The sequence below is a fragment of the Condylura cristata genome, unplaced genomic scaffold (assembly GCF_000260355.1).
Source record: "Condylura cristata isolate star-nosed mole 26May11 unplaced genomic scaffold, ConCri1.0 scaffold00012, whole genome shotgun sequence".
NCBI lineage: Eukaryota > Metazoa > Chordata > Mammalia > Eulipotyphla > Talpidae > Condylura > Condylura cristata.
In genome coordinates, this window is record NW_004567113.1 from 37,269,672 (window position 1) to 37,413,850 (window position 144,179).

The 144,179-nt window shown below is 41.3% G+C and overlaps 2 protein-coding genes across 2 annotated transcripts; one reads left to right on the forward strand and one right to left on the reverse strand.

The window, feature by feature from the left end:
* The first annotated feature begins 5,223 nt into the window (after nucleotides 1-5,223).
* On the forward strand, nucleotides 5,224-84,039 carry RBM47 (RNA binding motif protein 47). Its single transcript, XM_004681332.2, has 6 exons — nucleotides 5,224-5,305; nucleotides 56,722-56,821; nucleotides 69,609-70,765; nucleotides 71,578-71,784; nucleotides 74,054-74,238; nucleotides 82,067-84,039. The coding sequence occupies exons 3-6, from the start codon at nucleotides 69,640-69,642 to the stop codon at nucleotides 82,304-82,306; spliced, it is 1,758 nt and encodes a 585-aa protein (XP_004681389.1). The 5' UTR covers nucleotides 5,224-5,305; nucleotides 56,722-56,821; nucleotides 69,609-69,639; the 3' UTR covers nucleotides 82,307-84,039.
* Nucleotides 84,040-126,920: 42,881 nt separating this feature from the next.
* Nucleotides 126,921-132,365, reverse strand: CHRNA9 (cholinergic receptor, nicotinic, alpha 9 (neuronal)). The gene is made up of 5 exons (XM_004681334.1): nucleotides 132,291-132,365; nucleotides 131,881-132,026; nucleotides 130,869-131,023; nucleotides 128,509-129,041; nucleotides 126,921-127,529 (listed from the first exon to the last, which is right to left on the reverse strand). The coding sequence occupies exons 1-5, from the start codon at nucleotides 132,352-132,354 to the stop codon at nucleotides 126,988-126,990; spliced, it is 1,440 nt and encodes a 479-aa protein (XP_004681391.1). The 5' UTR covers nucleotides 132,355-132,365; the 3' UTR covers nucleotides 126,921-126,987.
* Between the last annotated feature and the right edge of the window lie 11,814 nt (nucleotides 132,366-144,179).

The following is a 144,179-nucleotide window of genomic DNA, read 5'->3' on the forward strand; positions in this document are numbered from 1 at the left end:
TAGCTTAACTCTCTTAAAGCAGCTGCTTTTCAATCACACCAACCTCAAGAGGCAGCACAGTGTGGACCACCTGGCTTAGATCATAGCTCTGCCCCTGCTTACCTGGGGACTGTGTGCTCCTTACTTGTCTTTGTTTCCATAAACCTGAGACCTCCTCATCTGAAACTGCTGGGTCAAAGGGGCTTGGGAATGCAGAATATTTCAGATTTTGGAAAGATAGCATATACTCAGCATTGCTTAATACCACTAGTTGGGTCTGAGGCAACACCCCGTAATCAAATCCATCACTATTTTGGCAAAGCTTGTGGCAGCTCTGACCTATGGAAGAAAGGATGTCTGTGCAAAGTCTCATTCAAGACTAGTGGCCTAGATTCGATGCAAAAATGCAAAAAAAAAAAAAAATACTTGATTGTTCAGCCTTGTAGAATCCTCCTTATAGACAAGACCCTCTGGCCCCTTATCTTGGGAGGAGTCAATGACAGGATACATGTAGTATGTGACAATTGAAGGCACTTTGCAAATGTGAGCTGTTGCTACAGAGGAAACTACTTCATAAAAGCTACCCTAGGCCCATAACCCAGATGGGCTAAAGCTTCAATCTGCAGTGTCATCTCTTCTCCCTCCTAACACATGGGCCTTGACTGGCTGGGCACAGCCTAGGTGCTGCAGAAAAACAAATACCCCCAGGGAGCTTCCGGCCTTGCTTTGTGGTCCTGGCACTGCGGCTTTTAGTCCTGTGTGCCTGCTTTGCATAGCACATCCTCCCCTGCACCCCCCCCCCCCCCAGCTATTTGAATTCTGTTAGAATACAGCCACCCCCCAGATACACAATTATGCCTAATATATTGTCAAACTGGACTTTAAGAGGAAAGAGGGCAGGAAATAATGACACCATGCAAGTGACTGAAAATTCCTCTTAGTTGGGGAAATTATGGTTTTCCTCTGCATGTTATTGCTCAGTTCATTCTTTGCCTGACACCGTGCTGACTCATGGGGTACAGGGATGAATGAGGTTGACACGGTGCACCCTTGAAGTGATCACTTGTATGCCAGTGTCCACCATTTCTGTGTGAGTCTGGAGAAAACAGCTAACTTGCTTTAAAACAAAGGGCTGGTATAACTTAGAAGGAAGATCCCATTTTATCTTCAAAAACCTCTGACCCTAACCAAGCCCTAAATAAAGATTGTTGGTCAATTACAATTCATCACTCTATGAAGAAAGTAAAGGACATAGGCTTTTGTTACAATAAGACAGACTTGAGGTAGACCTAAGGAAGGACTTGTCGATGGCAAGAGAGCATTGGGACAGATTTGATTAGGTCCTATTGTCTCCCCCACTGGGTGTATTCCATTTCTCACATAGTGAGTACTGATTAGCATCAGACCCTGTTTTAGAAGTGAAAGTCTCTTCTCTCATGGAGCTAATATTTCAAAAGGCAGAGAGATAAAAAGTGATACAAAATGAACATATAGTAAAAGTAGAGAAAAGAACAGTGTTGGTGACTAGAGAGCTGCTTTAAAAGAGTGGTCAGGGAAGACTTCCTGGAGGAAGTGATACCAGAGCAGAGACCTGAACCAGAATAGGAGGGAGTTGGGTAGGGAAGACTAGGAGGGAATTCAGGTGCTGGTAGGAGAGTGGGAGCAACCGGAAGGTGAGAATATTGGCGAGCCAGTAGGCTGGTAGTGTGGCCAAGAGTGAGGGAATGAGTTGGAGAATGAAGTCGAAAGGGAACCAGAGACTCAGTGGGTGGGTCCCGGAAGGAGCTTTGGGGAGGACTTTGGATTTGATTCAAGTGTGAGGAGAAGTCATTGGGGAGTTCTGAGAAGGAAAGTGGCAGGATTGGATTTAAAAAGAAAGTCTACTGTCACAGAATGTAGATTCAGCCGTTAGTTTTCTGGAGCATGTTTAACCCTAGTGTAAATTGAGGACTGTCTTGTATTACTGGATCTGATTGAGATGAATTTTTAACACCTCAACAATTGAATCGCAATTTCTTTTTCCATCCTTTACCTTATCTTTTATGCACACACACAGGTGTGTGTGTGTGTGTGTATTTGTGAACATAGATTACTTTCTAAAGGTAAGATGTTGCCATTTTTGTTAAAGCTTGTGCCACTTTTCCGTCTCCTTTTACAGTGCAGCTTTCGGAAAGACATGTCATTGATCTACCCTTTCTCCTTTTTTTGTCTACTTCCTTCTTGCTTCCCTTCCTTCCTTTTTTTTAAACAAAATCAACATTTCATGAGACACCTAGATTTCCCTAATACAAGCTGATGTTGGGTAGTATTTGCTTCACTCTTGTTGCTTTCTTTCTTTGTAAAAAGATACCTTTGGAATAGTGAATAATATTCACAGATGGTGTAATTCAAAAACTATGTGGTCTGTTTTCCTCGCACTTGCCTTGTTTGAGGCAAACGCTTGCGTCTGATATACGGATTCTATGTTGTGAAAGTGAAAGTGTCTATGAGAATGCATCGACATTAAGCACCGATTTAAATTTGAATCCTTTGAATCTGTTACCCGCAAACCGTGTGTATTTTGTGGCTACCTTATTTTCTTAGTTACTTAAAGCTGGGCCAAGCCCCAAGTCCCCACTGACATGTGGATGCTTATGTAGAAGTAGCTGTCCACCCACTCGGTTACCTTGGGCAATATTTGTGGGCAGCTAGGATTGCTTCCCCAACAGTTCAATGACTGCTCACTTTTGTGCTCTGGAAATAAATATCAAAGCCACAAGAGGGCAGCTTGTGCAGTGTGTCTAAGGGTAAAAAGTGTTGTTCTTTACACAAAGGATAATTAGGGCAAAAAATATATATTTTTCACAATGTTTCTTGCATAAAGAAGCTTTTACACCCTTAGCTAACATTTTTGATTCTAAGAAATGATGTTTTGGGGCATCATTGTAAGCAAGTTCTTTCTTGAAGTCTTTTTCCTTTCTCATTGGAATATAAATATCCATTTCCCCTTGATTTTCCCTTTGTCCTGTCTTACAGTCTTTCCATCTTTATTTAATCTTTTATTGAATTAAAATTTACATAATAAAATGTATACTTTTTAAAACAATGTCCTTACCAAAGCTATCAAAAATTTTACACATTTTGTTATGTTATATGGAACACATTTCCAAGTACAGTCAGTTAAGATGTACGGGGGTCTGGACTTCAACATGTCAGTTTGGGTGGGGGATAACATCCATTCCATAGTAGGCAGGTACACAAACTTTTTTTTTTTTTTTAAAAAATTTTTTTTTAAAAGATTTTATTTATTTATTCATACAGAACTGGGGTACAGGCCAGAGACTCAGGGGTGGTGAAAGACTTCACCAGAGACAGAGTGGGGAGCAGAACAGGCAGATCATGGAAGTACACTGCTGAGGGGAGCAGCGGGCGGGTCAGGAGAGGTCTGCCACGCCATGTGGTCACCTCCGGGGCAGGCGGGAATCGAACTCATGCTGAAGCGGCTTTAGATTCTCATTGCTGTGCTTTAACCCGCTGCGCCACCAGGGAGGGCCCCACAAACTTTTTTTTTTAAGATCTATTTATTTGTGCATACAGAACTGGGACACAGGCCAGAATTGCAGGGGCGATAAGAGGATTCACCATTGTCAGAATGGGGAGCAGAACAGGCAGATCAATGAAATACACTGCTGAGAGGAGCAGCAGGTGAGACAGGAGAGGTCTGCTGCACCTTGTGAATGAACTCTGGTGCAGGGATCGAACTCACACAGAATCTGTGCTTTAACCTTCTGCGCCACCAGGGAGGGCCCAGGAACGCAAACTCTTACATGCTGTCACAAACTCTTAAATGCTGTGGTCCCGCCTTGTGTCTGATGCGGATTTCATGACATGTTAAGGAAAGAAAAGCTAGGAACTGTCACAGAGAGCGGTTAGTTCACCAAAGCAGAATCTGGAAGTCGATCGCATGCACCTGGTGAAATGCTTCATCTCTGATCACTTTGATCTTGGGACCACAAACACCAGCTAGAAGTTAGGTGATTTTCAGTTTGGAAATATATATCCTTTTAGTCCTCTCATTCTCCAAATTGATAAACAGGCTGAAAACTTTTCTTGCCAAGGGATTGGAGGACAGAGTAGGTAAGATCACCTCCGTTTGCTGTAAGCAAACAGCTAGGTCCTTATTACCCTTGAAACTGGCACTCGTGACACAGGTTGGACTCAGGGAAGCAAGTCAAACGCCAAGTTTCTGTGGTCAAAGTTCCTTTAAGCACCATATGTTAATCAAAAGCTCAAGCTTAGTTAATTAGGCCATTGAGTTGAGGGAACTTTGGAGCAAACAAGCACTGAGTTGGATTGCAGGAGTTAGCAGAAGTCCATCTCTCTTTCCCAAAGGCAGACTGTGGACTCGTGGTGGTTCTTGGAGTTGATGACAGCCAGCGCGTTGTCATGGTTATAGTCATTGTGGGGGGAAGAATAGTACAAGAAAATTAGGGTACACAACCTACCTGATCAAATGGTTTTTCACTTTAAGATGAAGCTGAGTAGTTGTGGAATTTTATTTACATGTGGGCAGAACAAAAACAGCTGGAAAGGGCTTCCTTCAAAGGTAAGGGAGTATTTAAAACACTGACAGCTGAGTGTTGTCTCTCCTCGGCTCCATGGACTTCATAGCTGTCACCTTATTTACTGCCCCAATGTCCTTAACAGGTGGGTAACATTCTGCCCCTGTTAGATGAGACAAAGACGAGACCCAGAAGAGTCGAGTAAAATGCCCAAGACCTTATTTTAAATCTTAAAATAGTATATTTTGTAAGGTGATGGGTTGGCACTTGGATAAAAGCTGAATATGAATAGAGGAAAGAAGTAAGGCCAAGCATGTCCTCTGTATCCTCAGCTAGCAAGCAGGAGAGCTGAGGTTTGAGCACATATGTGCACCCCTCTTCCTTGTCACCCTACCTCTTTACCCGTTTCCCTTTTATCCCCTTGTCAGAGTGGGATTTTCTTCCTTGAATGGCGTTAGCTGACATGAACCTGCATAACCTTGTGGACTTGGCAAAAGGATGTCCTATTTTCCCCCGTATGTGTGTGGTGGGAACTTCCCCACCATTCCATCGTGTAGCTGTACAGTCACTTGGGCTCGTGCACACACAGGTGTGTGATGATAACGCTTCTCCCCTGCTCCCCATTCCACTTAGTGCTTCCTAAGTGCAAACTCCCCATTTGCTGTCTCTCGATGAATAGTTTTATATTTTCCATTTCAGAGTTGAAGTAACGAGGCATTGGAAGGACACCTTGCATCAGTCACCCCACAGAGATCAGCCATTCCTGGGCTCCCTGAGGAGGTTTGGTAAGTCAAAGTGGCTTCCGCTTCCGCCTTCACTGTGGCTCAAACTGACATTTATCCAGGGTGGAGAAAAGTAGGCGAGAATTACACAGTAACATCCTTTTTTTTTTTTTTTAAACCAATTGGTTAAAAAATTGTTGGTTTGACTTCTAGGTGTCTGCTTAATTGACCCAGTCAGAGGCCCTGGGTGTTTGAATGGCGCCAGAGGACTCGCTCAATCTGAGGCTGGGCACCTTAAATTACACAGTGTATGTCATTATATCTCAGTAAACTGGGCAGAAGAAAGGAATGACAACCTATATTTGGGTGACTTTGCTTAAGCTCCTTAAGTACTGCGTTGTTCCTGTAGTGCTGGTCCAGAACAGCTCATGGGAGATCACAGAGTTGCCTCCTAGGCAGAGTTAAGACACTCTTATCCAAAGTCAACAGTCAGCATTGTAGGCATTTTTAACTAAATTTCTCCATGCCATGCTCCCAGAATTATTTGCTAGCATCCATTTATCTATAATGAGTCTAAATCCACATTCATGTCAAAGGTGTTGGGAAATGCATCTTTATAGGTTAATGCTATGGATGGCCCTGATTCTCCAAGTTCCATGATTCTTGTTTATATTGGCCTTAAGATTTTCAGACTCTTTATATTGTAGGTGTCCCTGGTCAAGGGTACATTAATCCTGAATTTGTTGGGATACAGGTAAATCAATAAAGATTTTCTGAGCACTGTCTGGCCGTTAGGCCCTGTGCTAGGGACTGGGAATTAAGAGATTAAGGCAGAAAGGATTAAATTTCTGCCCCCAGGAAGCTGACCTAATATTCAAGGCAAACATTAAAAAATAAGAATGGGGCCCTCCCTGGTGGTGCAGTGGGTTAAAGCATAACACTATGAAGCTGCCATAGCCACTGCAACACAAGTTTGAATCCCAGCCCAGGAGGTGACCCACATGGCTCCGCAGACCTCTCCTGACCCACCTGCTTTTCCCCTAGCAGTGTACTCCATCAATCTGTTCTGCTCCCACTCTGTCTCTGGTGAATTCTCTCACCACCACTCCAAACTTCTGACCTGTACCCCAATTCCTATATGCATAAATAAATACATCTTTTTTAAAAAAGCATCAGGTTAAAAAAAAGAAGAATGAGTAGACTAAAGAAGAAGGGGGAGGAGTTAAGGGAATTTAAAACTATCAGGATCTCAAACATCATCTAAGCACTAACATTATATATACAAGAGATGACCATCAAGAAGGGTTTCTGAGAATTAAACTGGGACCTGAGAAGAAGGAATGGTTTACTAGGCTGATGGAGACGGGAGGCAGGTGGCAGAGGCTACTGTACTAAATGAGGAAGCTTTTGAGGTCCTCAATGAAGAATGAGTATAAACCTCACAGGGAGAAAGGTAAAGGAGTGTAGTTTCTGATGGCCAGCTGTCTGTTGTCAAATAAGGGTTTTGTCAAATTACTGGAAGAATATTTGAAATCTCTTTTAGGGATTGTTTTCTAACTGATTTTATTTTTTTGGTTCAGACATATATTCTTCCTTTTCTATCAACATTATTTCCTAGAGTGGATCCCAAGCCCTGCCATTTGAATTCTCCCCAAATCCATGTTTTTAATTTTTCTCACCTTCCTTCCACTGCTAGGTGATCTGCTTCTAGAGAGAGGTTGTTTTAACCAATAAATGTGTCCACTCTCTTTTTCTCTCTTTGCTTCCTTGAGGGCATTGGCATAGTACATGATTCCCCCAAAGACTTGGATTAAAAAAAAAGTCGAAAAAGAACAGACGCCAGCTACCTCACTTTGCTTCCACTTTTGAACCCTTATGAGGTTCTCAGGTTGCACCGAATGCCTTATGTTGACACTTTCTATCTATAGCACTAATGAACTGAGGCATTTTTGAAACTTAACTAAATTCAAAGATTCAGAAATTCACGTCACACATGTACACATTAATTCTCTCTCTTTGCGTGTGTGTGGGGTGGGGGGAGGGAGAGAGACATATACAGAACCCCAATTGCATTGAACTGGTTGCTGAATGTGAGTTACAAGCAGATTTGATTTGATATTATTATCTTCTGATAGGTCTTTCAAGTGTAGGAACTGACCAGAGCTAGGCAGATAGGCAGATCTTTTTTTTTTTTTTTAAAGGCAGATCTTTTTAACAAGCTTATCATCTTTTATTTTGGGGTGGGGAGTAGGAAGCTAGATTTTTACCTGAGTTGAAGGTAAGATTGGCGTGTTTCCCTGACACAGAAGGACTATGATAAAAACATGAACATTTGAACTTTTAGTATGATCTTCTGGTGACTTCATTGGCCAATCCTCTTCCAAACTTAATGTCCTGAACAATTTTTCTCAAGCCACAGGAAGTCTTAACCCCTTTGTCAAGCTGTGGAAGTCAGATGGTAGCGACCAAAGTTTAAAAATCATCAGATTCCTGGTGAAAACCTTAATAAACTAGTAAAATATTTTGAGTGCTGATTCTTTCCAACTGTGATCAGTCTAGATTTCTATTCCAAGTAAATTAATAAATTAAGAAGTTGATTTTATTTATCTGCAAATTGACAATACAAGTTGCTTTTGAAAAGTAGGAAAAGTGGGTTGTTTAAGATATTGTTGTCTATGGTAAAAATGGCTCTCAATGTATCTGAATTGTAACTCTCACTTAGGCAAGTCACAGGCTTATTAAAAAAAAAATTGTCTCAAATTTCCCAAAAGGTATACCTTTGGAATACGACTCAAATAATAACTCAGGTAAGGCTTAAGCTCCTCACATTTGCACAACTCATGGGCCATAGAAAGGAAACTTGTTGAAAAGCAAATATACACAAAGGTGAAGCGACTGCCTTGGAATAGATTCTCTTTTGTGTAGTCAACTACTCATAGGGACCTGCCACAAAATAGCCCCAAGCTGCTCAAGGCAATCCCCAAAGGCAGGTTCTAACCTGTTGTCACTGAAAACAGAAGAGATATCTTCTTATCACATATTACCTCTTACTATTTATTTTGTACTACATACCTTCTATGCTAGGGCGGGAGGAACCTATAATTCAATCTGGTTCATATTGATAAACCTACAAATTTGGGGCAGAAACATGAGCGATACAAAGATGATGTAGTCATGATCTTGCCCCAGAAGAGTTTAAGAATGAAAGTTTAAGTATTTAGTTAAAAAGAAATAGTAACACTAACGCAAACAAACTAGAATAAGCAAGCATCACAACTCAAATATTTAACAGCATGTTTGAAAATGCAGTAGAATTCAATGGATTTCTTATCTGCATCCAGATTTACCTGGGAGTAAATTTACTAACCTCTGCCCTGGACCTCTGGCTCTCTTTTTCTTTTGTCTGATATCTGATCCAGCCCAATATCCATGCTAATTCAGATATAGAACTTGCTGGCTTTGAGAATTTAGGCAAAAGGAACCCTGAAAATCCTTTTGTAGTTTTTTTTTTTAAGATTTATTTATTTATTCATACAGAACTGGGGCACAGGCCAGAGATGTGGAGGGTGAGAGGATTCACCAGAGACAGATTGGGGAGCAGAACAGGCAGATGGACGAAGTACACTGCTGAGGGGAGCAGTGGACAGGCCAGGAGAGGTCTGCCGCGCCATGTGGATCTCCTCTGGGGCAGGCGGGAATCGAACTCATGCGGAAGTGGCTTAAGCTTCTTAGTGCTGTGCTTTAACCCGCTGCGCCACCAGGGAGGCCCCCTTTTGTAGTTTTAATGATCAATGTGTGATTACCATGATGACATAGAGCTGAAGAAGCTTCCAAGGTGTGGTGTCAGGGTAGCTGGGCTCACCTCTCACTTAGCCTGTGTGGATGCAGTCACCTAGTGACTTCATAACGTGGGAGCCCCATATCTGAGATGATACTGAGCTGTTTTGGGGTTCAGTTGAACCCATGAAAAAACTGGTTTTCATAAGGAAAACTGGTTTTTGCAGGGAGTTTATAGCTCATCCCAAGCTGGATGATTTCCCCTTTTAGAAGTATTTCATTCACATGAGCAAAAGTTTCATAGAATCCACGGTTAGTTTGGCAACCTGCTCCCCAAGACTTGCTCTTTGCCAAACAAAGTAACCCATTTTTAAGACTGTGCACATCGTCTGTGCGCGATGACTACACAGCAATATGGCGGGCCCATGTGTGTCTGCCAAAGGAGGACTGTGTTCCCAAATGGAGGAGGTGGGTGCCCTCCGTAGGCAAGGGAAAAGAAAGCTGCAGGCAGATACAAAACCTGTGTCTCTGTGCAGATTGACAGATCAGTGGTGGCATTACTCTTTGTATCAGGACTTGGTTTCTGTGGAAAGCAAGACTACTCCAAGGTCATGGAGCTGAAATCTGTGGCTAATGTCAGCACGGAACCTTTAGACAAATTTCATGGGTGAGCGACACGCAAATGTCAGCCCTGAAGTTTCCAAGAACAAGGTCTCGACTCATTTCATGCTTCAAAGTCAAGGCCTCACTGCTGGCTAGACACTGGTTCAAACAGGTTGTCTCCAGGTGTTGCCGCAACAAAGACAGGTGGAAATAGGATGTCTGACTTGCACTTAGGCCAGACTCATGGGCAGCTATGCAGCCATGCAAGAGCAGAAACAGAACAACCAGATGAAGAATGACAAAAATTCCATGCCTGCAAACTAAGTGTGGCCCTTTCAAAACTAAGACAGTGTCAGCAACACATAAGGGACTGCTTTAGCAAAGAGTGAAGTGGTTATTAAGTCAGGCTGGGATAAAAGGAGGTAGAATCCAAACCTGGGCTCCAAATCTGAAGACATCAGTGCTTAGTGAATTTTGTTAATCTCCAAGTACTTCTCAGAATCATAAAATAAAAAATCCTACTTGTGATGACGATAATGACAATAATGGCAATATTTATTGAACTCTTAAATCTGTCAGGCACAAAAGAACTTTTTACTCACGATCCTTTATGGCTTCATTTAATTTCTACAATAATCCCACATGGAAGGTGTTAGGATTCCCTGTTTGATAAATAAAGAGGCTGAGATTTTAAAAGAGAATATATAATTTGCTCAAGGTCACACGGTTACTGCCTGGAAAAGCTGGCACACTTGACAGGTTGGTACTTAAACATCTTTGGCTGGCAGGCAAATGCTGTCACTGCTTGGTCCAATGCTTGGACCTCCTGTTTGCATCGCTACAATGTGGACCCTGCTAACACATCCTACCTACAACAAAGCTCAGATCACACAGCATCGTTACTTAAAGTCGAAAATCTCACCCATTGCAGTGGACTGATTAATCTTGGTACTATGTACACATCCTGAACATTTCTATGTCATGAAAACCCCTGCTATTTCTATGTAATATTCATTTAAAATATCCAACAGATCTCAGTTCCATTTTAAGTCATGGTTTCAAAGTCTCACTTGGTTAGTGTCTAGACAGGATGTGACGTGACTGATGAATTGTTTAATAAAACCAATTTGATCTCTTAAAGACCAGCAACAAAATTCCAAATGCATCTGATTCTCAGACACCCGTAAGAAAAGGTTATTGTTTGGACATCAGTAAGTAGGTTGAGAGAGAGGAGGCTAGGCCTGAACTCAGATTCAGGGTGCTTCTTCATCCTGCTGTCTCACTGAAAAAATTTCATTTTTCTTTTCTCCAAAAATTATGCATGCAGAATTGGGGTACAGGCCAGAGGCCTTGGGGGGAGAGAGGATTTGTCACAGGGTAAGTTGCAGAACAGTCAGGCATACTGAATGAAATACACTGCTGAAGGGAGCAATGGGTGGGCCAGGAGAGGTCCGCCATGTCATCTGGGCCACCTCCCTGGCCGGGGATCGAAATTGTGCTGAGGTGGTTGTGGCCACCTTCACAGTGCTGCGCTTTAACATGTTGCACCACCAGGGAGGGCCCTGAATGATTTCTTCTGTAGCTTTTCCTCTTCACTTACACGGGCACCTTCTCAGTGGAAAGAAAAACAATCCAACCTGCAAGAAACAATATCACATGACCAACAGTAGTTGCATTGCTAGGTAGAGGTCTGCTGTCGAATTGTATATCTGCTTTTCTGGGGTTTCCATATTTTCTTTTATAAACAAGTACTACTTTCCTAAAGGAAAACCAGAAGCCACTGTTGGAGTAGCCTTTGGTCTTACTGTTTGTATATGTTTGCCACCCATCGGTGACTTACCATCAGATTCGCCTTCCTAAAACTAAAAACTTCCTAAAAGTTGTTCTCCTGGAATTATCCTTCAGCATTCAGGAGCTCCTATTGCTCTTGTGAAAAGTGCAAACTCCTGAAATCCAAAGGTCTCCTTGATCGACCCCACCCTTCCTCCTCTGCTCTTATTGCCCACCACACCCAGCACAATCAATGCCCCCCTGCCCCAGAACCACAGAGCTCTCCCGTCCTTTTGCTCTGCTGTTCTCTAGAGACCATACCCTGCCTTCTCAGATCTGCACTAAATTCTTTGAAGATCATAGCAAAGGCGAGGCAATCTGCAAGTAGAAAATGTCAGACTTGGGTGGGCCTGATGGAGGATTTGGTATTAGATCTTTTGTCATCAAGAAGGCACTGTAGCCAGCCTGCACCTAACATTTGACCCTTTATTTAAGTGGTCAGGCTGGGTTGCTAACGCCTCCGTGCTTAGTGGAGATCAGCAAACGGTAGCCCATCCCACAATTTTTATCTGTCTTATATGCAACCAAGAAATTTTTTTTTTTTTCAGCATTAAGGGTCTTAGAGTAAATCTGAAAATATATAACAAAACTTGTATGCCCTGTCAAATCTAAAGCATTTACTCGCTGCTCTGCGCTAATGAACTTTTAAGTACAGACCCTATCAAGTTTCAAACCACATTGCTTTGCTACAGTCACATAAGCACCCCACACCCCCATCCCCTCACTTTGGGAGCTCTGCAGCCTGGAGAGGCTGGCTGCTGGTGAGACTCACACCAGTCTCTGTCACCTTTGGAGCTGAAGGAGGTGGGGCCCTTGGTCAGTGCTCAGAGGTAGTGCTTCCTGGGACCCAGAGTCTGTGCCTTCTGGTCTTGACTTAGGAAATGTGATGAGTCATAGTTTCTGGCTATATCCTCCCTAACATTCAGCTTTCACAAAACACATTTTGAAGGCTCAGAAAGGGGGAAGCAGCAAGATTCCTTGCTGTGCTAAGCTTATCTGAGGAGGGAGCCCAGTTGTGCTTCTGAGCTTGGTCTTTTTCTCTCCTCTCCCTGCTTTCCTCCAACTCCCTTCAGCGCTGAGGGCTGGATCTAGACTGAGTAGGCAGTGGAGGGTTGATCTGGGGGCGCTGGCAGGGCCCACGGCAGGGCTGAGTCAGTGCCTGAACTCAAGACAGCACTGCCAGGTGGGCCTGAGGTGAACGACTAAGCGGATAGTTTTAAAAGTGCAATATGACTCTTTCTTTCCCTTTGTTCCCTTAGTCCAGCTGTCTCCTGCCCTGGGGTTCCCCCAGACCTTTCTATCCTGGCTTTCCTCCAGTTTTCCACCAAGTTTTAGAACTTTTTAACATGCATTTCTTCTCAATTACCTCACATTCTGATTTGGGCATAGTTTCTGATCAGTTCTTTCCCTCCTCCCCTCCCTTGCCCCATCCTCAACTTGGCTAACTACTTTTCCAAGTTCTGTTGCCCTTAGTGTAAACCCATGTTCCTCGCACCTACTAGAAAATCCTAATTTAAGCAGCGAAAAAAGTTGCAAAGTAAATTTTCTCTTTGTTAAAGAAAGCTTTCCCAGGATGTCTATGGTGGAAGGGGAGGGGGGGGAGGAGGAGCCCAGTAAGTTTCAGTGCTCTCAAGTAATCACCAGCCTCTGCAACCTGAGTGACATGAGTTCCATCTCCGGCCAGAGAGCCAACCAATAAGCACAGCAGACCTCTCTTGCCTGGCCCGCTGCTCCCCTCAGCAATGTACTTCAGTCCCGCCATGGGGCATTCTTACCCTCTCAAAGATCCTTTTGTTTCTCTTCCCACTCTGTCTCTGGTGAATACTGCCCATTGCCCCCACCCCCAAACTCTGGCCTACACCCCATTTCTTATATGCATACGTAAGCAAATAAAATAAGTCTTTAAAAAAATCATGAAATAAAGAAAGAAATTATTCTCATTTGATAAACCAGATTAGCATCTCTCTACTTGCCAGTTGATCACTTTCTACATTATGTGATAAAGATTGCCCACAATTGATGGGACATGGGTCCCTAGTTCACTGCAAGCAAGTTATCTTTGTATTGGCAGGTCATGAGGGGTCGTGGTGTGTACACCGTCCCCCCATGCTGGATCATGAAAAAGTTTTCTTTCTCTAGCTCATTTACTGTCGAGTTTGAGCTCAACTGTATCTGGTTGTCTTGGTCATGATCATGGGCTTTCTTCCAATGACGGCTGCCTTTGCTTCGGTTAGTAGGGAATTATTTGGAGAAACTCCCAATTTTAAGGATGATTCTGGCTCAGTACCAAGCTCCCACTGACATCCAGTTGATACAATGAGCAGGGCCTGTGCACCCTTGCTCCATTCTAGAATACGCACCTCTGGACAATGCTGTTATACTGCCCAGGAAGCAGGCTGAGGAGAGTCAGCCCCAATTCCAGATGTTGGCTGATTCTTGAATTTCCTGATACAGCTTTGATCTCACTGTTGTCCTAATAGCAGAGAAAGGTATGAGATAGAGGATAATAAGCAATAGAAATTGATTTACTAAAATCTGAAATGCAAGTATTCAAATAGAGTCCATTATCTGTGGGACTCCCCTTGATTTGAGTGTAATAGTCACAAGCTGCAATTTTGGTGTCTGAGTAGGTAGGTTTCAGTCCTACCTCCTACCAGTAATTCACTTGACTTGACCACATTGGGTTTCTGTGTCCTCTTTTGTAAAGTAAGCATTATATCTCTACATGCCATAGAGAAGTTGGGAAATGACTGAAGAGGTAAGAGCTAGCAATCCATCTGATATACAGCGAGTGCTTAATAAATGTTGGCATTAGGGTTTCAGTGCATACATGGGTAGGCACAGTCTAGTGAGGGTATGTTGCTCAATCTTTTGGGATTCGGCATTTCTTATTAAGCAAATAAAATAAAGTGTGCTCAACTAGGCATAAACTTCAGGTAAGCAATAAGTAATTCTTTTTAGTATAACTATGTTTCAAATATCACATAGTTATGTCAACATAAATAACATTCATATGAAAAAAAGTTTTATTTTCTCAAAAAATGTGACAAAAGTGTACTATTTACATTTTGCAAAAAAAATTTTTTAAACCTCTTAATGACTGCTTTGATAGATAGACATTAGTTGTATTCTTATTCATGTCTCTGCCTTCAATCTGTTGGGATACATTATTTTCATCAAAGTACATAAAGAACACTCAGCCTCGCAAAAATATGTATTTGGAATGGAAGGTAATATTTTCATAACCTTTTCAGATATTTATAAACATTCTCTTTTGTTTCATATATTTTGATATAACATAGTTTGTTAAGAATTAGTTGTAATGTTGTACCTGAAACCTCATCAATGAATTTTTTTTAAAGATTTACTTATTTATGCATACAGAGCTGGGGGTATAAGTACAGGTGCAGGGGTGGTGAGAATATTGCCCAGAGAGAGGGGAGAAGAACAGGCCGACTAACGAAGTACACTGCTGAGGGGAGCAGCGGGCGGGTCAGGAGATGTCTGCCACACAATATGGGTCAGTTCAGAGCGAGGATTGAACTCATGCTGAAGTGGCTTTAGCTTTAGTGCTGTGCTTTAACCCACTGTGCCACCAGGGAGGGCCCTCGATGAATTTTTTATGCTCTGTTACATTAGACGCCCACTGGTTTATCTTGTTCTTGATATGGATCTTTTACTCATGCACGATTCTATAACATCATGAATTGGTCATTTGGAAAATATGGTTTACTGTGTTGCAAACAAAGATCATCCAAATATTAGCACATTTCATTATACAGTATTTAAAAATCACACTTGTTAATATTACAACTATTCTCATCAAGAAAGCTTTTAATTACTGGCAAGCTGTCAAGCTCATGATGACTAGTACAAGTTCATCAACATATTAACCTTTGAGGGGGGCTGATTGCTAGGAGCAGCAAACATGAAGAGAGTTGGAGCTTTCAATCCCTTTGCCCAATTTCTAGGGAGGAGAGCGGAACTGGAGGGTGGCTAATGATGTCAGTGGCTAATGATGGAGTTATTCATTCCTATGTAATCAAACCTCCATAGACCCCAAAAGGAGGGTACTGACAGTTTCCAGGTTGGTAACCAGAAATTTCATGTGCTACTGTGTTGGACTGGACCCTGACTTGCATGAAGTCCAAAGTTCTTTTTTCAGGGCCTCACCCTCAGTATATTTTCATCTAGCTACTGATTTGTAACCATTCATATCTTTTGTAGTAAACTGGTAATCAAGTGGGTTAACAAAATTAACTTTCCTTGGAAGTTTGAATTTTATTGTTGGAAACAATATTATCAATTGTGTTTCTTGAAATGAGAGCCACACTTCATTCATTCTCTAGAAAAATGTCTGTCAACTATCCAAGTGAGAAAGCATTAGTTTTTCTCTTAATCATTCATTGCAGTGAAATTGGTGTTCCATGACAGAGTAGTAATTCTCTCTGTCACGCAGTTACACAAGCGTTTCTCCTTCAGTATATTGTCATAATGAAGTATGTGTCAACAGTGTGTAATGCATCCTTCCCATTTCATCCCACAGAATATTAATTACATATATATACACACACTTTGAGATATAAAATTAATATTTTCCTACTTTATCAAGTACAATTTTCAGGAAAACTGACTTTTTTTAAGATGTATTTATGCAATCAGAACTGAGGTACAGGCCAGAGGTGCAGGGGCAGTGAGAGGATTCACCAGAGACAGAGTGGGGAGCAGAACAGGCAGATCAATTAAGTACACTGCTGAGGGGAGCAGCGGGTAGGTCAGGAGAGGTCTGCTGCGCCCTGTGGATTACCTCTGGGGCAGGCGGGAATCAAACTCATGCTGAAGTGACTTTAGCTTCCTAGTGCTGTGCTTTAACCTGCTGCGCCACCAGGAAGAGCCCAAAAACTGACTCTTAAAGGAAAAAAATTTACCTGCTGGTGGAAAATGCTCTGATTACTAGGACATTTGGTGGCACTAGCTTATTTTGTGCTGACATACTGTTACAGGGCACCCCAATGTGAATTGGGTTGCCTGTCTGTGGGTCTTCACCCGTGCGCTTACAATTCAATCGTATTATGGACACACTTCAAAAGGTTAAATAATGGATTTATTTATAAGGAGAAAGGTAAAGGGATAACCCAGGGAAAGAGGGAGAGAAACACAGGTTAACTAGGATGTCCTACCAGTTCTGCTGACGTGGACTCCACCGGCACGCTGAAAACCAATTGAGCGCCAAAACGATCAGCTGCGAACCACCAGGCCAAGAGACCCCAAGAGCCCACATGTCCGGTTTTATCCCAACCTGGCTGCTCAGCTCCGCCTTCACGTCCCTGCGTGCTTCTTCTTGGTACTGATGGGATTTGGAGTTCCAGCATGGAGTGGGGGCGGAGTCCGTGAAACCTGTACCTGTTAACAATACCAGTAGTTTTGCCCAGCTTTTCATCATTATGAAAATGTTAATACAGTGAAAGAGGCAAAAATATTATAGTTATTTTGAAAGTAGCAATAGCCTGGCAGACTTTCAGGAGAGTCTCAGGTTCCCTGGGGAAACCTCACTCTGACTGAGAACGTCTAGTCTAGCGAAAATGTTCCTGTGGACACACGGTGTTGGGTGGTAGATTGATTCATCCTGTGTGCCTCCTACTTGTTCTGGGTCTCTTTCCTTGAGCAATTTTAAAATACCAAGGACTGTTGGCACCTAGCTCAGAATCTGATTTAGTTTAAACTGGATGATGAGCAGATGTGGAGGGCAAATTCATGTGGCCCTCCGAAGCCCTCTCCAGAGAATAAGGGGGCTCAATGATTCAGGGGAATACCAAGGCCTTTGGTGGATTCTGGGAGACTCAGCAACTCCAAATAAAATCTTTACCTCCTGCTGCTTCCCCTTCTGCCCCCTACTGCCCCGTGGAATTTCAAATCTTTCAGAGTCTAGAACCCTCCCACAGACCAAATATATGCTAGATTCAAAGATATCTAAGCTAGAAGTGTGCCCCAGGGGCTCTGGAATCAGCCTAGGGTGATAGAAGTGAGGGAGCAGTATCTGCAAGGGTTTGATGATCTACATTTCCAGAACTCTGCTGTTAAACTTTCCAGAGTTGGGCCCTCCCTGGTAGCTCAATGAGTTAAAGCACAGCACTATGAAGCTATCACAGCCACTGCAGCACTGAGTTTGGATCCCCAGCTAGTGGGTGACCCACAAGGCATGGCAGACCTCTCCTGACCCTCCCACTGCTCCCCTTAGCAGTGTGTTTCAGTTCATCTGCCTGTTCTGCTCCCCACTCTGCCTCTGGACACTCTACCAAGGACAAAAGGCAAAGGACTTGACTTAGGGTTATGTCAGGAAACAAGCAAACGCTATTTAAAAAAAAAAACAAACATTGCATGGTATACACAGTAATTTCTTAGGGGCACTGACTTTTAGTCTTTCAGCTGTATGAAATATAATGTTTGAAGACACACCAAGTGCTGTACATAACACAGGGAATTTTAAAGCAACTGACAGTAGATCAATTTTTGACACAGAAAAGGACACAGGGACAACAGTAGCCAGTAGGTAGGTGACAAGGTTAAATGAGATACACCCTATAAATAGAATAAAAGGTTAACCAGGCCAGATGGAAGGAAGGAAAGCAATGAAAAGAAAAGTGATTTAAGAGGAAAATTTGGCACTATTGCAGGAGGAAGCGATTGGGCCAGTTGGGACTGAAGCACTGAAAAGAGGATTGTTAAGGCTGAGAATTGGTCACCAGGACAGCAGGAAAATCCTGGTCTGTCAGGAAAGCCAAGCTTCAGCACTGATCCTCTAGCCGCCAGCCAGTAACCAGTTCGTAAACTCACTCAATCTCTGTTTCTTGCCTGGATATAGAATCAGGATGTTAGAATAGCAGCCTTGCTATGTCACATAAAATATCAGTAGAAATAGGATGACAGGAATAAGTATTTTCATTATACTCCACCATCTCTCAGGGAAGAGAAGCAGAAATGAAAGGAGGAAAATGGGATGGAGGGAAAAGAAAATGAGAAAAAAAAAAAAAGGGAAAGGAAACCAAGGCAGTAGTCAGTTGTGTCAGAGGGTAGGTAAATTCATGAAAAGAAATGTTGTCAACACCAAAAATGAGAAAGCTGCTGGGGCTGGAGGCCCTCCCACCACACCCTGGAGAAGCAGATAACTGGTCAATTCAGCTACCCACCCAAATCAGATTAGTCAGTGGACTGAAGAGAAGTTAAGTCAATTACCCTTAGAACAGCCCTGACCTGAGGCCTCTGTGATAGGAGGAAACTGGAAATAAGGTGGAAACTATATACACAAGGTGGGGGCGGGGGAAATTTGCCAGAACCCTTAAGATGGGTTAAAAAGGTACAGAACAGCCCTGTTCCATTTTCTAGGCTGATTTGGGAGAGCTATCAGTTCTGTGGGATTTCTTGCCTGTTTCTAGGCTTCTTAAAAAACAGTGGTGGATGTGAAAAAGAGAAAGAGAGGTTAAGTGGCTTATTCAAGCCACTTGTGTAGAAAGGCTATTATCTCAATTCCATGTTCAGTTTTCTTCTATCCACCGGACATCTCAAAGGTATGAAATTAAGAATTTTGAGTATTCTTGGGAACTGGAGTAGGGGGCAGGGAAAGAGAATGGTTTTTTTTGATTGATTCCAAGGCCAAAGTCAATTCATCCAGCCGGCCTTGGCCTCTTTTTTGTGAGTGTGCTCACACCACTAAGTAATTCTGCTTCCTCAGACTGACCCACTCAGCGCTCCGAGAGCAGATAGGTTCTTGCTGGCCAGATGGGCTCCAGCTAGCTGTCCTATGTAGTTTCTGTAAAACCCCGCAGAGGCTCCCTGGGCACTTCTTGTTAACCCTGGTGGTACCGAGAGGCACCTGACATTCTGGATATGCTAATAATTTGGTGCCAGCAAGTTTCTGTTATCCTCCAGTTTGTAATTGTTAACTTGAATGGAATGTAAAACTTCTGGTTTGGAGCAGAGTTGGTTTTTAACTGTGAGTGACTTGAGGGATACTGAAGAGAGAGAGGACATTTTGTTGTGGAAGCTGGTTATGAGCAGGGTTTATTGGTTGTTGTTTTGCTTTTTACTTCAGCTGCATTTTCTCTGCTAAATAGAAATGTATGGTAAGTGGATCGTTGCTGCTGTTTTCACAGATTTACTAGTGAATGCTCCAATTTATTAATTCTTGCACTAGACACTCTCAGTTTAGCAAGCCAGGACTTGCTTGAGGATTGGAACAATGAACTTAGCATAATGCTGCGTTAAACACACACACAACTCTAACGCTTCTAGAATCAACGTTTATTTCTTCAAGCTCTTCCTGCTTGCAGAAAGTCACCCCCGTCCCTCAGTCCCTCATTGGTTTGGGACTCCCCCCCCCCACCCCCCTTAAGGGGAAGTGTGGAAACAGAGCCTGCCTGTTCATTTACATTATTGTACATCACACGGTATCTTTTTGACCATTATATTGTGTTCTCTCAATGGTGTTTGCTCTGAGGGTGGGACATAAGGCTGTTTAGTGTCTCGTAAAACATTTACCAAAAGCACTGAGCCATGGTTTTGAAGGGCATTCCGTTGCCAGAGTGTGGGAGGAGAGAACAGCAGAGAAGAGAGCTCCAGGTGTCTGGCAGGTACTTGTTTCCTACTTCAGTACTTAGAGAGATTTAAAATTTCAGATTATAAATGTGATTTGGGCTGCTTTCCGCCAAAGGAGCAGGTATGCCGGGAAGGGAAGAAGGGGCAAAAGTGATTTCCTTGAGGATTATGCTTGGCTCCCAGTACCCGGATAATGGTAATCTCCAGCAGCGGTCAAAGGTTGTTTTCGGTTTTGCTAAAGGGACGTGCGTGTCATGGAGTGTAAGGTAAAAATCTCCTGTGCTGGAGCTTTCGCAGCGGGCTGAATCAGGTTACCGTAGCCTTTGCTTGAGCAAAGAATTCGAGCCAGGTGTTTCTAGGAGGCAACGTGTAACCTTGCGATTTGCACAGCATGCCCCGTGACTCATTCCTTTAAAAGCTTCTGCTAAATGGTGGCTCTGGTTTCATGAAAATACTTTTAAATTTTCTTTCTAAACCAACCTCTCCCTCACCCTCCCCCGTTAAATTTCGACAAAATAGTGATTAAAGGTCAGCTTCTTATCTTCAAATCTGGGGTTTTAGAATACAGCAGTTAAAAATGACTTTCTATGCTTGTCACAGATTGTTTTGGAGAAACTAATGACTAATACATCTTGGGAATATTAAATTTCTCTAATCTAGTCTATTTTTATCTTAGTTTTTAAGAAAATATGAGTATAATATAATAAAGCTAGAGCCTTAATCAAGTGTTTACATTTGCTCAATTGTGATAATGATATCCTGAAGCCGTGTTATTACGACTAAAACCCAACGAGTTAAATAGGAAAATCAAGGGGGAAAATAACTTAAAGATTTCTGGGATGGTCCTTTTGGGATGGAAAGGAATTGCTATCTAATGTAAGTAATATAGTGGACATGGAATCTTCAGGCGGCTTGCCTTATGGTAGGAGATAATAAATAGGAAGCATACTGAAGTTTGATTAAGAGTACACTGATATGAAAAGAATGTGATTTGGTCTATTTTCACCCAGTGTCAGGTCAGTAAGAAGCTGACAGTTTCCCAGTCTTTGAAAAATGGCTAGAAGCAATGGTCCTTTCAAAATTCAAGGCAACTTCTTTCACAGGAGCAGCTTTTGTGACTTTGTGTGCGAACGAGACTAAAGCTAACAACTGTGAGCATATCTGAAAAATCGACATTAGCAGGAATGCATTTCAGTACCCTAACTTTTGATTAGTGGGTGGACTTTTTAAAAATTGTCTCTTGATTTTTCAAAACAGAGGTAAGAACACTTGCTTTTGATTTGTAGTTCCCATAGATGTACCTGGATTGCCTAAGTGTCTGTCCAGCTTTTGACCTTTTGTGATATTACATAAATCCAAAATATAGACCCCATCCAGTGAGGAGCTCATGTAATTAACCCCACTATCTCTAAAGCAGATTGCTCTCGTTTTAAGTTTGAAATTTTATCAGAAGAACAAAGACTTTGTGGTGGGGAGGAGTGTAAAAGTAAACCATTTCCAGATACTTATCGTTTCTTGTTTTTCTTTATTTCATAGAGGACAATCTTTATTTGGTGTATTTCCTATATTTACCTTAGACTCTGAGGTCACCATAGGTTCTTTTTAGGAGTTTTACAGTAATATATGATAATTACTAAAAAATCAAGTCAGACATTAAATTAAGCCCTGTCAAATGTAGTCCATACCTCTGGTATTTTAAACTTTGAGTTTTTATATGAGATATGGTAATAATGCTTCTATAGCAGGTTGGAGTAAAGTCCTATCATCGAGAAAATTCTCTTTACAAAAGCAAACAGATGACAGTTGTCATCTGTTCCTTCTATCCTTTCAACTATAAGCTGTCCATTTGTAATATGTCATGAGGTAAATTCTCTGGAGATAATAATAGGCTACAAGCAAGGAGGGCATTTAGGCAGTGGTGCCCAGGATGAGGTCTGATTTGACTTGCTTAGATATTTCACACTAAGGCATGGGTGGGTAACAGTAATGTTTAAGGTGATTCTGGTGACTGCCAGAAAAGACAAGTTGGTGGGAATTTGGAGTCCAATCTGCTCAGGGAAGTTGGAGGAATTATCATCACTATTTTTGGCTGGTTGTTTTGTTTGGATGAAATAAAAACTAAATATTATGTAGAGGTTAGTTGAGCAATGACTAAAAATCCTTCACTTGGTTAGTAACTCAGAGTCATAAGTGAGGCAAAAAACAGTGATCATTGCACTCAAAGTCAATGTCATTAAGTTCATCAAGGTCTCTCTCATTGTTTGTTGATTCTTGGTTTAGACAGCTTTCAGTAACATTTCTGGTTTCTCAGTCCACAATTAATAACATTTTTTTTCTGTTGGCTAGTGGGCATTCATGCATTCATTCATTTAACACTTTCTTTTTTTCTTTTATTTGCTTTCCGTATTTTTTACATCATTCCTCATTTTTATACAATGTATGCTTTGTCATCTTTGGTGAAATTCCCACTGCCAATTCATTCATGCACCATCACCATAGACCCTTGTGATCTTCCCACCCCTATTTTTATCCTACTCCCCCCTCACTCCCTGCAGAGTGCCTCTGGTTGTAATTGCCTATTGATTTTGGGTTTTTACTTTATTATAATTACTTTCCTTTTTCCTGATCCCTTATTTGTATCCCCCTATATTCCTCTTACCAGTGAGACTATCTGATATATATTTTTTCTTTCTGGCTTAATCTCACCGAGTATAATCTCTTCCAGTTCCATCCATGTTTCTGTAAATGGCATGGGTTTGTTTTTGTTTGCTGAGTAATATTCCATTGGGTATATATACCACATCTTCTTGATCCAATCATCTTTTTGAGTATTTGTGTTGTTTCTATAGCATACCTATTGTAAGATTGAGGTACTATCTCTATCTCCAATGGTAGGCATACCCCAGACATTCAGTAATTATGTACCAAATGCTTAAGTAGATAATGAAAGAAAATGAGAACTGGAGTGGATAGAGGCAAGCATGTAGTAGTTAATAATAGACCCAGATAGGCCCTCCCTGGTGGCACAGCAGGTTAAAGCACTGCACTAAGAAGCTTAAGCCACTTCCACATGAGTTCGATCCCTGCCTGCCCCAGAGGAGATCCACATGGCACGGCAGACCTCTCCTGACCCGCCCGCTGCTCCCCTCAACAGTATACTTTGTCGATCTGCCTGTTCGGCTCCCCACTCTGTCCCTGGTGAATTCTGTCACCCTCTGCATCTCTGGCCTGTACCCCAGTTCTGTATGCATAAATAAATAAATCTTTTTAAAAAATTTTAAAAAAATAACAGGGAAGGAACAAAAACTACTATCATCCTGTATAGAAACAGTGCCCCCGAATTTTTTTTTAAAAGGTTTATTTATTTATGCATACAAAACTGGGGTATAGGCCAGAGGCGCAGGGGCAGTGAAAGGACTCACCAGGGACAGAGTGGGGAGCAGAACAGGCAGATCGACGAAGTACACTGCTGAGGGGAGCAGCGGGCAGGTCAGGAGGGGTCTGCCACACCATGTGGATCACCTCCGGGGCAGGCGGGAATCGAACTCATGGGGAAGTGGTTTCAGCTTCTTAGTGCTGTGCTTTAACCCGCTGCGCCACAAGGGAGGGCCTGAAATTTTTAACTCTATCACATGTAAGTTTCTGACTTTGGTTTCCAAGAAGAATGTGCTCAGTAGCCTCTGGTTAAAATGATAGCAAGGATTGTAGTCATTTCATAAAGCTTTTCATCTCAAAGCAAATTTTCTTATTTTACGTGGATAAAATCAATTATTTATCTAATTACTAGTAGAAATTTTTCCTATGCAATTGATTCTTTATTCCTACAGTTATGAGATGCCAATTAATACATTTATCACTCATGTAAATTTATAAAACAGACAAGAAAACTACATGTACTAAGATTTCATATAATAAGATTAGGAGTAAAACTTTCATATAATAAGATTAGGTCAAATAAATCTTTTGAAAAAAGTCATTAATGAGAAATAACATAAAGCCAGTAAAATGTACCTCTTAAGTACACAGATTGATGAACTTTTACATATCTAGGAGCATTTATAACCACACTCAGATCAAAGTACATTTTTTTGTGTCCCAATTTCCAGTGCTTCTTCTATTTGTCACACCCACACTCCTATTCCTATCACCTGTCAGGTAACCATTTGTTTGACTTCTGTCACCTTAGATTAGTTTTTTGATGATTAAGTTCCTTAACTTCTCAGTGGAGCCACATACTGTGTGCTCTTTTGTATCTAGTTTCTTTCACTCAATATTATGTCTATGACATTATCCTCATGGCTCCATGTTGTTTTCATTGCTGTATAGTATTCCTTTGTAAACTTAAGGCATCACTTAATAAAATTGTGGGGAATTAAAAACATTACTATATGGGCCCTCCTTGGTGGCACAGTGGGTTAAAGCACAGCACTGAGAAGCTTAAACCACTTCCACATGAGTTCGATCATGCCTGCCCTGGAGGTGACCACATGGCACGGCAGACCTCTCCTGACCCGCCCGCTGCTCCCCTCAGCAGTGTACTTCGTCGATCTGCCTGTTCTGCTCCCCACTCTATCTCTGGTGAAGCCTCTTGCTTCCCCTGAGCCTCTGGCCTGTACCCCACTTTTGTATGCACAAATAAATAAAAATCTTAAAAAACAAAACACAACTATATGAAGGGAACATCAGTTCCTGTGTCTGCCAGCTCCTTAGAGTAACTGGGTACCATAAAGGGTGAGATGAAAATGTTATCACCTGAAAGGGTGAAAGGAGAGAAGCCTGATTCTAAGAATGTATTTGCTAAGTGCTCTACCAGGTTGTTTATTGTAACTGAAACAATCACCGTAGGAGGTAACTGCCACTGTTTTACTGATGAGGAAACTGAGCCTGAGAAAAAGCTTCATAACTTCACCACCTGGTTGCCCTAAATTCCCAAGTTGTTAGTTACACCAAAGAGCAGTCCCATCCTGGTAGAGGTTATGCCAGATAGCTCTTGAGGTTGTGCTGCCTCGTTTCAAACACTGGGCTTTTAAATACAACAGGCTTGACATGTGTCTCCCGTAGAAAAGCCAGCTATTGAATTTCTTTGATCTTTTCCTTCAAAGATACCTTCATTTTGAAAATAAGGCTGCCTATACTTGTCATTCTCATCTTTGAATAATTATTTTGCTTATGAAAGGAATGTTATTTTTAGATACATGTGGTATAGTCTAAAATCTATATCTAACAACTTAAAAAAATTTTAGTAGCCATATATAAATAAATATTTAATCACCAATAAAAATAAATGTCAATGAGTTTCAAGTCAGAAATGTCCTCGGAGGCAAAGGTTGTGGGTTTCAAGCTGAAGTTTGAAGTGCTTACAGTTCTAACTCATAGGACACTCCCCATGCTGAGTCAATTGGTGTTCAAAGTCTCCAGATCAACTGGACACCTTGGAATTGAGCAGAGTTTGGGGTGGGGGAAAAAAAACTGAATTTCCTTTTAATTTTACTTTTCCACATACAAAGTTATGCATTCACAAATATTCCATTCTTACTTCAAATAAGTTACCAAGGCTTGCTTAGAATGTCTGTCACTTAGAATAAAAAATGGAAGTATGCACTTTAGATTATTCTCTAGCTGTATATGAAAGAGGTTATGTTTCTGCTTGACAGAGATATTTGAAGTGTGGTCAGGAAATCATTTCATCCAGATAAATTGGAGAGCCTAACTTTTGCTCCAGAATCAAGAAAATGCCCCGATAGTGTCTCAGTCAAACATTGTGAGTCACTTCTAGAAGGTGCAAGTGATGCCCAGATTATCTGCTTCCAAGGTCTAGTTATTGTCAAATTAGCAGAAAGTTCCTTTCATATGGAATATTTGAATTCAGTGGTAGAAGGTTTCATGTTGATTCTTTTTATGAACAACCTGGTTACCACAGGAATAATATCTGTTATTTGTATATTTTATAAATGTCTTCTTAAATAATATTTATGGTTTCCTTTTGAAAAACTTTTGTTGGGGGGGAGGTCTTCCTGGTGGTGCAAGGGGCTGAGTCTCAGCACTATTAAGCATTTGGTGGCCACTACAGTGAAAGTTTGATCCCTGGCCAAGGAGGTGACCCACATGGCGCAGCAGACATCTCCTATCTCACCCACTGCTCCCCTCAGCATTTGTATTTCAGTGGATCAGCTATTCTGATCCCCACTCTGTCTCTGGTGACTCCTCTTATCCCCTGTCCCCAGGGGATTCTTAATATGTATCAATCTTAATATGTATCAATAAATCTTAAAAACAAAAAGATTCTGGAATATAAAATATCCTCCAGTTTCTCTGGGAAGCTTAACTAGGGAAAATGGGGATATACACCTGGTTAGTGGAAGAGCTGACATCCAGATTTCCTACCACCTGGATGCCTGGCTGTTTGCACTGGTCCACACTGCCACAGTGGCTGGTGAAATGTCACATTGACAGCTATTAAAAATTGCTGTTTTTTGTTTCTTTAAAATGTTAAAGAAAACATTATGGAGCTGTAACAGTCACTTGAATACATGCTTTGTTTGTCTTTGGGAATATCCAGATACATTTTGGGTTCTTAGGCAGCTGTCTCTGATGAGAAAAGAAAAACAGAACAAATACACATCCAGCTTAAGAGGTCAATATATTTTCAGCAACTTATTTTGGTTTTGGTTTGGAGGATAGAATAAAACTCTGTAAGAAGTAAAGGTAATGGGGTGGGACTTCACTAGTAAAACCTCTGCCATTTCTAGAAAAACAGATAGCACTCCTTTGTTAACACTCTTGACACAAGCTATGCAATTTCTGTCGCCTGACAAGATCCATATGGAAAGGAAACACTCTGAAAAATCAGAATTTCCATGCTAACTTATGTTATGACCTCCTTTTTTGTATAATCATATCAAAAATATTCTGAGTAGTATCAATTTGCAACTGGATTGCCTTAGCCTCAAATCATACTCTTTGAGTGTGCATTAATCATGTGTCAAATCCCAGGCCTTATAGCAGCTCCTCTAGCTAGGAATCAATATCCCCCTTTTCCAAATGAAAAAGTGCACCAAGAACTCAGGATCTTGAGCAAAGTCTTGTTAATAAGTGCAGGGCTCTGTCTTCACAATATGATTAATGTGACCTCATTTTGTTCAGTTTCCCCCATGCCATCCTGCCTCCATTAGAAAAGAATGTCTTTTAATTATCTTCTCAGTTATATTGAGGTAAGGGTGGGAGCCCAATCAACAAGATTCATTGTTGATGCATCTTCAACCCACTATCCTAACAAATGGTTTAGTTTTATTTATATTTTTTTACTTATAAGAAGAAATACGCTTTATTATTTTTAATTTTATATATATTTTTCACATCTTTCTTCATTTTTTACATTTTCTCATCTCAGTTGTAATCCCCATAGTCTTCCCACCACCACTTCACCCGTGTGCCATCACATAGTCCCGTGTGTGCTTCCTACCTCCGTTTTGATCCTGTTTCCCTCTCCTCCCTGGTTTAGTGTTAGAGCTAAAAAAGACAGTTAGTGAATGCAGTTCACTTGAATTATTTTTTAACTCTTGGAGCTGTAAGAGAAACAGGTTAGGTTGCCATGGGTCATGCTGTTTATGCAGAGGATACTGTCCATCAGCAGAAGGGGAAGCCCCAGTTGAGGATACTGAAGACAGGGTAGCTCTTTTTGCAGCAGATTGGTCCATCTCTTTTACTCTCAAGATCGTTGTGTTGTACATCACAACTCCATGAAAGAGAAGCATTTAGCCCTCTGCTTCATTCCCTCCACTAAAGGGCAAAGTCTAGACAGTAGAAGCAGAATCAGGTGGATTCCAGAACCTGTCAGTGACAACTGTGACTGGCAGATGAGAGGCCTTGAAGACACCATGTCAGGCACAGTTTCCTTGGGCATCAGTTGGGCACAAAAAGTGCTCTCACGAGGTGACCTCATGTTGGTCTTGTCCTGGGTGGTGGAGTAGAAGATCCAGGAGCCACTAAGGCCTCTGTTCTGTTCTGTGCAGTATTTTCTCTTTCTTTCTTTTTAATTATTTATTTTTGCACACAGAACTGGGGTACAGGCCAGAGGTGGAGGGAGGCCAGAGATATCAGCAAAGATAGAATGGGGAGCAGAACAGATAGATCGACTGAAGTAATGCTGAGGGGAGCAGCAGGCAGGTCAGGAGAGGTCTGCTGCACCTTGTGGGTCCCTTCCTGGGCTGGGGATGGAACTCGTGTTGCAGTGACTGCGATCATGCTGCAATGGCTGCAATATCTTCATAGTGCTGAGCTTTAACCCATTTCACCAACCAAAGAGTGCCCCTCTTTTGCTTTTTCTACAAATAGATAGCCTCTGGCATTCCTGTTAGGATTAATGGAAATACTGTGTGGTATACTGGTGTATCTGGCACACCATGGGTGTCTGCTGGGTCTTAAGTTTGTCTTCCTCTCAAATAGAGTTCCATGGTCGGAAGTGTGCACATGTGAACAGAACAGGACTCTTACTAAACAGTGAACTTAAAAGTTGAACATTATCACGAGGGCCTTCATTCTTCCTGTAAGGATTGTGAAACCTCCAGTTAAGTTAGGCATTGTCCAAATAAATGTCATCTCTGTGTCACTCATCAATGCCAACCTGGATTCTGAGTAAAAACAAAACAAAAGCTTTTATTTCACTTTTATAATGAACTAGCTATTTAGGTAAAGCCATGGGAAATGCCTGCACTTCACCTAACAAAAAATATTGCAACAGTTTGTGCTGTATGAGTGTGTGATTCACACACATTTTATTTTCTCACGAGCACTCTCTTGTCACAAGTTATAAGTTTTAATTCTAGGAAATAGCATTGATTTGTGTAGTGGGCTGTTAGTCCATGCCTTCATTAGCCCTACAGCAAAGGAAAATTTGGGGATTTTGTTTTTAATTCTGAAAAACACAAAACAACAAAAGTCCTTTACATTCCCCCAATTTACCTTCGGCAGTTGGCAGTTTGTGGCCCTCTCTAAACTCTTCTTCAGTAAAGAACGTGCTATTTCCATATGTTTCACAATTAGCCTTTCTGAGCTAATTGTGAGAATTCCAAGAATGCTCACCAAAGAAGGGCTTCTCAGTATAATGCAAAAAAATTAAGGTGATAGCCATGATTCTTGTTGGGGAGGGATTTTTAGTACAAATAAATCAATCCAGCATTTTTTATAAATCCAGTCCTCTATTAACAATGTCTTAGAATCTAAGAGGAAAAATGATGGGAATGGGGGAGGTGAACGGAAAGTAGAAACAGATTCATCACAAAAGAGTGTTTGTTGTGACAAGGAAGAAAATTGGAATCACAGAAACCTGTAAATGAAAACAGCAGCAATGGCCACTTCCCTGGCATAAAAGAATCCACCTCACTTCTAGCCTCCTGGTGACCACAAGTTGGTCTGGCCTAGTAGGAAAACACTTTAGCAGTATGTGTTAAAATCCTTAGAAATGCTGAAATTATCCCATTAACTCTATTCAAAAGAGTCTACTCAAAAGAAATAATGCAAAAGAAAGAAACACCTCTGAAGAACCAGCAGTCAAATTCCTACCCATGAGGAGCCGTTTTACAAATCATCTTTGATTATCCATGTTTCCATCTTATCTGCTCTTTCTTCCCTATGACCTTCTGTAAATCATCTAGAGAGAGTGTATATGTTCCGTACCATCCACCTGTTTAGGGCTTTTTCATGGTGAACATGGTTTTGTTTTTTTTTTTTCAGTGGCAGCGTATGAAATTGTTATTTCTAAAAATGATCGAAATTCAAAGTTTCCTTTTAGCATATCTACAAAATGAAATAAAACACTGTCCAAGGTAAAGGGCAGCAGCAAGCAATCACCGTGGGGACATTTTTGACCTTCCTATTATATACTGACCTAGAACCTGTGAAGTTCTTAAATCCCCTAAGTCTATACAGAAACTTAAGGATGGACATTATTGTATCCACTTCCCCTACACCAAAGGCAAATATATAATTCACCTTTTCTTAGTAATTCTCATCCACAATCTGGAACTTAACTTTCTTCCAGTTCCTGTTGCCTACAGCTGTTTATCAATACCACCAGAAATCTCTCCAGCTCTCACCTCTGTCTCGCCTCCTTTTGCTTTGAGAATGCATTGTGGAGGGTTTTCAAACCCTGCCTACTGCAGGCTCACTGTACTCATATTACATTTGTTCTGCAAGCTCAGCTTTGAGTTCAGGTCTCAAGTCTTTGTAGTCCTGTTTTAAAGACAGAGGGAAAAATATAATAGAGAAGATATAAATGTCAAATGTTAGTCTCCACTTCTTAGTCTGTGATAACATGGCCCTATGTCTGTTCAAACTTAACAAATTCAAATGTTGCCAAGTTCTTTGTCTTTGAACACTGGCTGACTCACGTGTAGTCAACTCTTCTCACTTCTCTCTGCCAACCTCCCCACCTGCAAGGTGGGAAACCATGGCCTCTTAGTTTAGTTGTGAAAAATATTTCACAGCCACACTCAGGGAGTTCAGTCTACTTCCTCCTTCATGCTTGACTTGCCCTCAATTCAGACTGGGCTCAATTCAGCTTCATTGAATGAAGTCCTGAACTCCCTTTACTGAGCAAAGGAACAAGTACACAGCAAACAGATATGCTGTGGGAAGTACCTCAACATGATTACAATACAGCAGATGATTTGCCCAGGGCACCATGTGCTCCCAAGAAGCTGGGCAATCAAACATGCTTTAACTTATTTAAAAAAAAAAAAAAAAAAAACAGTTACAAAATGCCCAGACTTGACCTTGTGTCTCTTCATTCTGATGAAATGACAGGTCAAAGACAGGGTTTTGCTATAGATCAAGTTAGAGATTAAGACTATGTGGACGGACACATTTGAGCTGGAGGGAGAAGGAAGTTGGAGGGAAGGGGGAGTGTGTGCCCTGGTGCCTGCCTGTGGGACTTGTGGTGAGGTGTGTGTAGCTGGTAGAGGTGGTTAACTGGGTACTTATGTTAGTCAGTTCGTCATGTTAGTCAGGAAATTCTGCCTCTGGAGAGGAGGAACTTGAGCTATTGTCTGCTTTTGACTCTCATCTGAGCCTTTATTGAATCTTGGAAAATATGAACAGACGTTTTAATGGTGTTCTAAATGATTCTGGAGGTTTCTCTTTATCCTTCGAATAGAAAGGGAATAAATTAGATTAGCTCCTTGTCTTTTACCACAGTAGATAAATTTCTGAGCCATGCTAATCTAAATCTGCTCCAAAGCTCTTATTCTGTCTTCAGGGTTATCCTATGAATTTTGACTTGTGTTGTCTGATATTGTAGCCAATAGTTACATATGTTGCTACTGCTTACGTCTAGTTAAATAAAATTAATTCAGTTGCTCTTTTGTACTGTACACATTTCATATGCTTAATAGCACTTACTTGGTGACAGCCCATATAGATATAGGATATTTCCCTCAATACAGAAAATTCTGTTGGACAGCATTAAGCTGTTTGAGGGCCTGGCAGTATAGGCTACCTACCACCCTCTGAGGTTAGAATGGCAAACAGCAAAACCTAACCTTTTCTTCCTTTCTCCTTTCCATGTTTTCTTTGCTATAGAACCTTTCTTGTAACCTTTACCTTCATGTTTTTATATAAGATATGGTTTCCAGATGCAATGATCAAGTTCCATTTCAGATTATGCTTGAATTAAGACCAGGAGCATTTCTTTATGTGTGGTCACTCTTCGTGATAAATGAAAGTTTCAGCTGATCTTTTGCGCACCTCTGAATTAAGACTCTTATTTAAAAACTTCCCTCACTTTGGGCCTCTTGTTTTATATTGCTGTGATTTTTTTTGACACTGTGGAATTCAACGAAGAACATAGTTGTTGCCAGAGGCCAGTTTAAATATTGACCTTGCAGACATTTCTACAAAACTCTGAGCTTGAAATTCCAAAACAAGTAAGACCTGAATAAGAGACGTGATATAGAACCAAAGAATGTCACGAACTATAGTCTGCTTTCTGTGATGAATGTGTTACTGAAAAGCGTAGTTGAAGGGAAAACTAGTAAACCAATTGATTTTTTTTTTACACATATTGAGCAAGCATAAGAGAAAATTGTGGTAGATCACTTTATGATGAAAAGAAGTATTTTGTTAGGTGATGTAAATCACCTTTGAAATTTTTCATCTGTTTGGCAATTTCAGAAGTTCATGTGCTATATGATTATTTCACAAAGGTTGTACTATCTAATCAGTTTATTTGGACCTCATCAACTCAGTTATTAATATAAAATTAGGTCAAGTAATTTCAAGTAGATTAAATTTCTACTGGTTACAACCATGTGCTTTAAAATTACTTTAAGCTAGCTAGTAGCTGTGACTTCTTCACCCACCCCTCACCCCCCAATGTGTTTTAGGGTATTATGTCATCTTTATATTTAATGATTTTTATTTATATTTATATTACTATTTTACTATGGGATTTGCAAAAGGTAGGCATTTATCGAACAACTGAATGAATGCTATCTAATTTAACATGACTAACTTAGTGATTTTAAGACCCTCACTTAAGTGGGTGTTTCTTACTCATTCAAAGGAGTCATAAAACTTTGTAAAATTCTAGCAGCAAATTAAACTTTGATTCACTTTAATTTTAAAAAATAAATAATCCTAACAGTATTTCTAAACAAAAGATACATTCTATTCCATCAATCACAAATGTTATAATTTCAAAAATTTAGGGCTAACTGTCTGGTTTTTGCTATCTTAAAGTGTATAATAACTTTAAAAAAAAAGTTCAAATACACATTGAAGTTTAGATGGAATGAACAAAACATTCCAAAATACCATCACACAGATTTAATGACTAAACTGTGTCATCTATCTCTCCCTCTTCATTGTCTTTACTAGAAAATCAAATTATGGTTTAATTACTAGCATTTTGAGATGCATGTTTTAAAATATGGAGATATTTTTATATCATCACAATGTTATGATCATATCTAACAATTAGCAGTAATGCCTTGATATCATCCAATACGCAGCTTACACAATCATTTAGCACTTGTCTTGATAATTTCTTTTCACAGTTGGATTCTTCATTAAGAGTCTGAAAGACCCCTAGAGCATGCTTGTTTTAAGTCTCTTTTTTCTCTGACAGTGAAATTTCCATCATTCAACATTTAAATTCTACAGTGATCACCCACGTACCCAAAAATTAGATTCTGCCATTAACACTGCTCTACTGGCTTTATCATGTGACCTTTCCATCCACCCATTGATGTATCCATGATGAACCCGTCTTATTTTATTGTCCTTCAAAATAAATTGCTGAACATGAGGACACTTAACCTGAAAACACTTCATTTACCAAAGGGAAACACTTGTTTATAGTTTTAATCAAGATTAAATTTGCATATATGTAAGGCACCCATCTTAGGTGTACATTTAATGAACTTAACTAAGGCACGCCTTCATGTGACCATCAGCATAAAGAAGGTGACCGTCACACCAGAATAGTCTCTTCATGCACCCTCCTGAACTCCCAGAATCAAGTACTGATAAGGACTTTGTCTCCACCACTTATTAGTTTTTCCTGTTTTTGAATTTCATATCAATGGGGTTCACTCTCTATGTACTCTTCTGTGAGGGACTCCTTTGATTCACAATGTTTCATGCTAATAATCCTCTCAGCTTGATATTTCATGTAATTCCTTCTGTTACTGAACATTCCCTTATCACAGTTTATCTACTGTCCTGAGTCGTTTCAAGTTTTGGGCTATTAGGGATAAAGCTGCTATAAATAGTCTTGTACAAGGCAGTGGACATTTGTTTTTATATCTCTTGTATAATACCTAGGATTGTGGATGACATTTTTAATGAAATAACATAAAGTTTGTGACTAGAGTATTAATATACAGCATAACTAATATCAATCTTCACTGTTATGTTAAAAGACTTCACCTAATTGGAAAAACTCACAGTGCTCAGTGGTAAGGAACACTCCCTTGAAAATGCAGTATCAAATCAATGAATTGGAACTTTAAAGAGACTTGGTTCTGAACATATTAGTAGGCTTTTGAGCTAAAAAAACTTTACTATTTTAGTACTACTTGAGGTATGAACTAATTTGCAGTTGATAGTAAAGTGAATTTTATGTGAACACTGAGTTGAAAGAAAGGAAATCAGATTTTTAGCTCCAGTCCAAACACCAAGCTAGTAGCTTTACAACCTTGAGGAATAACTAACCAGTCATCACCATGAAATGAGATGTTGAACTAGATGAGCATCTAGGTTATTCAATTCATCAAATATTTTGAATATTTCTCTTTTATGCTAAGCTTTTTTTTTTTTAAGATATTTATTTATGTGCACAGAACTAGGGTACAGGCCAGAGGTGCAGCGATGGTGAGAGGATTCACCAGAGACAGAGTGGGGAGCAGAACAGGCAGATCAGCGAAATACACTGCTGAGGGGAGTACCCGGCAGGTCAGAAGAGGTCTGCCTCGCCATATGCTAAGCTTGGAGGACGTAGATAGAAATAAGACATTTCTTTTGGTATTCAAAGTGTTAGGGCTTAGATGGTGTTCTTCAGATGTAAAGTATCTGTTACCCTGTTGGACAAAGCACCATACAGTCAATGTGTGAGTGAATGAATGAAAACCAGACCTTCAGCCTTAAGAACATCTTAAGTTGGCTATGGTTGCTCATGTGTCTACAGCCAGTCGGAATATAAACATGAGTGCTATCCTTTGTAATAAAGATCGGGTGTGCTCAAGGAACTGTGGAGGGATATAACTAAATTTTTGTAATTGTTAACTGTTTTCTCACAGTCTTAGGGAAGAAAATAGTCTAATGAAGTCACATCAGAACTTCTCCATGCTATTTCCAGGAACCTAACAAATCAGATAAAGACATACTTAGGTATCTAAAAAAGCCTAGTTAATACATAAATCTTACATATTGTGAGTCTTACATTTTACTCTCTGATTTCTTTTTAAATGACTATAGGGTCTAAGTTCTGTTTGAAATAAACCCCCTACCCCTAAATTCCCCCTTATTTATGCATTCATTCAACAAATATTTATTGTCTACTTAATAGGGTTAAGATGATAATTGCATAAAGAAGTATAAGCTAATCAAATAAATTTACTGGAAGCTAATTTTCTTTTCCAGTTTGCAAAGGCATGAAATCACAGTCACATTAATACATGGTATTACAAATTAAAATTTGTGTGCACCTTCATTTTCTAGGATTTAGGAGCTATTATATCAACTATCCAAGACACTTAAAAATTCTAGTTGTAAGTTGCGAACTGGTAGGTTTTGTTTATTTTTGCCTGCACTCTGTCTCTATCTAAAAGGCAGATAAAAAGAAAAGGAAACAGAAAAATGAGGATGCTCTGTTGCCTCTGAGTCTTTGAAGGGGCCCCCATTAACACTCAGGGCAGCAGGCTCAGAAGTGACCTCACCAGGCAACAGGGTCATATAGGGACCACACATCAGTGACGTCCAGCGACAGCCACTGCGTACACTCTCCGTCCATGAGCATGAGTATTTTTAGTAAGTTTCTGGGAGAGAAAGGGAAAGATCTGACTATTTTTCAGCACTTAAAAATGAAGTCCTAGGAGGAGCGTTGTTTAAATTGCAATGGGCTTTGCCAGATTTCTGTCAGAAGGTTCGTACTCTCTTCAAAGGTATAAAACCTTTGATTAGCACACTCTTCTGTTATAATAGAATCAGTAAAATTTCATGAAAGGAATCAAAAGTAAAAATGGCAGCTTTTTTTAATAAGATCTGCAAAGAACATTTGTTGAAATGAAAAGGTGAGTTAGAAGAGCAAAATCAAATTAAATTATTTACATAAAATTACATACATAAATATATTTACCTAGTAGGAGAGTCCAATGGGTGCAACATGACTGGATCATAGAATTCAAAAAAAATCCCCAGGATTGTTTTTATGGTTTTTGCTTTCTCAGCAATGTCAGGTTTTTATTGCTGGCACAACTGTCAAACTGTCATTCCTACAGAAAACCCCATAGCTTGGTCATCCCCAGAAGGGCTTTGGCTCATCCACATTGTGCGAAACCTAAGACCATTCCTGAGTTCTGGGTACAGAGGGGTCCATTACTAGGAGACATAGGGGAGCTGGGGGAAGGGGGTGGTAGGAGAGAGATCTGCTATTCTCCAAGCATGTCCTTGATGCAAGTACTTCCTTCTGATGTGGGAGTATCCACATCTTATGACATAGACTCCAAAGTTGAATTACACCATGTTCCTTTCACAACCACAGATTTACTGACTTCAGGATTATTTATCTAGGCAATTAGACTTTTTGATAACTGGTGGAGGTTTTATCATTTCAGCAAGATTTTGCTGAGAACACTTAGTACTTCTGTCTACTGAGAAAATATCCCTTCTTCTCTCCCCTCAAGTCCATTTATAAATATCTGATATCTAGAAATTAGCATAAGTCTGGAAAAAAAAAAGGGGCCAATATTATCTCCCTGCCTTTGTTTTTCAAGAGCAAGAAAATTTGAGCAATTCTTGTAGGGAAAAAAATCCAACATGCTAGCCTGCCATGTATTAAATAATTAAGGACTTTTTCTTTATTCTTCCCTAGCCATTTGTAAGCTTTTTGTAAATTTATATCTCCGTTGCTACATATTAAAAGGTTGATAAATATGGTTAAATGATTAAAATATAAAAAGTCAAGATTTTAAAAATCATTTTATAGGATGTTCTAGTTTGGCAAAATTAGAATCATAAGTTGAAATTCACAATATTAACTCCAGGACACCTGCATTTATTTCTTATGATATACATTTATCATAATATCTTTCTAGTTAGTGTCTTCCTTAGCAGGAAGACATAAAACACAGGTGTCCAGTTTCTTTAGTTGAATTAACACTCTGGCCAGAATAGTGGACAAGTCATCTAGTTCCTTATCTCTCTCACCAAAGCTTGTATGTATATATTTTTTCTACTAAAATCCCTGGGCCCTTTATAGGGAAAGAACTTCACAATGAGCACTTGCTGTGCTTGATGTGAATTTAGTGTTCTGTAGATACAATGGCTTCTCGAGTCTCATGGCCACACCACAAAGACTTCCTCCTTTTCAACTATCAAGAGGATTAGTCATTCCTTCCATTAGTTACGAGAACATCTATCATGGTATTTATCACTCTGTATTGTAATAATTATTTATATGTCAGTGATTCCTACTAGACTGAGTTTTTCAGCCACAGAACTCATGTCTGGGTAACTTCATTACCCACTCCATCATAGGAACATAGAAATAAGTATTTTTTTAAATTCTGTGTTGAGTGATCTTCATTCTACAACTCTAGTATAGGAGGCTTGCGTGGGTCACTATATAGAAAGTGATATGATTAGTTTTTGAGCTCATGTCTACCAGACAATAAAACGTATCATCTTCCTACTATGCTAAGGTTGGGAGACTGGATAGCAGGATTGTCATCCTAGTGGGTGTGAAGTGCAATCTCATTGTGGATTTACTCTGCATTTCTCTGATATTGATTTTTTTTTAAGATTGATTTATTTATGCATATAGAACTGGGTTACAAGCCAGAGATGCAGGGATGGTGAGAGGATTCACCAGAGACAGAGTGGGGAGCAAAACAGGCAGATCGACGAAGTACACTGCTGAGGGGAGCAGCGGGCGGGTCAGGAGAGGTCTGCCACGCCATGTGGGTCATCTCTGGGGCCAGAGATAGAACCCCCACTGAAGTGGCTGGGCTAGCTTGCAGTGCTGCATCCTTACCCATGGTGCCACCAAGGAGAGCCCCTAATGTTGAGTATTTTTATGTGCTTTTTGGGCTTTTGTCTCTCCTCTTTGAAGGAATATATATTCAGATCCTTTTTTTTTTCCTTTGCTTTTCCTATTTTTAAATTGAGTTGTCTTTTTATTATTGAAAGTAGGAGTTGTTTTTATATTTTAGAGGAATAATTTAAAAACAAAAAAATAGAATAAATTGGTAAATTCTTTAGAGTAGTAATTCACAAGCACAAACAAAAAGACAAACCATTTTGTGTGTTGTCCTTTCATCTTTTTAGTGATGCCCTTTGAGGTACAAAAACATAATTTTGGCAAACTGCAACTTTTAGCCTCTTTTGTTGTGATGTTTTTGGTGTAGAAATTACTTTCTTTTACTCAGCTTCATTCTTTCTTTCTGTTGTATCAGGTTGAGTTTGCTCTTTTTTATTGTCTCTGTTCCCTAAATGATATCCCATTAGACAACTGGTGTGAGTGACTTCTGCTGAATCTAAATCTACACCAGTGCGTTCAGACCTTCCTCTTGGGGACAGAGTGACAGAGCAACTACATATACAGGCAGGCACTCACAGGCCTTCTCACCATGGCAAGAGTCTGTGTGACTCTGGGTGCAGACATGGTCTCTGGCTCCTTGTGAGTTTTCTCTCTCTGATAGTTAATAGCTCTGAGGCATTTCTAAAGGTAAGCATAAGGGCAGTTCCTACCTCCCAGTGCTTTGTGATTAAATGAGCACTTAGCCCAGAGCTGGTAAATGGCAAAAGCCCAGGAAGCGTTAGCTTTTCTGTTTCACTGTTCTCGTGGTTGGCCCAAACAGGCCCGTGCCAAGAGAATGCAATGTGCTCTGGAGCGGAGTTTCCATTAGTTTGTTCTTCTTCGGCGACCATCTGTGACCTCACCCGCGTGTGCCATGAGAATGAGCCTCACCTGCATCAGCCACCAAGTGCTGATTTCCTTCTGGGGTTGCAGCAGCCCTTAATGGCAGTTCCCAGCGAAGGCGCTTCTTTTCTCAAAAAGATCACAGATCTTATTTGATCATTCACCCATATTATGATGCTAGATCTAAGGCAGGAAACGTATTTTCCTAAGCAAATGTGGAGTGAGCTCAGGATGGGAGCACCATAAATTATGAAAATGGCACCACTAAAACATTCTAATTTAAGATTTACAATGCTGGAAGTTCGCAATGAGCCGATAGAAATGCCCTTTGCTAAACACACCAGAGCAGGAACATTGAAGCTGCCACTTGAGATTCCCTGGGGACAGGCTGCTTTCCCACTGAAGTTTCTCGGTCTGTGACTAATGTTTATGTGTCTAACAGGCATGTGTCAGGGATTTAAAAAAAAAAAAAAGCATTATTATTTTTATCCTTAAACCAAAGAGTGGCTCCTTAGCTTTTACAAGAAGAAGAAAGGTATGGCTCGAACCTCCTTATGAAACTTTTCAGTGAATATTAAAATATGATCAATCTTAAGTTACTTATGTGTGATATTGATTGAGATAATGTAGAAGTGTTAAGCAAAGTAAAGTTAAATAAAAGCATTTTATTAACTAAAAGCTATCTAATAGTTTTATGTTAATGCCATTTGAATATAAGTATTAGTATTTAATAACAAAGTAATAGGCATCATTTTAGTAGTAGTAATAATAATATAGTTTTCTCTTCCTAAAAATTCAGATATTTTGCTACATATCATACTTTTTTCCTTTCCTCAAAACATCATTAATGTTGTTATAGGGAAGCTATTATGTCATTTTCTATAGGAAGAAGAAACAAAATGTTATAAAGAGATTTCCTCAAATCCTCTGATTAGTAAAATAAACACAACCAGAACTCAGTTATTTTCCCTCCCTTTCTTTCTCACTTTCTTATTTTTCTTATTAAACCGTTTCACAAAAACATCATTAAGTAGCAAATAAGATGTGGAGCCCTCTTTTGTCTGGTCTGTAGGTGGAGAGAAATCAGAAAATACAAACTATCCATAAGGAGAAAAGAGAAATAACTCATTAGTCTACAAACTGATGATGCGTTCTCACTGGTCTATATATCAAGAAGATGAATCTTATTCAAAGAAGGGTTAGAAGTTAATTTAATTTGAGAAGATTGAATTTAGTTTGAATAGCCAATGTACAGTTGGTATATATCAATACATAGCGCATATTATGAAATAATTAAATCCCATTTGTCCCTTCATGCATGGGGCTGCCATTCCTTTTCTCGTGCTGCCACACTTACCAGCAGCTACACAGGACTGTGAGCAATGGGGCAGCGGGCGTGCTGAGGAGCCTGGTGTGGCGGGCTCTGAGAGAGACAAGTCCAGTGGCCTGGGGTCGGCAACAGCAGACAGTTCTCCATGTCTGAGCTCCTTCAACATTTGACTATCCAGCAGAAGTCTCTGTGATCTGTTGAGAATGTATTTTCGGGAGTTGCTAGATAAAATACACTCTAAGTTTGTATTCTCAATGAGTGTGTTACATTGACTGCCTACATTCGCTGAAACTTTAAGGCCAGCCAGAATGAGAGATCATCAGCACTTTAAGTTACCATTTTTGAAGAATGCCAAGACATTAAGTTAAGCCACATGGACACTGGATCTTGATTAAAAAAGAGATGGAGGCTGTCAGGTGAAATCATTGACACCATCAGATGGAGGAGACCCTGAGGAGTATTTCAGTTCCTGGTTTCATTCTAACTCATCCTGCTCTATCTGTCAACCCTCAATAAAGTGTGGCATTAAAGAGCTAATAAATGACTCCTGACCACTTCAGGTTGCTCATAATCCATGAACCTTGTGAACTATTGCAGAGAATAATTTGGGGGAGGGGGAGCTACTGGATCCTTAGAACACCACCATCCTGGGGGGATTGAAGAAGCACTCACATTGATGCCAGGAATCCAAAATGAACCTAAGTCCCTATGAGTAGACTGAGGCTGATTATGAGGAGGGTGGGGGTGGGGAGGAGGTGGGGGAATGTGATTTTTCTGCCTTTCTAAACAGTTAAAGAAATTGAACTTTGATGTCTTGGTTTCATAATGATTCTTAATAAGCAAAATTTTCTTGTTATGCTTTCTGACTTCATGTTGTAAGTCAAAAATATTTTACCAGTAGGTGTAATTCTTGTCGGGAACAATGATTAAGCACCCAGGTTAGTGAATTTCTGTGTGTTTTCACTGGGTAGGGACAAGAGGCTGAAGGCCAGTGCTTGGATCTATGTCCCTTGCAGCAAATAACAACTATGTAAACAAATAAAATAGTTGAATTTTGGTGTGTGTGTGTTTTATAATTTCTTTTTTACAGGAGACAGTCTTAAACTTGTACATTCTAATCCTTAAATAGGGAATTATAGCTTATATACAATGGAAGTATTTAGATAATGTGATGAAACACATTTCCGTCCGTTTTTGCAAGTTCAATGGCAGACGGCAAACACACAATTAACTGAATGTATTCAAAAATAAAAAAGAGGAGGGAATTCTGAAGCTGCCTAGCACTGAAGTTGTTTGGAGAAAGATAGCTACCTGGATAAGAAAGCTCTCTGAAGAAGATGATTCTACCAGAGATTGTGGAGGAAAACAAAGACCTGTTTAGATTGAAAAAGAATAAAAAAGATCATGTTGGGGCTTTTGTGTGTGGGTGTGTGTCTGTGGAGGTTGGGAGGGACATGTAATCAGAAGTTAAACAAAGATTTACAGTTCATGATCAAAAGCTTGCAATGTGATGAATGCCCAAGATCACATTATATCCCTTCATGGGGTAACATAATTCCAACCACACTTCAGGTGGACAGCTCTTCCTTGCTGTTCTGGAAGGTTGGCAGGGAAAGTGGTTATCAGAGAGGGAAGCAAAGTGTGGAAGTGGGAGGTAGTGCATGGTTAGTGCTAAGCTAAGTGAGAAAGAAAGGATAGGAAAGAATCGCAGGACTTAATGATGGGTTGTAGTGACTTTACCACCATTTCCTTAACCATTCTCTATAAGCAAGCATTAGGCTAGTTTCTCAATTTATTATAAAAATTCTGAGGTATCTATGTAAAATTCTTTTTTTATCATTTCTTTAGGCTAGATTCTTAAGGACATAAATGCTAAGTACAAGGATGAATGCTGTTATGACTCTTTGTATAGCTTAAAATTTAAGAAAGATTTTGATTAGTTTAAATTTGTCTTACTAGAGTGACTTTAGCACAGTCCATGAAAATATATGCTAATCTATTGGTTGAAAGGGTTTTTTTGTTTGTTTAATATACATTTACGTTCTTACCAATGAAGTCGAATATTTTGTTAAGTTTGAGAGTCATCTGTAATTGCTAAAAGTGGAAGATTAAAAAACATGCATACTAGGGCATTTGCTATATTAAGACCATGTATGTGTCCCTAGGCCACTTGCCCTGGGTCTGGTTTTATAGATGCTGGTAATAAACCAAGTCTGATTTATAGATGCATTTTGTGGAAAATGTGACTCTAGGGTCTTTGAATAACTTCAAGAAATGATAGATGACTACTGTAACTTGAGGATAATCACCACTAATCTGATTATTGCCACTTGGTGTTAAAATAATTGTAAAATAACAGTTACAAAATAATGTAAGTAGGTTGTTGAGGCTTTATTTTATATTTTCTCTTTGTTTCTTAGCCTTGAAGTCATTTTCATAGTGTTTGTATTCTTTTTTATTTGGGAACCATGAAAGAATCTGAGAAAACTTGAATTGGAGATGATGGACCTCAGAGTTCATACACAATGTATTTATTCAGTAATGAAGTTGAAGACTGAGGGTAATGGCTGACTGAAACTTATGTTTTTGAAAATAAATTGTAATGCACTGCTTGATGACTACAACAATCACACATATATTTGTTCTTTTACTGCTGATGACTACAATTCATGCCATTTAAAAACCACTGCATGTTCCTAAGAGGGTATTGTTGGTACCAGCCTTTTCTCCCACTGATGATTCAGACACTGTCACCTGAATGCTGGACACCACCATCAGCCAGCTCTCTGTCCATCTTTACAATGGAACTCCAAGTCATCTTTTCTTGATATCCCAGCATGGCCACTCTCCTATCAGCCACCATTCTTCCATCTTTGTCTGACCAGATCAGCTTCCAGTCCACCTCTCTGCTATTTTTGCATACCTCTCACCTCGCCTCCACACCAGTGTGGTGTGGAGAAAATCAAATCACATTCCTTCTGCTCAGAAGCCTCCTAGAAGTCAACTAGAATCCTGTGGAGTCCCTAGTTTGATCAACCTGCTCCTGCCGCACCACCCCTTTCTTGTTCACAGACCCAAAGCCCAAAGCTTGCTCCCCAGCTGCAGTCTTCCCTTCTGGAATGCCTTTTCTCTGGGTCTTAAACTGGCTGTTCTTTACTTTCTCAGGTCTCTGCTTTACAGGCAAAGAACATCACTGACCATCTTAAGCAATACAGTCCCTATTTTTTCCCTCCTAATCCTGCCTTATTCCCTCTCATAGTATCCCTTCCCCAGACATTACTGTGCTTATTTACTCTTCCGACATGAGGAGAACTTTGTCGTTCTCAGTCACCACAATAGCACAAGCCACACACACGTGGATGATCAGTAACTATTTGTTGAATGATTGAGTGACTCATGGCCGATACAAAATTGAGTGTCTTGCAAAGGTACCATTTACTCATAGAAAATTAGGTTCACTATGTCTAAATTATTTGCTTCAGGCTGTTTTGCGTCTTTTTCTTGAACTCCCTGCTCATTCTAGTGTGCTATCTCACAAATTGATCTGCCTTTCAACTGATCTGGTAAAGATGGTCTGATGATCCAGATTAATGGCTTAACCCCTATTTACAGGTCCACACAACTAAAGTTTTCATCTGTTAGAGTAAATCTGTTGTTGCTGTTATTTTGGTATGGTTTCCATTTCCACATTTCTGTTTCTTTAGAATATCTACTTTTGTGTTCTCAACAAGTAAGAGCTTCTTTGAGAAAATGGTAAAAGAATATGGTGGAAATTAAGCTTAAGCAAACTAAACTCAGCAGATTGAAAAAGAAAGAAAAAAGCCAAAAAGCAGACTGACGGACATCTCTGTCAGCAAGCTGTGCCCTTGGGTGCTCGGCACCTCAAACTGTTCTTTACCTGATTTTGTAGCTCGTAGTGTTGACACAGCACATAGTGCTTTATATTTTTCTTTTTTTATGTTTTAATTATCTGACATTTAATCATCTCTCCAAAAGGTGATTAGTTCCTTCTTAACAGACCAAGCTATGGTCCAAGTCTTCAATGCCATTTCTCACAGTACTTGAGCACCTCTCAGAGTATTTTTGAAAGTACTTATAAACATCTATTAGAATGGAAAAGCAGAATACTTGGTAAATCTGGAATGGAAGGGGATTTCTGTGGTAATTTGGAGGAAACTATTAAAGCAGTAAAACTGCTTTATTATTGAATTATTAAAGAGTAAAACTCACATAATACTTGGCAAAACCACATACTTCCTGAGCTCTCTTTAACCAGACTGCCTGTCTGAAGGGGTTGAGGGCATGGGGGGAGTCTGTTTTTTACATTAAGACTTAATGTAACTACTGTTCTCTAGCCAAAGTGGAACATGGGTTTTGGATTTTACACATTATTTATGACTTTGTAATAGGCACCTCCCCTCTACTTTTATTCAATATTTATTCTAACTTCCTCTTTTAAAAATAAACATCTGTTAAAACTACCACAGAATATATAAAGACTGATAATTGCTTACCTTATAAAACACCACAGACGTTTGTGTTCAAGAGCAGAAGGAAGCACTGTAAGATCCAGAGGATTAGTGAACTAGTGGACAATGCTGAGTAGGATAGAGGAAGTGTTTAGGGAGAAAATACAAGGAGAATGATGCTGAGATTTAAATTAGATTTGGGGGCTTATCCTGTTACAGTTTCCCTGTTTGGCTCTAAGGGTTCCACCCTTCAAGGTTCCAAGGCTTTTCCTGATGGTACAGAAATGCCTGTCCTGGCTGAGTCAGTGAACTTCTAGAGGAAGCAGGGAGGGGCTGGGAGAGGTAGGTGAAAGGCAAAAAGAAAGGAGATGAAGGAAGGAAAGAACAAGCATCAACTACAGGCCTAGAGGTGGTGATGTCTCTGCACCAGAGGGCCTGGCTCAGATCTTCCCACTATGCGAATTTACTGGTCTTGGTCAATTCACTTTATGCCGAACATCTTCAATTCCTCACCTGCAGAATGGGACTAATACTAATACCTATCTCCAAATGTACTACCAAAGTCCACATGTGTCAGTCTATGGGAAGCATTTATAGCGAATTTAGTTACTTTATTGCAGATTCGATACATTTACATGAAAGGGAACATGAGTGATGATTTCTTCTTGTTGGTCTCTTCATTGGCTGCCGGGCAGATGTGCTCTTGTCATGGTTGTACATAATGGACACAGGTGCTTGCAGTCTGTGGGCTCTTCAGAGCTGTCTGTTACTCAGGAAGACCAAGAACCACAGAATGGCTGTGTTTTTGTTATGCATTTAAATGTAAAAGAGAGAAGAAATGTCCCTTGTCTTGAGGATAGTTGCCAAGGGAAGGGGGTGGGGGATGGATGTGGAGTGTCAAGTGGCTATTGGCAACCACTGCAGCACGAGTTCAATCCCCAGCCAGGAAGCTGATGTGCATGGCGCAGCAGACCTCTCCTGTCTAATCCCCTGATCCCCTCATCAGTGTATTTCAGTAGATCTGCCTGATTTTCTCCCAACTATGTCCCAGTTCTTGTGTACATTAAAAAAAAAAAGAAAAAAAATCCCAGAGCTGCAGTCTGAGCCTGACCAACTTAAAACCTCTAAAGTTCCTACTAGCCTGAAAAAGCAATGGAAAGGCAGTAGATTTACTTCCAAAAAGTCATCCATAAAGCCTGTGCTCTCTCTTGGATGTGTGCCATCAGACTACATGCTAGATCCTGCTGCTGCGTCTGAGGTTGGTGCCTTGCCTGCGCAATGCCATGTAGCACAAAGCGCTTGACGTGTGATTCATGTGAGTTTAGCTCTATGCTTAGGCTCATCAGCATCTATGCTGAGGATCTGTGCTATGGTTTCATACCACTAGAAATCTAATGGACTCAGGCTCACTTTTTATAAGTAATAAATTATATACTTCTCCCACTCCCCCATACAACACACACACTTTCACACACTGCACACTCCACCTTTTTTCCTATTCTTATTTCCCTCATCTTTTCATTATCTTTATTCCGTTGTTGTGTTAGACCCTCTGTTTTTTCACATTCCACCAGCGTTGCATGGACTGTTGCCTTGAATCACCCTCTGTCATGCCCTGCAGCCCCACTGAGTCATAACTTCCAAGGTTTTTTTGTTCTGGCATTGGAACATACTGTACATTTTACTGATTTGTTCATTTAATGTCTGTTTGTCTCCCAAGACTATACAGTTCATAAAGGCAGGGATTTTTTGGTCTGTTTTATTCACCACTATAGTCCCAGCAGAGTGCCTGACTTTGAGAAAGTTCTTGCTGAATATTGATTGAATGAAATACACAGATACTATTTATTAGTGTAATTCTGCTCTACAGCAGTTGTACTGATGAGAGGAACCATTTTGAAATGTAAAATGAAAGCCTGTGATCCTTTCCTGAGGATCACAATAAGTACCTATCGTGTCAGATAGGGTAAATCCTTCATCCCAAATGACAGCATCCATGACCTCTTTCTACCTGTTGAAACCATAATGGGATGTTTGAGAAATTACCTGGAAGAAAATATCACCGTTCTTTGGGGTCTCTAGGTTGTGGACACTGCTCTACAAAAGCAGAGCAAGATGCTTTGGTCTGAAGTGGTGACAGAAGATGACAGGTCACAGTTAACAATGCATACAGCTGAGGCCGAGCCCAAACCAAAAGCTAGCTGTAGGTATTACATATTCCTTAGGATTCTCATGTATACGCACGTGCTCCCACCATTTTACACACAATATTTTCATCAAAGATTTTGAAGTGCTAAAGCAGAGTGAAATCTACTTCTGGAAAATTATATACTATTAGTAGATACAAAGCAAATCCACATTCACTTCATCTTACACTGGCTCTTGCTTAGCCTTAGTTAAAACAAAGAAGTAATACCCTTTCGCTTAGTAAGATGGAAAGGCGAACTTGATCGATTCAACATCAATTTAAAATAGCCCACTATCAGTTTCCTGGCTTCATGGTATTTCTTTACCTGTGCTCCATTTCTTCCTGTATCTTGATTTTTGTTACTTTTTTCAAAACCTGCTTTAGAATATGTCGTGTCTCATGCTCTTTTGCATTTGCAATGTTTTTTCTTTTTTCTACCATCTAAGACCTCAGATTTCCCAGCTGTCACTTCACTCTAAAACAAAGGTGCTTTGTAAATACAAAGGGACACTCCTCCAGAGATATATTTTGCCTCATTGCCAGCCCAGTCTATCAGACGTTTATACAGAGAATGTAGCACTCGTCTGCACACCAGCCCATATTGAGGGCTGTGTTGGGGGGTTGTGTCAGTGGCAGTAGAACGAGTGTCATCTTTCTTTTTTTCAGTGTTTGAGTTTGTTATAACTAGAGTCTATCGTTTTTATAAAGATTACAAATAGCTGTGTACATTGGCGCATGTGTTTTGTTTTAGTTAACTTAGTTCAGAATGACCTACTTTTATAATTGTTTCCAGGTATTCAGAATGGCCTATTTTTTTGATTAAAACAGACTGTAATTATAATCATTGTTTTCAGGTATTCAGTGAAAAGCTGTTTTGAAATGATTTATTTTTGATGTTTAAAAATGATCTTTCTCTCACTCATATACACACACACCAAATCTCCAAACCAAAAGTACCTTTTAATGGTTAAAGCATGACATACACCTACAGTTATAGAAACTCTTAGATAACATCCTCAAAGGCAGGTTTTCTAGGTCCTATTTGTAGTTGAGAGGAAATTCTAAAATTTATTTTTATTTCCTTACATCTTTGCTTGTTTTTGTACAATATTTAATTTCTCCTCAGGTGTAATCCCCCAAATTCTCCATCACTGTAGCCCCTGTGTTCCTCTCTCCCTGACTCTCACTCCTCTCCCCTGCCCCTGCTATATGCCTAAGAGCTACAGTTTACTTGCAAGTTTTGTCTCTCTTTTGTGTGGGGTGTGTGGGGTTGTGTGGGGGAGAGGGGATTTTGGGGGGAGTGGCAAGGGGTTCAACCCTTTGTTTGAGTTTCCTATATTTCTCCTATCAGTGAAACCATTTTTCTTTTTCTTTCTGTATAGTCAAAAGAGCATCAGTAGTAGTTTTTTTTTATTACAAAAGTTTATTAGTAGTTGTTTTTTTTTTTAACTGTCTTACTGTCATCAAAGGTGTCATTGCTTCAGGTTTCCTTCAACCAGAACTTAAGCAATTTAGTTTTATATACTACTTAACATGATTCTAATCTTAGACTTGTTCTGGATTTTGACCCTTTACTAACCTGTTGATATTTTTTAGTCACTATTGATAGCCTTAGATTTTTTTTTTTTTTTGTGAGTAATAAAACTCTACTCTCTATAGGTAGATTTAAAATTTTTCACTCATCAGGCCCTTTTATGAATTTCCACCCTGACCAATTATATTAATAAGGCTTAAGAAAGTTAACCATTATAGAATAATCACAAAGGGAAAACTAACTTAAGACTATGATTTTGAACTTTTTGTTTTAGGAAGAGGTACAGGTTTATTTTTCTCTGGGGCCCTTTTCATCGTGCATCAGGTGACCTCCAGCCCCAGTTTGATATGGCTTAAGGAGGCCTCCTCTTTTGTACCCTTCTCTCAGAACCTCCCAACTGCATGAACTAACAAACTCACCCTCCAGAGTCTATGAATGAGGCTCCATTTAACAGCTTGACAAGAAGTGTGCGTTTACTCTGCCTCATGTCCTCTTGCAAGACACACATTATTTTCACCATCATAAATCAAGTTTTCCCACTCCAGTTTTTTCCTTCCTATCCCCTGTGATTCTTTTTCTACTTCTCGGTAAATCTATTCCCAACCCAGACTTATAGAGTGAGTATTTAGTCGATGTGTCATTTTTGTCTGTATCCCTTTTTTCTACCGGGCTTTTCATAAACTTTTAGTGGTACGAAGATACAGGGCACTCCAACCAAATTAGCTAGCTTAGCTATCACCAGACGAAAAAAGCAAGAGTTGTTAAAATTACATAATGTTTCTAAGAAATCATAGTAGTACCTCGAGTGTTTTTTATAGGTCTGGAAATTTTCAAAGTAACTTCATGCACATTCTTTCACTTCACCCCAAAACACCTTGAAGCAGGAGTGGCTGCTTTTCTTGTCTGCATTGAGCCGTACAAGGAACTAGGACCCATCTTGTTCTAGGAAGGTGGATTTAAAAAAAAAAAAAAATAGACATTCATTTCCTTTCAGTCAATATTGGTGTTTAAGCAGACTATTTCAGTTCACTGCCTGTCTCTGAGAAATGCCAGAGCTGTTGTCTTCTTGTTCATTCCCTATTTGTTACAGTAGTTTTCTATTCTGTCTCCAGACTGCTATTGAGCATTTTAATGCTGACAATTCTAACACCTTCCATCTTTACCACCCACTGCAAGTGCATTCCAGGTGCTCTTAGCAAATGACTCCCAAGTCCTCTGAGTGGCCAAAGCTCATTGACCAATGAGGAGACATGTTCATGTATTACCCAGTTACGCAGTTCCTGGAATCAGGGTGAAGGTTGCTTAAGCAAAGCTTTTGTTACTATTAGCCTTCGCATCCAGATTTCCAGACTGGAAAGGTAGGGGACACCTTATTTGTTTCAATTGTAGGAGAGGAAGAGATGATTGTATCGGTTAATATAGTTTAAATCAGATTGAATAAACACATGATTCATTTTATTTGTTTTTAATTGAAAGTCAAAAAGGGGGGAGAATTTTCAATGTACAGTGTGCCTTGCCGACAGTAAGATCAAAATGCTTGCTATAAACTTTTTTTAAAAAATCAATTTGTCTGCAGTTCTTTACACAGTCGGAAAAAACTAGGCATTTACAAAGTAAAGCCTTTTTTTTTTTTTTTTTGCTACAGACCAATGCTACATAAACTCTGGGGTAAAAAGCAGGAGTTTATCGATAATTTTCACATTTGTTTTCCTTTTAGTACCTGTCTTTAGATGAGAAATTTGTGAGTCTAAGATATGTGATGAGAACTAAGAAACGTTAATGGAATTAGCATTATTACAAGTGTTTCACAAAGGTTAGCGATAATGATGTTTCCTTGCTGGGGTGAATTCTGGTATAACAAAAGTTTCTTGTATCAATCTTTTTTTTTAAAAACAATAGTAAAGTTTCTGAAATGGAATTAAATTTAGGTCATATGCTTTAACAAGTATACAAATTAGTTTCACTTTCATTACAAATGACAGTTTAGTTATATTTTATGTATGATTTGAGATTTGTTCTGATCTTAACTCAAAGAAGCCAGAGAAATAGAATCTTAACTTGGTTCTTTGTACTTGACAGTGGAACTATTTGAAAACCACTTAATGTTAATCCTCACGAAGGACTCTTCACTATGCACAAAATGTTGTGATTCAATGTTGCGACCAAATATCTATGCAAGAAAATGTCTCTTATACTTAATTCATTAGCTTTCATTTAATGTTTGGTATTAGAAGGTAATTTGAATTCAAAGAAAAGTGTAACTGATCTCCCATGATTATATTTAAGGTGTCTCAACATGGATTTTGTAATAGAAATTATAACAGAAAGTAACTAATGTAGAAATTTTATAATAGAAATTAAATGATGTAGTTTTTTTAATAATATAATAGTTTATTTTTTACATCATTTTGTACTTTTTTTTTTTCATCTCAATTGTAATCCCCATGGAAATGATGTAGTTGTTTAAAACTATAAACAAGAATACCATCACTACTTTTTAAAGTCATTAAAACTATTTTCGTGTACTTGGTAAAGAAGAGTATTTTTTTAACGCATTTACCTCACTTTCCCACTTATTATTTTTACATACTCATTTAAAAGATTGGTATCCGGAACCTTTCCGCTTGTAGTTAATTTGTTCAAAATTCTACTTTTACATCTACCGTCAAGATCGTCCTCATAAGTCTCTTGTTCCGGTTGACTCTTGGAGTGTGTGGGGTGGTGATGGTGGGGGGTGCGGAGAGGCTTTGGCTCATCCAAAAGAGTTAACTATTCACAGCAGAAAATACTTGCTAGCCATCTTCTCCAGAACAAGTAAACGCTGTTTCTCAATTCCAAGCTGAGGTTCAAAGGTTTAGACTAACTTCACAGATCAGAGGTCAGGCACGAATTGCAGCAATTTGTAGTTCAATTCTGCCGATATGACAGAATTTCACAGCTATGATGATTGCTTTTTTCCACTTCTGCACACAGGCCAGGCTGGGCAGTTAACAACGTCATTTGTACAAGTCAGGCCTTGGCACCTGAGTTTAATGAGTAACTAGCTGGTGCCTTAAGTTTCACTGGTACAAGGTGCATATTATAAAAAGGGTCAAATGTCAGTGCACAAAGATGGAGGGAGTGGGGAGTGAGAGCCACTCAATAACCAGGAGCTATGAATCTTAGGTAGAGAATTAGTAATGTATATAGATTTTCAACTCCTGTTGCTATAGTGTAAATGTTAGTATGTTCATTTTCCTTGCTACTAAAAGAGATAGATGATTTTACTAAAAGAGGGAAGTAAAAAAGAATGGTCTGATAGAGATAACTGGACAATAGAAAGTGAATTGGAGGCTCTATTTACTCGATGGGGCACTAATGTCTCAAGAACTTTCTAAAATGTGACAGATTTTTAAGAATCTAGGGGACAAGTCAGATAACCAGGTATTTTTGAGCCCGTGACATTTACCTGACATTTTCTGCTCCTTACCCCAAATAGTAAATTATTATTTATAGTTCAGGGTAAGCATACCTTTTATTATTCAAAGTTGAGTATGAGGACTCTAAAGAACAAGTTTTTGGGTAGTGGATCTTGACAACCTGTGGAATTGCCATTGATTTTTGACTGGTTAAAGATGAGTCTAAATCTGTAATATACAAGCATTTCATTGCCATTTTGTTATAGCACAAATTTAAGTTCCCTGCTTTTTCCAGACTGGGGTACAGAAGCAATTGGATTCTTCCTTAGTGCTGAATATTTAAAGGATAAAAAACTTTTGCCATGTGGGTGGCCTCTCTGTGCCTTAACTCCCTCATCTCTGGAATGAGTATAACTATAGAATTTGACTCACAGAGATTGCAGACAATAAAGTAAGAAGTTGAATGTGGAATCCGTAGCATGGTGTCTGGGACATAATAACACTATACCCATGAATGCTGAATTATTGATAATAATAGCAATAATTAGTGCTACCCTGTTTACCATCCCAACTCAGTTTAGAGCCAGCCTTTGCCTGTTCATTTCATGGGACACACCAGATAAGGCCCGGTTGGAGAAGTTGGTCTGGAAATGTTGTAGGATGCACTCCTTTTGGATATCTTGGGAAAGCTTGCTTTAAAATTCCTCAATTCCAAGGGTAGCACTCTGTCCCCCCACCTTCCACCCCTACCCCGTTGTTGCCATCACCATGGCAAACACTCTAAAAAGAAAAAAATCCAAATCACCTGATTTTCCTTGAGAGTTGTTTTCTTTCCGCCCTTTGGTAAGAAGACTCTAAAAAATAAAGTCCATAAGTGATTCCCAATCAGCAGGTCAAATTCTGCTATCCCTCGTGTATGGATTGTGTTCACTAGAATTACTGCTTCCCAGAATGCCAGAAATAAAAAAATCTTAATGGATCTGTTTCATTCCATTTCTTCACTTTATTCCTACAGAAAATACAAGTCATATTTTAACTAAATCATGATTTTTACTACCAGTGACCATGTAAAAATCATGTACTTAGTATTAAAAGGTGGTAACAACATCTCGTACTAATTAAAGCAATTAAGCACTGAGAAAGTGCATGGGTTGGGCTGAGCGCACTGGATTACAGTGGTAAATCAGACCTGAATTCAGCCTCAGGAAAGTTCATAAGTAAGTGGAGCCTGCTAAGATCCCAGTTATTGCAAGGCGAAGCTATGTAATGTTGCTGATATTCGGTTGTTTGTGTCATTCCAAATGGCAATTCATTTGGCTTGAACTAGTGCTATGAGCAGGTATATGATGTTGCTGCAACATATCTCAGGAGACTGAAGAGATCACTCCTGTGATATCTTCTGAAATGGCACAGAGTTTGAAAATTTGTAAAAGCTAGCAAGGTAGGGAGATAGCATGTGTGGAGTGAGATAAGTGTTGCAGAATGAGGCTAGATAGGTAAGCAGTACCTTCCCTGTTGGGAAGATATTGATTTAATAAAGATACTGACTTTACTCTATGGGCACTGGGAGGAGAGGTTTTTAAGCAGGAAGATAAGTGATATCATGAAATAGTGTATTTTGTATTTGTGTCATTTTTAAAGTTAACCTTAGTCATAACTTAATAGCATTAAATTTAAAAATCCTGTTTCCTTAAAAGTCACTTGCCTGCCAAGAGAGCCAGTGACCACAGCCTGTAAGAGTGGCCAGAGCCAAATCAGTTCAGGGGCTTCTGTAGCTGAGCAGGCAGGAGCTGGTGTTTGGCAGCTTGCTTATAAGATGATTTCAAATGTATTGTCTTAGTTTGTGCTTATAACAACTTTCCCATAATAGGAGGCATATATTATCAGCTTCAATGTCCAGATGTGGAAGCTGGTTCCAAGGGGAGCTGCCGGTCCGGCACCCCTGGATGTCTGCAGTTGATCTAAGAAAGGAGTTGTCTTTAGGAAATGGAGTTCTCCTTCCTTGGTGTAGGAGAACAGTGAGAAAGAAATTTTAAGCCTCTTTATGACTGAGGGTTGAGTAAGCAAATATGGTATAGAACTTCACGTTACAGGACCTCCCTGATGGCGCAATGGGTTAAAGCTCAATACAGTGAAGCTACCCAAAGCTACCCATGGTTGCTTCAGCAAGAGTTTGACCCCCAGCCAAGGTGTGGCAGACCTCTCCTGTCCCACCTGCTGCTCCCCTCACCAGTGTACTTCGTCAATCTGCCTGTCCTGCTCCCCGCTCTGTCTCTGATGAATCCTCTTAACCACCCCTGCACCTCTAGCCTATACCCCAGTTCTGTGTGCATAGATAATTAAATCTAAAAAAAAGTTGATACTAGATTGGGACATTTTTTTAAATTTAACTTCATGTATTCATAGATTTATGTATTATACTCTGACTAAATCCAAAAGTGGATTTGAAATGGCTTTCAAAACTAGGACTGGTGAGACAAGATGAAAAAAGAGGGTGTAAATCAGCACCTACTAATTACAATGATGCCATAGGTGTTCAAGTCTAACAAACTCACAGGCCTACTGTTGCTGGAGACGAAATCCTAAGCAACAGATAAAAATAAGCCAGTTGTTCCACTTAGAGGAATTGTTTCTTCTATTCATTGAAAAATGTCTTCATCTGGTTTCCACGAAGACTGTAGGGTCTTGTGAGCAAAGTCCATTGCTGTTGCACAGGTGAGGAGCTGTTGAGGGGATAAGAGTGATTACAGTGTGTCTGGAGGCCCTTTTCTTTAGAACTTGCCCTACAAATTGTAGATGTCATTATAGAACCTTTGGTAGGACAGTTTCTTCCATAGTAAAATTAAAGATTTGGGCCTAGGCTGGACTTTTCAAGTTAGGTAGCTTTAGGGCTACCCAATACTGTGGCAGGATAGATGTGGAGCCTCAGGCAAGCATGGCTTGTGAGTTTTATTTGAAGTCTAATGGCAAAACAATACAAAAGTTTTTATGAAGTGGTTTGCATTTGGAGTCATTCTAGAAACTCTGATTTTTGGGGGGAAACAAGCAAGGGAGGTTCATGTTTTACTTTGGGGAAATTTTCTGCTCCTTGAATAGTAATGAGAGATGCATTCAATAATCCTTCTTTTCCCCATTCAGATACAGCACAAAACAATAAGTATTCTGCTTACACATTGATCATTTACTTTCAGTCTCTAAAGTTTACAAGTCCATTACTACGACAAACCTTAAAGGAGAATTTTTGCCATTACACAAAGAAAGAAAACACAATTCTGACAGGCATGTGCCAGGAATCATGCTTCCCAGATATCTTCTCTGTTCCCTATACAATCCTACATGAATTATCTTCACTGTATGAATGAGGAAACTGGGACTCAAAAAGTTGAGTCAATTTATTGGAATTCTTTTAGGTAGCCAACAAATGGTACCATAACCTAAATTGTATTCTACCTTGACTGGGCCTAATTATTTCCACTCCCCACCTGTAATTTGCCCATTTACTTTTATTTATCAAACACTGTTGATCATTTGGCTTTATCCAAGACACAGCATTTAGGGAATGCTCCTCACAGACTTGGGTGTGGATTATATCCTTTGAGAAGTAGTTTAACAACTATTACTCTACAGTTTATTTGAGGGTGTAACTTTTTCAGAAGTAGATCATTGATAATAAGGATTAAAACTAGCTCATGTTTACTTTTATTGCTTGCATTCCCATAATGGAATGGATTGCATTGAATGCTCTATTCGTCACTGCAATATGGAGTGAAACTGACTTTAGAGACCATTTAATCACAGGCGACAATACAGGAAACTCCCTGTAGTCTTAAAAACCAAGTGGTGCTCCAGCACAGCTGTACTGGGCAGTGAGTGGGTCGGTCAGGGAGGTGAGCTGAAGGTGCTTCTTCATGTCACCCTCTTCCTCCACTGCAAAGAGCACCTTGTTTTTTGGCAAAAGAAAGGCACTGTTTCTAAATACACACACATACAAAAACACACCGTTTGAAAACTATTGGTCATTCAGTTCCTTTCTTTTCTTTGGAGAACAAGCTTTGGTTCAGATAAATGAAATTACTTGCTTGAGAATATAGAATAAGGCATGGCAGACTACTACTAGTCTTCTGGGTATTGCAGTCTGGTATTGCAACCATTGTGCCATATTGAATCTTACAGACTTGGGCACTTAAAGCATCTGGAGTTTCAGGTTGCTTGATGAGGACCTGCAGTATTTGGGAGAGAATATTCTTCAGTCAGGCCAACTATATTTCCAGATGTCAATTAAAGGCAAAACTTCTGTGTTTATTTAGATATGTTTGGTTGGTTTTTTTTTTTTTAGATTTATTTATTTATGCATACAGAACTGGGGCATAAGCCAGACGAGTAGGGGGTAAGAGGATTCACCAGAGACAGAGTGGGGAAAAGAACAGACAGATGTACTGAAATGCACTGCTGAGGGGAGCAGCAGGTGAGACAGGAGAGGTCTGCCACACCATGTGGATCACATCCCTGGCTGGGGATCGAACTTGTGCTGCAGTAGCTATAGACCGCTTCATAGTGCTGTGTTTTAACCCATGGCACCACGAGGGAGGGCCCTGAACTACACATTTAAGTTAAAATAGTGGGTCACTTTCATAGCAATTCTGATGAGCTGGCAGTGTGTGATGAGTGATTTTTTGAGACCTCGCTGGATTCAGCAGGAGAAAGTGTGATGATTCATTAGTGATGTCTAGTGGGAGCCCCAAAATGGGGGCAGGTAGCCTTAGAGCTAGATACCATCTCTGTAAAGGGTGCTCCCCTTCTTTTTGTGAGTCTAAACATAAAATATCACTATGTTGAATTTCTTCTCAAACAGTGTATTGTTCATTTTCAAATCAGGCGCTCTAAAGAAGGCAGAGTAGGAAAGTATAACAAATGGAATAAATGATCATTTTCTTATTACTGTTGCCTTTTCTGGAATAGGAGGAATAAAGGGTTGTATATCTTAGTTTTTAGGGCATGTGATAGAGCAATGGGAGTTGTGGTTTTTTGTTTTTTTTTTAAAGTGGTCCTAAATATCTAACACATGTGTGAAGATTATGTGGAAATAGAAAACATTTCAGGTAATTTTTTTTTACCCCTTAGGACTTGCCTTCAAAAGTTGACTGAGAATACCAAGCAAGCTGACTGAATTTCTTGCTCTATATCCAAGAAAAGACCAGACAGATCAATTTGGTGGGTTTTGGTGAGTATATTCGTGTCTTTTTCTCCTGCACTTAAGGGAAACCAGACAGGATATCTGCTGCCTGCAATGTGTACCTGGTATGTGTTTATGTGGCAACATTCGTGGCGCATACAATGTGATGTGATGTTATGTTGAAACAGTTTCTAAAAGCATGAAGCAACTATAATCAAATCTCAGGCTAGTTCTAATCCTAATCTTGGAACAACAAGGACACTTTGACTAGATTTTACAGTTAAAAAGTCTCATCTGCTACTATGTTGGTTATCTGTTTCTCTGCACTTTGAATCACAAACACTACGAAAAAAAGTTGCATAATATAGATATTAATCCTGCTTAGTTTTCCATGGCTTTTTATTGTGGTCAATACACATAACTTAAAATTTACCACTTGAACCATTTTTTTTTTAAATTTATCTATTTATGCATACAGAACTAGGGCACAGGCCAGAGTTGCGGGGTAGTGAGAGGATTCACCAGAGATAGAACAGGGAGCAGAACAGGCAGATTGATGAAGTACACTTCTGAGGGGAGCAGTGGGTAGGACAGGAGAAGTCTGCTGTGCCATGTGGGTCACCTCCCTGGCCAGGATCAAACTCGTGTGCAGTGGCTGTGCTTACCTTCATAGTGCTATGCTTTAACCCATTTTGTCACCAGGGAGGGCCCAGAACCACTTTTAGATATACAGTTCTGAGGCTTTAAATACATGTTGTGCAACCACCAGTATCCAAAACGTTGTCATCTTCTCAAACTGATCTGTACTCATTAAACATAACTCCTACTCCTCTGTCCCCCCATTCTACTTTCTGTCTCTATGGATTTGACTATTCCAGGTGCCTCTCATAAGTGGAATTATACAACATGTGACCTTTTGCATTGGGCTTATTTCAATTAACATAGTGTCGTGATTTCCTCATATTGTAACATATGTCAATATTTCCCTCCTATTTAAAGCTGAAGAATATTCCACCATGGATATAGATCATATTTTACCCATTATGAAGTGATAAAACATTTGATTTATTTTCACCCTTTGGTTATGGAATAATACTGCTATAATCATGGGTGAGCAAATATCTGCTTGCATTCCTGCTTTTAATTCTTTTGGATATATACCCAGTAGTGGAATCAGTGGGTTTTAGGTAATTCTGTGTTTAAGTTTTTGAGAAATCACCAGACTAGCTTTCACAGCAACTGTGCCATTTAATATTTCCACCAGCAATGCACAGGACTCAGTTTCTCCACATCCTTGCCAACATTTCTTGTTTTCTATATATACATACTTTGTAACCACCATCCTAAGTGGCAGATCATTGTGATTTTGACTTGCATTCCCTAGTGATTAATTGAACATCTTTTCATGGGTATGTTGGTTACTTGTGTATCATCTTAAAGAAATGTCTATTCATTCTTTACTCGTTTTTAAATTGGTTGTTTTGTTTTGTTGTTGATCATACCATTGTATACTGTGGATAGGAATTCCTTAGTATTTTATGGAACTATTTTCTCCCAATCCATGAGTTGTTTTCTCATTCTGCTGATCATCTTCCGTGATTCACAAATGGTTTTCATTTTGATGTGTACCAATTTACTTCTCTCTTTTATTGCCTGTGCTTTGATGTCATATCCAAAATCATCAAGGTTGTGAAAGTTTTCCCTCTGTATTTTACTCTAAGAGCTTTAGAGTTTTAAGTTCATTGATCTTTGATTTCTTTTGAGTCCATTTTTATATAGTGTGAAAGCTAGGATTGTTTTTCAAGAGGAATTTTTCTAATTCTAGCACATTTTAGTGAAGATGTGTGTGAGCCAGCTAAGCAGGTGACATATATATTCATGCCCAAGGCTCATCTAAAATTATTTTTCCTTAAATGTAGGCATAGGTGGCTTGCCAGCAGACAGGTGAGAGAAAACGGAAGCATAACACCACTGGGGAGTTAAGGCCTGAGCTCTGGTAGCTAGGATACAGCGATGAGGCAGGGCTGGTATCCGCCAGCATTTCGATGTAAACATGTTTCATGAAATCACCAACAAAACAACAACAAAGGTAGACAGAGGCTTTTGTTTGTTTTTTTTTTGCTTGTTTGGCTTTTTTATTTTCATAAATGGATTGTCTTTTGTTTTTTATTATTATAGTAGTTTATTTGTATATCATTTTGTGCCTTTTTCCATCTCAGCTGTGATCCCCATGGGCTTCCCATCATCCCATCACCAATTCACCCGTGTGCTTTTTTTTTTTTTTTTTTAGGCTAAGAATAAAAAGTGTGAGTGAGTGCGTGTGTGTGTGCATGTGTGTGTGTGTGGGGGGATGGAATAGGTACATCTATCTACTTGTCAGCAGAGAGAGAAGACACTCCACCCTGGATGTGTCTGTGAACTGTGAGCCACTGTAAATAAAACCATCTTTTGTACAAAAACTTCTTTCCATGCTGCTTTAGCAAAACAGAAGTAGATTAGCCACAGTTATGTGGGCAAGCTCTTTCCAAAACATTTATCCTAGTTCTCTTTTATTGTGAGCAGAACTAGGTGTGTTCACAGTGTAAAATGTGAAGGTCTGCACAGACTTTTCCATGGCAGCATCTTGTGGAGTCAGAGAGCCACACTGTTGTGTAAGCTGACTCAGGACCAAAGGTCTGTACACAATGATTCCCCCGTGAACTTGGCAATAACCGCACAACAGTCATGTTAACTCATGCCTGTAGGACTCGTTATGTGAACTAGTCTCCACAATGGGACATGGTATTGGAAGTAGGTGTCCAAATTCCAAATAAATAAATGTTAAGTCTGTTAAAGACTGTCTTCAACATCTATGAGAAACAAACTGGCCCAATGCATCCGCTCTTGGTTTTCATGGGGACTGGTTTGTAGAGAAACTGTTTGCTGCTGTAGGTCCTCAAATTCTTAGCCATAAACAGGGATTTGGAGAGAGAGGAAATAACTGAGCCAATTAAATTTTCTAGTGCAGGGTGGGATAAGAGAAGTCATGCTTTCTAAAAACAGTTTGCAAGATGGGTAGACTTTATTTCCCTTGAAGCATTAAAGTCATTTCACACTTTATTAACTCAAAGAATACCCAGTATTTCTCTCTGAGGCTAATAAATGACTAGCTAAAATCAGGGCTGTTATTTTTACTGGTATGTTATTTTATCACTCAAAATATTAACTCTAAGTGCACTCAGTGGAAGTAGAGACTGTGTGTGACATGAACAGCAATTATATTCTGACAGCAGTCCCAGCAGGTTAATGTCATGGAAAGTCATAGGAACATTTCATTCTAAACACCCTAGGCTCAGCAACACCCTGAAAAAAAAATATTTATATATATATATAAAATGTTCATTTCTATTTTTAAGTCTCTTTTCTGAATTCCTTAATATTGTTCTGCTTTCCATGTGGCTTTTGTAGTCCGTGTATGTAAATTTCCAGCTAACTTGAGTTACCTACTTAAATTATAGCAATTAGAAAAACTGGATATCTTCTTCCCTCTCTCTCTCTCTATCTTCCCCTTCTTTTCATAAATGTGTTTTCTCAGGATAAGCAGCTTTGCATTTTTTCAAATATCTACAAATTCTGCCTCATAAAAGCATAAATTTAGTATTTGAATAATTTGTAATTGACAAACTCTCGTCCCTGTCCTAGGTTTAAACCATGTCACTAAATTTTGTTTGAAGAGTGAATACCCATGAAGGAGAGCTGATTCTGGGCTGTGTGTTTGTTCAAACAAAACTTAAAGCAAACAGTCCCATCAATTTCTTTGGTCCTCTGTGGCATACCTCTTAGCATAGGTAATTATTTTCAGGAAACTTGGAACATTGCCTGAGAATTTGAGAGAAAAAAAATGTAATTAAGAAAGGGCAAAAAATAAAAATGTTTCTTTCAGGATGAAAGGTGGCAGGTGGCAGTAACTTTCCCTTGATAAAGCCAGAGGTCCCTGTGCAGGGTCCCCACCCTTGTTCACTTTGCAAAAAGAGGTTCTTTGTGTCACAGATTCTCACGGAACATGGAGAGTAGTAGGCAGAGAGCCAACCTTAGATTTCATGTAGAGACGTTTGGGAACTTCTGTATTTTATTGTAGCCAATTAGCCAATTAACTTTTGATCCACTTTGCAACTTCTCAAGAACCTCTGCTGCATAGTAGGAAACTGCCAAGAGCAGAGTGAGACCAGGTAGAAAAGGACCCCAGAGGCAGAGTTCACAAGCCCAAGCACCCAGATGCTCAGAATTCCTGCTCCTTAGAGCGTTTGGCAACTGTCTGTGGGTCAGGCAATGCCTTTGTACCTATTTTCTTGTAGTGTCGAGTCTATCAGATGTCTGAGCTAATAGAAGTAAAGCATGGGGGATAAGGCAGGAAGAGTTTATGGAAGTTCCACAGCTGCCCAGTCAGTGTCTACTTTATCCAGAAGGGTCTAAGGAAGCTAACAGTTGTATTCAGTATAGTCCATCAGTGGTTGGTGATTGGTGTGGCTTTTGCCCTTGACCTTGCTGATATCTGTACATAAGAAATACCAGCCAGCCCACACCCAAAGCTGGCCTGTACACTCCTTAGTGTGGTCTTTTGGAAAACACACTGCTGAGCAATACTTGGTATGATTGTGCATGCATTTTGCGGTCTAGATCTACCACCAAAGTTGAATATAGATTAATGGGGAAAAAATGTCAAAAATTATTTGCTAGTAATTATACATATGTAATAACAGTCTTTTTATAGCTTTGTCTTAACACGTTTCTTATAAAAGACTGCACTCAGCTACTGGCTCATTTATTCATTCCTTTCTACAAGCATTCATTCAGTACTAGGCACTTGGACACCAAAAAGCTCCCTGCTTTTGAAGCTGCAGTTATTAATGAAATAAGCCATTTGTTTGGATTTTTCCAATGCATTTAAACAGTATAGAAGAAAGTGGAAATACAGCACAAAATAGTGAAAATCACTTCATAATAGAAAGTATGATATTTGTTTGTTAACATGGAAGAACTGGGGTGTAGGCCAGAGGTACCAGGGGAAGGGGTGTGGTGGTAAGAGGATTCACAAGAGACAGAGTTAGGGGCAGAGCAGGCTGATATACTGAAATACAATGCTGAGGGGGGCAGCGGGTGAGACAGGAGAGGTCTGGATCTACACCATGTGGGTCAGCTTCCTTACTAGGGATCGAACTCAGACTGAAACAATAATATCTAGGCCTCCAGGGAGTCCCCAAAAGTGTGATCTTCTTTTCTGTTATTTAGAGACTTTTTTAGATGATTCCCATTCTAAGACTTCCTGTAGAGATGAAATAAAAAACAAATGAAGTTGTATCACAAATAACCCTCACAGGATGGCCCAAGTTCTTTCTATACTCAACTCTGAGTTCTTTTTTTCTTTGACAAGGTTGAGGTTCTAGCTTTAGCTTTAGCCATATCTTAGTTAGTAGGACCTGTTCATTTAACTCTCATTTTGTTTCTCACTATAGGCCAAAAACATCTAAACATTTAGTAAACAAAAATGAAAATATAAAAATTTTTAAAATACATCTTATTAATTAAAAAAATGAAAAAGTGCATTGTGTTAGTTATATGTGTTAGTTAAAACGACATTGTGTTTTAGTGCATGTCTTTGTCTTCCACTAGAAAATTTACTTCCTATTAACATTTTTATCACAGAAAACTAATATAGTCATGTTGTCATGAAATACTGCTGTACTATTTGTGAGTATTTTTAACGCTCAATTGAAACATTTATAGAAGAAAAATGACTATGGTTTATTCAATGTTGAGCATATTCCTGGCCAAGTATCACTTCACCACAGCTACTTAAGCCTTGTGATACTAGGACACCACCATTAAGCAGGATCTAGTTTTTTCTGTGGTAAAAGATATTGTTTCATAGTCACAACTTAAATGACTAATGTTAACCAAACAGAATCAGAAGGCCACACCTAAAAACTGAAGCTAATATTTGACTATGTCACTCTACTTTAACAAATAATTTGTCGTTCTTCTTACAAAGAGACTTACGATATTCTTGTATACTACTAACTTGACATACTGCCAAAACGTAATCAGAGAACACGTCCCAGAGAGCATTTACTCATGCATGCTATGGCGTAGTGATTATAGGCCCCTGTTGCTATATCACACTATAACTACCACTTGCGAACTACTAATAGTCTGAAATGGGTGGGAGGAATGGCTTTGACCCATCCTAAAGACCAGAAAAGTTTATATTTGCAAATGTTCACTTTCTAAATCTATTTTGCCGTAAATGCAGGAATCCAAACAAATGAGAAGAAACCCTTTCAGGCAAATTTTTGAATTAAAAAAAATAATAATAATAACCACCATATCATCTCTGTATTTCTACTATGTTTGAACTGTCTGGCTTTTGTGTTGCTTGAAACATAAGCAGAAGCTACTCTTATATAGAAGTTAAGTAACAGGTTATCACCCCCAACATAACACTTCTTTAATTATCTCTTATTTACCATAATCTGTGATTTTGAGCTCAGCTCACAATTACTCTTATTTTTAGTTTCTTTGTCTAGAAAATGGGTCTGATACTTTTGCATCATTATAGGTAAATGGCAGTGTATTGTATTTGCAAGTGTGTGATATGTCATAAAACTGGTTCTAAGTGTAGGAAAATAAGAAGAGTTTCACTCTTGCAGAATTTCTATCTACCTCAAAATATAGTTAAACCTGACCTTTTCAGATTCCCAGTCCTTCTCTATCTGCTATCTGGATCTCATTTCTGGGGTTCTGTTTGAACCCCTGGCTCATTGTTGGTTGTATACTTTTCAAAATCTTGCCTGTGGCCTTGGTGCTCAATCAATGTTTGTGGAAAGAACATTGTGGCTTCTTGATTGACTAGTCTCCTGGGCTTATCCATCAGGGTGTTCCCTTTGCTCTTTTCTCACCCTCTTTCACCCACCCTCGCTAGACTAGGAACCCCAAGGGCTGTGTAGTAGTCCCCAAGAACCTAGCACAGGATGGCTCATAGTAAGTGTCTGATCAGTGTTTCAATGAGCAAATGAGCGTATGCACAAATACTATCTGGTCATCGGTTCCATTAGAAAGATCAGTGCTTTTGCCTAGGGGGCTGTGGAGGTTGATTTCAGTGCTGATGAATCTGACTGTGTTCTAGAATCACATTTTCAGTGATTGTTCATAATGTCTTATTTTAAAAGGTGGGTTTTTTTTTTTTAACTCTAAAGTGAGACTCTTACATTATTGAAGAAACTCAGTGAGAAAGTTTCAAGCGTTCAAAACCAGGCTGTCCACAGTTTCCTTATGTCCCTGAAGCATAAGGATTTGGATGTAAATGAGGCACCTGGGCAGATCTCTAGCTGATGTCAGAAGTGGCATTTGTATGACGTAGGTCTGTCTGTTTGCCTGTGATGACAAATCAGTTTGACAGCCGAATAGGTCTGATAGGGCTTTATTTATTTATTGTGGTAGTTGTTTGAAAATTAAACTTGTTAGGTTTTTCAACCACATTAAATGGGTAGTTTGGTATCAAAGAGTAACTACCTTGAACCTTTGAAAAATGCTGCATATTTCTCAGTGACCGGAGCCAGATTCAGTCACCCAACCCATGCTTTGCTGAAAAGTATAAAATAACTTCTTCTCCCACTATTTAATTAGTACCTGCCAGTTGCCAAGTATATGATCTGTTTATAACTCCATGAAGATGGTCAAACTCCATCAGAAATTTTCAATAAGAAGCAATTTCATCCTCGGGAGACATTTTAGGTTGTGGCAACCTGGGGCCAGGGGGTCTTTGGCCCCTGGGGGGAGAGGCCAGCGATGCTGTGAAACATCCTGCAGTCCACAGGCAGGCATTGCCCACAACACAGAATTATCACATCCAATGTCAGGAGGGAAAGAGGTTTAGGAACACTGGATTAAATGATACCCAAGTTCTCTTTGCTGCTCAGATTCGGGGATTTTGTGAAATTAGATAATGTGAACGAATTTTATACATTGCAAAACACTGTAAGTTCAAGCTACTATTACCTAAGTCATTGCTGCTTCTCTTCCTCCATTATCCTTCTGGTATTTACCGGCCCGTCCGCTTTTCTGTTCTTGCCAGATGCCTCAAAGGTTTAGGTCAAAGGAACCAAGATAAGGGGGTGGAACTAGAAGGCCCTCCTACTGCTTGTCCTCAATTTGGGAAAACATTAATCCAGGATGCACAAGGGTGCCATAGCTACAGGTTTTATATGCAGTTTTTGTTTTAACTTTTTTCCAGAATTACCCTATTAACCTGTTGAGAAAAAAGCTAAATATGTAATGCTCATTTAAAGAGAGTGCGTTAACAGATACTAGCAGGGTTCTGATGAGCTGCCAGATCCTGTAGAAAATGACCCCTGCCCTTTGGGGCAGGGTGACTTTCCCCCCTCCTGTGCTATCCAGGTTTCCCTGGGAACCACTGCAAAATGCCTCATTTTCAGGGATGTGTTGATAGAAATGTCTGGGGAAAGTGAGCCTCTTGGCTTTGTATCTGTTTATCAAACAATCATCCACTGAATGAAGTGCTTTGCCATAACAGAATCTGTACAAGAATCAACACCATTTAAGACCCATTGTGAGTGAACTCTTCTCAGATTCGCTAAGAGCCTATAGGAGACAGGCCCAGATTGTCATTGGTCCACTGTCTCTTGACTCTTCCAGGATTTCCAGTGAAAGCGTCACGGAAGGGGTTTGTGTCTCAGGGCCCTGTTGTCAGAGGTAGGACAAAAGCCTGGCTTCAGTCTTCAGGGCATGTCTGGACCCCCAGGGAGAGTCCACGTATTCAGCCTCCATCTGGGGTGGAACTGTGCTCACCCTTTCAAACTGCGAGGTACAGGAACGTTCCTGTGCCCGAGGCCTGCTCAGGAGGGAGTGTTCTCTGCTGTTTGCTCTAGTGGGTGGTGCCAACTTGGCATCGGACAGAAAGATAACCGCTGGGGCAAGGCTGAATGTTGAAATCATTTTGTAGAAACTGGTCTTCGATCGACCCCCCACCCCCACCCCACCCTACTCCCCAGCTTGGTGGCATTAGGTGTCATTTAATCCTGGAGCCAATCCCCGGACATGGGTGCCATTATTAGAACTGCCTAGAGACACGGAAACTTGACATGGCCCTTCGGTGGCACGCTCATCATTTGAACTCAAAGTCCTCTGACTCCAAAGACTTTGCTCTTCACCAGCAGTGTGGTTTACTGTATCTGCACACTGTTTATACCAGACCGTACCTAAGCATTAGCTAAGAATAAAGAGAAAATTTTCATGGTATCAACAGAATTACTTCTTGGATAAATTCATTCTGAAAGCTCCTAAAATTCAATTCTACCTCATGCTAAAAGACTCTGCTCTGAATTGAATAGATCTTTAAGTGCAGTGTATGTGTCAGTCAGCAAGTAAAACTCACACAAATTCCAAGTTGCATGTTAACGCACACACACACACAGCCCTATAGCAGTGAACCAAAGCTAACTAGTAGGTAGTTTGGATAATTCTAGGGAAAGACTGGTTGGCAAACACTGTACTTTTTTTTTGGGAAAAGGGGGGCCCTTGCCCCTTAAAAACATTCCAGTTCAAAGTTAAAGCCCTAATGCTGTGTACTTTAAACCAGCAAGAAGGGAATTCAAATCCTGAGACTGGAAATTTTACCCCAACAAACTCAAACTCAACCTAACACAAAAACAGCAAAAATTCTAAGTAAAGGTGCAGAATACTTTAATGCCTTGATCTACAGGTATATTTTCTGTTTGATTTATATGGCATGCAACAAATAAGTGATTTATTTCAAAAATACCAGCACATTTATTTAATGCTGGCAGTCTTCTGTAAAGGCAAATGCTTTTAGAGTGTGTGTGTGGATGGCTGTGTTGGGAGGGAGCTGCCTCAGGAGATTTGGCATCCGTGTGTGTGATTGGACCTCTTGATCCAAGGCAGCAAGTCTCTTCAGGTTCTTTCTGTAGCAGCCTTTGCAAACTGCTTGAGCCAAGGGTTCTGTGAGCATCGAGCTTACACTCCTTGCCTGAGCCACATCACCAGTGGAGAATCCCATTGCCAGATAGCTGCCTGCAATGAACAGCATCTAGGAGACTCTGGTACCCCAGTCGGCACTAGAAACTCAGAGGCTACACTCCTTCTACTGAACAACTTAAAGTTGGCTGAGAGAACCTCTTGCCTGTTTACCAGTAAACACAAGAATCTTCTATAGGGGCAAGAGTTTTACCTCATAGTTCAAATGTTTTGTTGTTATGGGAAGGGGATTTTTTTTTCTTATATTGTTGTGAACACTTAGTGCCAGATTCTGCTGTAGCAGCTTTACACACACCACTTCTTCACTCCTTACCACAGCCCAAATCACTCCCCGCAGCTCTCGTGCAGACTCTAAGCCAGACTGTTGTTCACATACCAGCTCTGTCACTTGTGAAATGATACTCTGCTAACTCTCTGTTCCTCAGTTTCCTTGTAAGTGAGGTATCATACAGATACTGTGAGGACTGCAGTGAGTTAATATATGTAAGAAGTTAGCACATAGTAGGTGTTTAAAAAAGGTTAGCTCTTCTTGTCACCATTAAAGATAATACTGAGTCTTAAAGGGGTTAAAATGGCTTTCCCCAAAGTTTACAACTAGTTAGTCAAGAAGCCAGGATTTGGACCTACGTCTTTTTACACTGGAGATTGTCTTCTTGTTCAGTGTGCTGGAGAGCAGAAATCAGACTACCCAGTCCACTAAAAATCTGTCATAAATTGTATGGCTGGAAATGGAAAGTCTGTGTGTTTAGCTGACTTTTATTTATAGACTAGGTTCAGCTCATGAAATCTCCTTATTATTTATTGTGTCTGCACCTTTTACCCCAAGAAAAGGCTTCAGATTTGTCATTCCGAAGATAGTACTTCTTTCTGCTCAGACTCCCCACCACCACTTGCGCATACCACATGCATTCCTTTCTAAAGAGAATATTCTAAACTGACTTTGGAAAGCACAGTTTTGAAGGTGGCTGGACTTTTCACTTCAGTAAACAGCCTCATTTGAACAAAATTGTTAATAACATTGAGGTCTGATTCTTCTGAAGCATCTCTGGTCACTGTTTTTACGGTGGCTAAAGCATTTTATATTCCCATCAGTAATGCACCAAGGAATTTGATTAATCCACATCATTGTCAACACTTATTTTGTATTAATTTTTGAAATAATAACCATGCTAACACATCTAACACATATAAAATGTTACTCACTGTGGGTCTCATTTGTTTTATACCAATATTTGTAGTTCCTGTACAAGTTAGTGTAAATGATAGTTAATCGACTAATATCAGATTTGTATCTGTATGAATACATCTGTGTATTTATTCCTCTCCTAGCTCCCAAAGTTAGGATGGCTTCCTAGAACACACACACACACACATATACACAATAAAGTGAAGAATTAAAATAATGAAATTCATGGCACTGGGAATATAGAAGATTAAAAAAAGAAGGAATCATTCATTGTTGCTGTCATTGGCTGGGATTTAGAAATTTTTTCTTATTTACTTTCCTTAATTTTCTGTACATTTTACTTGAATACTTTTATAGTCGAACAAATGAAATGCGCTTCATTTTTTAAAAGGACAATCAGGGACTTTCCAAAAAACAAAGTACTGCAGCTCCCTGCAGTACTCTGATTATATCATTTAATATATTTCACAGTCCTGAGCTCTGTGAGAGGAAGTAGCACCATTTAAGCCTGCACTGCCATGTGACTCTTTAAATTTCATTGAAATACTTAATTTAAATTAAGTTGTAACTCATTTTCATTAAGTGAGAGAATCCATTACCAGTAGTACCAGCCCCTTGCACTTAGTCAGTAGCCACCTGTAGCTAGTAACAGCTTTTCCATCATCCCAAAAAGTTCTATAGTAGTAGTGGTTTAGAAGAAAGAACACAGAATCCAGAGCCAGACAATTTGGAATCAGGTCTGATAGGAGCTGATACTTGCTGTGTGAAATCTTTCCCATAAGTAACTCAGAAGTAATGATCATACCACTTACCGTGTTAAGGAGATTAAGAAGATCAAATAAGATAATGCATGTGACAGATGTCTGAAAATTATAGTGTGGTTTACCAGATAGTTGCTGCTTTACCTGTCTCCCAGTTTGAACCTATTCTAGGTCTTTGTGGACCCATTGCAAACCCACAAATAGGCCATCTCAAGAATTTTGCCAGAATGACACCATTAAAAATCAGACTTACCCGATCACCTATGCCAAATTCCTAGTGTTGTGAATGTTCCGTTTCTTGTAAAAAGTTTCAGCACACAGCCCAGTATCTGTCCACATAGTAACACCATTGTTCCTTAACAATGTGAATATATTTCTGTTTCCATTCTTAAATGAAAAAGACTCAGTAAACGGAGTCTGCCATAAAAATAACTAACTGAGGTAGAATGCTATATAACGAAGAGGAAACCAACTTGAATTGACAGTGCAAGAATTAATTTTTTTCCTGCAAAACGAGAGGTTTTCACCAACAATTGCAGCAGGTTCTCTATGCTTCAAGACTGTTGGTCTACCTATTAAAGGAAGTACTTGCGCATTATGATTTTTTTCCCCCCGCCGAGTCACTTCTGGTTTTTCCTGTAAAACAGCTTGTCTCTTTTAGACAGATTTAGAACATTGTTGCATTTCCAATGAGATGTCTCCATCTTTTTAATTAATCACCGATGACTATGCACAAGCTTGTGAGTCTTGATTTAAAAAGAAAAAAAATAAAAGAGAGAGCCGAGGTCTTGCTCAATCAGGCCGATTCCACACTCACCCTTGCTTCTGCCGCCCCTAGGTTTGCGCCAGCCGTGGATGCCTTTGACATTATGACCGCAGAGGATTCCACCGCAGCCATGAGCAGCGACTCGCCCGCAGCTTCCACCACCAAGGTGCCCGAGGGCGTGGCCGGCGCCCCTAACGAGGCGGCCCTGCTGGCGCTGATGGAGCGCACGGGCTACAGCATGGTGCAGGAGAACGGGCAGCGAAAATACGGGGGTCCGCCGCCGGGCTGGGAGGGCCCACACCCGCAGCGCGGCTGCGAGGTCTTCGTGGGCAAGATCCCGCGCGACGTGTACGAGGACGAGCTGGTGCCGGTGTTCGAGGCCGTGGGCCGCATCTACGAGCTGCGCCTCATGATGGATTTCGACGGCAAGAACCGCGGCTACGCCTTCGTCATGTACTGCCACAAGAACGAGGCCAAGCGCGCAGTGCGCGAGCTTAACAACTACGAGATCCGCCCCGGCCGCCTGCTCGGCGTGTGCTGCAGCGTGGACAACTGCCGCCTCTTCATCGGCGGCATCCCGAAGATGAAGAAGCGCGAGGAGATCCTGGAGGAGATCTCCAAGGTCACGGAGGGCGTGCTCGATGTGATCGTCTACGCCAGCGCCGCCGACAAGATGAAGAACCGCGGCTTCGCCTTCGTGGAGTATGAGAGTCACCGCGCCGCCGCCATGGCGCGCCGCAAGCTCATGCCCGGCCGCATCCAGCTGTGGGGGCACCAGATCGCCGTGGACTGGGCAGAGCCGGAGATCGACGTGGACGAGGACGTGATGGAGACCGTGAAGATCCTCTACGTGCGGAACCTGATGATCGAGACCACCGAGGACACCATCAAAAAGAGCTTCGGCCAGTTCAACCCCGGCTGCGTGGAGCGCGTCAAGAAGATCCGCGACTACGCGTTCGTGCACTTTGCCAGCCGCGAGGACGCCGTGCATGCCATGAACAACCTCAACGGCGCGGAGCTGGAGGGCTCTTGCCTAGAGGTGACGCTGGCCAAGCCAGTGGACAAGGAGCAGTACTCCCGCTACCAGAAGGCTGCCAAGGGGGGGGGCGCCGCCGAGGCCGTGGTGCCACCTCCCAGCTACGTGTACTCCTGCGACCCCTACACGCTGGCCTATTACGGCTACCCCTACAACGCACTCATCGGGCCCAACAGAGACTACTTCGTGAAAGGTTAGTGGAGGGGCTGTTCTTCTGGGTACACTCCCGCACCCCCAAACACGTCCACTTAGCAGGTGGTGTCACGAATGTTGTGACTGTCATTTATAGAGCTGGTGGACCCCGACTGCCCCTTCCCCTCCTCACTCCCAACCCCCACCCCAGTCGCTAGCCTTTTCAGGGTTCTGCTCTTTGCTGGCATCTAAAACATTCTGTTGCGCTGAGAGCAATGCAGAGGGTTTGCAGCTGTGGGGTGCTGGGGGAAACTCGGCCTACTAGGATTGCTTTCATTAGCTACATTAGATCTTTATAATATCTGGGAGTACCAAGCGCAATTCGTTTTTGTTGGGTTATTTTTTGGCAGGGTTGGGGGTGGGGGGGGTGAGTGGATGTTTGTTTAACTCTTTGGCTAGGGTACACTGAGAGCAAGCGTTACCCAAGGAAGCAAAATACCTACATACTGTGTCCAGCTCTCACATTAACTGACTGACTTCAGGCAGTACCTTCAGCCTTCCTAGAACCTGTTTTCTCACGCATAAAATGAGGAAGGTGAAGGGGCCCTTCCCCTTCCAGATCTATCTTCATTACAAACTACGAATGTGTTTTTTTTTTAATCGAAGTTACAGTTCTAGGAAGTCCCCCTCAAAGTCCGTCTCATGCATTAAGCAAACATAAGTTGCGAGTCTCAGCTAGAACAGGGTTTGAAGCAACTTTCCACCTCATTGAAGAGCTGTGCTAGACACCAAGATGTCAAGAATCTTGAGTTAAAATCTGTCTTCTGTGCGTCATTGTTGGGTGCTCATCATTTTCTGTATTGTTATTATAAGCAGGCAGCCTAAGAGGCCGGGGTCGAGGTGCTGCTGGCAACAGGGCCCCAGGGCCCAGGGGCTCCTACCTCGGAGGATATTCCGCTGGCCGTGGTATATATAGCCGATATCACGAAGGGAAAGGAAAGCAGCAAGAAAAAGGATATGAACTTGTCCCGAATCTGGAAATCTCTGCTGTCAATCCAGTTGCCATTAAGCCTGGTGCAGGTCAGTATAAAGCAGCGTGAGAAGCATCCACTCGGCCTAACCCACAGCCCTGTCCTTGAAGTGACCCCAGGGCTTCCTCAGACTTTCTACAGAGGTTCCTCTTCTCATAGAGCTTAAGCAAAGAATGTGGCTTCCTGGGACTTATCTGGAACTAAAGGGGACTGGGTGGTCTAGCTCTCAACATGTCCGAATCAGACTTTCCAGTAGTGGGGTTTTTTTTAATGGTTCTTTCCCTCAGTCTGTGACTGGGTAGGCAGAGTTGTCGGGGGAGAGGTATGAGGGAAGAATAAGACTTTTCTGTGTCTCTTATTAACTAAAAACTGTCTTTCCTTAACTCAAGTATAATTCTATCCACCAGAAGCCAGAGAATACAGCTTATTGCCAATTCTGAGTTACTGGGAATGGTAGAAAATTCTCTTTCGAGAGCAAAAAACACTATGTGCATGTCCTTTGCCATGGTCTTAGCAAAACCAGAGTATCTGGAAACAAGGCAGTGCTAAACGTTTTGTAGCTGCTAATTCCCCAGATTTTAATTTCCAGCATTCATTTCCTCCTCTTGATGGATCAGTAATTGAGGATGGGACATTTAAGTAATTCAAGCCAGGGACCTTGAACTTTGCTTTCAATCCCAGGCCCCACAAACCAGTTTGCCAACCTTGTTTGTACCCATTGGTCTCCTAACATGAAAACAGGTCTCCTTTGATCCTAACCTACAATGAACCTTCTTTAACTCCATGATGTACAAGCACAGACTCAGCACACACCACACAGACATCCAGACACCTGAAGACTCATGGTGCATGATTGGAATGAGCCTCCTCTCTGTACATACCTTTTCCTGGTCTCACAGAGGTTGAACTGAAGAGATCTTTGAGGACAGGCTGACTAACCCCCTCAGCTGCTCTGAACTGTCTTCAGGCTGAGGATTACATTCTCCTTTAACCATCTAAACAGTCTGTGCATTTGGGACATAAGTGTGCATTGGCTATATAGGACTTTAAAAGCATTTTCCCAGTTGAGCTTCCTTTTAAAGTAAGTTATTGTGTTTTTTATTTGTTTGTTTGTTTGTTTTATTCTACCCTTTCTGCAATTAAATAACTTCTCAGACTGATTTCCTTATAAATGCCATTGGTGCTCTAAGCAATGTAAAACTGATCTCCTACCACTCTGTCATCCGTAAACTCTGTTTTAGGGATGTCAGGGAGCAGAACAGGCCGACTGACAAGTACACTGCTGAGGGGAGCAGCGGGCGGGTCAGGAGAGGTCTGCCGCGGCATGTGGTCACCTCCGGGGCTGGGGATTGAACTCATGCTGAAGTGGCTTTAGCTTTGTAGTGCTGTGCTTTAACCCGCTGTGCCACCAGGGAGGGGCTTAAGTCCACTTTTACTGGAATAAAATATAAACACAGTTGGAGGTAAAAATTAATGAACAGGAACCTAGTATATGCATTTTATGCTTTTCACAAAACACTGCACAAATATCGACTCCTCCAAATCAGGCCTAGTACTTTTTCCTTTTTATCATGCACTGACTTTCAGTAACTGCTGTCTGTTTGAATCTTTGGTCAAAATGTGTCCTTTGGACTTGACTCACAAACACAGCTTTGGATTGGCAGGTCATTAAAACACCACTCCATCGCTTCCGTACTGGCAGTAGACATTTAAAAATTAGGAAGTTTCCCCCTTTTTCATATGCGGTTTTCTTTGAAGAGGTAATGTTGAAATCTGAACGGTATCTTGGGTTGATGTATACAGACCTCTGAGTTCTCAGCATGAAACCCTCAAGAACACCTGCGTAATGTGATGAAACTGAATACGGTGCAGGGTCTGCAGTGAGTGATGTCGGGAACAGACAGGCCCGTGCACACTCTGGTTGCAGTTCAAGCCTGTGATCTCACTTCTTATTCTGAGCTTCTTTTCTGAGGTAGCAGGCCCTTTCTTGCTCACAGGCTATCACGAATAAGGTTCAAAATGCAGTTTTCTGTAGCAGCAGCAGGAAATGCTGGTGCTGAAACCTGCTTCTAGACCTTAAGCCCATGACCACCCCTCGGTTACTGTTGCAAGACTGGGGGAGGCTAGGGGTGGGGGGAAGGGATGGGCCCCTGCCACCTGCCCTGGCTTCAGCTAGGAGGGCCCTGTTAGCTGTGCTGCTGCCAGAGCATTCCTTAGTAGGGCTAGTGACTGCTAACCGAGGCCTTTTACATATCACGGCGCTGGGCCTGTCTCTGTTCTACGGTGTTTGACCTGCTTCCCTCTTACTTCCTTTGCAGTGGCTATCCCTGCCATTGGGGCCCAGTATTCCATGTTTCAGGCAGCTCCAGCTCCTAAAATGATTGACGATGGTAAAATCCACACGATGGAACACATGATCAGCCCGATCGCAGTGCAGCCCGACCCCACCAGCGCTGCCGCCGCCGCTGTGATTCCCGCTGTGTCCACACCACCACCGTTCCAGGTAGGATTCCTGCCACCGTTTCTGTCGTTCGTGCATGAGACCTTTCCTTTTCATTCAGTCATTGCGTCTTCAACAAGGGAATTTACTGTGCCCCTGCCTCTCTGTTAGAGCCTTGAGCTTGGGTAACAGGAAAAACTTTAATACAAATTATGACCAGGCGGAAAAACTGTCCCGCCCTAATGTTATCACTGTATGAAAGGTGGGAAGCAATATTCAAAAATGACATGTCCTGTTCACAGTGTTATAATATTGTACATACTGGGCTGTTTTTTTTTTTTTTTTTAATGACGCTGGGTAATTTTTAACTCATGTTCCTATAGTTAAGGAGCCAATACACAAAGTCCAAGGAGAAAGTTCACATTCTCACATTCCAAGTTGCAGCTTACTGAACATTTTGTTTTAAAGTCCCTCAAGTATGTACATGTTGTATGTAGGTGGGCACATAGGTGAGTTCCTACAGAAATAGAGAAAGAGCTGTCGAAATAAAGATGTATGAAACTTTACAAAATCGACCTCCAATCTTCTCCTGCAGCCTCACCCTATCTCCTCCTAATCATATCTCCCCATCCATACCTTCCCTGCTTTTGCTCACCAGGTTCTCTTATCTGTGGTCTCTGCTATCCATTTCTTCCGCCAGCTCCTCCCACCACTTGCTCTGGGAATGTGCTTTTCCTTCTCATTGCCTTCATTATCCGTTGGAATGTGATTGCCAATGCACTGTTTCCCCAATTAAAATGACACCTCCATCAAGAACTGGGCTTTAAATTTCTTGTTCCTTCAGTTCTCAGCACAGAGTGATATGCGACATAAGTGATAAGTTATCCGTCCAGACAGGAAAAAAATCTGGGGAGAGCTCTTTTTCGTAACATAAGGGATCTCAAATACCTTATTGATCAACTGGCACAAATACTCAGGTGTAGGGGGTTGACTCTTATCTGATTGGATAAGGAGAGGGGAAAGAAATTGACAGAAATTCTTAGACTCAAACCCCAGAAGATTCCAATTCAGAAGAACTGGGCTGTGGTTCTAGAATCCTTACTTTGTACAGTTTCCTCAGTGATACTCAAACAGAGCCAGACCTACAATCTGGCTGTTTTGAGATGCAACCCCCTTGCTTTTTGCCCACTCCAACACCAGTCTCAACTGCCTTATTTAGAAAGGGTCAGACTAGTTGGATTTTTTTTTTTATAAATATAGATATATATATATTTTAAAGATTTATTTATTTATTCGTGCAGAACTGGGGTACAGGCCAGAGATGTGGAGGGTGAGAGGATTCACCAGAGACAGAGCGGGGAGCAGAACAGGCAGATCAACAAAGTACACTGCTGAGGGGAGCAGCGGGCGGGTCAGGAGAGGTCTACCGCGCCATGTGGTCACCTCCGGGGCAGGCGGGAATCGAATTCATGTGGAAGTGACTTAAGCTTCTGAGGGCTGTGCTTTAACCCACTGCGCCACCAGGGAGGGAATATTTTTAATATTCTTCTTCTTTTTGTACATTTTTTCCATCTCAGTTGTAATCCCCATGGACTTCCCACCACCACATCACCCGTGTGCCATCGTCAAAGCCTTACTTAATCTTGTTCCCTTCTTCCCCATAGAATGTCTCTGGTCTATAGTTGTTAGTTGATGTTCTTTTTTATTTTCGTACAATTACTCTACCTATATCTATATATAGGTTTTTGTTTGTTTGTTTCTCTGGATTCCTCATGCTCCTGCCATGAGCGAAACCATCCAGTATTTTTCCTTTTCTTTCTGACTTATTTCATTAAGTGTGGTCTTTTCCAGCTCCATCCATGTTGCTGCAAATGGCATGCATTTATCTTTTTCTTGATCCAGTCATCTATTTTGGGGCACTTGGATTGATTCCACATCTCCCCTATTGTAAATAGAGCAGCAGTAAACATCAGGGTGCAGGTATCCTTTTGAATTATATTTTGTGTGTGTGTCCTTTGGTTAGATACCTAGGAGTAGAATTTCTGGATCATATAGAAAGCTCTACACAGCTTTCCATAGTGGCTGTACCAGTTTGCATTCCTGCCAGCAGTGTAGGAGAGTTCCTTTTTCTCCACACCCTCACCTACATTTATTGTTGCTTGTTATTTTTTTTAATATGGGTCATTCTCACTGGTGTGACGTAATATCTCATTGTGGTTTTAATTCGCATTTCCCTTATTACAAGTCATGTTGAACATTTTTCATATGCCTATAGGCCATCTGCATTTCCTCATTGGAGAAATGTCTTTGTAGCTCTTTTTGATGGGGTTGTTCATTTTATAATTGTTGAGTTTCATCAGCTCTCTGTATATCTTTGTGATCAGTCCTTTATCTTTCATATTACCTGCAAAATTTTCTCCCAGTCAGTAGGGTGTCCCTTTTATTCAGTGTCAGTGTGGCTATACAGAAGCTCTTCAATTTGATGTAGTCCCAGCTCTTTATCTTTTCTTTCACTATCCTTGCTTTGGGTGCTGTATCTTTAAAGATGGTACTGAGGTGTATGTCATGTAGTGTTTCACCAGTATTTCCTTCTACATATTTTATGATTTCAGGTGTTATGTCTAGTTCTTTAATCCATTTTGAGTTAGTTTTTGTGTATGGTGTGTGGTAGTAATCTAGCTTTATTTCTTTGAAAAATGTCATTGAAATTTTTATAGGAATAGCATTGAATCTATAAATTGCTTTTGGTAGGATGGAAGTATGTGATCAATTATAAAGGGAATTATAAAGGGAATTGTATTCTTGATTTCTTCTTCAGAGTGATTGTGTATAGGAAGGCTATTGATTTTTGTGTGTTGATTTTGTATCCTGCTACTTTACTAAATTGGCTTATTATTTTGATAAGTTTTTCTGCAGAGTTTGTGGGATTCTCTATATCATCATGTCATCTGCAAACAATGATGGTTTTTCTTCTTTTTTCCTATTGGGATTCCTTGTATGCCTTTTTCTTGTCTTACTACTCTGGTTAGGACAGTATTATATTGAAAAGCAGTGGTGAGTGGACATCCTTGTCTTGTTCCTGAACTTAAGGGAAAGGATTTCAGCTTTTCACCATTGAGAATGACTGTGGGTTTGTCATATGTGGCCTTTATCTAGCTAAGATATGTTCTTTGTATCTCATGAGTTTCAAACACATTTATCATGAATGGATGCTGGACTTTGTCAAATGTTTTGTCTGTATCTATTGATATGATCATATGGTTTTATTTTTCTTTTTGTTGATGTGTTAGGTTACATCATTTTCAAATTTTGGCCCATCCTTGTGCCCTGGGATAAATCCCACTTGGTCATGGTGGACTATCTTTTTGACACATTGTTGGATTCTATTAGTTAAGATTTTATTTTGGGTTTTTGCATCAGTGTTCATTAGAGAGATTGGCCTATAATTTTTCCTTTTTGTGTTGTCCTTAGTGTAATGTTGGTTTCATAAGACATAGTTAGTAAAATTCCTTCTTTCTCAATTTTTTGAAAGAGTTTGTGTAGGGCAGGCACTAGTTTGTTTCTGAACATTTAGTAAAATTCATTTGTAAAGTCCTCTGGTCCCAGGCTTTTGTTTTGGGGAAAAGATTTGATTACTGTGTCAATTTCACCGCTCATAATTGGACTAGTTAGATGTTCTGTTTCTTCTCTGTCAAGCCTTGAGTGATTGTAAAATTGTAGGAATTTGTCCATCTCTTCTAGGTTGTCGGACTTGTTTGCATATAACTGTTCATAGTAATCTCTCACTATTCTTTTGATTTCTGCTGTGTCGTTATTTCTCTTTTGTTTATGATCCTATTTATTTGTGTTTTTTCCCATTTGTTCTTTGTGAGCCTGGCTAGAGTTTTGTCTATTTTGTTTATTTTTTCAAAGAACCAGTTTTTTTGGTTTCATTGATCTTTTGAATTGTTTTCATAACTTCTATTTTATTTATTTCTGTTTTTATTTTTATTATTTCCTTTCTTCTATTGGCTTTGGGCTTTTTTGTTCTTTTTACAGTTCTTTAAGGGGAGATATTAGTTTATTTTATTTTATTTTGTTTTGTTTCTTGATGTGTGTCTGCATTGCTATACATTTTCCTCTTATAACTGCTTTTGCTGTGTCCCATACGTTCTGGAGGGTTGTGTCCTCATTGTCATTCATCTTGATTTTTAAAATTTATTTCTTGATCTCTTCACTAATCCAGTGATCTTCCAGTAGTGTGGATTTTATTCTCCATGAGGTAGGAGTGTTCCTTCATTTCTTTCTTTCTTCTAGTTTGATGCTTTCATGGTCAGAGAAGATAGTTGGTATGACTTTGATCTTGGAGTATCTATTAATGTTTGTCTTGTGTCCCAGTAAGTGATGAATTTTGGAGAATGATCCATGGGTGCTTGAAGAATGAATACTTATATTTCTTTGGGTGTAATGTCCTGTAGATGTCTGTAGGCCCATGAGGTCTAGATCCTTGTTTAGAGCGCTCATGTCCTTACCTATTTTCTGTCTTGTTAAGCTATCCAATGGCGAAAGTGGTGTGTTGAGATCTCCTACCATGTATGTGTCTCTCTGATGTCTGTTTTCAGAGATGATAATTGTCTGACATATTTTGGTGCTCCTTTGTTTAGTGAATACATGTATTATCCCTAGAATCATAATGTAATGACTGTCTGTGTCTCTTTTTACTTTTTTTAGTTTGAAGTCTTTTTTTTTTAACAGGTTTATTTATTTATGCATATTAAAGGGGTACAGGCCAGGGGTGCAGGGATGGTGAAAGGATTCACCAGAGACAGAATGGGGAGCAGAACAAGCAGATTGAGGAAGTACACTGCTGAGGGGAGCAGCAGGCAGGTCAGGAGAGGTCTGCCGTTCCATGTGGATCTCCTCTGTTGTGGGGATCGAACTCATGCTGAAGTGGTTTTAGCTTCTTAGCACTGTGCTTTAACCCACTGTGTCACCGGGGAGGGCCCTGAAGTCTATTTTATCTGATATAAGTATAGCTGTTCCTGCCTTCTTTTTTGGTTCATTTGCTTGTACGATTGTTTTCCACACTTTTACTTTCAATCTATGTTTATCTTTCGTAGTAAAGTGTGTTTCCTGTAGACAGTAAAAGGTTGAGTTCTGTTTTGTTTTGTTTTTTTATCCAACCTGTGACTGTGTTTTTTTATTGGTGAGTTTAGATAATGTACATTCAGAGTTATTATTGATATGTTGAAATCTGTAGTTTTCATTTTACTTGCTTTTTTGTGATTCTTTCCTTACCTTGTTCTAATCTTCCTCTTCACTCCAGTTGACTTTAGTTCTAGGGTTCCTTGTGGTAATTTTTGTAGTGGGGGTTTAGTAGTGATGAATTTCTGGAGTTTTGTTTGTCATGGAGAGTTTTTATTTTTCCATTGTAGAGGGAGGTGAGCTTTGCAGGGCAGAGTATTCTTGGTTGGAATTTGTTGACTTGAAGTTTGTTGAATACGTTCCTCCATTCTCTTCATGCCTGTAATGTTTCTTCGGAAAAGTCTGATGTCATCCTGATTGGTTTTCCTTTGTATGTTATCTATTTCTTCCCCTTCTCCAACTTCATTATTTTTTCCTTGTCTTGGGCCTTAGAAAGCTTTACTACTATGTGTTTTGCTGTAGCTTTCTTTTCATTGTGGTAGTTTGGTGTTCTTCTATTTTCATTTCCTTCTTCATGTTTCGGAAATTCTCTTCAATTATCTCTTCGAACATTGTTTCAGTTCCCTGTTCTCTCTCTTCACCCTCTGGGGCACCTATGATTCTTATATTTCTTTTCCTCATTGCATCTCATATTACTTGGATTGTCTTTTCCATTTTTTCCCCCTTTGTTGTTCTCTTTCCTTTTCTCTTTTTGTTCTTTTTATATCTGAATCTTCAAGAATGCTGATTCTTTCTTCCATTTCTTTTATTCTGTTTTCTTGCTTTTTCCAGAGTTCTTGAGTTCCTCCTCTTGTCTTTCCTTCACTCTCTTCGTCAGCTCATTAATCAATGTTTTTATCTCTTTCTATTTGTTCTTTTAGTTCTTTAATTATTTCCATCGTGGCCTTTTTGAAATCTTTGTTAGGTAGAGGTATTCTTCTGTTTCTATAATATTGTTTTCTGGGAAATGACTTTCTCTCTGGTGTGTATTATTTCCAGAGGAGTCTGCTTGATCATTGTGTTTCTTATTCTTCCAGTTAACCTTCTGACTTGTTCTGTTTTAGGTTCTCCTGTGCTACTGTTGCTGATAGGCATGATTTCTAATTACTTGCTGTGGTATGAATATGTCTGCCTGGTGTCTAAGCCTCTGTACAGGCCCAGACACTTCAGTTGTGGAAGATGTTCTGAGCTGTGCTTTGTTCTAAAATCTACTGTTTTTCTGGTCCCCAATGTGTGAATAAAAATACAAATCTAATTTCATATCTTCCGAATTATTTATTTTGAAGACATAGTAAGACTTAGAGCATGGCAGCATTTATTAAAGGGCTATGTTTTATGGATTGTAAGTGTTCCAGATATTTTGTTAAATGTGTTTTTTGTTTTAACAACAGCAAAAAAAAAAACAAAAACCCTTTCCATAAAATGACTCTCAAACTAGCCCCCACTCTACTGCTGTTTTCTCTGAACACAGTACTCCTCCGTCAAGAGGTGGGAAAGAAGTACCAGAGATGTTTACCAAGCCAGCCATGGCATCTACAGAGAGGCTACTTTAGCTTGTCTTCCCCTGACTACCTCCTCATAGAGGACTCCTCTTTAGCCTTTAAAACCCACCTCAGGCCCTCCCTGGTGGTGCAGTGGGTTAAAGCACAGCACTGAGAATCTAAAGCCGCTTCCGCATGAGTTCGATCCCCGCCTGCCCCGAAGGTGACCACATGTAGCAGACCTCTCCTGACCCGCCCGCTGCTCCCCTCAGCAGTGTACCTCATCGATCTGCCTGTTCTTTTACCCACTCTGTCTCTGGGGAAGCCTCTCACCGCCCCTGAGCCTCTGGCCTGTACCCCAGTTCTGTATGCACAAATAAATAAATCTTTAAAAAAAAAAAAAACCCAGCTCAAATGTCCCCACTTCTGAAACACTTGGTCTATAATAACAACTATCTGATTTCACACCTTAAAAAACTGCCTCTGGGCCTTCCCTGGTGGCTCAGCCGGTTAGGACATAGCACTGCAAGCTGGCCACAGCTGCTTCAGTGTGACTTCGATCCCCAAACCCAGAGTTGAGCCATATGGTGTGGCAGACCTCTCCTGACTGGCCTGCTGCTTCCCTGAGCAGTGTACTTCATTGATCTGCCTGTTCTGCTCCCCACTCTATCTCGGGGCAATCTCTCACCACCCCGGCACCTCTGGCCTATACCCCAGTTCTGTATGCACAAATAAATGAATCTCTTAAAAAAAAAAAACAAAAAAAAAAACCCTGCCTCTTTAGAGATCTGCATACTTTGTTTCATAAAATTATCACCATCTGTGTGCCTCATTTTTGAAATAACATGTTCCTTCAGGTAAGTATGAATTGAGGCACCTGGAATGTATTTTAGGAAAAATATTTGTATTTAATTACAGTGAAATCTACTGAGCATAGGGTAGATTCCCAATTCCCCTCTCTATGCTGATTGAGAGAGTGGGAAAAAGACGTCTGAAGCATCTAAACTTGACGATCTCTCACATTCACCAGTAGAAACTGAAGGAGCCCTGACCTTACCTTACTGACCTTACTTACCTTGACACGCTTTTCCAAAGATTGTTTACGCCTCTGCTCCCCACCCTGGGTGTGCAAACCTTTGCTTTCACTTCCACTCCTCCCACCTCCCAGGAGTGGAATGAACAAATGACCCAATATTATGGGTGTCTACACATTCTCAGTAAGGGCTCCTTTTCGCTCTCCTCTTCAGGGCCGCCCCATCACTCCTGTGTATACAATGGCTCCAAACGTTCAGAGAATTCCCACTGCTGGGATCTATGGGGCCAGTTACGTGCCATTTGCTGCTCCGGCCACAGCCACAATCGCCACACTACAGAAGAACGCCGCCGCCGCCGCCGCCGTTTATGGAGGCTACGCCGGCTACATACCTCAGGCCTTCCCAGCTGCTACTATCCAGGTTCCCATTCACGACGTCTACCAGACATACTGAGACTGGGGGCGAGACCCAGACCTACTACTGAAGGAACACTTTACTATTTATGAAGAAAGAACGTCCGATTATCACAGAGATAAAACCTGAAAGTGAAGAATGTTATCAAATATCATGCTGAAATATTTTATATACATGAAGTTTTCACTAGTTTTTTAAGACTTTTCAACTTAGCAGGCCTGTGTTCATACATTTCTAAGAGATTTGCAATGGTTCGTGCCTTAATACCATCTCTTAAAAGTTTGTATGCTGTAGTACATTTGTATAGAGGTTTTATGTGTTTTTTTTTTATTTTTAAGGATATATTTTCAGTATGAAGGTTATTTTCTTAACTTCTGCACTCCAGAGATTTCTATTTTGTAGTACCTTCAATAATATATCAACTATATGTTCAAAAGCACACTTGAGCAGCTAGGGAACTATTTTGAAAAGTATATTCAATATTTAAAGATACAAACAATAGTGCTTTAAAAATACTACAGAAAAGGTTATTTTAAAAGTTATACTGGAAAGTGCAATCTGCAAATAAGTAAAACCTCTATTCCTGTTGGCATTAAGGGTTAGTAATGTTCCCATGTGTTATTCATGATGGGTCTATTCTTTAAAAGAAAGTGAACACTCAGTCGCTCCTTAAGCCAACGCTGAAAAGACTTGTCACATTCTGAGTCCAGACACTGGAAAGTTCTAATCTGCCACCTCCCTCAATCCCCAATCCCATCTTCCAGTTTGGCAAGTCTTGGCTATGAATTATTCTGATAGCGAAAACATTGATGGCTTTTTTTACTTCTTCCTGGGTTTTTGTTGGGTTTTTTGTTGTTGTTGCATTGTGTTTCTTTGTGTTTTTTTTTTTTTCGTTTGTTGTGGTTGGGGAGATATTTTTAATAGCAGAGTGTGAGTAAGCACAAGATTTTTAATAGTTTTCATAAGGTATCTTTGCATAGCTATTTAATTGTCGGTTATAAAACCGTAAGTCCTTTTTGAATGCTTTTATTTTATTTGTTTTTGAAGTCTGAGTTTATAGAGACAAGAGAATGTTATTTTAGACAAGACCCCCAAAGATTCTTGTCACAGAAAGGTATGCTTCTGGTAGCTTCATTGTATTTCTTATATGAGCATCTCTGATTGCTTAGGGTGTTGGAAATAGTCTTTTTCCAAATAGGACTTTCCTCCATTTCTGTGCACATGGCAGGCCAACGGAATTGGGGTGTGCACACCCAGGAGGAGGAGAGGACTCCCCACCCCAGGATTTAAAAAAATAATTTGTAAATATCTCCTAGCGCTCCCTTTAGTTATTTTATGTTGCAGAAGTTCAAGGTATCTAGTTTAATGCAAAATGAAACCATTTTATTTCAACGTTATTAAAGAAGTTTTGTTTTATTAGGAAGTAAATATATTGTTGCAGTGTTTTTGTGCCTGTTTGAAGGCTTTTGTTTAGCAGAGTGAATGTAAAATACAGTAAAATGTTAAGATTGTCATCTACTTTAAGTAATACATCAACTTGGAATTTTTTTTAAAAGATTCTATCAAGGAAGTGAGGTGTGCAATAAGTAGCAATAACACAGTTGTGTTTTTATGTCATATTAGAGATCCAGAAAAGCTTTCCACACTCAATTTTTGCTGATGGCTAAGCTCTTGTTTTTGGATGAATAATAAGATTGTGCCTTCAGCAGATATTTTAGTTTTGCTTTAAAATAAGAGATTCCCAAGTGCCCTTCTCCCTTCCTCCCCCATCTTAGGGCGAGATGATTCTTTTATATATATAAGCAATATTTATTTAACTATTCTATAAAATATTAAGTGCCTGCTAAGGCCTTTAAACATTCCTTTTCAGCATTCTTAAATGACATAAAGTAATTGTGCAATGTTCCTGATGATGTACCCAACGAGCTGCATCCAAACCCTGTTGGAACAAATAATCCAACAAAATGCAATTCAGATCAGACCTCATCCCTTGACTTTGTGCAAAGAAGTACTGTCCTTCTCCTAAAGGATGGTCCCAGAGGTTCGCTGGATGAGACTGTGACCCAGTAGTCTTACTGTATTTTACATGTGCCTGTAAATTATTTGCCAAAAGGAAAAAAAAAAGGTTAAGAAAAAGGAAAACATGATATCTTATTATGGCATCCACCAAACTACCTTAAAAACGAATGTTGGTGACGTAGTCAGCAAAGTGTCAGTGAGCCTCCTGTCTGCGTTCTGTTCCTGTTGTTTTGAAACCATTTCACACACACTACTGAGGTAAGTTTATAACTTGAAATGTGAACTATTTTTTTTTTAGGGTTAAGAACAAACTATAGAAATGTAAAAAAAAATGTGTTAGCATTCTGTTTTCAAACATGCTCATAGTTTAGTTAACTTTAGCTGCTTCATATTGGAAAAGCTTTTCAATTTAATTAGATGTTGCTCCATTTACAGTACATTCTTGGGATGGATGTACTAAATAAAGCTTTCTTTAAAGCAATTTCAATCCCTTGTTTTAAATTGTATTGTTTCTTTTGCCTCTCAAATCAGAAAACCTTTACAGCAAAGGAGAAATTGACTTAATTCACTGTTTTGTTTTGTTTTTTCAACAGGAGAAACCAAGTTAGTGCCCTTATCTTTGAGTTGAAAGACCACTGAAGATGATGGGGGTGGACCACCTAGTAAAAATTGCAAATTAGCAGTATGGTCAAACTTTAGCTCGGGTGGGACATGCTAAGTACCATTCAGCAACTCAAATGGGATTAGGATGTGGCACGGCCCAGCAGGCCTGTCATCTGGGTTTGTTTGTGATTCCCGAGAGCTTGACACTCAGAACCCTAAAGGAAGACTGTTGGTAGAATATTAAGTTGTTTGGTGATTTCCTGAAAGTGCTGGGGTGAATTGAATGTCAGTCACTATCAGAAACCAAAGTCTCTTCTGGTTCTCCTTTTCACAGTATCCAACAAGGTTTACAGAACACTCCCTTCCCTTTTCTCTAGAGAGCTTCACTAACAGAGTCCACCAGCAGGCCAACACGGAATTCAAGGGAAAGTGGTGGGCTGTCAATGGGTTACTTCTAAAATTTGCCCCAGATGGCTTTGCATCGATTGAAATAGAGAATCATAACTTCTCAGTCTTGAGCAGCCTGGGTTATGGCCTACCACCAGCCCACATTTCTTGGAATTCTAACTTCCTGCTTCCTCTTAGAAAGATAAAGGCCTTTTCAGAGAGGGATAGACCAGGAAACTTTCCAAGATAACAGATCATTAGGTAATGTTTTCTGGGGCAACAAGATCTGCTGATTCCTTCTTGTTCTTGGAGAAAATTAGACACCCCTTTAGGTGCGGAATCACCGCGTTTGGCTGATTTTGTTAGGAAAAATACTAGCAATCACATGCACTCTATATTATACCTCTCCCAGGCCTGACTTTGTTCTAGGTAGTGCAACAGCTTCAGCATAAAATTGGTTGGGGATAAAAGATAAAGGCTATGACTATGCTGTTGGTGGCTGTTGGGTTTCCATAATCTCAGGTCGATGGCACATCACTCAATAAAGTAGCTAGGGCAGATCTAGGAGTGGCCAAGGTCACGGCTGTTGAAAACCAAGACAGAAGTCTGTGCTCAGACCACAGTTCTGAGACCCTCTTTGAAAGTGCACTGACCTTGGAAGTGAAGGGAACTGGTCATGCCAGCAACTTCCTTCAGAGTCTAGGACAAGAAGAAAGCTTTGAATGGAAGTGGGGGACTTGATCCTTTACAAGAAATGTATATGATCTCACTGTGATATTATTTTCATTATAAAGTTAAAAATCTTTTGGATTTCACTTTTTATATCAGAGTTGAACTTTAAAAAAAAAAAGCCATGAAATGTGATGTTTTGATAATGAAAATTTTTGACACCATGACTTAGTACCTTATTGGATAGGATGACACAGGTATTCTCACTTTATCCTTGCCCTACCAATTGCTTGATACATTCCTGTGACTGAGCACCAAAGTCAAGGGCAAGATTAGGATTAAATACAGAATGAGACTCACAAGATGGCCACAAATTGTTTTCATTCCAAGTTGTAAACTGTCAGACTAGATTTCCTTTTTCTTCTCTTCCCTCAACAATCTTCCCTTTCTAGGTTTTAGTATTCCTGTTTCCTAACTCCTCACACCACTGAGCCTAGGAAAAATGTGATGGCCCAAATGATAGTCCTTGTAAGCAAGAACTATGGCCAGAAAAAGAAGGCTAGCTTTGTATTCAGGATGCCTGGAGGGTGAAACCCCAGTCTTGGGACCTTGGAAAAGATGTCTTACCTTGCTGAGCACCAGTTCTTATAGTGGCAATAATCTTAACCTCACAAACTTATTATGAAAATCAAATGAGTCAGCAAATCTAAAACCTACTACAGTGCAGGCACTCAAGGAGCATTTCCTTCCCCTTTCTCTTTCCAAATTAGTGTTGACTCCACCATATTGACTCCACTAAGTCTTTCCATTTTGTGCCTTTTTAATTCATTTGTTCACCATTTATTAAATAAACACGTGCCAGCACAACATGATGGGGCATCAGAGAGAAGACGACAATAAAATCAAACCCCTCTGAACTCCAGAAACTCCCAGCATCTGAGCACAGTTCTACAGGATGGCTAGGGATTAGGAGGACAGGTGAGCAAGGATAAAGACAGAAAATGTCCCGGGCTGGAAGTAAGAACATGGTATATTCAAGAACCTGACCAACTAACTCAAGGTGAAAGAGAAAAGATGTGAAGTGAGAAATCTCAACCTTTGTAGTCTTCAATACTAATCATGGTCCATAGGTTTGTGTTTGCTGTGAAAGTAAGAATTCTGGTTCCCATAAAAAATGAGTGAGAAGAACTTTAAACCATTCCCCCTTAGATCTTTCTTTCAAAATGGAGGAGTCCTGAGTTTATGTAACCTGTGGAGACTGGGGGTTGGCTTGCAGTCAAGAGCATTGTGGGCCTGAGTGCGCCCCCTAGTGAGAAGCTCCCTCCTAAACCTTCATAGCCCCAGCAGATGCCCACCTGAACTGAGTTTGTGGGGGTACCAAGGCTCTTACAGTTCGCAACACCTTTCTTCTTAAGATCCAGATTCTGCCTGTTGGGATCTTCCACCCTTTTGCTTTCTGGGGTCATACAGCAGCTATGTGTGTGGGCTAGGGTATCTCCAGTTGTCTTTCAGGAGGCCCTGGAGGAATGTGAACTCAGCAAAGGTGATGGAAAGCTACTGTCCTCCAGAGGACTGTGAGGACTGAGGAGGATCCTGAGTAAAGTCTTCACAGACGAGCTGGCTTCCTGAATGGTATTATATTTCCTATGACTCCGTTCTACACAATTAGCCCCACAATCAAAAGCAACACCAAACCCTGCATTTGCAAGAAATATGACCTTTCCTGAGCTAATTTTTAGCCACCCTTCTTTCTTGGCATGCTCTACTTTGTTTGTCAAAAATGTTTATTAATGATTAACCAACCACAAGATTTAAATAGGTCTTAGTCATTCTGAGGCCGGTAAGACAAGTCCCTGAAGCCCAATTGTTTCTGAGGTGACCTTCCTGGGGGGGGTGCTGGGTCAAAATATTTCATGCTTATGGTATTATGATAACACCAGGCCATGCTGGTTCTGTTTTACTGGGATTTTTCCTCTCTTCTTTCAGGATCTTTTTCCCAAAGAGTGGTGGCATTGAAGAATGGTGCCACTAGCCTCCCTCTCACCCCCGTTCAAATGTGGCCACTTGACACTTTTTCAATCTTATATAAAGTGTTATGCAAACTCAGCTCTCCTTTCCAAATACATTGTCCCCCTAAGAAGAGAAATTCGGGAAATGCAATTCATTCTACCACTTTATAGAAGGAAGACCTATATGCACAAAAGGCCCTAGCAAACGTAATTTATTTAGCCCAACTTTCCATTAAGTACAAATAACTGACCCACTGAGTATCCAGTCAAATGGCCAGAGTGAGCAGTTTTTTTTCTTTGCTCTTTGTTTTCTTATGTTTAGGAATAATGTTAAAAATCTTAGTGGGTGATCCCTCAGCAAGACATAAAAATAATGGTTGAATGTTACTTACTCGATGCCTGTTGAATAGTTACTAAATCTCAAGTAGTTTACATAGTTTTTTTATATCAAAAGTAATATAGACACAGAATTTGGCACATATTGTATGCAGCTTAATTAATCTTTATAAGCTGAGCATATCCACATAACCAGCATCCAAATGAAAAATAAGCAACATTCCAGAAGCTAATTTGCAGCCCTTTCCAGTCATCATCTCCTCACCAAAGGTAACCACTATTCTGACTTCTTGAATTTTTTCTAATTGGTCATTTTTACATACCTGAAGTAACCTCTACTCCTATTCCACTTTACAGATTACAAAAAAAAAAAAAAAAAGGCAGAGAGATTTAATAACTTCTCAAAGGTCTTATCAGTAGTGAGTGAAAGAGCCTGGATTTGAGTCCAGATTATCTAACTCCAGATCTGATGATGGTGTGGAAGCAGAGCAATTGTAATTCATCCATTTTGTAAGTACATAAAATCAATTGTTGGTTCTAAAAGTCACACTGATCTCCTAATAGTCACTTCACCATAAAGATCAGTGGAGCAAGCGGAAAAGAGAGATAACAAATCAGCATGCAAGGCAGGACCAGGAAACAAGCCTTATGGAGTCTCCAGGCCCTATAGATAACTCTCCTACATTTTTTCTTGTTTTCCTGATGGCTTCCAAATCTTTTCCACTCTAGTGAATTTTGCTGATCTTGCTGAAGTTCAATTAAAAGTTCCCTTCCCTGATTTGGTGATGGGAAGTCCACGAGGATTACAACTGAGATGGAAAACGCACAAAATGATGTAAAAACAAACTATTATATTAAAAAAAAAAAGTTCCATTCTCTCCAGTATTGTCTACCCAACAAACTTCTACTCCTTCATCAAACCTCTTTTGAGCACCCACTACTTAGTAAGCACTGTGAGAGGCATTCAGGATAGAGTTCAAGAATTCCTACTCAAGACAGTGCTGGGGCTACTGGGAAGTCAGAATATTGGAGAATGATTTATAAATGATGGAAAAGTGTTACGCCAAAGATCAACTCTTTCACTTGGGGATCACAGAGGAGAGTCACTTAATGCAGAGGCAGGGTTCAGAGGGCTGTTCCTGAAGTGAGGAGATCTATGCCAACTTCTGAAGATGGATGAGGGCCAGAGAGGATCTTGATAAAGGGAACAATGGGTCTGTAAATAGCACGAAAGAAGTAAGGCTTCATATGGGAGGTGAGAGACGGGAGTGGGTGTGGGGGGGCGGGGGGTGGAGAGGGAAGCAGTATAGAGTTGGCCGTTCATTGGTGAGAGTCCATCTAAACCACCACATGCATGGCCACAACAGGAATCTGTAATTGATTTTCATCAGGGAAGTGATTATCAGAATTGTATTTTAAAGAGGATATTCTGGCCAGAGCACAAAGCATAGACTGGAAGAAAAGGAAAAAAGGGAGAGACTGGTTAGGAAGCCATTGCAGGAAAGAGTACAGGTGATGGTGGGATGATGCCCACATATAGAATCAATAGAATTCAAAACTTCAGGGAAGAGCAGGGAGACAGCCAGAAGTCCAAATCATGGCTCTGCATTGGCTATGAGGTCAGCTTTTGTCAGTCTTTAAAAAGGCAATGGTTTGATTAGAGTTTGTACACACACGTAAAAATACAGCAAACTCGGGATAGAACTAAACAGATAAGCCTCCCTCCTAGCAGGAAGGGAGGAGGAGCAGCAAAGTGGAGGAGGAAGGGCAGGAAGTCAGTGGCAAATATCCTGGTCCAGAGTTCAAACAACCTGGAAAATGGTGAGCATGAATTTTTAAAAATATTTTTATTGTATTTCTTTTTATTGAGATAATAGTGATTTACAAGATTGTATATGACTCAGAGGTGCAGATCCACATCTGTTCAGAGGGATGGCAGAGGTGGCCCACCACACCCCCCTGAGGGACCCACAGTCCATTAGGCCCCTTCCCCCGTTGCTCTGCACCCTCCGCCTCCCCTTCTTGCAGCCTCAATTCTACCATCAGACTTCTAGGACTTGTTTTGGTTTCATCTGTCCCTTTGTTTCTCTATGTTCTACAAATGGAGTTTCCCTATATTCACCTTTCTCCTTCTGATTTATTTCACTTACTTAGCACAATCCCCTCTAGTTCTACCCAGGCTATGGATTTTATAGAACAGCTGGATGCTGAGGAATAGGATGATGTAATCCAAAATCCAACCAGAGCCCAGATAGGTTTAGGGAGAGTCTAAGAGCTTTGTTTCCTGTGACAGCAGTATGGCAGGGAGTGGCAGGGTGACAGGTCCTGGGCTACTGGTCTGCCTGAGGGTGCATACCCTGGGCTCCTCACCATCTCATCATGATGTGCTTTCAAAGGCACCACCCCCCCCCCCCGGCCAGGCTCACCCACCCAGTGGGAAGGAAGTGTACCCAGCAGCCCGTCAACGAGAAACCTGTTTTCTCCCTGAGTGCCTACTTCTGTCATCCCTTCCCCTGGTGGTTCCTTTTATGGGTAGGTAGAGTTTGATGAACATGACTCTTGGCCTTGCAGTCTCATTGTTCTTTTCACTTCTGAAGTTATAAATTTGGGATTCACTGGGTATTCATGACTAAGCACTTCCACCTTCTGTTTGAACAGGTGCTTAACTACAGACAGCTTTCCCTCTCTTCCTCCCCCTCCTCAAACCTCCCATTCCCACAGGTTCTGTGACTGGGTTGGGTAGTCAGCCAACCCATCGTGGATCTACTTGGCTTTCATGCCAGGCTAAGTTCTCCAGTGCCCCCCATCAATAATAAACACAATACATTAGCATCTATTTTAAAATTGAAGGTAAAATTAACAGACTATAATATTTAACCATTTTATACCAAAATCCAGTGGCTTTTTGTACATTCAAGTATTACAAATTATAACCACTATGTATTTCCAGAAACATGCCCCTCACCCCTTTTCCCATCTTACAAAAAAAAAAACCCAAACCCATTTAAAGTCCATAGTCTCTATCTACTGTCACTGGCCACCACTGATCTGATTACTGTCTCCTTGGACTTAACTTTTGTAGAAAATTCATATCAATGGAGTTGTAAAACGTGTGGTCATTTACAACCAGTGTGTTTCCAAGTTTCACCTATGTTGTTGCATGTATCCTGTATCAGCACCTCCTTCTGTTCAAACTGAATAATAATCTGCTGTATGGGCATACCACATTTATTTACTTATTTAACCACTGAGTAGGTGCCTATATGATTCACTTTGCAGTTATTATGAATAATGCTGCTGTGAGCATTCTTCTCCAAGTTTTTGTTTGAACACCTGTTTTCACTCTTCACTTAAATGTGGCCCTACCTCAGCATAATTCCTCAGTCCTGTGGCAAATCTGCTTACCTTTTGAGGAACCACTAAACTGTTTTGCACAACAGCTGTGCTCAGTTACATTTCCCCCACTAATGTATGAAGATTCTGATTTCTTTACCAATATTCTTTTTCAATGTTTAAAAAACTTAAATCCATCCTAGTGAATTTAATAAAATGGTATTACAATTGTAGTTTTGACTCACTTTCCTCTAATGAGTAATAATGTTGAGAATGTTTTTGTATGATTTTAGCCATTTCCATATCTTCTTTGTTCTGTCTCAATTTTTTTTAATTTTATAATATTTTATTTTTACACATTTTTGTGCATTTTTCATCTCAGTTGCAACCCCCTAGGGTTTCCCATCACCAAATCACCCATATGCCATCACCACAGTCCAGTGCATTCCCTCCCCTTGCTGTTTTTGATTCCATTCGCCGCTCTGCCCCATAAAATGTCTCTGGTGTATAGCTGTTCATCATTATCATTATTTTCTCTCCTGTTATATTCCTGCTATGAGAGGAACCATCAGTTATTTTTCCTTTTCTTTATGGTTTATTTCACTAAGCATGATCTTTTCCAGCTCCATCCATGTTGCTGCAAAAGACATGTGTTTCTTTTTTGTTGTTGTTGCTGAGGAATATTCCATTGTGTATATGTACCACATCTTTCTAATCCAGTCATCCACTTTTGGGCATTTGGGCTGTTTCCATGTCTTTCCAACTGTGAAAAAAGCAGCAATAAACATAGGGGTGCAGGAACCTCCAAAAACAGTTTTCCATAGTGTTTGTGCTCGTTTGCATTCCCACCATTCTGCCTCAATTTTAAATACAGATTAATTTAAGACTGCATTTTTCCACTTACCCTACAGTGCTCACAAAGTGCAGTGTTATTTCCTTTCACATATCAAAATATGTGCATTCAGATTCATATATCAAGAAAGCAAGACTCCTCAGTTTATTAGCATAGCAGCTTAACTTTCACTGCCATGAAATTTGCTACAAGTCTGGATCCTTTAATGTTTTGGTGGGACAATGCTAAGTCTATGCTCAGATTGATTTAATTAATCTCTTCAATGATCACTCCAGAAAAGGAACCACCAGATGAAGATGCTCTGCTACCAAGAGGCCCCATATTCCTCCTGGCAGGCCCCCCACACTCTGGTACACCTTGGAAAAGACAAGTTTTGCAGGCTTTTTCTAGCTCTTTATATTGATTTCAAATTCTTCCTTCTCTGTCACCTCGTTCTTATCAAGTCAACTGATGATTTCATTGCATTCATTAAGAGTCTTCTTATTTGTCTTCATCATTCATCTTGGCTTGAAGTTTTTCAAGGAAAACAGGAATTCCTGGAATTCTTGACAGATACCTTGACCCACTGCTGCTCATCTTCAGCTTTGTACTTCTCAGCTTTCTGGACATACGCTTGTTGACTTCCTCACTCTTGTCTGTGGTGATGGAATCTAGTTCCCTTTCCCTATATACACATTCCCAGCAGAGATGTCATGGCCACCATTGACATCAGTATCCCAAGTGACCCCAGTTTGAAGAACTCCACAGGGAACAGTGGGGATGTTTGTGAATTCAAACTTGCCAATTAGTTTGCTATGTTAGTTTGTGGAATGCTCACCTTGGCAAATTTGAATGAGACTCTAGGCTGGTTGTCAGAGTAGGCAGTGAGGACTGTGTCTGCTTGGTAGACATGGTGGTATTGTGTTGCCAGGACAGACATGGCTCCCCCAGCAGTCTCGATGCCAAAGGAATGAAGTAATATCCAAGAGCCCCAAATCTTAAATATTTCAGAAGCTACAATGGCAGCCTAGACAGTTGCACCAGAACAACTCACCAAGTTAGATGCTGTTATTCAGTCCCTTCCCATTGACAAGTCCACAGACATTTCTAAATCTTGGAGGTATGTATGTGTAGAAACTCCCATGAGTACAATACCATGTACCTATCCAGTTTGGCATCCAGAAGGGCTTTCTCTACTGGGTCCAGACTATCAAAGAACAAATCAGAATTCAATTTTTAAATGAGACATGTATAAATGGAGTATAGACCAGTCCTTCATAAGAGCAAATCAATGTTAATTCTGAGCTGGGTTTAGCAAAGAGAATATATTTTCCATCTTTGCATTCAATACAGAGGCAACAGATGACCCTCTGACCTCCTTGTGTTTGCACCCAGCCTCTGCAACAAAGTGGTTGACCCTTTATTTGTCAAAGTCTTTTGCATCTACCTGGGTCTCTCTAGAGCCAGAAGACAACTTAGATTTGTGGCAAATTTTTGGGCCTCGGTGGCTGTGCCTTAGACTGGCTCTGTTTGGACATTTGCCTATGAAGGGGTGGGTCATTTGGGGGTGCAGTTATTGAGAAATCATTATTAGGATTATCCTTTTTTCTTTTTTCTCTCTATGAAGCACTAATTTTATTAAAGATATCTAACATCAGGAGTCTGTTTCCTTTGCCTTTGTGTGGCATATGACTGGACTCATTCTAGAGTGTGTGCCCCTTAATAGTTTGGGGTCCCTGGGCACCCTTCATTACTTGTTAATAGACTGATACATCAAAAGTGCCACTTCCTTAGTCAAAAGTCAGCATATTTCTTTCTGTGTCAACCTTTTGTCTAAGCCATAAGCAATAGCAGCAGCAGTTGCTGCTAGTTGATGATTCTAGGTATACTGAGACCAATAATTCTTCCAGCATCTTAGGTAGCCTGATGCCGAGATTGATTAAAATAAACAGGTACTGTGACAACAGCTTTGCTAAGAATCTTCCCAACGTAGACTTCTGAAATTTTCTTCATTTTTCCAGAACTATAGATAACACCGCCCATAGACAGAAACATTTTCTCTCTCCCTTGCATTCTTCGTGGACATCGAGCTTGTCTATATCTTTCACCATTTTGAAAGGGACCAAACTGAACAGCAGCAGCATCAAGTCCATGTCCCATCAAGAATTTGGCATCCATAACCAAGTGGTAGCATTCATTGCAACTTTTTTTTTTTTGTCTCACTAATCACTTGTTGGGTATAAGTAAAGGTGACAGAGCTAAGGCATATAGGTCCTTGTATGAATGGAAGATCATGGGAGATGATGTCAGACAGATCATGACTTAGTTCTTATGGGAAATTGGACAGGTCACAGAATCTGTTTCTTACTAATAAAATGGGTTGATAATATTAATGTCTCAAAGATTAGAGATCAGACACAAATAAGTGTCACATCACTTTGCATGGACGAAGCCTTGGAAACCTCCTGGATGAGTAGCAGTGTTGAGCTCACGGAAGCCCTAGAAGGTGGGGAATCAGACTGATTGTGTGCACCTGACAAAGTCTTTCTGGCTCCCTACATATATTCTGGACCAGCTGCTCACAGACTTGACGAGTCTGCCCTTCAGGTTTCTTTTTTCCATTCCCCCCCCCCCCTTTATCTTTTACATGTCAAATGTGTTACCAAAAGGGAGCAGGGTTTGCCCTGAGCACACCACAGGATCAGCTTACTAGTAAGTCTGGAGGGCAGAGGGCAGGGCCCCAGGGGAAAGTCACCTGGTCAGGTACACCTTTATGAGAGGGAGAGGGAGGACTGGAGCAAAGGTTCTGATGTGGAGGAGGACTGGCAGGGGCTGCTGGGACATGAAAGAGGGAAGATACCAAGCAACAGAGGGAAGGAAGGGCAAGAAGGGACATAAAACCTTCTCTGCTCCACCTCCGTGAGCCTCTGGTTTCACACCATCCCGTGAGAAAGCTACATCCTCCTTGCTTTTCTGCGTCCTCAACTGCAAGCACCAGGGATACAGCTAATCAGGAAGTAAATGCACAGTGGCTGGCACTTGATCACCTTCAACTCGTTTGTCAACATTTCACAGCCTCTTTGGAGAGGCCTGTGGAAAGATGAGCTGAGAAGTATAATCCTTTCGCCCTGGGGAAACCAGGTGTTTTTTTTTTTTTTTTTTTCCCCTTCACCCTTTAGTATACTGTTCACTTACGAAATAGCCATTGCTGCCCATCAGTCATCTTTCTGGGATGGAAAATCCAGCATTCTGACAGGCTATTTCTTCAGAGAATAGAGGCTAACTTTGATAGGAAATGGGATCTTTTGCTCATCTGGGGGTCCCGGGTCAAGTCAGCTGGCTTCTCTAAACTTCCATTTCCCTCCTGTAAATTAGACATAATGATACCTACCTTGCAAGGTTGTTGTGGCAAGAAAGTATTTGCCCAGTACTGTGGTAGGTACCCAATAAATCAGTGACTGGTATTATTATGACTGCCTGTGTGATTTGGGGCAAGTTATTTCATCCATCTCGAGCTTCGTCTCTTCATGTGTGTACTGTGGGTCAGTTGAGCGCGAAGGCGTCTCTGGTTCTAGCATTCTATTATTCCATGGAAATAATATTCTTTGCCTCCATGCTGGCCCTGCCTAACTAAAGCAAGAGATTAGGACACTTGCTTTTGTTCTTGCAATGTTCAGATAGCAAAGACCTTTGACAGCCAAGAAGACTTGCGCACTCCTCCCTTTGAACAGAGTTCTAAGGTTCTGGGACAAGGCACAAAGTGGGGTGTTTCTCTAACCATAGGATTAGGAGGGTGCTAGGCAGCAGGACGCGGGTATGTTGAAAACAATCACTCTCAAATGCTGCCCAGAGGGGGAGCAGATGTAATCACAGGCCAAGGTCATGACAGATGTGTGAATATTTCCTCGGGACCCAGGACCATCTCCTGGGGTTCTACCCCACAACAGGTGGCAGCAGAGAGGGATGAGACAGCTCTATATTTTCGAAAGGAAATTTGTCCCAGACTCCAGGTGGATGAGGCAGAATTTGCTTTCTGAGTGAGATCTCATGAATGATTATGAGAAAATGAAACAAAGAGAGATGAGGTAGATGAAGTCAAATTTGAAACTTGGGTTGGAGGACCTAGAAGGATGGATGGAAGGCAGTGGACCCCCACTGATGCTCTTAGCCTCATGTAGTGTTTTGAATTGCTCTAATGTCCTTAACTCAGGCACAGAGTGGGGTAAGGATTGAGTACCTTGGGCAAAAAGCAGAGGGAAAGTTCCTCTCCTTCAGCTCTGGGCCTTAAGGTAGAATGCTAAGGGGTTCGGGCTGGCTCATTTCCAGAATATCTTTAGTCACGGAAACAAGTCACCTAGTCACCAGAGAGAGAAGGTGGTGAGAGGATGGAAAGAGAGAAGGAGGTGGGGGAAAAAAGAGAAAAAAAAATCTATAATTATGTTTAGGGCAACTTTTCTATAATTTATGTTTTCCCAGAGCTAATTTCCTTGGGGGCCTCCCCTCATTTCCATTAGTGATTTCCAGATATCAGTTTAAGGAGCTAGTTTCCAGCTGTTAGAAAGAATTGCTCACTAAGAATAGTCACAAGATCCCAGGCCTTGAGATGACAAGTCACAGGGTTTCTGTCACGCTCCAGCTGGACAGTCTCCGCTAAATGACAGGCTTCCTGAAGATTTACCTTACACATCTTGTACTGGAATGAACTTTCAAGATCATGTTTCAGTTTTTAATACTGTCGTTCATTGTGTGCTATTCAGTACATGGCCTCCTCCTCAGTAGGAAAGAAACCCATGGCACAGAAATGTGGCTTGCATGAGCCAGGGCAACCCACACCCAGTCACAACCCCACTGCCTTTTTTCTTTTTTTAAGATTTATTTATTTATGCATACAGAGCTGGGGTACAGGCCAGAGGTGCAGGGGCAGTGAGAGGCTTCACCAGAGACAGAGAGGGGAACAGAACAGGCAGATCTACGAAGTACACTGCTGAGGGGAGTAGTGGGCGGGTCAGGAGAGGTCTGCCACGCCATGTGGTCACCTCTGGGGCAGGTGGGGATCTAACTCATGTGGAAGTGGCTTTAGCTTCTTACTGCTATGCTTTAACCCACTGCGCCACCAGGGAAGGCCCCTGATACTTCTTGAGGGTAGAATTCCATGATCAAGGTATTGGTGGGGCTAGTTTCTCCTGAAGCTTCTATCCCTGGTTTGCAGATGGCCCATATCTCACCATCCTTACAAGATCTAGTGTGTGTGTGTGTGTGTGTGTGTGTGTGTCTGTGTGTGTGTGTGTCTGTGTGTGTCTGTGTGTTCACCCCCGATGTCCAAATTCTGGACTCAGGTAAAGTTTTATCTTCTAAGGGCACTGGTCAGATTGGATTATGTATGGCCTGCCTTGGTTCTTTGTTTTCAATTAATCTCTTTTTAAAGATCCTGTTTCGAATACAGACACGTGCTGAGGTATTGGCTAGAATGCTAACATGTGAATTGAAGGGAAACACATAACATTTAGCTTTTCTACTTTTTACTTTTTTGCCAAAAAAGGAGGAAGCAAGTTGAGTAGGTGGAAAAGGAGAAAATACTTTAGAATTCAGAGGCATATAAGCACTCAGGAATTATCCAGAGATGATGAACTACAGCCAAGAGAGTGAAATAAGAACAGTGATTAAAAATAAAACAAAAAAACATCAAATCAATGGGCCTGAGGTAGAAAAGAAGACCTATTTTCTTTTAGTGAAATATAGTGTGATAGGCTTAAATATGCTCACCATACCACTCACATGCAGGGAAAGAAAATACTTTGTGACATCATCATCTTTGCTGTGATTTGCTAAGTAAAGAGGAAAAAAAATATTACTAACTGCCCAGGGGCCTTTTTCTAAGTCATTTAATTCATCTTTTTGGGTTTCATTAAGGGTCTCTTATTTCTGCTGGCCCCTCCTCCTTTCTCCCTAATGGGGTATCTATGTCTTTGACCCATGGCATTATTGAGGGGAAAGAAATCACCTTGGATTTCTACAGGCCTGTAGGTGGGTGCACATACTTGGGGCTTCAGCGAGAACCTTGTACTGACGTCTGGAACTGGCAGAGTTCCTAGTCCACACTCTTTCGCAGCTGCCCTGGACTCCTCGGTTCCAGCGGAAGCTGAGGACATTTCAGCCTCTGCCCTAGCCGGCTCTGCCACCAGGGTACAGTTGGCATGAGGGCTGTTTCTCTGACTCACGTGGGAGTGGAGGGAGGCTTGGGACAGAGTAGGTACTCTCCTGCCTAAACAGGTAGGCTGTTTTTCATCCATGTTGTTGTCTCCGGCCCCAGAACAGGGCCTGTGACCAGACTTCTTGCAGAGTCTGAAACAAGCCAAGTCAGGAAGCGGCCTGTCTTCTAATGGCTCTCAGCTCCCAACGGACAGCAGAGCACACCTCACCACTTCCCTCCTAAGCCTTTTTCCAGTCATGCCTTCTTTAAGGGAATCTCCAAGATGAAAAGGAACAAGAATTCATCAACTCCCTCTGCTCTCTAGCTTCTAGCTTTAAACCTACATATAACCTACAGATTCCTAGTTAAACCTAAATCATAAGCGGAGTCATCTTTTCTGTTCTAATGGAGACTCTCTGTGAGCTAAACCAACTACAGGCTAAAATTCTTCAGAACACTTCTTTCTCTCACCTCAAACCTAGCATTCAAGTTATTACCTTGCTGTGAAATCCTATTTTAGGTGTCAGGCCTGAATACTGAGTCTCTCTCTTTAAATTCCTTTAGGGACCATTCTATTCACCTCCTCCCCTTTCTCCAAATGAAAGAATTCCTCCAGCCAGTAGGATGAAAGCAAAAAAGAAAAGTGCATGAATTTTCCCAATATGCATGAACTAAATGACTGCTGACCGTTTTTTCTAGATCACTGTTCTGTGCTCCTAACTCTGGGATAGCCCGGAGCTGATGCTGGAGCCACTTTTTCCGGTGTCCAACGTATGTCTGTGGTCAAACCGGCCACACCCAGTGAGGTGGTCTTTGGGAGAACTGGAACATTATGGGACCAAGAAGGTTGTGGTTGTACAGAGACTCTGTGACATCCCTCCCAAGAAGGCAACTGACGCTTGGGAGACTTGGAGGGTTTTAGACATAAGAAAACCAAAAAGGTGAGGCAATGGGTTGGGGAGCAGCACTGCAAACTAGCCGCAGCTGCTTCAGCATGAGTTTGATCCCCTCCCTGAGGCGTGGCAGACCTCTCCTGACCCACCCGCTGCTCCCCTCAGCAGTGTACTTCATCGATCTGCCTGTTCAGCTCCCCGCTCTGTCTCTGGTGAAGCCTCTCACCATCCTTGAGCCTCCGGCCTATATCCCAGTTCTGTATACATAATAAAATAGATCTTAAAAAAAGAAAAAAGCATCAGAGCTTCCTCTATCTCTGGAATTGGGAAACTACAGGGACTGTAGGAAAAGTGAACTAAATCCACAGAGGACCAGCTTGGTGACTCGGCCCTACACAAAGGTCACTTGACTTCTCATGCATCTTCTCATGCATGGAAAGAGGATATTGGTGCCCACTGACTATATTCATTGAGGGGTTATGTGAGGTAATGTAGCTCCAACACCTAGTACTGGGCTTGGTACAGAGCAAGTGGTCCGAGCATAACAATGGCTGCTGTTTTTGTGACACCACTGTTTTTAGTGCAACTGCAAGAAACCATTCAGGGAAGGCAGAGTGGAGAAAACTGCAAGAAGCTCCTTTGGTATACACAATCAAAAAAGATAGCTTTATGTGACTTTTTGCCCCTCTTTATGGGTAAAAGCAAGGAGTAAAGTTACAATTCTAAAATTTCAGTCCATGTTGTCAAAAGGGAACATAATATAACCAGGATCATCTGGGATTTTACTGAGAGAATGACAAGGCTATTTGACTGCAAATACTAAGAGCTCAGCCCCTCTGCTGTTCTCTTGTGACCCCAGAAAAGTCAAAACTCTCAGGCTGAATGATTTGGGGCAATGTATGGCATGATACTTCGTGGGAGGACTCCGAGTTCAGCACAGAATGGAAATTTTCCATTTTTATTGCGGCTCTAAAGCTGGTTTGCTAACATGAACAAAAGGGATAAAAATAAAGCAGTCCAGAATTAGGGGGTGGGAGAGCCAGCAAAGTCAAGGACCTGAGAAGGAGAGTTAAGGGGAAAATGAACATCAGAGCTGAAATCATAGTCATTGTGATTTGGCCACTTGAGATTTCTTTAGAGTCACCACACCCTTGATTTATCAGGTAAGGAGACTCATAAATCATAAGGGCAGGTTACTTGTCCAGGTCTACAGTGAGCAAATCTGGGTCTCTGAGCTCCAATATAACACTCTTCCAGTATTCAGGAATTAAAGAAAGGACCCTCCGAAGGAAGAGCCAAGATCGGAGGGAGTAAAATTAAAGAATCACTTCTCCCCAAGACCCAGGCCTCTGACTGGTTAACTGGCAGTTTGCAGCTTCATGAAAGGAAACTTGACTCCAAATTTCAGCCAGGAGAAGGCTCTGGGGATGGAGGCCCGAGGTTAAAACAACAAGAGTTGCAGTTGAGCAGTGGATGGCAGGACTCCAGGTCCTGGAAGGGAGCAAATGCACCTGTTCAGGTACTGAAGCATGACAGCACTGGGCAGCCCTCACCCAAGAGGAGAGAAGCTGGAGAAGAGCAAAGCACAGGCCCAATTTAAAAAAAAAAAAAACTCACTTTACAACAACCTTACAAATACATCAGTGGACATTCTCATTTTTTTTTCTTTTTTTAAATTTTATGTATTTTTTTTACATCATTCTTCATTTTCATACAATGTATGCTCTATCAGCTCATATATGGTCCCCAAGGAGTTCCCATCATCAAGTCACCCATGCACCATCACCACAGTCTCTTGTGCACTTCCCACACCTGTGTTGATTCAATTTCCTCCTCCCCCTTCCCCCCAACAAAGAATATCTCGTTGATAGTTTACTATTGATTTTGGTTTTTATTTTGTTATAATTACTTTTTTTCTTTGCCCTAACCCCTTTTTTTAGGACCCTACATTGCTCCTATAAGAGAAACCATCAGGTATTTTTCTTTTTCTTCCTGGTTAATTTCACTGATCATGATCCCTTCCAACTCCATCTGTGTTGCTGCAAATGGCATGAGTTTATCTTTTTGATTGCTGAGTAATATTCCATCTTGTAGATATACTTTTTTTTTTTCTTGTTGCATCTTGCATCTCAATTTCCCCTTCTAATTTTGAATGCAGAGCATTCTTCTGGGAGTGGCATCTCAAGAGTTAAGCAAAGGGAGTGAATCCAGCCTAACTATATTATAATTTCTGATTGCAAGCCTCACATGTATGTTACAAAAATGAAAAGGCAGAAATCTTTGACTGTCAAGGAGACCTCAAGAATCTTAGAGGCCACTAGCCAGGACTCTGGACCACGTAGTCACACAGTCACGGAGATGCTGAGTGGCATTCAAGGTGGTCAGCATGAAGATCCATGTCCAGCAATTGCACGCAGAGCTAGCAATGATAATGGCATCCTGGTTGTATTTCGTTAATTGATTTCCCACCACTGTTGGGCAGCATCCAACCAGAATCCTAGCTCCTCTGGGCACCATTTTTCACCTGCAACAGAAGTCAGAGTTTAGAAGATTAGCACTCCTGCATCTGTGAATCTTACAAAGGTAAAAGATGTAAGAGCTGCATGGAAAATAGAAATGCTCACAGTGGAACACACACTGGGAAAACACATTGGCAAAACCATATTATATTTGCTCGAACCACTGATAGGCTATTGGAGACAGCCTTGGCAGGGCAGCCCAGCCACCACGGCTCTCCTTTAGAAACAGGCCCACGTGCAAGCAGTTGGTTTAGAAACTCGTCCAGGGCCACAGGTAGCCAAGTAGCAGAATGCTTGGAAGTTGTTGGGCTTTGAAATGTCAGGGATAAAAGAGGCTTTGGTTTCTTTTAAAAAGAGGAATTAGATGCTAAAGGTCTGGTCTGGATTATACAATCTGCACCAAAGACTTCCTTAGCTCCATAAACAATGAGGCATTGATTGAGGGAGAAAGACAGTTGAGAACTATTTCCTGGTTGGAACAAAAAGACAACCCTAGGATTTTCACTTCATGCCTGAGAAAGTTATATTGTCATACATTCTCCTGGCCTTTTTGTGTTGGTTAACAAGAGCAAAAAGGGAGAAATATCTACAGAACATGGGGAAACACTCCCTTAGTTTGTGTTGGTGCCAATGTTCCAGGTCCAGACCCTGGGCTTCCCTTTCCTTCTTTGCACCAAGTCCCAAAAATTTGCCTTGTTTCAATTTCCTCTCCAAAATTTCTCCCACCAACTCTGTCTCAGTTCTTATCACTCCTCCATCCTGCCCCCAATTGGCTTGTGGAGTAAGAGTATCTCATTACAATTGTCCCCAAAGACAAATACAAATCCTTTATTCTCTTAAGGATTTTCTCCCTAAGAATTCAGCACAATCAAGGGACTGCACAAAGCAAAGGGAGAAATACAAAGTTTAAGAACCACACAAGGTTCACATCGTCCTGGTTCTTACATGCTGAGCTCAGACAGTGCTAACTATAGCTAACATTTCCTGGACATTTATTATTTAGCAGGCAGGGTTTCAGCAAGCATTATCTCACTTTATATTTCCAAACACTGTGCGTTTCATTAACAGGACTGATAAGAAGAGATATTAAGTAATTTTCCAAGGTCAATTGGTAATTAGCTGCAGAACTGGAATTTGAACCATATCTAGTGTTCTTCTTTCACATTTTATTTTACTTTTATAATACTCACTCCCATCCTTGTCGCTTCTTTCTTCCCCACTACACATTTTGGTTCATGACTTCTGATTTAACTGTTATTTCTTTTTGAGAATAAACATAAAAACATGCACACACACACACACAGATTAAAACTGGTGCTTTTTTATACTATGCCCAACTGAATGCTTAACCTTTTTCTTAACAAAAGCAAATTTTTTTTAAAAAAAAAAGTCGGCCCTCCCTGGTGGCGCAGCGGGTTAAAGCACAGCACTGAGAATCCAAAGCCACTTCCGCATGAGTTCGATTCCCGCCTGCCCCGGAGGAGCCCACATGGCGTGGCAGACCTCTCCTGACCCGCCCGCTGCTCCCCTCAGCAGTGTACTTCGTCCATCTGCCTGTTCTGTTCCCCACTCTGTCTCTGGTGAATCCTCTCACCCTCCCCATCTCTGGCCTGTACCCCAGTTCTGTACAAATAAATAAATAAATCTTTAAAAAAAAGTCTTATATTAAAAAAAAAAAAAGTCAATTTAGTGCAAAGGAAAGAATTTCCAAGGGCAAACAGGAGGCCACTGGTAGAACGTGAATGTCTATTAGATGATTGACAATAGACGTGTAAGGATTTTGCGACATTGCCTGACAACTCCGAGATAGCTTTTTAAAGTGTCTGCAGTAATAACATCAGCAATAAAAGTGTGCACAAGTTGGAATTGTTCCTCACACAAAATAGACATCAGATGTAACCCTAGTAAAATATAGATACCTGAATGGTCAAGTCTCACACTGAATCACAAATAAGGAAGCACGTTATCACAATCAAAAGTAGTAACCGGTCTTCAATTCCAGTCGTCCAATCTTTACTCATTTTTCAAAGATTAACAACCGAAATTCATTTTAAAAGAATGTTTACTTCACCCCTCCCCCACTTATATGAGGCATATAAGAGAACCAAATAAGACATTGGGGGGAAAATTGTATTGTTATTACAATACAGAACACACCAAAACAAAACAAAAACAGACAGACAATTATAAACCAGAGAGATAATTTAAAGCTTTTAACAGTCTTAGAAGGCAGGTGCTATTCCTGCCTTGTAGGGAAGAACACTGAATTTCACAGGTTTTGGGTCATTTGATGAAGACACAGCTAGTGAGGGGTAGACAGGGCATGTGAGTTCAGGTCAATCTGCGGGTCAGCGGTCTTCTCCACCTGCTTCTTGGAGGAGCATGCTCAGCGGCTCCTCCTGTTCTTTGAATCATTGTTTCCCACATTTCCGGCCATCTTCTTAGAAACAGATTTGCTTGTGATTCTTGATAGATAAGTCCTACTATCAGAATATCCCCTGTGTTCCTTTTCAACCTAAATTCCATTTTCCCCCCCAATTATTGATATTGCTATCCCATCTTCCTTTGGTTTCCTTATGTGTTTTCCATTTCTGATTTTCAAAATTTCATGACTTTTATTTCAGAAATGTCTCTGTAAACAACATGTCGCTGGGTGGGTAGAAGAGGATGTTTTATTCTTATTGTTATCATTTTTAAAAATTTTATCTTTGATTCTGAATTCCATGTACCTAATAATCAAAGCCCATACTATGTTCTCCCACAACAAGCTGGCAGGCAGTTGGGGGAGATTAAGAAGCAAAGTAGGGAGGATCCAGACCTGAGACCAGCAGGAAGGGTTTGGGTGCCACGTCCAGCAAGACTTTGAGAAAAGTGCACCAAGGATCCCATTTTTTCAGAGAAATAAGAAAATAGACAAGAAGACAATGTAGGGCCAGAAATGTTTTCTTAGACTAGGGGGTTCAAGTTGGGAGTCTCAGCATGAAGGCACAGGAAGGTTAGTTATTAGAGCCACAGACACGTGCAATGAAATAAAGACCAGGGAAGAAAATGGGATTGCCAATGTTAAAATATGTCTGATTTCATATACCAATATCACATGGAGTTTTTCAGCAGGTGTGCTAAATGCATTTTAAGCTATTGCTTCCTTCTCATGTTTGTGGATATGCACCCCAGTTTTCCTAATGGCTGTATCTGAGGGTAAGTAAATTTCTTTAAAACAAAATGAAACTTGTAATATAACATAAACTAAGCAATTCATCTTATTGGAAGGTTGAATTATTGAGATAACCATCTCCTCCCAGTTCTTGTGCCTATGCCCTGCCATGAAATTCACTCCTCTCAACTGTCTAATGGAGTAAAATCATCAAACATCATAATTCTAGAACTAGTCTTCACAAAAAAAAGCTGGAAAGATTGCCAATGGCAAATCCTAAAAAGTCATCTATTTGATGATTTATACTTTTCCTTTGTAGCCACCCAGCTTATTCAATGTCCCAGAAACTAAAGTTTGAAATTCTATTGACTCTGGAAAAGTTATCTTGTATTATTGGGTCAATGGATACAGCCCCTATGTAGAGAAAGCACTTAACAGTCTAGGAAACACATGCACATCATTTTAGCCATGTAACACCTCCCCTCTCTCTCTGCACTGGAATTTCATAGACTCAGAATAGTGAGATCACTTTCTTTAAGATGACAGCTCATTACTAACTGAACTAGACAGGATTTCTCACTCCAAGTTCAAGCCACTCATCAAATTTCATTGTTTCCTCCTTTCCTTCCACGCTTTGTTCTCTATTTTACCTCAGTCGCTGCCATGGTCATAACTAAGACCTTGTCATACTAATAATCTATAATGTGAGTTTTGAACATTTCAGCCACCATTCACTTTTGTTCTTCCAACTTAAGTTCTCTTGACCTTGACTCCAACATCCCTTTGACCCCTCCATGACCTCCACCATCAGTAAGGTTGCAGAATGCTCCATGTTTTTGCCTTCCCAACTTCCCCATTCAGATTCTACAGTGTATTATTACAGTGTATTATTCCCTTCCATTCACATTCTGCTCTATGCCTCCAACTCCTGGGAAAGTTCCACCTCTCGTGAAATCTAATCTGCTCCCAATGTAGGCCATTGCCCTTGGGCAGCTTAAATGTAGCCAGAGGAACACACATTTACACCCACATCACCCAGAGTCTATCGGTCTCTACAGGATTCCTACAATAAGTAGCACCCTTCTTTACCACCTAGATTTTCACTGAGCTGAGAAATAGTGCAAAGTAAATAGAGAGGCCAAAATCACCTTTATTACTGGTAGAGTCCAGATGAGGGGATAAGCTTGAGCTCTGTTCATCAAATTATAGTAGAGTTAGCGACACTAAATCCTGGTAGTCATGCAGTCCCGGAGTTATAACAGCCACGGCATTGGTCCCGGGCCCTATCCTTTTCTAGTTCCATAATTCAACCATCCTTCTCTATTTGAATCACTACACTTCAGCCCAAGCCACCATCACTTCTCCCCCGAAATGCTGCAGCAGCCTCCTCATTGTTCCCACACATCCAGCCTTGCCACCTCACCTCTGCTCCCGTAACAGACAGCGTGAGCCTTTTAAAATCAGCAGCTCTTAACTCTGGCTTCACATTAAGATCACCAGAAGGTTTTTTTAAACCTTGATGCCCAGGTCTCACCAGTTAATTCAGAATGTCTGAGTGAAGGATACATGCTTTAAAGCTTCCCAGGGAATCCACTGTTGAGAACCACCTCACTCCTCTGCTCACATCCCTATGTCTTCCCATTTCATTCTGAGTAAAATGCAAACCCTTTAAATAGCTGACAGGGTTGCTCTGACCCTCCCATACTTCCCAAACTCCTCTCCAGCCACACCAGCACTCCCCACTTCCTTCAGAATCTGTTCCGATACCTCTCCACTAGGAGTTCTGTCCCAAGTACTCTATCTGAGAGTCCACTCCATTGTTCTCTGTCTCCACTACCATCTATCTTCATCACCCTACTGCTCTGTTAAGTTTCACCCCACTAGAACAGAAGCTCCCTCGAGACAGAGATGTTTCCTCATTTGTTCTCAACTCTATTCCCAGTGCCTGGATAGCGCTTACCACAGAAGGGGAATTTAATAAGCAATGCAATGAATGATAAATGAATGAATGAATCTTTTCTTTACAAAGGATTGGTTTCAACCACACTCTTTTTCTTGGTCTATAAGACTAAACAGATTTTCACCAACCAAAATTTAGGCAACTAAAAGCACCTGGTATGACTTGTAACCTGCTGAAGAGAAATATCAATGGACAGGGAAGCAACTCCTTCTCCTCCCTCACATTCCCCCTTCTCTAGCCTTAATACAGTATACCTAAAACAAAATGAACTCCGGGCAAAGTATACTGAACTATGCCTCAGTGTCCTCCCAGCTGAGATGACCTGCCCAGCTCCTTTCTTATTTTTTTTTTCATTTTTGTGTAGAAAAACTGGAGTGTGGGCCAGAGGAGGTGGAGAGGGGGGGAGGAAGGTGAGGAGGGGGGGAGGGAGCAGAAGAGGTGACTGAAATACACTGCTGAGGGGAGCAGCAAGCTAGACAGGAGAGGTCTGCTGTGCTGTATGTTGGTCAGCTCCTTGGCCAGGAACTCAGGCCAAAACACTGACGCTGGGTCTTTCTGGTGGTGCACTGTGTTAAGCCGCAGCACTATGAAGTGAACCGCAGCCACAGAACAAGTTCGATCCCCAGCCAGGGAAGTGACCCATCTGGCACAGCAAACCTCTCTTGTTTCCTCTGCTGTCCCCCTCCCTACTGTATTTCAGTAGATCTACCTGTTCTGCTCCCCATTCTGTCTCTGGTGAATCTTCTCACCTTCTGCACCTCTGAGCTGCACCCCAGCTCTTGTGTAAACAACCAAACAAATAATTGGCAATGCTAAGATTTAATGCCTAGGCCGCTAAGGAGGCCCCCCTGGCCAGTTTCTTTGATGAGAAGCAAATTGGCAAGATGTTTGTGGGTCAATGCCATTGAGAGGTGTAGGAGGACATATTACCTCAGTCCAAAACCCACAGCAGGATCAGCAAAGGAAGAGAGAACGGACAGAATCCACAATGGCTCAGCCAGTGCCTGTGGTGAGCAGAATAACCAGTCACTCGGTTCACAAAGGAACGGAGTCAGAGGAGAAATGGAAAGGAGGAAGTAGATTTTTGCTTAATACATTTTTTTATAGTGGTTGTTTAAGCAACACATTGAGGAAATTAAGAAAAAGATTAAAAGTAAAATGAAAATAATAATTTTTCAGAATCCTACTCCCCAGATATAAGAACTGCTCACATTTTTATGCTTTTCTTTGTGTTTGTGCTTTTTGTCACTCATACAGCAGTACACTGGCTTTGCTTTCATTGATCATTTCTCTAAGATATTGCTCCACTTCCCTACGACCCAGCAATCCCACTCCTAGGTATCTACCCAAAAGACACAAAAACACTGATTGAAAAAGATACTTGTACCCCCATGTTTATTGCTGCTTTATTTACAATTGGAAAAACATGGAAGCAGCCCAAATGCCCAAAAGTAGATGACTGGATTAGAAAGATGTGGTACATATATACAATGGAATATTACTCAGCAACCAAAAAAGAGAAACACATGTCTTTTGCAGCAACTTGGATGGAGCTGGAAAAGATCATGCTTAGTGAGATAGGCCAGAAAGAGAAAGAAAAATACCGGATGGTGTCACTCATAGCAGGAGTATAATGGACCAGGCGAGAAAATAACAAAAATAATGAGCAACCATATACCAGAGACATTTTGTGGGGGTGGAGTGGGGAATGGGATCAAAAACGGGAGGTGGAGGAAGGGAGGGAAATGCACGGGACTATGGTGGTGGCACAGGGGTTATTTGGTGATGGGAAACCCGCGGGGATTACAATCGAGATGGAAAAAAAATGTGCAAAATGATATAAAAATAAACTTTGTAATAAAAAAAAGATATTGCTCCAAAGTTCGCATCCAAATTGATGTCCCTTTTTTTTTTTTTTTTAAGATTTATTTATTTGTGCATACAGAACTGGGGTACAGGCCAGAGGCTCAGGGGCCGCGAGAGGCTTCACCAGAGACAGAGTGGGGAGCAGAACAGGCAGATGGATGAAGTACACTGCTGAGGGGAGCAGCGGGCGGGTCAGGAGAGGTCTGCCACGCCATGTAGTCACCTCCGGGGCAGGCGGGAATCGAACTCATGCCGAAGCGGCTTTATATTCTCACTGCTGTGCTTTAACCCGCTGCGCCACCAGGGAGGGTCTGATGTCCTTTTTAAAGGCATTTTCCAATTCATCGCCTATTTGCTTTCCAAAGAGTTTATACTCATTTACATTCCCTCCAGCAGGACAGGAGAATACCTTCCTCACGTGGTCGTATCTGACTGACCAACATCACCTTGAAAACATATGAACCATGACACTGTGCGATGAGATTAAGACAATGGGCACTAGCTTCTGGCGACTTAGGTGCCCAGAGAGGCAATGAAAGAAGACCCTCCTTGTGCTGGCCTCTTCTAACCACCAGTAACGCCTCCTCCACGCTCAGCTCTGAGCAATCAGATTCATAGCCCAAGAGCAGTCTTTTCCCCTAAAACCAAGCGAAGCTATTTCCATATGTTTTGTTAATGTCCCTGCTTAGATCCTTAAAAATCTTTTGCATTGAGTGCTCACTGTCCTCCATAGCAACTTACTCCAGAACGCTCGAATTTGACCTCGCCCAGCCCTGACTTGCAGTGTTGTTGTTCTTCTGTTTTTAGAATTAGCAGGAAGTGTGTGAGCATTACTGCCTTGGGGTTTCTGCTGTTGGGGGTTGTGCAAAACTCAAAATACTCCAAAGATCACTGGCATTATCAAGTGATTCTGTCACTTGCCATCTGTGACAATGCCTGGGACTGACTGAAAATTCCATTCACGGTGCCCAGCAACGGTAACACGTGTCCTCTTAACCCTCACTGTGGGTGTTGCCACTACACCCATTTTACAGATAAAGGAGCTTTGGGAAGGAGGCTTGATTTAGGTCACTTGACCTGCAAATGACAGAGCCAGCCTGGACTTTTAACTGCCACCTTTTCTATAATCTGTGCTCCCAGCACTCCCAGTTTAACTCACCTATTCCATTTCTTTAATAACAGAACAGTATTAGCACTATTACTATCCTAAACCTACATTTCACATGCTTGCAGGAAGTCTGTTTCCATCCCATAGATTTTTTTTTCAGGTCTTGTGCTGACTAGAATGCTATCACCCCTCACCATACACAGCCGACTGGGGCTGCCATGTAGGTCCGTCCAGCTTTTCCTAACTTTTCCCCAGAAAACAGTTCACCCTAACATCACCTCTTTCCCGCTGAATACCCAATTTCCCTCTGTCTTCTCTCTTCATCACTGCTATACCCAGATTGGAAAAAGATGCTTTTGCTAAAAGCGTGGGGCAAATAGGAGTTAGTTGCTAAAGAGACAAGCAGAGTTTGAAGTTGGTCTCGGACTTTATTGCTGAGACGTCAGGGCCCTGACAGTGCAGTAGAGAGGATTCAGGAGTGGAGCCACTGGGGCCCTGGTCCGACCCTCCCACTACAGAGCATGTTCTCAGTGGGGCCATCCTGGCGGTTTACAGCTGACCTGTTCTGGTTGCTTAGAATTTGTACCAGCATCTGTTCTGAGTGTTTACTATCAACATTGTGCTGTTCACGTAATGTTGTAAATATCATCCTCTTACTCAGTGTGTAAATTTTAGCACATGATTTAAGAGTTTTTGTGCTAGATTTTTCTTTCCTTTCTCTCCCTCTCTCTCTCTTTTTTTTTTTTTTTTTTGCCCAAGCTAATTGCAGTAGGGAAGGCTACTTACTGCAGTGACTGACATCTACCAAAGGATAGCCCTGTACTTTGTGCTGAAATAGACGGTCAGTGATATATATGTAATTGTAAAATCTGTCCAGAGGGACCTGGCTCTAGATAGCACATAAAAACAAAAACAAAAACAAAAACAGCTCTCCCTGATAGCGCAATGGGTAAGGACTCAGCTCTGCAGGCTAGACCAGCCACTTCAGTGCAGATTCGATCCCCAGCCCTGGAGGTGACCCACATGGCACGGCAGACCTCTCCTGACCTGCCCACTATTCCCCTCAGCAGTGTGCTGTGTCGATCTGCCTGTTCTGTTCCCCACTCTGTCTCTGGTGAATCCTCTCACAGCCCCTTCACTTCTGGCTTGTACCCCAGTTCTGTATGCGTAAATAAATCTCTTTTTAAAAAACCTCGCAATTCTGGGAAAGTAGCAAGCAACACTCCGTCCAAGAGGCAGTCAGAGCAGTCTGATGAAAGAGCTTGAAAAAATCCACAATTAAAATCTTCTATAACATGCAGATTGATGACGCTAATTTGTTGACTTGGCCAAGTCATATTATTTCCCATGACCCTGAGGGTGATAAAGGAGGCTTCAGGATCAATATCAACTTTCCAGCAGAGTGCCCGTTCAAACCATGGATGGTCACATTTAAAACAAAGATCTCTCACCCCAACTGCCATAAAAAGGGGCAGGTCAGAAATCAGGGCTAAAAACTGGAAGTCAGCAACCCAGACTACCCCAGTAATCTGGTCCTCCTTCTTAGCACCGAAGGACCCCCAGGCTGGGCACGCACTTGGGCTAATCTAGGAAGAATATCCTATAAAAAAAATATATATATATATGTAAGACTGCTGACGAGCTTCCAAGGTAATATGGGGAGAAGTGACCTTAGACTAAAATCTGCTGTGATTGACTCCAGAGACTGTGAGCAGAGACCCAAACAGTGCCTTCATACACCCCACAAAGCAGGACTCTGGGAAAATTAACATGTGCCCCCAACTGGCATTGACTTGTGACAGTTACTAATTTTTTATAGCTTTCTTAATCAAAAGTGGTCTAGGTAACCTGCACAGAAAAGATTTAAAATTTAACATGTTCTGAAAAAGCTTCCTAAATGGACATGATCATTTGCTGATTATTACATTCTCACAAGAGCAAAATCCTGGGTGGTTATTGCTAAGGAAAGTCTTTACCAGCCCTCCTGGCAGGAAAACAGTTTACTGCCCCAGATGATTGAATTGTGCATGAATGAGCATTGGAAGGGTTTTTTAAAATAAATCAGAGGATATTTCCTGAGAAATTAATAGAATCAGAAGAAGTTGCTGCTTTAAGATGAAGTTTTCATCAGAAGAAATCAAAATAGATTTAACTAGATTAAAATGTAAATTACTTCAAAAAAGGACTTACCACAAACTAGAAATATGTTATCGAATATTGAAGACAGAGTTTTATCTCTTTAATATATTACTTATCCCAGTTAGTAACTTTGAGGAGAGCAGCGTAGAAATATGGAGAAAACATTGTCTTTAGACCCAATTTGTTTTAAATGACTGAAGAATACAAATAAACAAAACATGGAGTAAACATAAAACTTCTTAAAAAGTTATTCCACATCATTAATAACTAGATAAACTTAATTTTAAAAAGTTTCTTTGCATGTCGAATCCTTTAGTCATTCATTCAACAAATAAATATAAAATACATACTATGTTCGAAAAACCATTCAGAACTTAAGTCTTCACTAGCAGACACAAATCCCTTTGTCTTGGAGATTTCATGCTAGTGTGAAAGGGAAATACTTTTAAAAAAATATGTAAAATAAATAGTATGTCAAGTGGAAATAAAGCATATCAAATGATAATAATAAAGCCAGGGAGGGGAAGCATTAGTGATGGAGACTGGAGACTGCTCTTTTAGATAAGGAGATCAGAAATATGTCATTTACTGGTATTGTGGAGTGAGCCATGCAGGAATCTGGGAAAAGGGCTTCTCAATAGAGATGGCAGAAAGTGCAAAGGTCCTGGGGCCAATTATGGCTGTTATGTGCAAGTGATGGCAGGGAGGATGGATATTCTAGAATAGAATGAGCCAAGGAGAGGGTGCTAGGAGTAAACTGAGAGAAAAGGGGTGGAGACCAGGTGGTGAGGCCCTGTAAGTTGTTATAAGAACTTTAGTATTAAGTTGGCATAAAATTGAAAGTCATGGGAAGGTTTGGGGAGAGGATGATATAATCTAATATATCAGTTTGCTAGGGTTGCCATAAAAGACTATCACAGACTGGGTGGCTCACACAACAGAATCGTATTTTCCAGTTCTGGAGGCTGTAAGTCCAAGATCAAGATGTCAGCTGGTTTGGTTTCTTGTAAAGCCACAATCTTTGGCTTGCAGATGCCACCTTCTCACTGTGTCCTGTATAGGTCACTCTTATCAAGAAGGACTCCAGTCAGACTGGATTAGTCCTCCTTCCCCTCCCCCCCACAGTGTCATTTTAACTTAATCATCTCTTTTAAAAAGGCCCTGTCTCCAAATCCAGTCACATGCTGAGGTATTGGCTGTTAGAACTTCAACACATGGATGGGGACAATTAAGTTTTCAGATAAAACTAAGTCCCCTTGTGACTACAAACTCAAGAAAGACCTTACATCAGAGGCAGTGAGGTAAGCTGTGCCCTGATTCTGGACTCACAGAAATTGTAAGTTAATAAAGTGCGTTTGAGTGAGAGGTAATTTCTTACTTAGTAATGCACCCAGCACCTAAAATAGTCCTTTGTAAATATTGGTTGAATGAATGAATGAATCACAGACATGTAGATATATGCAAAGGTAAAGAAAGAAAATATTCCAAATCACTGGCTGTGTTTGCCTCTGAATACATTTGTAGGTATATTTGTGATCATTTTAAAGTATTTCTCATTCTCATACATTGCCCTCGTACTTTATTATGAAATAGAGCACAAAGACAAAAAATTGCATAAATGACTGGCTTGGTAGAGAATTACAAAATTGGTAGTTATTACCAAATAGGTCAAGGAACAGATATTGCCTGTACCCCCATATTATGAGATTCCTTTATAAGTGTTTTTCTGCCTATTCTCCCCCCAATCCATATATTATTCTTTTAAATTCTTTCTTCCTTTTTCCTTTTAAATTGTGGCAAAATACACTTTACCATCTTAGTTATTTTTTTTAAGATTTATTTATTTATGCATATAGAGTTGGGTTACAGTCCAGAGATACGGGAGGTGAGAGGATTCCTCAGAGTCAGAGTGGGGAGCAGAACAGGCTGACTGATGAAGTACACTGCTGAGGGGAGCAGCGGGTGGGTCAGGAGAGGTCTGTCATGCCATGTGGATCCCCTCTGAGGTGGGGATCGAACTCATGCTGCAGTGGGTTTAGCATCTTAGTGCTATGCTTTAACACGCTGCGCCATCAGAGAGGGCCCATTTTAGTTATTTTTAAGTGTATAGTTCGTCAACACTAGGCGCATTCACTCTGCTGTGCACACATCTCCAATAATGTACCCAGCGGTCCTCCCCACTAACTCTCCACCCCTCTTCCTCTCTGCCCTGGCCACCACCCTTCTGCCTTCTGTCTCCATGAATCTGACGACTCTAGGGAACTCCTTCAGAGAAGTGGACTATACAATATTTATCTTTTTAATAATTACTTCTGAAATTAAAAAAAATCAAGTAGCCTTTAAAAAGTAAAACTGAACTCATAAAAACCAGTTCAACTTGGTTTCAACCCCATAATGCACAGCAATAAACACTTGGAACAAGATTTAATCATCGCACAGATTGTCCCAACATGACAAGACTTAACAATTTTTTGGCAAAGACATATTGTTTGTGTGTTATTATCACTTCCAAGTTTTCTCAAACCGTATTGTGTGAGTGCGGAGCAGAAACCACAGAACAGGGGGAAGGGTTAGGGATGCCAAAACATCACAGCGTGTCTGCCGCCTCACCCCGGGTGACCCTTGATCTTGAAATATTCATAATAGAACAAGAACTACAGTAGGACTATTAATAATTATACCAGCTGTCATTTATTAAACACTTGTTGTGGGTTAGGTCCCAGCTTTAGGACTTTATAGGTTTTAACTCATTTGATCCTTCAGCAGCTTTGTTAGGTATAACCATTATCCTCATTTTGCAGATGAGGAAACTGAGGCACAATGGTAAGCAACTTGCTCAAGATCGGACCATAGAAAGCCAAGTGGTTTTCCAAGCTGGGCAGTCTGCTCATTGCCCTTACTCTCATCAGGGGTTCTTAAATGTGGGTACACACCAGAACCCCAGGACGACTTGCTGAATACTGACTACTGTTGCCATCCAGCAGAAGAGGTTGTTCCCATTTTACAAGTGAGGATTTAAGATCCACAAGATTAAGAGCCTCCCCGCTGGCTTTGGGGTTAAGTCTTAGCACTATCACCACTGTGGCCTGAGTTTGCTCTCTAGGTCAGGGAGCTGCAGCAATCCTCTCCTCTCTCCCTGGTGCTCCCCTCATCAAGGTATTTCAGTAGGTCTGCCTGTTCTGCTCCCCACTTTGTCTCTGGTGAACCCACTCACCCCCTGCCCATGTACCGCTGGTCTACATTCCAGCTCTTGTATACATAAATAAAAAAATAAATCTTTTTAAAACTTTCACCTCTGGCAGGAGGTGCTGCAGTCTGGGTGCAAGACCAGCTTTGTGGCTTCTTTTCAGGCCGGGTGAGCACTGGGTACATCTTTAAGGCAATGTTTAGTAAGCATTTGTGTGTGGAGGTAGAAGACATGGATTTTCTATGAATAGAGTTAAACACACCACTCGCACATATCTAAATATTCAAAAGAGACGTGAGAGTCTTGCACCGCACAGAACCTAACATTTAAACCTTTGTACCTGGGCCTTTCATTCGGCGTATTATTCCAGCCACTCTGAAATGGGCTGTAACTGGTCATTCACGGTCATGAAGGACGACTTAATGGGTGTAGTTTCAGAGTCTTGTTCAACCTTTTTTTCTTTTTTGATTTTCATGTTGGCACAATATTGCCTTCTTTTCTGAGGCTCTTTTCCTCCCTTCTGTGTTCTTTTGCCATTATTCAACCAGACAAATTGTGAGAACAGTAGTAAAGGGTTTAATGTTTGGAATTTCAGCTGGTCCTAACAATCAGCTTTGTATTATTGTTGGCTCACTAGTCTTAGAGTTGGTGGGGTCTGTACTTGGGCTACTGGCAATAGACATTGGCCCAGAGAAGATTTTTGTTTACCATGCAATGTCACTGTCTACTTGGCAAGATAGGGACCGACTTACAATTGTGCTAATACATAAAGAGTAGTATGTAAATACCTGGATGAACTGGTGCCCTATTTTCTATTTTGTTACCAATGCTGTTGTGGCCTACTGTGATGGTAACCCCACAAAACCCAATTGCCAACAGAACTGTGCTGCGCATTGGTTATTGCAAGCCTACATTGTCATGTAGGAAAATGAGACCCTTCTTCAGCACTGGGGGCAGAGGGAGGAGGCGAGAAGGGCTGGGATCTGATCTGATAGTTTCTAATCGACCTTGCAGTGTGGAGTAATTATTGGCCTAGAGATGTGCATGTGACCAAGTTGTGGCCAAAGAGATAGAGAAGGAATATTGCTGGGGTTTCTGAGAAAGATGTTGTCCCATGGTGAAGGCAAGGAAAATGGTTTTATTTATTCTTTCTCACTGCAAATCTTTTTCATAGCACTTGTTTCATTCACAAAACATTTTTAAATATACTGTAAGTTACTGCTCAGTTCACTCAGTGAATGTTGAACCAAATGTTAGAACTGCTCTTTGCAAAAAGACAGAATACGCGGTGTTCTATAGGTTGGCTCCCACAATGGTTGCCCAAGATGGGGCAGGAATGGGAGTGGTGAGTGTCAACTCCTAGGGACAAAGAGCACCTGGCTGTCAGCCATCTCTCTGCCCACTAGCTGGTCACTGGACCTTGGCCCAGTTACTGAAGTGAGACTCAATTGCTGTATGTTCTACAACTAAATTGCATATGAAGACTCAATAGGCTTACAGCTTAAATAGCTTCCTACAACTTCCAATCATTAAGAATTCAATGTAACTGGTGCAGAACAAATCTGTAGGCAAATCTCTCTCTATAGATAAGTTTTTCTGGATTATAGGGACACTTGTGGGCTACATCTAGGCCTTTGCGGCTGTTCAATTGCTCATCTATACTTATTGAGCAAATAAAGAAAGTAAGAGCTATAATGCCAACTTTGGCCTGGAATTTATGTCAGCTCTAAGACTATCAGGGGTTAGGAGAGAGTCCTGCTGAAAATCGCCAAATTCTTGAAACACAGCAACTCACTTCTTTGGGTTTACATATTTACCTTCTAACCTTGGGACTTGCAAGAGGAGTTAACACTCTGTAATGACTGAGTCCAAGCAGTGCAAAGAAGCCCTTCTTCACTACCTTTCAGAAAGGGAACTTTGTAGGCGGAGCTTGTCAAAGTGTTGTTTACCCCAAAATCAAAGAACTAGAATTTCATTGCCCTCATGAAAATGCTGAGTTGTTTCACAACTTATGACCCAAAATTATTTCTGGGCTTCCAGCTGGTTATAGCAATCAATTTTATATTTTTTTATGTTATAATACAAAATTTTATTATATTATATTACTTTTTTATATTGATTATATATTTTATGTTATATACAGTATTTCTCATCTTTTTAAACTCTAATCCCATTCAAAGCTTTCTGATTTATATCCCTGCCAGCCAAATTTTAGTCAGCTTTACTTATGGTAGCTTGGCTAATGTAAACAATAGCTACCCAGAATAAATTTTTTGACTCAAAGACACTTCGCACTCCTTTAGGGCCCCCAGGAGATAATGTCCCTTCCCTGATTTGAGAAAATATGTTCTGGCCTCAAATAATCCTATTCCTTGCACTTTCAACCTATAGTTAGTTTTTTATTTTCAAATGTGATCAAGATATATAGTATAAAGTAGAAATTTTATTACATGTGGGCTTCTGTTACCTGGGTAAGGAAACATATACAAAGGAAAGATCTTTTGTTACATCTATCACAATCACAACCCCCATCTTTATTCCATCATATTTCCTTATTGCTATCCTTCATGATCCCCAACAGACATGAGTTGTTAGCTATAAATCTGTATTTTGCTTTTATTACATTTTCTATAAATTACTAAAACTTTATTGCTCTTTCTATGAATTTTTATTTTAATATGAAGGTACTATGATTTCTATTAAAATTAAAATACTGAATGGAGTATCTAATATACCCCTACTACAAACTGATAGAACTGGGTCTCCCCCAAATAAGTGTATGTTACATTCCCAACCTCCGTACCTGTGAATGTGATCTTATTTGGAAGTAGGTCCTCTGTAAATGTAACCAAGTTAAGAGGAGGTCAAATGGGATAGGATTTTTTTTTTTTACATGTAAGTCCTAAATACTTATTGAATTAATACTCATCTCTTTTTTAAGATGGAGTGGAATTATTATTTTTTTTTAGTGAATATCCTTTCCCCACTGATATCCTTCATTGTGACATATTAGAGTCTCGGACACAGTGATCCAGTCTGGATTCCTTGTTCATTTGTACTGATTTTGTTTCTTTGACTTGCTTTTATCTATTCTGAGTTTGATTTGCCAATGACAGCTTCCAATTCTGTCCCTTAACTGTCTTGTTTAGCATATTTTTGGTTGTTTGTATTTAGTATTCATTCTTATATGTAAGAATGATCTCAGGCCCTCCTTAATGGCACAGTGGCTTAAAGCACAGCACAGTGACTGTAGCATGAGTTCGGTCCCCAGCCCCGGAGGTGACCCACATGGCACAGCAGACCTCTCCTGTCTGGTCCGCTGCTCCCTTCAGCAGTGTATTTCATAGAGCTCCTGTTCTGCTCCCTGCTCTGGCTCTGGTGAATCCTCTCATCTTCCTCCAAACATACACATCTGGCCTACATTCCAGTTCTTATATGCATAAATAAATAAATCTTTTACCAAAAAAATAAGGACTCATGGTACCAGGTAAGCAGCCTAATTCACACAGAGTCACAAGCCAGCTTTGCTTCTCCTTTCGGAGCCATCAAGCACCACAGGTCTTATTTCTGTACCCCCTTCCATGATGCAGACTGTGAGTGCTCCCAGGGAGTTCAGACTCTCACCACAGAAAAGGTCTGAATACTTCTCTTGCAAGAGATAGTAGAGCAGGGTGGTTATTTGCAATGCCAAGAAGACAATTTGTTCTCCCAAGGGGAACAAAAGAACACCTATTACAAAAGCAGCAGAAAAGAAAACATATATACACACATTTTCAATCTCTGCTAGATCATATTAAGGAAATTGGATTGCATCCACTGGGTAGGTATTTAGTTAGCCATGTAAAAGTTTTAAGTGGGAGAGTCACAGGGTCAGTTTGGCAGTGGTAGAGAAGATCAAGTGGAAGGGAGAGAGAGGTGGAGGCCAGTGAAGGTGTTTCTACAATAGACCAGGAGAAAGGGACAAATATCTGAACTGAGGCAATTGCCAGACCATTGAGAGGACATGTCTGAAAACACTTAACTGTATAGCTGGCAGGGTCCAATGTTAGTTTGATGTTGAGTCCATGAGGAATCCAGAACCGCGGCTTCCCTGGTGCTACAAGGGGTTAATTATAGCACAGCACTGTGAAGCTATCCGCAGCATGAGTTTGATCCCCGCCCCGGAGGTGACCCACATGGTGCAGAAGACCTCTCTTGACCCACCCACTTCTCCCCCTTAGCAGTGTCTTTCAGTCATTTTGTGGGTTCTGTTCCCCCACTGTCTCTGGTGAATCCTCTTAGCCCCTGAGCCTCTGGCCTGTACCCCAGTCCTTGTATGCATAAAGAAATAAATCTTTAAAACAAGAATCCAGCATGACCTGATGTCCAGCCTGGGTGGGAAAGTTGATGGTGGTGTAGCTAATGCACAGGAGGAGCAGACTTAGAGGGTAGTGGGGGTAGTGAGATTAATTTGGGACAAGCTGAATTTGAAGGTCTGGGAGTCGGTCAAATGCATATACTCAACTGGCATGAAGCATTAAGTTTAGAGCAGAGGGAAAAGCAAAACTAGACAAGTGGTTTTGAGAATCATGTGGATTTTTTTTAAAAAGATTTAACTTATGCATACAGAACTGGGGTGCAGGCCAGAGGTGCAGGGGCAGTGAGAGGATTCACCAGAGACAGAGTGGGGAGCAGAACAGGCTGACTGACGAAGTACACTGCTGAGGGGAGCAGCGGGCGGGTCAGGAGAGGCCTGCTGCGCCATGTGTGTCACTTCCAGGGCAGGGATCAGACTCATGCTGAAGTGGCTTTAGCTTTTTAGTGCTGTGCTTTAATCCACTGTGCCACCAGGGAGGGCCCATCTGGATATTTTTGGCAGTAAAAACCATGGTGGAAGAGAGATGAAAATGGAACATTAAACGGCATCAACCTTTATCAGAAATGGAAGAATTGGCTCCAGCCAGAGTTCTGAGAACGAGCCATTTAAAAAGCAGAACGTGGTAATTCAGACAGTGACAAAGAAGAGGGTCACAAGAAGGAAGTGGTCAGTTGTGCTGAAGACAGCAGAGAGGCCTCAGAAGTATCTAGTGGTTATTACGAAATGGTGAAGTTAGATAGAGTAATTTCGGTTGAGTTGGAGGAGAGGTCAGGTTTTAACCATAAGGTGACCTCAGAGAGGGAGGAAATGTGCCAGCCATTTCCCCTTTACTTCTCCAAATCTACATACTACCATTAGCCATTCAGCTCTCCATCCCTGGTATACAGTCACATTGAGAAATCACGATGTTCTATTCTGTGTGGCTAATGGGGAGCCCTGGGAAGAGGGAGGAAGGAAGAAGACCCTGCTGTGTCTTCTGCATTCACTCAGCCAAAGGACAACGCTCCCAGCCTGAGGTCAGCTAACTGCTCCTTCCAGCCACCTCTCAGGCCTCAGAGAGGTCACAACTCTACAGTCCTAGTCTTGGGGCTTTCTACCACCCATGTGTTTCTCTACATCCTGCCCGAACCTCTGACTATAGTCCTTTATTAACTTTTCTCGAATTCTCCTAATTTGAGCACATCAGCCATGACCTGCCAGAGCAACCCTGAATGATGCAGAAAAGAAGGTTGACTAGTGAGGGTAGGAAAAAGGACGCAAAGACCAGCCTTTGTCATGGCCTTTTAAATTGTTTTTAAGGGTTAAAGAGGCTAGCATATATTGACAAACTCTTGAAATTCTAACAACAGGGACTATTTCAAATGTGTGAGCTGAGAGGAGCTGAGAGGAACAAACAGGCAGAGTTCTTTGCTAGTCTCTGGAGCTGATGACATTACCAGTGGACTCACCATCATTGCTTAAGTCATTCTAGAACCTGTGTTTCCAGTTTGGCCAACACAGTCCACTTGCTGGGTTTGCCCATGGCTGTGTTGGTAAGTGTTGGTCTGAGTTACAAGCTAAGGGAAAAGTAGACACAGAAGTTAAAGGAGAAAGAACAAAGGTCAAGACTTCAACAAATGCAGGTACACCTCTGTGCACCAAAGTGGACAAAGTCGTCAGTGTTTTCTTAAACTTTGCAAGGCTCTGTGATGCAGTCTTGCTCACCTTGCTAGACTCCTCACTTGCATTTCTTGCGGGTCACTGATTCAACTGTCCAGCTCTGCCTTCCGGGCTCCTCGCCCTTTCTCAAATAAGCCCTGTTCCTCCCTGAAGGCTAAATGGTGAACTTTCCACCACCTACAGCCTGGCAGATTGCACAATTCTCGTCCAACGAAGGCTTTCTTGTCTTAGATGTCATCCTCAATCCACTTCCTCTGCAGCCTGACCACCCCATCCAGGCGGGTCCTCTTTGTCACGCTTCTTCGGAGAGCCCAATATTTCTCTTTCTCAGCAGTTTCCACATTTTAAAATTTGTTAAGGTGGAGAATTTTATTCAGAAGCCCTCCTTGATTTTCATAGAAGCCTTTTGCTTCTGTTTATTTTTCCATTTAAATCTTTAACCCATCTGGAAATCACTTCATTTTTCTAAATTTATTTTCGCACATTGTCGCTCACTTTTGCACAGGATTTGGCTTCTCCCCTCAGGTCTACTCCCTGTAGTTCTCCCACTACCACGGTCCCTGTGGCCGTCCCCGGAGTCCCCTGTGCTCTCCCCTTCCTTTGCCTTTCCCTCCCCAGCTGTATGCCTCAGATCTGCAGTCAGCCTGCAAGTTTGGTCCCTTGGGGCTCCTTTTGTATGTGGCATTGGGAGGGGCCCCTCACAGCCTGCACCTCTACAGCATTTTAGTGGAGCCTCTTAGTAAGGGCTCTTCCTTGCACTCAGCCATTGTTAAATGGCCAATGACTTTATCGTGGGCCCTTTATTGCACACAGAGGATAAAAGGAGACTATCCTTATCACAACGGATAAAAAGAGAATAATGACACAGGTTATGAATTGCTGACCTGGAGAAGATTTCAATGTACTTGGAAAAGCAGACATGTGAAATGGAGAAATGACAAGGTAACAAGCTAAGTGCTTTCATGACGCATGATGACTATAAGCTCCTGGATATTGGCAAGGAATGTGTTTTCATATTGAATCTCCTACAGTTTATAGCGCCACTGAAATCGTAATAAAGACTTTAATAATTACCCCATTGCTCTTTATTTAAGCTTTCACATTTCTCCAAAGTTCCAAAGTGTTTAACTACTTACTAGATATCTCTGCCCTGATGCCTTGCAAGCCCTCCCAACTCAGGTCACCCTAAACAAAATTCTGTCCCGCAAAGACTGGTCCTCCTTGAGTCTTCACCTCAGTTATCTGTGATGGAAAGCTCAGTCCCATTCTCCACACCACCCTCTCCCTAAACCCGTATCCAGACAGACACCAAGGTGCATCCACCCTCGGTCAAACTTTGTGACTGGATTGTTCTTCATTTTTTTATTCTCAGAGTCAAGCCCTCATTATCACTTCCCTGAGCTAGCAGAAATGATCCTAACAGCTCTCCCTGCCTCTTCTCTCTCTCTACAGCCATCAAACAATCACCACATTCCTAGTTCTGAAACACAGACCAGTGTTATGGCTCCCTGGAGACAAGCCCTTTCGTGGTGTCCCAATGTTTTTAGGATAAAGTTCAAATTTTTTAGTTTAGTGCAATAGGACCATCTCAATCTGGCTATTGACAAATATTTCCCAACCAATGACGTGATACGTGGAAAAAGCTATTTCTATAGCATGGCTCATTGGTTTCTTGTTGCTGCTTTTATAAGTTGCAGCAAACTTAGTATCTTAAAAAAAAATGAGTTTTCTTAATGTTCAGAAGGTCAGAAGTCTAAAATGGACCCCTAGACTTCAACCTTTCAACACTGGATTTTTGTGGGTCTTCTCAGAGGCTTTCACTGACAATGTTTGCGTGCCTTTCCAACTGGCAGAGGCTGCCCAGCTGACTGACTTAGGGCCCCTTGCATCTGCTGGGCCCTTCTCATGCTGACATCCACTTGGCTCTCTCTTCCGCCTGCCTCTTCCACTTATACGGATCCTGAGGACTGCCCTGGACCCAGGACAATGTCCCCATCTCAAGGTCAGTTGATGGACAACCTTAATTCCCCCCTCCCCCAACTTAACATACTCACAATGACAGCTTTGAGCATCATTTTTCTGCCTGCCATGGGTATTATTAAAACTGAAATAAATAATGGGTCCAATAAGAGGGAAATGATTTAGTTAATTATAGGAAATCTACTTCCAAGATTATGTGGTCATTTAAAAATCCATAAGGAGCACTTCTGCCCACTTCTGCCCACCTGTGACCATGCAGGTTGTCCTTTTACCCACTCCTTCCCTCCACAGGGCACCCTGTCCTCGCACGGGCTTCTCCACACCGACCTCCCTCAGTCCGCTTGCATCCACACGGGCCTTGGCAATCCTGTGCCTTTCGGGACAGCTCTCCCTGCCCACTTGTGTCTCTGCATGTGTCTTACTCCTCTGTCCTTTTCCCTAATAAACCTGCTTTTTAAATATTAAAAAAAAAATAAAGAGTAATAACAAATAAATACATACTGGTTATAGAAAAGAAACTAAACATAGAAATGCATGGAGGAAAATAATAATAAGCTAATAATTGTTGCTATGATGATAGAACTTGGGTAATTATGTTTTCTATGTCCTACTTTATGGTAGAGTGTTATATCATGGAGGTAGAAATTGCTAGTGCGGTAACTATTCTCTTCTTCCTACAGAAAGTGGTAATGTTTTTCTTTGAGAAAGTAAAATTATTGACCTTTGAAGACTCTTGCAGAAATGGAGGACACGTGAGTCATTTCTAGATAATGAGCTATATAAGAATTCACGGATGTACTTCAGAAACCCCTCCCTTTTTTTTTTTTAAAGCGAGAGGATAGAATGTTATATCCTTCTGGCTTTTGTTCTTCTTTTCATTTGGAATGAGGATGCAAGTCTCCAGGTGCAAAAGCTTTTTTGTGACCATAAGCCATAAAAGTCCAAAGCTATTGCACTACACTTTAAGAACGATGGAGAGGCAAGATAGACATGTCCCTGGACTTTGTAGCTCTGGATTTAGTTTCTGTAAGATGAATAACTTCTGTTTAAGTCATGGTCCACTGATATTCTGTTATTTGCAGTCAAATGCAGCTATAACTGATTAAAGTACTTCTCTAATTAAAATAAAGACAAAAAGTGTCTGCTTCCAGGTTATATTTCCTCAGTTCTGTGGAGTCCATTCCATGAAAAGCCCAAGTCCTCTGCTTTTCTAAGCTCTGTGGACACTCTTCCCTTTCCTATTGCTTTCTAGTCCCACTCCTACTTCTTTCTCAACTAGCAATCTACACGGCGCCAAAGCCCAGCCTTGCCAAGCTTTCCCCGCGTCTTGTACAAGTGTCTGTGACACTGTCATGCACATGACACACTATGCGTCTGTCTCCTTGACTCTCTCCTCACTGAACTGTGAGGAATGTGAGTATCTCAAGCAAAACCATGTTTTTTATTTTCTCCCTTAAAGTCCCATAGTACTGCGCATATAGTAGGCACACAATAAATGTTTTTCTTTTTTACACCCTGAGCCCCGCCCCCTCCACGTTTCAGAGATTTATTAATCAGTATAAACCTCAATACGACATACCAACGTGATGTCATGCATTTAGAGGCAAACTATTTCCTGGTTAAGTGGAAAATTGTGCAGAAGACTTCTGAGAAGACTTCATTTTTAATCAGCTCTCTAGTGAAATATTTCACTGAGCAGTCTAGACGTTCTTTTTTCAATTTGCTGTAATCTATATTCACGGGGTGGAATTTGTTTCAACCCAGTTTGTTTCATGGTTCTGAGTTATTCTTTCCGTCTCAAATAGCATCATGAACAAGGCATGAGATAAAATATGGGTCCCATCCTTCCAGCTCCAAAGAATATGAAGAGGGAGATCACGCTAGGAGGCTTGTTGGGCCTATGCAAGGATTTCCTGGAGCATGGTTGCAGTGAGGTATTGGAAGGCCAGGAAAGGAGAGACTATCTGCAAGACTAGTTACTAAGCATTCTCTAAAAAAAATTTTTTTTGTTTTTTTTTTTAAAGATTTGTTTACTTGTGCATACAGAACCGGGGTACAGGCCAGAGGTGCAGGGAGTAAGAGAATCCACCAGACAGAGTAGGGAGCAGAATAGGCAGATCCACTGAAATAACACTGCTGTGGGGTGCAGCTGAAGGGCCAGGAAAGGTCTGCCATGCCATGTGGGTCACCTCCTCGGTCAGGAGTTGAGCTCACGTTGGTTGCAGTGGCTTTGGCTAGCTTCTTAGTGCTGTGCTTTAACCTGCTGTGCCACCAGGGAGGCCTTAAAGATGTTTTTCAAAGGAAGTTTTCTAATGTCTAGTTTTTAAATCAAATACCGTTTTGTCTTCCTAGGTTGACCCCTGTTTTCTCTCTGATTCTGTTCTTGCTTTGTTTTTAATTTGTGAAAGAATAATTGAGGGGTTGGAGTTAAAGAATGGGTATTAGTAATTGGATCATCTTAATCACGGTGAGAAAGATGGGATTTGCAGACACATTCTTATTCCAAGTAGGAAAGCCGTTGAGAAGTACAGGAAGGAAATTCAGAATTCAGAATGAGAATTTCTCAGTTTATCCTATCCCAGATCTTTTGCTGTTATGGCAAAATCAGTGTGGCTTTAGCAAATCTGACCCAAACTTAGAATCACAGTGCTGAGTCCTAGCAATACCTCACTGGATAATGAGAAAGTAAATAGCATATACCCACATTCCTCTGACATAGTTTCTACTGCTGAGAAGGGAGACTGGACATATTTGCCTGCCAGGCTCTTTGAATTGTTGTGGTGGTCACAAGGGGTCACCTGGACACAAGACTTGCTGTCACTCAATTCCAGTGTGGCTTACACAGGAGAAACTCAGTGTTTGGTGAACAGCCTAACGGAAGCATGAATGCAGGTACCAAGTGCTGGTTATCTTCTTTAAATCAACTATTGAATGCAAGAACAACTTTATCCTTCCTGTTCATGTAAAGTACAACCACGTATATAACAGTGTCATTATCAAGAAAACACTCTTCCCCATTAAATTGCTAATCCTGTGCTTGCTTTATGTGAGACAAAGCCTTTTATTTGATCATTTGAGAAATGGGTTGAAAGGCACTGAGCCCAAGAAAGGTGGCTTAAATAATATAAAGGAATATAAGCTTAATTTCCCTTTTAAAATCCTGTTTCAGTAAGGACAAAAAGAACCTGAATTTGTTTGGGGTTGGTATTTTTGCTTTAAATCTTAAACAGTAGTGAAGCATAATTTGTTATATGCACTGTGAAAGAGGAGAAAAATTTTGTAATCTATTTCTATTTTCTATTTCCTTTGTCCCTCGAAATTTTGGACCCCTGCTTCATTTAACCTGACGAGTAGTCATAATATTGATTTGAAGTAAAAGATAAAAAGAAGATACATCATTCCTTCTGCATGGTGTGTATGTGTGTGTGTGTGTGTGTGTGTGTGTTTGTGGTGTATAAACAAATCTGACTTGGAAGAGCATGAGAGTACCTGACAGGGAATTTGGTTGATGTATTCCCCACTAATCTGCTCTTGCTATGATCAAAATAGTCATCACAAACACCATAATGAAAAAAATCCACATGAAGAATCGGTCTATGACTTTTGCAACCTTCTTCCATTCACTCCCCTTGGAATTGGTGGCTTTGTGGTCTTTGAGGCACTTGGCAATGTACTCGATGTTCCTCGTCAGCCCTGCATACCGTGCACAGTAATTGTCAGCCCCCGGAGGGTTCTCTCTCTGGCACCCCAAGTCATTCTTGAAGAGTTTGCTCATTTCCTTCTTTCTGGAAAGGTCTTTGTTCCCAGTTGTTTTCAGCTTAGGCCCTGGGAGTTTGCCATAAACCTGTGGGAGGTGATCCGGCTCCCTATCGCCACGGGAGCTGAGGCAACTCTCTCCGACGTCATAGACAAACAAGATCCTGGACATGTACTTCAAGATGACCACCCTGGCCCAGTGTGGCACTGGCCGGGCTTCAGCCCCACAGAAGTGGATATTCATCACCATGATGGTCAAGGCCGTGGAGGCCGTGATCAAGGCCATCGTGGCTATATAGTATTTACCTGAAATTAAAGTCACAGCAACAACTAAGTCAGCTTAAGAACTTTCTTAAGGCCCTGCCTGGTGGTGCAATGGATTAGGACACAGCACAGCAAGCTAGCTGCAGCCACCTCAGTGCGAGTTTGATCCCTGCCCCAGAAGTGATCCACATGGTGCGGCAGACCTCTCCTGTCTCACCTGCTGCTCCCCTCAGCAGTGTATTTTGTCCATCTGCCTGTTCTGCTCCCCAATCTGTCTCTCACTGCCCCTGTGGCTCTGGCCTACCCCAGTTCTGTATGCATAAATTAATGAATCTTTAAAAAATAGTAAAATAAATTAAAAAAAAAAACTTTCTTAAAATGATAGCGTATAGGCCAGAGACTTCTACATTTAATGCTGAAAATGCAAGCACTCTTCTTCAAAGTTGGAGGCACATGTCATAGGTACTACAAATAACAAATTATGATCTTAATGTTCTCAAGGTCTGTGTGTACCTTCCTAACAAGATCTATTTTATTTTGTCATATAAACAGAATAAGTAAGGCTTGCAAAATCCCTGATACACATCTTGAGACATCACTCTCCAGGAATTGAGCCAGAATTCTCTTGAATGTCAATGCCAAAGCAAAGGGGAATCTGCCAGCTGACCCGGCCTCCACCAGGGTGATGGTTGGATGTCATCACTGTCAGTCACTTCTGCCTCTGACGAGGTAATCAAAATGCCGATACACCTCTTCTCTTTATTTGTGCTGTGTTGGGAGGAGAATTTTCGAGGTCTAGTTCTCAAGAAGGTGTGTGTGGGTAAGTGTGTGCAATTTAGTGTGTGTTTTGCTTGGAGAGACATACAAAGAAGAAATCTTCAAACAGACAAACCGATGTAGTAAGATATATGAGACAACCTGTGCTGACTCTGAAGTTGATGTAATCTTTATGGGTATTAAAGGCACAGACACAACCCCACGCTAAAAAGTTTGACTTAAAGTATAAGACACTTGAACTCACCTATCAAAGGGACATTTTCTGAAGCTGGCATGATCTCTGCCACCATTAGCTGAAATACAGTCATGGCCAACAAGATGGTCACTCCCAGGGACACCTTTTCCCCAGAGGCTGCTGGAAGATAAAAACTCAAGGGAGCTAGAAAAGATATGAGGACACATGGGATGAGAAGATTGACGATATAAAAGGACGATCTCCTCTTCAAAAGAAGAGTGAACGTCACATCTGGGTATGGCTCAGAGCAGCAGCCATAAGAAATGACATTCTTCACAGCAGGCATGCCATGGACTTCCCACTCCACATCTTCGATGAAGTCAGACAGGTCTCCACTGTCCAGGGAGTTGAATATGTCTACCTGATTGCCATTGTAGGTCCAGGAACCAAATGTCAGGTTGCACTGCTGGTTGTCAAAGGGGAAGTAGGTGACATCCACCACACAGGAGCTTTTGGTGATGGCTGGGGCATCCCAGGTGATCAACCCATCATACCGCAGGACCACATTGGTATTGACAGGTTCAGAAGACTCATCATCAGCCCTGGAGGTTAGAAGAGGAAAACTAAATCTCCTTGCCAAGGGAACTTACCAACTTCCTTACCTCCAACAACTGACCATCCCGTGTTCATCAAGTCAGTGCCTTTGGCACAGAATTATCTTTCTCTGTCACCATGGCTTGAAAGTCTGGAAATAATTCTAAGTTTTCCCTTCTCCATCTCCTGTCACTAATCAAAGCCAGTCTATTGAATTCTTCCTTTAAAACATTTCTGCCGTATGTCCCTTCCTCCCCATTCCTACAAAGTGTGTTTTACAGTGTGTAACATTTACAAGATCCAAGGTGTATAATGTGGATATGTAAGGATCATTATTCTGCCTACCAAACTATGTAAAGCTTCAACCCAGTGCTGCAGAGAGTATCCTGCTTATATTAGTTCTTCTCTCCCTCTTCCTTCTGTTTCTAGTTAGGGTTTGTGTTCTCAACTAAAATATGAAAAAACATAGGTACAAAATTTCAGAGTGGAGAGAAAGATAATGAACTAGAGAAATAAAACACTAGCACTTGAATGCTATCTTACTTGGGAAGGGGCATGGGAGACTTCTGTGTTCACTCAGAGTGGGGGCCGGGCAACAAGATCAGGACTATGATTCAAGAGGTCTTGACCTTTGAAAAGTTCTCTGATAAAGAGCAAGATACAAATCCAGACTGTAATCCACTGGTATTGCTGTCGGGAGAATAATTCATGCCCTCTCCTAGGATCACCCCTGAACTATTCCTCATTCACCTTCGTCTCAGTCAGAGAGAAACCTTTCCAACCCACAGAAATGTGGGCTGCAGAATAAAAAGATTAAAGTCCTTTCAACTACCGGTGGAGCAACAGAGCCCAAATTAATACAGAGCAACCTGGTTCCTTCTCAAAGGGTAGCCCGTGGACCAGCAGCATATTGAAGCTTATAGAAATAGAGACCCTCAAACTTTACCATACACCTCTGAATCATAATCTGTACCTTAACAAACTCCCAGGGTGGTTCATGTGCTCTTTACAATTTGAGAAAAATAAACTTACTTAGCGATTCACTCAGAGCTCCTTGGTCTAAGATTAGGAAACGTTCAACCGGTGACCTTCTGACCTAGTTCTTCCTTCACTCCACAGAAAGTCTAAGTCCAGGGACCAGCTAATTGGCCCATTCTGATGTAACAATGATGTATTATCATTGTTACTACCTCATGATCGTGGGTGAGTGAACAGTGTATAATGGATTGAATTATGTCCCCCAACAAATGCATATCCTAAAATTCCTGGCCCCACATCTGATGTGACCTTAATTGGGAAGAGGGGTAATGCAGATGTCATTAATTAAGATGAGGTCATCCTGGAGTAGGATGGGCCCTGAATCCAATATAACTGGTGTCTTTCTCAAAGAGAAAATATGGACACAGCCAACATACAGAGAGCATGTCTTATGACGGTGAAGGCAGAGAGTGGATGAAGCTTTCTTGAGCCAGTGTACACCAAAGATTGTCTGCAATTACCAGAACCTAGGAAGAACTTCCTCACAGCCCTGTTTCCAGGAAGGTAAGATAATACATTTCTGTTGTTGAAGCCACCCAGTTAGTGGTACTTTGTTACAGCTCGCCTGGAAAGCTAATACTGTCTCACTTTCTCACCTGACCAGGGGAAGGTAACGCCAAGACTTTTTGATCTAATACTTTATCACCTAAAATATTATGAACATTATTTCTGGGCCTAACAACAAGAATTGATCATAAACTTAATGCACCTTTCAAATATTCTTTCTTTGTTATGTTTCAATTCAGCTAAATCAACAAGTCTTTTCTCGAAAAATTTCAGTTACGACTCACACTTACTTGTTATACAGGACAATGTCTGGCCTCCACACCAGATCGCTGGGGATCCTGATGGAATCCAGTCCATCATACTGGTCTCGATCCCACGTGAGATATGCATCATGCCAGATTTGGCGGATCCATAGGTAGGCAGTCAGAATTTGGTTTCTTTCATCCTACACAAGTAAACCAGAGGCAACTGTCCCGTAGACACCTCAACCAAACCCCCTCCAGCTCTAAGATGCTTAGGTTTTTATAACAGGAGTTTCAAGAGCACTAGTCCATTTTTAACAGACAGTCTGCCTCCTAGATTAAATCCCAGGACCATTGGTTGGTTGTTTATTTAGTGCTTGGAGTATAAATTTGGCAATTATTTAAGTCATTGGACTTTGCTTGAATCAACTGTCCAAATTTCCCTGAAATTTGATCAACTGGTGATATGAATATACAGGAGAAAAGCCTTTCAAGTTTTATAATTTTACATTGTAAAGCATAGTAAGCATTAAAAAAAGGCTGTCATTTTAAAAGACCACCTTTTTTAAACTAAGATAACATTCACACAACACAAAATTCACCATTTTAACCTTTTTAAAGGACAGATCAATGACTTCCAGTATATTCACAATTTGCACAACTATCAGCACTAATCCCAAAATAATTTCATCACCCCAAAAAAGAAACCTTATAACCACTAGGCTGTCACTCACCATCCCCTTTTCAGCCCCCAGCTCCTGGCAATCACGTCTCTGTTTTCTGTCTCTGAGGATTTACGTATTTTAGACATGTCATAGAAATGGAGTCATACAATACGTAACACCATCTTTCTTTCTAAGACCGTTATAGTAATGGCCAGGGTGAGGTAATTAATTTTATGGAAAGTTTTCTTGCCCCAGTGACCCTGCTCCCACCAGCTTCACAGAGTATCATCTGTCTTCATCCCTCTCAAATTCCCGGTGAAGACTTTCCCCTTGGAAAGCACTGCTGTTTTCCTTCTAAACAACATTCCAGAAAGTCACCATTATGTATTACTCACCATATCCTTAATCTGAGAAAGCGTAATCTGCAGAGTGACGTTTAGGACTTTATCTGTATCTTCCACAGGACGGAGAGCATTGGAATAATCTTCAAAAAGGTCATTAAATAACTTCTGAGCATATTTTCCATCTGCCATTTCTACTACTGCTCAAAAAGAGGAACTTGGATCAAAACTCAGCGTCATGTGTATTATCAGACCAAGTCTAGAATGGGGGTGACCCGCCATCCATTTGGGACAAGCTTTGAGTGAATGAGGATTTTTGTTCTAACATGCACAGATCAGCACAAGTCACTTAAAAGCACAGAACATGTCCTTGCTCTGTGTTTGCTGGACACCTCACCTCCCACCTAAGTGCCTCCCCTCCACCGCCATCAGCTGAGGTGACTATACACCTGCCAGCTTCTCACCTCTCAGTCTGGAGGCAGCAAAGCAAATCCAGCAAATAGAGATACAGGAATGAGGCCAGTTCATGTTGTTCCTGAGCCTCTGCAGAATCCCAGCCAGGCGAAGTTTGCAGCTGCCTCTGTGAACCTGGAGTGTCTGGGCACAGTCCCCCTTTGACAGGCAGAGAGCCCGCTTGTAATACACAGTGGCTGGAGGTCCTGAGATCCAACCTGCTTCCCTCTACTCTGTAATCGGAGAATGGTGGCTCTGGCAGCTGAACAAAATGGGTTGGGTCAGGCTGTGCTGCTCAGAGGGAGTTGAGGGTTCCAGGTAAGGGTCCCTGGCCACCCTCAAAAGGAACACCCTGGCTAAAGGTTCAGGGAAGAGAGGTAGGAGCTCCACACCCAGGTGCATGGGCATTTTCTATGCCTGCTGCAAAGCAATTCTGCCTGGGTCTGGGGACTGGGGACGCTGAAAAGACCCAGCCACCGGCCCTGTCCAGAAAAGGCCTACTTGCAAGGTCTGAAGAGAGAAGAGGAATAACCAGATCTCAGAACACATTGGCACTAATTAGACATTTTTCTCTGCCTCTGCTTCTGACCACGCTTCACTTGTCCCATGGGCAGGAGCCGTGTGTGTGAGTATTGGGAGACAACATCGTTCTTCTGGGAACAGCAACTCTGAATTGCATTCTATATGCAAGACCTGGGTTTGAGTGCCAGTCCAAACCCTTGGTAGTGCTGTACCTCTGAACCTTCCTCAACTACACACCAGGCAAACAATATTCCCTCTCCCAGAGCTGCCTGTGAGCAAAAGCATTGTGTACATTGTAAAGCACTATGTAAATGTTAGTGATTTTTTTCACCTCTTTTCAGACTGCAGATCCAGGATTTCTGTATTTATCGAGTTACTAGCTCTAAAGATTAACCAAATCAGCACAAGAATGGCTCATAACTAATGATATATTACTAAGGAAGACTCTGCTTTGCATCAGAATGCTATTTCATATCATCTCACAGCCATTCTTCACAGAGGATCTAATTTTGCCTCTGCAAAAGAATGTCGACTTCCAGTGGCCATAGCCTGCCCCTCCTCTTGCCTGAGGAAATCACCTTGGAAAACCAAATTAAGAGCATTTGGTTGCCTGGGTTCAGAGCAAGGAAATTGGATAGCTCGATTTCATCGGGTTACAGCATCAGATGAGTCACCCAGGCCCTCTTCAGAGATATATCCTCCAGAACGGACACTCAAGCCGACAGCTGAGTGCATCTCTTAATTGTCTCCGCCCTCGTGTTCATCAAGCAGACCTTATTTTCCTGACGCTCCCTGGTCCGACTCACCCAGCAAATGGCACAGCTCTTGATGCCCACACTCAGACCTCCTTAAACGAGCCATCCGCTCTGCCATCTCAGAGGCTCAAGGTACTTCTGAAATTGAATTAAACACCTCATTTCCACATGAGGAAACTTAGGTCCAGAGGTGCAAGTGTTTACCGTCCCCCCAAAACACTTGGCTCTAGATGGTATCCAGGACCTATTCCAGCCCAATGTTGGAGCCTCCATCTCTTTTCATCATTCATCAACATGGCCCTCAAGGGGCACAGAGGGAGTCCCCTCACGGTGAGGTGCTTTGCCTTGGTCTCTTTGATTCCTCGCAGCGAGTGGCCCCAGTATTAGGGGCTCAGCAAAACTCTGTACAGATGACTCCAAGGTCATCTCTGGCAATCTTTGTTGAGTTTGATTCACTCCATTCAGTGGTTCACTTTCAGTTCTTAAGACATGAAAACAGTTGGTACTCCTCTATGAATAATTAACACAAAACCAAGTTGAATCATTACTTTGGTGGGGTGTGGGGGGAACTCTGCCTTTGAGGGCAAAATACTAATGATTAAAAAACAAACTCCTCTCAAATTCATTCCTAAGCGTTCACAGGGCCCTGCTCATCTTCACCTAGACACTAGCTCTTTCTTCACTTTAAATTCTGCAAGAAAAAGAGCCCTGTGATCCAGGGGTCCCATAGCATGCTGGGCAGTAAATGGAAGAAGACATACACTGGATTCTCTATTTAGGGTTCAATATAGCTGAAGAGCAGTGGAGATGGTTTAGCTTGATCACACTAAAATGTGAACTGAGACAATGGAAAGAATATGACTATATCACAGTCATCCAGAAATTTGCACACTCCCAAGTACACCCCATTTCCAGAGTGTCCCATTAACTTAGGAGAGGTTACAGCTGTTGGCATATTAATTGAGGTTAACAGCACACTAAATGATTTACATTTGGTAATTTATGATTTTCATGCCAGCAACTACCTTTCCCAAGCTCATGGGTAGAAATTCTGAATAGCATCTCACCAGACACTGTGATGCTATGTCCCAAGGGAGTATACTTTGGCCAGAAAAAGGCGTCACAATTCAATTTCTTGAGAATACAGCAATCCTTTTAACACCTGCACCTTTTGAGAAACAATAGTCCTTCATCACAATAAATTATTCCCACCATTTCAGAGTTGTTGAGCGCTAAATCCACTCTCTGGGCCAATTTTGAGGCATTTGCCTATTCTGAAAACATATGGGGATTTCAGAGGCAGTCTATTAGAGCACAACATTTTTAAAAGATTTATTTATTTATGCATACAGAACTGGGATACAGGCCAGAGATGTGGTGGGTGAGAGGATTCACCAGAGACAGAGTGGGGAGCAGAACAGGTAGATCTACTGAAAACACTGCTGAGGGAGCAGCAGGTGGATCAGGAGAGGTCTGCGTGCCATGTGGGTCAGCTCCCTGGGCAGGGATCGAACTTGTGCTGCAGTGGCTTCTGAGAGCTTCACAGTGTGGTGCTTTAGCCGCTTGTGCCACCAGGAAGAGTCCAGAGCACAGCATTTTTAAATATAATTTTTTTTCTTATTTTTTTTAAAGATGTGCTTATTTATACAGAACTGGGGTACAGGCCAGAGGTGCAGGGTGGTGAGAGGATTCACCAAAGACAGAGTAGGGAGAAGAACAGCCAGATCGATGAAATACACTGCTGAGGGGAGCAGCAGGTGGATCAGGAGAGGTCTGCTGCACCATGTGAATCACCTCCGGGGCCAGGGACCAAACTCACACTGAAGTGGCTGCGGCCAGCTTGCAGTGCTGTGTCTTAACCCATTGCACCACCAGGGAGGGCCCTAAATATAATTTTAGAACATGAATAATACATGTCTATTGCAGAAACATTAGAAAGTCCATAAAAGCACAGCAACGAAAAAGAAAGGTCACTCAGAAGAACGAGGCAGAGACAGACCAGATTCGGGCAGCAGCCATCTCTTTTATTAAAGTCTCGAGTATCTGTTTTCATGCTCTTTGACCCCAGGTATAAGTGTAGCTCCATCTTGCTCCTGCAGATGATAAGCAGAAGTGTAGAGAAGGCTTCTAAACACTCCTTTCCTGTCCCAAGGGTTTCAGTTGTAGTTCACATGTGGCCTACCTTGAATGGTTCTTGTGCGTTCCAACCCATCTCCCCACCCTCAGGGTCCTTGCTCAACTTTTTGGTTGAAATTCATTAGAATCCTTTCCTAACCAGGGTCAGATCTTGAAGTGGGCATTCTTGGGGTCACTCCAGAAGCATGTGTCTATGTGCTTATGTGTGTGGGCATGTACATGCCCTGACTTGCTAGAATATGTCCCCTTCCTAGAGCAACATTCCATGTTCTATGCTGGACTCCCACTCACAAAGAAGACATCTATTAATTAAGCAATCTAGTAATATCTAAGATGAGGAAAGAAATCTAAGGAGTTCAAAGATAGGGAAAGGCCAGCTTTCAGCAAAGCGTAGTGAATATATTTCCTATTATTCACAAGCTTACCAAAATCTTTTTGGCACTCACTGCTAGGCTGTCATGTATAGTCATACATAGCTAGCCAACTGCTTTACTATATATATATTTTTAAGATTTATTTATACATACAAGAACTAGGATACAGGCCAGAGATGCAAGGGGTGAGAGGATTCACCAGAGACAGAGTGGGGAACAGAACAAGCAGGTCTACTGAAACACACTGTGGAGGGGAGCAGTAGATGGGACAGGAGAGGTCTGCTGCACCATGTGGGTCAGCTCCCTGGCCAGGGATCGAACTCGTGCTGCAGTGGCTAAGGATAGCTTCATAGTGCTGGGCTTTAATCCACTGCACCACCAGGGAGGGCCCTGCTTTACTATATTTTAACCTATATCAAAGCAAAATTCTTTGACAACATAGATCATATATAGTTTGGGTTTTGTATGTAGTCCAAGTTCAAGGGGACAACCACCAAGATCAATTAGTCGTGCATGCCATGGATATGGGAGGAGACTGGTAGGCGTCTCTCCCCTTCTCTGCTGATAGAACAACAGAAGAAACATGGGCAATTGGGCTCTTTCTGTTGAAATCCTAGGACCACCGCTTACTAATTATGTGAGCTGTGACAAATCACATGATTTTGTAAGTCGGTTTTCTCAATTGTAAAAAATATAACTAGAATCTTTACTCGAGACGTTTATTTTGAGGATTAAAGCAAAACAGATAAAGTGCCAAGCACATATTTGGCATGTCGCAGGCTCTCAAAAAACGTTAATATGAGTCCCCTGCTGACCCACACAGACTCCAGTTGTCAGCGAAACCTGCATTAGTGAAAAGAGAGCCGCTACATCGCCAACAGAAGAGCCCCATTCGTGAAGAGACACGAGAGGGTGAGAAGGGATATGAAGCTTTCTGGGTCAGAAGAACAGCTGATACACGAGCGGGGTATCCGATGTGCCCAGGTGAGTGATCCGGGGGTGGCCGCCGGCTCTGGAGTCTGTGCCTTGTCAGAGGGTACACAATTTTCTCCCTGAAATCCCCTAAGGGGGTGGATTTGAAAGCCATAGAACTTTATACAGTTGTACAGGATAAGTATCTCTTGGCTGATTTCTCGTCTTTCTTCATCATGCTTAGAGGAGCCCCCATCCATAAGACCTTAGTTAAGCCACTTGCTTCTTGGGGGGGAGGGGAGATTTCAGAAATTTTCTTTTGCTCTTGAGTTTCTGAGCCTTTCTTACCCTTCTCACCCCACTGGCTTTGCTTCCTCTTTTCACAGCAGCTTGTGTGGTTACAATTGCACAATGTTTTCCTGCTAATTGCAGGGACCATCTCTGATGACAAAGCACGGTGAGAGGGAAGCATGGGAGAAGGCAGCGGGGGGCGAGGGGACCCACTCTTCTGAACAGTAACGTGCTCCCTCAAGGTTAATTCTCACGAAGCTGCAATGGGGAAATAGGGAGACAGCACAGCACCCTACCACCAAACTCATAACCCTCTCAGGCCATTTCAGGAGTGTCTCCCACAGGCATGGACCCCCGAGAAGCAGCCTGACCCCACAGTCCCGGGCATCACAAGTCACCCGCACCCCTTCCCTGGGCCTGGTAAGCAAGCATGAAATTCATGTGTTGAAACAGAAACACGTGATAGGAGCTTGCTGACCCAAGCAGCACTCTCCCGCAGGGCCCTTCCCACCTGCCCTCGGTGCCTGAGTCCCATTGGCTCAGGTGGACTTAGGGGAAAGATTTAATTTCCTTTTATTTTCCCTTTAAGGCTAAATTTAAAGTGTCTGTTCTCTGTTTCTTCTCACCTATCTTTGCTATTGTCCTAGACTGCTTACACCTGATCCAAATGAGACACAGCCAGGAAAGCTTCTGAGGGAAGAGGGAAGCTGTGGGCAAAGCAGCTTCAGGGCAGGGGTGGCGGTAGGTGTGTTCACTGACCATGAATGAGCCAACCCACGTACTGGGTCACTGGGCATATTATCTCTTCTCCATGCCATCTGGAGCCATATCGAAGCCTGAGATAAAAGGGAAAGTCAATGACACTCTTCAGTATTTTCAGTTTTGATATTTTGTTTTATTGACTCTTTTGCACTAATTTTGACTTTTTAAATATTGCATTAAATGCCATCTATATACATTACTCCGAATTTTGGCACCTCTCCGCCATCCTAAATCTGGTTAGATGTAGCCCACTCATGATGCCAGTAAATCACCTAGTTGATGCTTTCTTTAGGAAGAAAGCCTGAAGGCTATAAAATAATCAACGTCTGTTTTTAAATATATAACTGCACTCTTATACAAAGAATTGAAAGAAATTCTCAACCACAACAACTCACATTTTAGACACAATTCAAATCCTTTCTTCTCTAACAAAGCCAGAGTACTTCACCTTACCAGCCACCAGGTGTCCCTATAAACTCCCTGTAAAAGTCCTCACAGCTCGCCGGAGATAACGTCATGAGTGAAATCTGCAGTTTTAAACAGCTCTAAAAGACAGCACAATAGCAATTTAAAATATAACAGCTTCCGATGCCAAGTTTACAGTGTTCCATTCATTTATTCAGAATTTCTGCCTAGTAGGCTAATGCTTATGATAATAAAATCTATTAACAGATGTAAACTATGAGATTAGTAGTGTCAGTTTTTTCTAGTCAATCTAATTCTAGGAGGTACCTATATCATTCTTTCCTCATGCCCTATCCAGATCAATTTCTAATACAACACTATCCTGCAAAGGCCGAAGTATTTCAGGAGACCCCAGAGGAACTAACTCTCAGCCTGGCTTGTAGGACAAGTTCTTCCACTCATTCCATGAAGGCAGGCTACAATGTTCAAAACCATTTGCTTATATTGAAAGAAATGCATGGAGGGCTAAGGTCAAGATCCAGAAAACAAAGCGTTAGAAAAGTTGTGACAATCTTTAGAAATAAGCTTACTTAGCCACATGGTCATCCTTTCCCTTCACACCCCCTCACCCTGCCCTCAGAAGGAAATGTAAGCACTTCAGTAGACAGATTATGGCTTTCTTCTGGCCTTAATGTCTTCCTGGACTCATTCTTCAAATCAGTCCTATTTTCAACACCCCGGAGGGACCAGAGTTCCTTGTGAAGGTTACGGGGAAATGGCTGACATGAGAAATCTCAGTGTTGACGCTTGTTGAATTTTCTGAGCATATCAAAGATATTGTTCTTCACTTTTTTTTTTTTGAAGATTTATTTATTTATGCACTGAACTGGGGTACAGGCCAGAGGTGCAGAGGCGGTGAAAGGATTCACCAGAGACAGAGTGGGGAGCAGAACAGGCAGATCAGCAAGTACTCTGCTGAAGGGAGCAGTGGGCGGGTCAGGAGAGGTCTGCCACGCCATGTGGGTCACCTCCCTGGCCAGGGATCGAACAGCTGAGGCTAGCTTCATAGACTTTAACCCCTTGTACCATCAGGGGGAGCCCTGTTCTTCACTTTTTAATTACTAATAATATTCATTACAATAGGAAGAAGGTCTAATATTTATGAAGCAATTACTAGTTATCACTGCATGTTCATAAGTGAAGAGAACATACCCGAATGTTCATCCTTGAAGGGTCATTGCTCTGGGCTTCTGTGAAAGCCAAACCCTCATGACTTTTTCCTCCATTTCTGTGTGTCTCGTCTGCTTTATTTTTTTATATTGGATTCCTCATATTCAGCCCCAGTCCCTATTCTCTTGGGCAACAAAGCAGATAAACTTAGCTTTTAAAATAAAGTCTCAAACCATAAGAAAAGAAAGAGCAATGATGGAGTCCAAGATGGGAAATGAATGACCTGTCATGAAGAGCACCAGCTGCAGGTTTGAGCTTTACCTCCAGGCAGATGAATTATTTCTTTTAGTGCTTCTCAACTTAAAAGTGTAAGCAAATCACAAGGAGGAGAGGTGTTCTTTAAGATGAGAATCTGAGTCAGCTTGTGCAAAGTGAAACTGAGTTTCATCCCACATGATGTTGCTGGTTCCCAGACCACCCTTTAACAATGGCATCTAAAAAATGACTCTACCATATAATAAGGCACTGATAAAGCAGGGCTAAGTTGCCAGTTATGCCAAGTTGCCAATTAGACCAGGTCAATATACAATAATCACTGAATTGTGCGACAGGGAATAGAAATTGCAAAAAAGTTCAATGGTTGGCTGCTTCTTTTTTCCAAAACTCAGTATCTACTGAACTTAAAAGGAACTGAAAGTTCTGTGACATCAAAAATGAGGCTTGATTATTTTTTAAAGAATTCAATCTAAAAACAAATCATGCAGATCTGAGTTTCAAGCTCTGACATCCACACCAAGAACCAGCTCTTTGGTAGTTCAGAGTCTGCAAATTTAGGTAGTCTGAATTGGGAGCGGGAGGAGGGTGATCTATGTTGTTATTACATACTTAAATTTACATAGAAATAAGAATCTTAGGAAGGCATAAAATAAAGATTTGAATTAAAATATGGCTAACAAGTTAAACAAACAACCTTAAATCCACAGTATTAGCAATTTTAAGCTCACTTTTACGTAATAACTTCTGTATTCATTGTGATAATTAGTATGTGTTTTGTCAGCTTTTTAAGGTGTTTGATGTACTTAAGGAAATCCATTGTTTTCATGTTGTGATTTTAATTAGATGGATTGAAAATTTTAGGCTTGAACTCAGTGCTTAATGTTTGGGAGAAAGTGTTTATTCAAAGTCATAAGTTTTGTTTCATGAGTTACATAAAATATGCTGACTTTGGAAGATTTCTTAAGTGCTAATTGCTTAATAAATTTATGAGACAGCCCCACTGTCTCATAAATACACAGTTTATTAAATACACAGTTGTATTAAATACAGTTTCCTGCCAAAGCCAGACTTTTGGGTGCCGTTTTCCTAAAATGTGCTCCCCCTGATCTCTGCGTGTCTATTTGTACATTTGTGCATTTAATGACACTTCCAGCCTGGATTATGAACTAAGTGCTATTGTAATCCTCACAGCTACAGTCACTCATATTACTCCAGATGAGAGAGTAGGCTGGGACAGTTTTAAGTAACATATATAGGAAAGCTCCCTGGTGGCACAACTGGTTGAAGCGCAGCACTATGAAGCTGTCTACAGCCACTGCAGCATGAGTTCGATCCCCAGCGGGGGCCGGGGGGTGACCCACATGGCGTGGCAGACCTCTCCTGACCCGCCTGCTGTTCTCCTCAGCAGTGTATTTCAGTCAGACTGCCTGTTCTGCTCCCCACTCTGATTCTGGTGAATCCTGTCACCTTCCACGCCTCTGACATGTACCCCAGTTCTTGTGTGCATAGATGGACATATTTAAAAAAAAAATAGCATGTCTAAGAAATGGAGCTGGGATGGAGCCAAGGTTACTTTAATTTGCAGACACTGGATGGCTATTATTATGGTGAATTCAATAAACATTGATCTCTAAATGCTGAATGGTCACCTTCCTCAGGTAACTTGCTCAGGTCTGCAATCATGAAGTTACAGAATGATAGAAAACTCCAGACCTTCCCCGCAAAGGACAATTTGAGACAAATCTTTAAACACTGCCTTCCTTCAAGAATCAAACAGGAGAGGACACAGAGTAAAAACATGCTATAATTTACAACTTAATGTCACTTATGTCACCTGCCCTTACAAAACTCACACAGTAATCAGAAAACCAAGGCCCTGCAGAGTGATACTTGAGAACTTCTTTACGTGAAATGGCAGCATAGCACAGCAGCAAGTTGGCTCAAAAAGAATTCTGGACCCAAACTGGCTTCCAGTCATGGAATTGCCACATTTCCGCTGAGTATACTGCTAAGTTATTCAAACTCTCCTGTGTCCAGTTTACTCGTCACCAAAAGCAGCTTAATGAAGGAGCTACCACGAGGTTGTCCTGAGGAATGAATGAGGCAATACACACAAGGAACGTAAAACTGTGTCTCTGCAAGTGATAACATGTCTGCTACCCCTTATAAGGACACCCAACCAGTCTGTTGAGGAATCAGTTCCTGAGCCCAAGGAAATTAGATTCTCATCTCCTTCCTACCAGATCAGATCCTTTTTCCATTTTGGCTGGAACTTGCTCATGTTTCTACAGAAGCTGTTCTGCCCTCTGCACACCCTGCTTCATTTCTTGTCATTATGTAACTGAAGATCCCCACTGCAGACGTTTACTTATAATTGTGAAAAACTCAGCGCTATTTTGTTTGAGTTTTTCTAAAACTATCAGTGAGAGCTTCCACAGTTCCACTGCAGCATCGTTCTGTTTCCTCAGAGCCCTGGAATCATTAATTAGCTATTCAAAACAATGTTGACGGAATGTCTACAGTGGGAGAAGCCTGATCCAGTCTTCTTTCTTCTGAAAGCTGTGTCCTCCCGAAGCTCAGACCCCCAAGCACCAACTACTTACGAGACAATTACCTCTATTTGTATGCCCCAGATACATTAGACACTGCCAAAATTTAATACACACATATACATGCCCATTTGTTCCTGATTTTGGTGAATGGAGCCAAAATTGGGAGTTGTCCAACTCTTCTTTCTCAAACCACTTTGATTCATCTATCTCTAGCTCCATCAGTCCTTCCCCTAAGGACTTCTTACCTGGGCATGACAAGGGCATATGGTCAAGACTAATAACTACCTCAGGGCTGCTCCCTCTGCTTCTTCAGTCTCTTCCTTCTGTAGTCCCTCCTTTTTTTTTTTTAAATGTAAGAAGTTCTAATTCTTCATTTTTTTTTAAGATTTATTTATTTGTGCATATAGAACTGAGGTACAGGCCAGAGGTACAGAGGCGGTGAGAGGATTCACCAGAGACAGACTGGGGAGCAGAACAGGCTCAGACTGACAAAGTACACTGCTGAGGGGAGCAGTGGACGAGCAGGAGAGGTCTGCCACACCTTGTGGGTCACCTCCAGGGCGGGGATTGAACTTGTGCTATAAGGCCCTCCCCACCAGACTCCTCTGGCCATGGCCACATAGCTTTGACAACAAGGAGGCCCCACCACACCCCTTTATGTCTCCTCCCTACTGCACATGCTACACCCTCTGCTGGAATTCTATGCTTTCTCCTTTGTGTTCTTGGAGGTTTTCATACAAGCTCCTATGATAATACTTATTCCATTGTTTAGTTATTTACACGTTAGTCCCCCTAACCAGATGGACACTTAGTATTCCCTGTGCTTAGCACACAAAAGGTGTCCAGTAAACGCTTATAAAATGCACGATGGTAGTGGCAATGCCAGGCTGGTCTCTGGGCAGCCTATCCGTTCCTCCCAAGCTGCATTTCCAGGCAGCCTTAGTTGACCTGCCTTGAGGTGTGGCACAGTCTGGAGGACACAGACCCTGGTGGACAGGGCGAGGGTAGAGCCGAGAGCTTTGGGTCTTAACCCTGACACTGCACAAACCTGTGCTGAGCATGGCTCCCTTGAGGGCAGCCTTAAGAGGAAAGCGAACCCGTATGTCCATGCGCCTTGCAGAGAAGCCCGTTGCTTGACCGATAGCCCCTCAGAGTACCACCGTTCGGAGGAGGATGTACTGTTTGTATTTGACCTGGGAGCTTACATGTTCCAGTCAGAATGGAAAGAGTTCAGCAAATTTAGATTCCACCTTTAACCCAAATCCACTGTGTAACAGCCAACCTACATGTGTGCTTAAGATTCTCAGCCCCGAGAGAAAAAGATCTGCATTGGGGCCTTCCTGGTGGCGAAGGGGCTATCACCCTCTCATCACCGAAACCTGAGTCTGATCCCCGGCCAGGGAGGTGACCCACAGGGCGCAGCAGACCTCTCCTGTCTCACCCACTGCTCCCCTCAGCAGTGCACTTCAGTACAGCCACCTGTTCTGCTCTCCATTCAGTTTCTGGTGAATCCCCCGCACCTCTGGTCTACACCCCAGTTCTATGCATAAATAAATATATATTTTTTTAAACCTGACTTCAAAAAAAAAACCTGTCTTCAGCTCATCTTAGGTGACAAGCCCCTAGATGGGTGGGTGAAATCATTTAAATCAGGTGCATCTGATTTAGATAAAAATTAAAACCCTTTGCTAGTTTCCTGCTAAAAACAGGTCCTAGAAGGTAAACTCTGACCAGAATTCTGCAGC

Bases quoted from the DNA above. Each gene is read 5' to 3' on its own strand.
- RBM47 (XM_004681332.2), top strand. From the start codon at position 69,640: ATGACCGCAGAGGATTCCACCGCAGCCATGAGCAGCGACTCGCCCGCA. The intron at 70,766-71,577 runs GTTAGTGGAGGG...TGTTATTATAAG, and splicing joins CAGAGACTACTTCGTGAAAG to CAGGCAGCCTAAGAGGCCGG. The intron at 74,239-82,066 runs GTAGGATTCCTG...TCTCCTCTTCAG, and splicing joins CCACACCACCACCGTTCCAG to GGCCGCCCCATCACTCCTGT.
- CHRNA9 (XM_004681334.1), bottom strand. From the start codon at position 132,354: ATGAACTGGCCTCATTCCTGTATCTCTATTTGCTGGATTTGCTTTGCT. The intron at 132,027-132,290 runs GTGAGAAGCTGG...CTTTTTGAGCAG, and splicing joins TGCTGCCTCCAGACTGAGAG to TAGTAGAAATGGCAGATGGA. The intron at 127,530-128,508 runs GTGAGTTCAAGT...CTTTAATTTCAG, and splicing joins AGAAAATGTCCCTTTGATAG to GTAAATACTATATAGCCACG.